The sequence below is a fragment of the Phascolarctos cinereus genome, unplaced genomic scaffold (assembly GCF_003287225.1).
Source record: "Phascolarctos cinereus isolate Bilbo 61053 unplaced genomic scaffold, phaCin_HiC Scaffold_4;HRSCAF=312, whole genome shotgun sequence".
NCBI classification, from domain to species: Eukaryota; Metazoa; Chordata; class Mammalia; order Diprotodontia; family Phascolarctidae; genus Phascolarctos; species Phascolarctos cinereus.
In genome coordinates, this window is record NW_027555847.1 from 554,770,720 (window position 1) to 554,914,898 (window position 144,179).

General features: G+C 38.8%; 1 protein-coding gene and 1 pseudogene across 1 annotated transcript; one reads left to right on the plus strand and one right to left on the minus strand.

Moving 5' to 3' along the window:
• Nucleotides 1-12,286: 12,286 nt before the first annotated feature.
• Nucleotides 12,287-105,044, minus strand: RNF144B (ring finger protein 144B). Its single transcript, XM_020986827.2, has 8 exons — nucleotides 104,697-105,044; nucleotides 90,287-90,487; nucleotides 62,635-62,739; nucleotides 48,041-48,101; nucleotides 22,296-22,503; nucleotides 20,295-20,439; nucleotides 16,210-16,299; nucleotides 12,287-14,719 (listed from the first exon to the last, which is right to left on the minus strand). The coding sequence occupies exons 2-8, from the start codon at nucleotides 90,449-90,451 to the stop codon at nucleotides 14,579-14,581; spliced, it is 915 nt and encodes a 304-aa protein (XP_020842486.1). The 5' UTR covers nucleotides 90,452-90,487; nucleotides 104,697-105,044; the 3' UTR covers nucleotides 12,287-14,578.
• LOC110208767 (large ribosomal subunit protein eL18 pseudogene) lies at nucleotides 103,907-115,283 on the plus strand (annotated as a pseudogene).
• The last annotated feature ends 28,896 nt before the right edge of the window (nucleotides 115,284-144,179 follow it).

The following is a 144,179-nucleotide window of genomic DNA, read 5'->3' on the forward strand; positions in this document are numbered from 1 at the left end:
CAAGACCCTTCATAATCTGCCCCTAGCCTATTCCTCCAACTTCATCTCCTATTATCTTCCTATCAAAACACTGTTCTCCAGTCAAATTGTTCTACTCATCATCCCTTGACTTCACCAAGCACAACTCTGTCTCTTTCCTTTCATTCCTCCTCCCTGTAGTGCCTTCCAGTGGTCTGAAATACTGTCATCCTTCAAGGTCCCACTCATGTCCCACTTCTATAAAGCCTTTGGAGACTATACCATTAATCTCCCTCTACCTGTGAGGTCCTCATCAAATGTTTTCAAATTTGGTACCCATGCTTGTTTTAAGTTGACAACATAACACTCATTTATACTAGTATTTAAATATTTGTTCAGCTGATCAAGTCATCAGGCTAATAAATCTTTATAAAGAGAAAAAAAGTGCTGCAGAATATCTTTTGAGTGGCTGCAAAAAGCCCAATACTGATGGATTCTCTGACCTATACCACTCATCTGACATTTAGTTGATGCTACTTTGTGTTCTGTCTATCCCCCTACTACCTATTTATAGGACTTGGAGAGCTTAGAGCTAGCTAGTTAGATAGGTGTCATCTGTGTGACAGCCTACATTAACATCTCTCAGTCTTGGGCTCAAGTTTGAGAGGATCATTTGCTGATAAGTATATCCTACATCCCCAAAGTGCAGCTGGGGACCTCTAAAGTCAAATGGAGTCTAAATACTCAGTTATTACTGGGCTAAGCTTAGATTTAGTAACTGCTTTTATCTGGAAAATAAAAGGAAACAAAATAAACGTTTTAGGAACTTAGGAACCAAAATGAGTGTATTTTCACTCTCCACTTTTCCTCAAAATCCAGAGAAAAGCTTTCAAACTGAAAACTGGAGAAGATCCAAGTTTCATTCCTGCCTGTTACTGGGGATAATCTTCCATAGTGCAATGTCTCATGAGCTCTGCTTGCTCATCCCCCTAAGACTTCAGGGCAAAGCTGCTTGTCTTACTCAGCCTTCAGCTTCAGTTCTGGCCAGTTGAATGAATTGGAGCTCTCAGAATGCTTTGTTTTCCCTCTTTTTTCTTTTTCTTCCTCATCATAATGATATCCCCTTATATCTGGCAGAGCAACTTTCAGAAATTCAAAGTCCTGGCCTTCCATTATCAGGCATGACTCTTGAGTCCTGATACTCAAAGGAAATTACCTTACTGGAAAGTCTAGGCACACACACACACACACACACACACACACACACACACACACACACACACAGATACGTGCACACATATACACATGTATTTATACATATGTATTGCATATATACATATATGTATTTATACATGTGTGTTACATATGCATATACATATTATACACCCCTGCAATAGCTATACTTTCCTCCTTTCCATATTTTGACCCTTCAGTGAACGAGTTCAACTCTACTCTCCTCTTTTCTTGAGGCCCTGACTCCCTTATCATGTTGCCAGTTATACCCTGCCAAGCCTCACCTTTGGATGATTTTGACCATCTTTCACCTTCACTTCTGCATATATGCTGAGCAATATAAGTGGAAAAGAAAATCACACAACTATTCTGACTAGGTCTACTATAAAATTTATATTATACAAGTTCAGTTGGGCCTTCACTGATGCTAGACAATCCTACACCTGTCTTATGAACTCATTCTCCCACTCACCATGGTGGCTCTTCCAAAGCTTGTCATCTCTCCTCAAACCTCCTTTGGCTCTCCCTCTCTCCACCCTCTCAACTGAGAACTTCATCCTATAATTTACAGAAAGAATTGGGACGATTTGCCGAGAGCTCTTTCTTCTCCCCTCCTCTTCATCTCACATCACCAAGATGCCTTCTGCCACTATCTCCTCCATCTTGGTCTCACATGATGACATGGCCCTTTTCCTTGCTAAGGCAAACTCCATTATATCCACAAGTGATCCCATTCCATCCCATCTTCTCCAACAGATTGTCCTTTCTCTATCATTCCCACTCTTACTTATTTTCAATCTGTTGCAGTCCACTGACAGCTGCCTACTTGCCTACAAACATGTCATGAATCCCTCCACCCTCAAAAAACCCTCACTTGATCCATTCATACTTGCTAACTAGCATAGGGCTCCTCCCTTTTGTGGCTAAACAACTTGAAAAAGCGTTCTATAATAAATGCCTCCATGACCTTTCCTCTCATTCTCTTCTTAACTCTCTACAGTATGGCTTCTGATCTCATCATTCAACCATAGCTGTTCTCTCCAAAGTTAGCAATGATCTCTTAATTGACAAATTGGATGGCCTTTTCACAATCTTCAGCTTCTTGACCTTTCCACAGCTTTTGACACTGTCGTTCGCCCTCTTCTCCTTGATACTCTCCTCTTTCTGGGTTTTTGGGATTCTATCCTGATTCTGCTCCTATCTTTTGGACTTTTCCTTCTCAATATCATTTACTGCATCTTCAGCCAGGTCAGGCCTGCTAATTGTAGGTGTCTCATACGACTACATCCTATCTAGACCTTCTTCTATTCTCCCTTTATACTATTTCACTTCATCAAATGAAACCTCATCAACTCCAACAGATTCAGTGATCATTTCTTATACTGGTGATTCTCAAATCAACTTATCCAGCCCTAATATCTCTGTTGACCTCCAGTCTCACATCTCCAACTGCCTATTAGATATCTCAAACTAGATGTCCAGTAGGCATATTAAACTCAACATGTCTGAAACTTTACTCTTCTTTCCCCCAAATTCTCCTTCTTTGAAATTTCCCTATTACTGTTGTAGGTACCATTATCCTCCCAGTCAACCATGCTTGCAACCTAGATGACAGCCTTGACTCCTCATTCTTTTACCCAGCCCCCCAACTCCTCCCATATTTAATCTGTTGCCAAGGTTTGTTGGTTCTGTCTTCATAACATCTCTCACATATTCCCTCTTATCTCCTCTGACATTGCCATCACCCTAATGCAGACCTTCATCACCTCATGATTGGACTATTTCAGTAGCCTACTGGTTTTCCTCCCTGCCTCAAGTCTCTCACCTTTGCAATTCATCTTCCACTCAGCTACTCTTCCTAACTCACAGGTCTATCCATGTTCCCCCTAAATAAACTCCAGCAACTCCCTGTTCACCTCCAAGATCAAATATAAAATTCTCTGATTGGGATTAAAAGCCCTTCATAACCTACCCTCCCACACCTTTCCAGGGTTCTCATACCTTATGCCCTGCTATCTGTTCCTGAAACAAAGACTGTTCCCTGACACCCCATCTCCTGACTTAGTACATTTTCACTGGCCATCGCCATGTGTGGAACCCTCTCCCTCCTTATCTTCATCTCCTGGCTTTCCTGGTTTCCTTCAAGTCCCCAATAAAATCCCACCTTCAAAAGAAAGCCTTTCCCAATCTCCCTTATTTCTAATGTCTTCCTTATGTTAATTATTTACAATTTATCCTGTCTATAACTTGTTTGTACAGAGTTATTTACATGTTATCTCCCTCATTAAGACTGTGAGCTCTTTGATATTAGGGACTGTCTTTTGCCTTTCTTTGTATAGCTGGTGCTTAGTAGAGGGGATGTGCAGGGCACACAGGAGCTTAATAAATATTTATTGACTGACTAAATACATGTATGTGTACATGTATATGTGTGTGTATGTGTGCATATATAGATATAGACATGTGTGTATGTATCTCCTGTCTCTGGATTATAAGGCTCAAGGGCATTCCTTCTACCTCACATATCCTATCGCAATTCTTTAGACATTCTCTTTGTCCAGACCTATGATTTCATTGGTCTAGGGAGTTCACATTGTGGAAAGTCTCTCTCTACCAATGTGGATCAGCAACCATTCTGCAATTTCTGATAGTTGCTAGGGGCACTGTCAAGAGCCCAACTAGTATGTCAGAGGCAGCATTTGAACCCAGGTCTTCATTATTCTGAAATCAGCTCTTTATACATTCCACCCTGCTCCCTCTTGCTTTGTATGTAATAGGATCTTGATGGTAAACAACACTTTTTTGTTGTTAAATCCAGTTGCAGGCTATGAATGCATATTGAACAAACAGCACAAAATGCTACAGGGTTTTAAAGGTATGTTAGTATGAAATTAGGCCAAGATAAATTAGGCTAGAAAAAATCATTGTGTTCTTTGCTTTAACCAAAGTATAACCTAAAAATTTAGCTTAAGCTTTTGTTACTTTGTTTTGTTTATCAAATATCTATGTCACTGTGAGAAGCAAGGTACAGTCATGGTGACTCATATATTACCATTCAGATGTGAAAAGCCATTTTCTTCACAAATTGGGCTGGTCAGGTATAGAAAAGCTTGATTTAAGTCATATTAGGAAGTCAGTACTTAGTCAAAAGGTACTTTAAAAAAATCCATGAGGTTTTAATTCATTATTTTTTTATACACGCACACACACACATTTGTATTTCAAGCTCTAGTCAAGTTTTTTGCTTTCACTTCAGAAATGTGACCTATTACTTTCATTTAGTAATTTTCATGTAGAAAGTTATATTCAATGTGTGACACCAATCACCACTACCTGATTTTATAATTTGAGGTGGTACTATACCATTTATTTGTAAGCTATTTGGAAGGAGTGGGGTGTAGAGGGAGGCAAGGTGGAGTAATGGAAATCAGAAATCCTCAAACTTGCTTGTTGAAAATTAGGTAACAAAAAACAAATTACGTGTGTGTGTGTGTGTGTGTGTGTGTGTGTGTATGTATATTATACATAATACACACACATTGTGTGTATATGTACACACATGCATACATGTGTATGTGTGTATATATGTATGTATTTGTGTGTGTGTGTGTGTCTATCAATTACAGGAAGCATTTAATAAGCACCTCCTATGTGCCAGGCACTGTGCTAGGTGGTAGGTATACAAAGACAAAAATGAAACTATCTCTGCCTTCAAGGAACGCAAAATTCTAAAAGGAAGAGTGGCATTGTCAGTTGTTCTGATCTACATCTTGCCACTGGACTCCAGTGACTCTGAAGCCCCGTCAGGGGGGCTGCTGACTTTGCACAGTCCTCTTTCACTTAAATCAACAATCTGTGAGCAGCTGCCCCACTGACCAATCCCAGTTGGGCAAAGCTGCTATTTCCTTCCTTCCTTCCTCTCTTACTCCTCCTTCTCCCCTCCCTCTATCCAAATGGGGAGTCATACCCCTTACATGTGGGTGCTCTCTCCAAAGGAGTATAAATTTTGATGGCTTATACTTCACAAGATATCTTGGGGCTTGGGGGCTAGATTTTTTTTTCCTTTCCTACTTATTTATTCTATCATTGTTTTTATTTTCAAAAGAAAACTGGGATAATTAACTCTTTTGTCTCATATAGTATGATTTCTTGAAATAGAGCTTAGAAAAAAAAATTTTTAAACCCATTGGGATTCAAATGGAGCTACTTGACTATACCTTTAAACCCAAATCACTCTGGTTCTCATTGATTGGCCAATAATAGGTCCCCAGCCCAAACCTCACTGCTCATTGCTGGGTTTTGATGGCAGAGTGAGTGTAAATACAATTGTTTCTGTTATGGCCAGAAACCCTGAGGGTCTTACCCTCCCAGATTGATTCTTTTGAGAAGGCAAATTAGGCCATCTTTTGCCTCAGTTCTTACCTAGCCTCAAATCACTAAATGGGTGTTGCCTCAGAAAAACCTTTCCCAGAGACTTGGGAAAGACTTTAGCTTCCAAGATTTCTCACTGCATTTAGTGACATCACAAGTCATCCTGACCTATGTCTTGCCATTGGACTCAGATGACTGGAGGAGGGAGAGAGGATTTTGACTTTGCATAGCCCTGCCTAACTTAAATCCAATTCATTTGCAAGCCAAAATACCCTCCAGATGCCATTGGTCCTCTTCCAGAAAGAACAATATGTACATATATGATATGTACATGTAAGAGTACATACAATGTTGGGTAAGTCTCAGGCCAGCTCTGGATTTTCTTCAAGTCTAAGCTTTGCTAGTAGCAGGTTAAGTTACTAGGGGATGGGGTCAGTGAGGGGGATTCTGCTGTTTTCAAAGACAATAAGACAGTGCATGAGAGACACTTCTAAGAGAAAAGAGATCACTTCACACCTGCCAGCCTTCCACAGACTATCACTATTCCTGAGCTCTTGGACAAAAGTCCAAGCCATGCTGGAATTTAGGAAAGAACCACGCAGGGATGTGTGTGGTCTTCAGAAGTTATCTGACTTTGGTCTAACAAGCTGGCTGGGCTTCAAGAACTACATTAAGGCTGACCCACAATCCCTCTTCATATTTCCCCAACACCCAGTTAATACCACAAGAGGACTTTTTGGATGTTATTTTATTTTAAAATGGAAATAATCAAATGTCATTAATCAATGTAACAATTACAACAGAAACAATCCATCCAGTTCATTAAGGAATAAAACAAAGTGAGACAACTAAGAGTAAACTTCTAATTTCTTTAGCCTATTGCAGGGCCTTTCCCCTCAAAGGCCTGAAACCTAGATACTTGAACCAGAAGAAGGGAAAACTGGGAAACTCAGGGCATGAAAATAAATATATCTCTCAGCACAAAAGGCAGAAAACTGCACTGATAAAACCCAAAATGCAACAAAAGAATTAATTCACTGTAGCACTGGACTTCTTTATACACATCTTTAGAAACACACACACACACACACACACACACACACTTCATTGAATCTTACAAAGATCAAAGCCTTCTCTTCTTCACCACCTTGAAGTAGATGAAGGGTCAATTCTTCATCTAAAATATAAGAAAATTGGCATAAAACAACCATCTATTTTTGATACTTTGAGGAGGAAAATTACTCCCCCACATCACATGCCAATAGTTCATCCTTCAATGCTCCATTTCTTGCTTTTTTTTTTTTAATAATGAGGTTTCCATAACAATCAGGCCACAGGTCTAAAATACAAATTGGCTAAGAACTTGACAGCAGCACTAGTAGGAGGGTATTTGGCATCTGTGTTAACTGCTTTCTCACTATACTATGAACAGGAAAAAGACCTCACAAAAATTAAGTTTAATTGTAAGGACAGAACATCTAACAAACCACTTTGTATTTCTTTGGAGCAGGCAATTATCGGGGAAGACAAATAGGCCTAGAGTGGCAGGGATTCCAGCATGAAATAACCAAATACACAAGAACCTTTGATATTTTTCTCAAATGAATTATCCTCAACTTTACTCTTCCCCTCCATTTCCTAGAAGATCCCTTGGGGGTGGGGGTGGGTTGAGAATGGGACTACACATCTGATTGGCTTTGAACATAGTCATACACAGGCAAAAATGAAAAATGACTGTTTTAGTGTATTAGCCATCCCTTCAGGTGACCTAATATTTATTAACACAGAAAATAGAATTTTTTATATTCTTTTGTGAATTACAATGTAACAGAAGAAAGGTAGCATGGACTTTGTAAGTTTGTACTCAGAAGTGAAGGCACATTCAACAGAACAGTCAATTGTAAGAAGCTTTATGTTGACACAACAGCTGGGGACCAGGTTTAATTTTGACTTAGTCTTGAATAATAATAAACCAGGGACCTGTGAGAACTCTCCCCATCTTTATCTGAGATTAAATTATTTGCCTATGGTCACTCAGAGGCAGGATTTGAATCCAGGTCTTTCTGACTTCAAGTTGAACACTTTATCCCTGATGCTACAGCACCTCTCTAGCAATAACTGACATTTATATAGCACTTACAAAGGAGTACTCATTATTATTTCACATGAGTCTCACAAAAAACCTATGACTTAATAAAAGTATTATTATCTATATTTTACAGATGGGGATACTGAGGCTGAAAGAGATGAAATGACTCGCTTAAGGTCTCACAGCTACTAAGAAGCAGAGCCAGAACTTACAAACAGGGCTTGTGACCCTAAATTCACTGTTCTCTCCACTATATATCACATGTCCCATTAACTAAATGAAGAACCTTCTGAAAGATCCAACCTCCCTTTGACTCAATTTATTCACCTTTAAAATGCACATGCTGCATGTTCTAACTCTCTCACATTGCTGGTATAAAGATAAAATGAGATATTTTATGCAAAATAATTTTTTAAAGTTACAAGTGCTATGTATATGCAAGTTATTTTTTAGCCAATCTAATAACAATCCAGGGTAAGGAAATAAAATGTATTCTGGTAGTATGGTGCAGGTCACTGTGTTGAAGGTTTTAGAAAATGTTTGTTTTCCAGCATATCCGAAAACTTGGAACATGGTATAATCCTGATTATCAAATCTTCTTGTGAAATACTTTAGTTGTACAGCATTTACATGAAACTAAGGGCTGCATACAGCATCAGTTAATCACCAACAGAGTATGAAGCCAGCTTTTTAAGAATCCTTTATTTAAATTTGCTGAACACTTAAGTTCAATTTTTTAAAATTACACTATATTGCTGTGCTACAAAGGATCTCATTAAGGACATTTGGCTAAATGAATAGAAATGTCCTCAAAGTGATCTTATGGAGTTTGCCAAAACTAAGAAAACTTAGAATTATGTTATCTGTTAATTAGAAGACATTGTGCTCAGATAAATAACACAGGGAGGAGAGGCATAGGGATTGGGCCAGTGATTTTATTGGTATGGAGAACTCCCAGATGAAAAGAACCACTCCCTCTTTAACTGTAAGTTGGCACTTTTTCTGCTGTCTGCAATGTATAGTCTTAGAGAGACCTGCTCAGAGCCACAGTTTCAGTCAAAGGAGGAAACTGAACCCAGGTCTTTGGGGCTGTTCAAGGATGGCTCTCTATACACTATGCCACAATGCCTCTAACAAGAGCAGATTATATCCAATATATTGAAATCATCCATTACCACCTGTTTATAGAAGAATCCTTAAGGGCTTTCTTAACCGCAACGGTAACAATTAACCTATTTCTAGAATTCATTTTTAACTTTGGATAAACAACTCTCCTCCTGTAGGCCAACTGAATAAATGGAATTTTGATTTCCAACATTACCAAATGCATGTAAAAAACAATTTAACCAATAAAAGGAAACACCTGTTACAGTAAACAATGCTATCTAACACCTTGCAACATATGTACAATCAGAAATGACCAAAAATTCCAACAATGGTGTCCTATGTAGTAGTTATGCCTACGATTTAGAGCTAGAAGGGACAGTAGATGTCATCCAAATTTGCCCAGAGGACAGCAGTGGGGATTTGAACCCAGGTCCTCTGACTATATATAGACAATGCAGTGCTCTTTCCAGAGAACCCTCTGTAATGTAAGATAACAGGTTCATCGATGAGAGCAGTCATTCAGCCTGAAATTCTGGATGAGTCAACACAGCATGAACCAGCAATCATGCCCTGTTCTTACCTCTTTCCTTTTCTTCAGTGCTTGCATATACCTAGTAGGCACTTAAATGTTTCTTGAACCTGAAGTCATCTGGTTGCAGAAGACATGAGAACCAGATTTACCAAGAAGATACCAATACAAAAAAGGGCAATTTCATTAAGTACTGAAGGGGTTTTATTTATTCATTCTAAAGTTCCAATTTAATACTCCCTTGGTATTTTCTTAAAGATTTAATTGAAAAGGAAGCATAAAAGATAAAAGAGAATAAAATAAGAAGCTATTAAACAAATGGAAAATGGCAAGAAGATAGAATCCAATATCATTACTGAGACAAAATATTGGCCCTTAAGACCATAGTGACCTTCCAGCAATAGTGTAAAACCCTAAAAAATATTAATGATGTTCATGTGAAAATTTGTTCTGCTTAATTATACTCCTATTGCCCTTAAAGTTAAATATTTATTAAGTACATGAATCTATATACATGGGAGCAATCATTTATTTATAATTTACAAATAGAGAGATAGAAGTGAGGGGAAACAAACAGCAATAAATAATCAGATTTTCAATGTTTTAGAAAAGAGAATGAAAATCAGAGGCTCAGAAAAATATGATTTATCTACAAATGATAATAAGGCAGAGCTTTTGAAGCTGTGGGCAATAAGGACTGCATGATACCAGCTGCAACAGAAATCTCTTATTTGCTTTCTCAGGATGCATTTGAAGACCAGAGCAAATAATCACAGCCAGAACAAGAATTTTTAGGATTGTAAAAGCCACTTAATTAGGCAGTTATGGTCCTGGTTTGCCTCTCCCAGAAATCAAAATAAAATCAATTATTTTAAACAGAAACAAAAGATCAAGGAAGTGCTAAAACAGCTCTTCTGGATGAAACTGATTCATTCAGCAAATATTTATTAAGGGTCTACTAAATGCAAGGCTGGGTGATAATTTTTTTTATAAGGCAGCTCCTGCCATCAAGAAACTTACGTTTTACTGGACATGAGAGCAATACAACATGTTCTCAGCTAACTATAATACAAGCTAAAGTGTTATGGAAGTGAAGGAGAGATCCCAACCTAGTGCTCTAGGAAAAGCTGAGAGTAGAAAGATCACTTTCATCTGGGGGTGAGAAAGCTGGAAGTTAGAGAAAGTAATTCACGGGGCAGCTATGTGGTGCAGTGGATAGAGCACTGTCCCTGGAGTCAGGAGGACCTGAAATCAAATTTGGCCTCAGACACTTACTAGTTCTGTGATCCTGGGCAAGTCACTTAACTCCAATTGCCTCCAAAAAATAAAAAGGAATTAATTAAAATAATTCAAGAAATTCATAAAGTTTTAGCACCTGAGCTGACAAAGATAAGTGGTACATTGTAGGCACAGATGATGACCTCCACAAATGTATGGTGGTAGGAGATGCCATGTTCAGGAAACAACTAGCTGTCTATTTTGGCAGAAATATTAGAGTATGTAAAAAGGAATCATGTGAAATAAGTTTGGAAAGGTACGCTGGGTCAAGTGTGGAGGGCCAGGTAACGTGCTTTCTATCTTCTTGTTCTATGGGCAACAACAGGAAGTCACTGAAGGTTTCTGTATGAGGATTTCAACTGGTCAGATCTGGGCTTTATAAGATGTTCACCCCTAATAGAAGTTAGTCTGCACTCCCAAATTCTCTACTTTATTGTAACACTTTGAAAATAAAAATCACGTGTTGGCACCACAACATCCTCAAACATTAAAGGTCATGGCTACAACACCCCAGTTCTAAGCCATGCTATGATTTTCAACCCCACTATTAAGATGCTGACGTTACCAGGACAGGGCAGGCTCAAAAGGTCTGTTAGGGAGACAAAGTCCAATTTCATCTTTTCATCTGGCTAGCTAATATTGTTACATAGCAGGCTTGACAGGAATATTTACAAATCCTTCCTGTTTATAATTAATCCACATTGCCAGTGCCTTCAGCTATATTTAGAATCTCCTGGCTCCCTTCACCGCCCAGATTGAGGGACACCGTCTACACAGTTAACATTCAACGTTCAAGTAACTGCCTCAGTCCGTCACCTGCCAGATAATTTGGCTGTTTGTGAGATCTTACCTTTCCTCCATCAGGCATCCTTCAAAAAATAACTGGGTTAATTTCTTAAAACCTTTGCTCTAACTGGAATTCTCTTGAGCCTACATATTAGCCCTTTGAAAGCTTCCTAGGCTAATAAATAAAGTCACAGACACAACTTGAGAAGGCAGGTTCCTGAGACCTGGCCTGATAATGGATGCTCCCTCCCCCATTCCTTTATACAGTCATGAAGGCTCTCTTTTGCTGCAAATAGGTGATACATTGGACAGAGTGCCAGGCCTGGGGTCACGAAGATCTGAGTTCAAATCCAGCCTCATACAGGTCCTAGTTGTGTGACCCTGGACAAGTCACTTAATCTCAAGTTTACCCATCTGTAAAATGGGGACAATATACCTACCTCTCAGAATTGTTGTGAAATAATTGTAAAGTGCTATATAAATGTTAGCTATTATTTTTATACTTACTAAAATCAGCCCCAGGTGTAAGCTGCTTTGCAGCAATGAGTATACCAAAGTATGAAATATGGCAAGAGAAATTCATGTCTTTTCTGTCAGAGAAATAAAGTTTCTTTGATTGCTTATGATTGCTTTCACCATATAAAGAAACACCCTTGCCAACACTGAGACAGCAGGTTCCAGGGAGGAAACAACCAGTAACCATTCCATGAGAGCTGGCACACAGCAAGCACCACTGGCAACAGGTGAGTGCTTGCCATCTTTAGTTAAAAACCAAAGGAAGGTAGGCAGGGGGAGAGTGAAAAGCAATGACACTTACATAACTATTCGAAGAGCTTTAAAGTATTTTTGTTTGGAGGCCATGCCATAAGTTTCCCCAGAATTCTTACCTATAATCTTTACAAATCATAAAAATGTGCATGTTTAATACAACACCATCAATCAAGAAGCCTTTATTAAGTGCTTACTGTGTGACAAGCACTATGCTAAGTGCTGGGGATACCAAAAAAAAAAAAAAGACAAATCAATATATAACATGTATGACTTAAAGTGCTTTAAAAATGTATATCCCCACTACCTTCTTGCTTGAGCAAACCTTTGTCCTCTAATAATGCATATGTGACTGACTGGGCCCTGTACTATGGCCATCTTCTATGTCAACTAGCCAAGTACATCAGTAAATACTGTATATCCAGATAGTTTCTGAATAGAGGAAGATGACCACAACCCCCTAGGATCAGAATTTATTTAATTTTTTATGCACTAAGCATAGACTACCAACCAAATATACTAGAGATGTCCTTAAAAAAGTTAAAGTTACGGAGCTATAGGAAAAGCAGACCCCCCAAGCATCCATAAAGTGACATGAGTCTCAGAAAAATGGAGCTTGCGCATTTTCATCTCAACCAACCTGTTATAAATTGGTTTTTTAAATTAGCACCCTATTTGGTGCTTTTTCACTAATGTCCTCTACCTAGAGGCCTCACTGGGGTGTGGAGGGTTCTAAAAAGCTGACCAGCTTGGTGGCTCTAATGGAGCCCATCAAGCTTTAAAAGCTATGATCATGAGCTGAGGGAAAGGCCCCATTGACCTCTGAGGATCAGCCTAGGTACAGAGAGGCTCATGATCAGAAACAGGCCTCTAGGTCACTGGCTTTCTATTTGGCTACTGAAACTCAAGAAACTGCCAACTAAGGAGGTGGAGATGGGACTGTAGTCTGCATGAATTGTACAATTCTGTCTATGTGCACTGGAAATCCACATCTTGTGCTCAGCCAATGGGAGAACCTGCTCTAAAAGAAAAACACTAAGGGAACGAAAAATTCTGCTTTCCATCCTGGCATGGCACTAGACTCCTATTCTCTATTGCTATGACAAGACACAGGACATATTCAGTTAGTAACAGATCTGGTGGCCAGTTCAAAACAGAGTATATTCAGTGTGAAAGGGATGATCTGATTTTCATTCCTTTTCTTAGGAACTGTTTATCTTCATTACATTTGGGCATTTCTAAACTGGCTTCACATGGATGCACAATGGGGATTTCTTTCAAGGTAGAGACCAGATGGATATACAGTAGACAGGGGATTTGTGACCTATATTTATTGACAGGATCTGCTTTTAGGCCCCGTTCTACATCTTAAAGCTCTAAGACTCTAGGGCCAAACTATGGTGCCTACAGTTTTCTACAACGAAGACTTCAGAGGGTTTCGACCACACTGATCTCTTTTCTCTCACATAAAACACATGTCTAAAATAGGTCCTTTAACTAGAGGACAAGGGTCTCCTAGGAAAATTGGTGGTAAGTGGAGATGTTGGAACAGGCGTATTACCACTACTCTCATTCCATGAATCCTCTTATTCAAAACAGACCCCTTCTGAAGGCTTCTCTTCCCCTGGTGAGGTTACAAAGAAACAACCCAGAACTTTCTGCAGATATTATGAACATGACACTCTTACCTAACACCAAACACCTATTTTTACCTTCACAGAAGCAGATACCATTTCTATAGATTCATTCCCCAAACATATATGGTTGGCTGTATGTCTTAGATCTTTTCTTTGTTAGGTGAATCTTTCCCCACCTCAACACTCCCCCCACCCACATACACACACATTGAAGATTTTGTGCCTGCGCATTCTACTCTATCATGGTAGAAAAATAAGCATATCTTGCCAAGATGGCATTTCTATCTCTCCCCCCCACCACTCCTATCATACAGATAATAATCATGACAATACAGTTTGTTGTAACAGGAGATGAGTTTCCTCAGGCTCCTTCTTCTGTCCAGTGCAGGAATCATGGAGCTTCAGGTAAGTCTCCCCTACCACTCCTGTCATACATGTAATAATCATGGAAACACAGTTTGTTGTGACAGGAGATGTTTCCTCAGGCTCCTTCTCCTTGGCCGCAAGATGAACAGTCCAGAAATCATGGCGCTTCAGATGACAAAATGATGCTGGTCCTTCCCATTCAACCCCAAAGTTTCCAGACATATTCCACATTCATAGTCTGGACTTTACAACCAGGTGTTTTTCAAATAGCAACACAAAGCTTAGCTTTTCCCCAAACCGAAGACTTGTAAGCAAGTTCAAGGCCTGTAGACAATAGGCACTTCCAAAGGTTGGCAAGGATAAGGAGACGAGTCTGCTAAGGAGGGCACCGTAACCAGGTCCTCACTCAAGATACCTCACGTATCCTGTACATGCATGCCCACAAGGTGCAGGCTTTTAGGTAGTTGGTGGGTCATGCTTTTTCTTCTTGCCCCGACAGGATTTGCAAACACAGCAGATGATGCAGGGGGAGGCCAGTAGCAGCAGAGGCGAGGTCACCAAGGCTATGATGCCCAATCCCACAAGAATCCCTACAACCTGAAAAATTAAAGACAAGAGTACAGTGTAAGCCAATAATCAAGTGTTCTTATAGTATAGTACACACAAGTCCACTTCAATACATACACAGGAAACAATAATGATGAGCTTTAACTGTGGTCCAGCCACAGCCTGAACCAGAGCTGCAGAAGCAGGAAAGTCCAGCATCATAAACACAGTAAGGAGCCAGGAGTCCAGCTCCGAATCTAGCTCTGTTGATAACCCTGGCACGACCAAAAGATGAGGGCTCTCTTTGCAGTAAGTAAGTAATACCAATTTATAGGAGGTTAGGTGATGCAACATTATATAGCAGCTACAGCACGGGCTTGGGAATCACAGGTTACGAAAATCCAAGTTCAAATCCTGTCTCTGAGAATTAGTAACTTTTTGACCATGGGCAAGCACTTAATCTCACATGATCCCAGTTTTTTTCATCTATAAAGCAGGAATATTAACTATTTATGGTATGGAGCTGTAATGAAGCCCAAATGAGATAATACGTAAGGAACTTAAGTTGTTTAATTGTTTTTCAGTTGGGTCTTACTCTTCATGACATCATTTGGGGTTTACTTGGCAAAGATACTGCAGTGCTTTGCCATTTCCTTCTCCAACTCATTTTACAGATGAGGAAACTGAGGCAAACAGAGTTAATGACTTACCCAAGGTCACACAGTTAGTAAGTGTCTGAAGCCAGTTTTGAAATCAGGAAGAGGAGTCTTCTTGACTCCAGGACTAGTGCTCTATCTACTATACCACCTAGCTTCCCAAAGAAACTTAAAGCACTATATAAATGCCAGTTATTGTTAATGATGGCTCTGGCTGAAAAGCAAGGGACCCTTAATGAACCCAAAACAATTCTGGGTGGGAGAAATAACTACGCCACTTAAGGGACTTATGTTAGGCCCCTATTTTGTAATTTATATATACACTGAGCTGTATAATCAGAGTAGCTAAGTGACAGCAATAACCTCAACAATTTCCTGCGTCTGCTTTAATTTCTCTTAGACCTATGCTCATGGCAAAAAACCAGAATAATTCCTCCTTATGTCAGCAGAATAGAGAATATGTGCTTCCAATTCTACACAGAACCATAGGATCATAGATTTAAAGCTGGGAAGAGACCTCGGAGGCCATGAAATCCAATCTTTTTGTTTTACGCATGAGGATAAAAGTTAAGTGACTTGCCTAGAGTCACACAGCTAGGACGAGTCAATGGTAGGATTTGAATGAGGTCCTCTTGATTCGAAGCCTAGAACACTATCCACTAAACACTACCTGTTGCTATAGGCAATATTGAGACCACTCTTCTGGTTCTCTGAGGGACTGTTGCTCTTACTCAGCCTCACATACAGCCTTTTGCACTAGGCTGTCATGCTCCTCCATCACTTATAACTAGCTATACTATATGCCACAGGAAGCTTCCCAGACAGAAATCCTCCTAGACATAGCACACCTGACTTATCCCAATACTCCCTTTCAAATCACAGTACCTGTGTTCGGTTCCACATCACAGAGGCTCGGGAGTGACCCAGTTTATTCCGACAGGGCCCTTTATCATAATGTCTGAGGAAAATGTCATTCTGAAAGAAAGGAGGGAGTCCCAGTCAGCAGCCAATTTAAACTGAGAGAAGAATACATGCCTAACAAATCCTTCTTTCCAAGTGTCAGAATGGTAACTAGGGCTAGACAGCTGGGGCTTTGCCCATGGGCACCAAATTTAGAGGATGCTGACAGCCCTTGAAGTCCTTTTAGCATAATGAGGTTAGCTCACCCCTCCCTGATGTTGCACCCGCACCCACAGCAGCCTGCCAAGCAGAGGTCATGCACTGGTGTCCCAGGGCCTCTGTCTCTCTACTATGGGGCAATGTTCATCCCCCTCAAATTAGGGTGCCTTTCATGTTACTCGCCTCGGGCATGGTTTGTGGAGCTTGACCTCAGTACAAGAAACAAAAAAATCCTAATTGACAACTCTGCTAAGAGGAGCTCCAGGAATCAAAGGTAAATGTGATTATCAAATACACCTCCCAGCAAGCCCGTGATCTTCAGACATGTGGTTGGGTGGCTTTAGAAGTTATCACATATAAAGGGATAAGAAATCAGAGACAGTTCCTAGATATTTCCAAAAGGGAGTTTAATAATCTTTGCTCATACCAGTCCTCTCTTAAATATATGGTACCTTGTATGGGCAGATCAACCATGCATAAAATAAAAACCAGCAGATGAGTACTTGATGAATACCTAACATGTGGCTGCCACTGAGCTAGGTGTCACGGAGGAATAAAAGACAGTCCACAGATGCTTACTGGGAAAATAAGATTCACTCAATGTCAACATCAAAGATTTCTCCCAAGTGAAAAGAATAGCACTAAGTGGAACAGTACGATTATCTCTATGTGCTAAACCATGTGGTACAATTAGAAAACAAAGCAGTATTTTACAAGGTCTTAATTATGTGGTATAGGTAGTAAGTGCAAAAGGAATTGGGGAAACCAATGTGGTCTTGCTTCCACACTTTGCACAGATGGTCGTTTATGCCTGAATTCTCTCTCTACCCACCTCTGTGCCACCTCCCTTAATGCAGTTCTCCTGGTTGTTAGATCCTTTCCCCTCCAACAAATCCCTATGTGTTTATTTTGTATTTATTCTATGCTTACTTATCTTCAAACAAGCTGTATATCCTCCCCTTGTAAAATTAGGAAAGGGACTGGGCACGTGATGGCAAGGAACGCTCTAGGAATGATACCCTTATGGAAGGGCATGAACAAGTGTGTCACAGGACCTCCAAGCATGGGAGATCCCTTACTAGGGAGATTACCTACATCACTAAGATCAGAGATCCCATGGAGTAGTTGGATCAATCTAGGATTCAAAGCATTTTCATAAAAATTTATTTACAAATGGATCAAAATCAGCAAGAGAAATAAATCTGAAGTCATTCTTCACTTGAATGCCCCCAGATTGGGATTTGGACAATGACCCCTCAAGCTCCATCCTTAGACATTCCTAGAAGCCAGACACCCACCATCTGAAATCTGCACCGAGCAACACAGCTCAATATGCATCCAAAGCTGAAACCATTGGTTTAAACAGAGCAAAAATGATGAATAGGAAAATGATGAATAGAACAAGATGCTTCCTTCCACATCTGATGTCAGTGTTATGAGCCATTTAACATCTGCTTCATCTCATCTCAAGTGCCAGAACTGTGTGTTCTTTGCAGCACCCATTCACCAAAACACAAATCAATCTGCCAAAGAAGACTGAGATCTGGTGTGCACATTTATCTCTTTGTTTTCTACAGAAGGCGTAACTATGTCATGAGCCCAGAATCTGAATATGGCCCCTTCCAATACACTAATGGAATGAAGAGAAAATTGTCAATTCTATCATTCATTTAGCCTCAAATGAATTCATTTCAGTTATTCACAAAGCATGATATGCCATATGCCAGCAAGGGATTATACAATCCTGTTTTAATTCCTCTTCCAGAATGTCCTATATTATAATTGTGGCAGGCTTCCTATGATGGTCTTTCTCAAAAGGGTTAAAATCAAACTACATAAAAAACAATAGCCTGAGAAGGAGTTCTGTTGCTACCTTAATTTCTGTCTAGATCAAGAGCCTGCCCATTAACAATTTTTAAAAAACCCATATTTGTGGAAGAGATGGATGATGGGCAAAAGCAACCATTTGACCAAACAGGTTCATGCCTTCTCTAGCTAGAAGCCATCTTGGATAATGGATTTCATTTTGATGGATCGGACCTTAGGCAGAGGGTGAACAAATAGCACATGTTTACTGAACAATCAGTTGGTATCTACTACACTATGCACAAGCTGCTCATTTCAATTCAACAAACATTTATTAAGAGCCTATTAAGTGCAAGGCACTGTGCTAGGCAGTAAGGATACAAAAGGAAAAAGCAAAGAATATCTGCACCCCTTGAGGAATTTACGATCTTTTGTCCATCAATTCTAGTCAACCAGTTTGGAGGGAATGAACCGACATACCAGATACAAGGAGCAAAATAAGGTACGTGGCAAATGATTAAGAACAATCATAGCAGGGGTTCTTAACTAGGGTCCACATGTTTGTTTTGTTAATATTTTGAAAACAATATTTTAATAGAATTGGTTTCCTTTGTAATCCTATGTCTTTTATATATTTAAGAACACTATTCTGGGAAGGGGTTTATAGCCTTCACCAGATGCCCAAAGGGATCCATGACACAAGGAAGGTTAAGAACCTCTGGTCTAATTAATGACCCCAACCATGTAAAAGGAAGGGCTGAGAAACACTGTGCTCAGTAAACCACCAGATTTGAAGAATGTAGCCCTGGAAGTCTGATTAACCCGTCCATGAATATCAGTAGTAACCCTGGAATGACTGTGTTGTATCATGAATGAACTGAAAGAGATGAATTTTTGCAGGTCAAATTTACAGTCACTTCTAATCAAGCTCAAATCACCTGGCACTCTAGGGCACTGAACCCCACATAGGCCTTCTCACCACTCCATCTATATCCCTTCCTTTATTGGCCCGGAGATTAACACTTGACTATGGACTTGTAACAGGCAAACTTGATTATAAAGAAAGGAAAGGTTCAGTCATATATTGAGGTGGAGAGAAGAGAGGAGATGAAGAATGATAATTGGACCAGAGACTTTTTGCCTGGGAAAGGTGCCTAAATATAGAGCGGCAGCACTAGCTTGTGTGCACAGGGATGGAGAACTACCTTCAGAGCAGTTTATAAACTCATCTAATTCAAAAAGAATTTACCAAGGCCCTACTATGTTCAAAGTATTGTCCTACATGTTAGAATATAAATACAACCTCCTCCCCAAAATGTTCCATTCTCTCAAGACGCTTACATTCTATGGGAGGTGGGGTGAGGATAAACGTATTACATCTATGGGATATAGTGACATTTATTCCAGGTTCAGAGATGGAAAAACAACTTAGTGGCTTGGGAACATGCTGAGGTGTCACCCAGAGAGTAAGAAATACTCCCAAAGCAAACTTTATTTTTCAAGCCTATGCCCTGGGTGCTCCTCCCTCCCTCTGGGAGGAGGTTGGACATTGAGAGCTCCTCCCAGATCTTCCATTTAAGGAGGACACCCAGGGCAGCCATACTTTCAGTTCCCAACCAGCTGTACTCCTTTGAATTTATCACGCCTTTGAGTAAGGTACTCTTCCCTTCCCCCTACCAACATCTTTTTATGTGTTATCTTCTCCCGTTAAATTGTAAGCTCCTTGGGGGCAGGGACTGTCTGTTTTTTTGCCTTTCTTTGTATCTCTAATGCTTAGCACAGTACCTGGCACATAGCAGGCACTTAATAAATATTGATGAACAGTTAAGGCAATGCTCCAAATTCCACCTGTTGAGAAAGCCTTTAGATAAGGATCTACAGAAAGACCAGTTAAAGTTGGGGAAGTCCTTTTTCTTAGGAAAAATAAGTTTTCTGTTTCGAGACCACTAGACATATTAAAAAATGAAAGCAGGCAGAATGCTGGCTCTCATTCAGGTGGGTTGAGACAAACACCCAATGGGAAGGGGCCCAGCATCAGAACTTACATCCAGGTTCTGGAGACAGTACCAGCAGAACGTGTGTTTACAATTCTTACACATCATCTGAGCACAGCCTTCATTCCGTTCAATGTAGACCCGGCAAACAGGGCACTGCTTAATGGGAGCTTCTGCATCCATCCCAATGAGGGCCCTAGAAAGAGAAAAACAAGGAGTAAGAAAATAAATGTGGACTATTCAATCAGCAAGAACTACAGCTGTATCAACTAAGTAAGAAGGTAGGTGAGGAAAGTGGTCTAAGTAAAACATAGCATCCTTCTTGGAAAGGATCTGTATTGAATTTCCAGGTCCAATGACAACAATTAAAGTCAATTTTCTGTTATCCATGCTGGTATGTGTGTGTTTGTGGTTGCACATGCATGCACAGGAGCCACAAATGTATATCCATGTGATCTTTAGGGGAGGTTGGAAAATTGAGGACAGAAGGTCAACAGACCCCAAATATGTCACAGGGAACTCAAAAGTACAGGTAACCAAAACTCCACTTACATTTGGTTTTGGAATATATTATTATCATTTTTCTTGGCATGTATTTATCTCCCTAACTGTAATTTGCTAAGCTAGTATGAAAAATGAATTGGTATTCCCTGTGTACACTGACTGTAAGAGAAACTCCTAGGGGTAAGCCAGAAAGTTAGGAGAATTGAGCCCAGGACTAAAAAAATGGTCATCTACATGTGAAGAATTAGAAAGTAAAATCAAGACCTGAATAATGACCAACACACGAGACAGAAATGACAACTACTTATGCTGCTTATAATACACAGGGAAGAGCTGCGATAAATAAATTAACTGTGACAACCCCTCCCCCCCCCAGACTGAGATGAGGTAGTAGATAATAATGTTGAAATCACTAGTGGGGGAAAAGTAGAAAGAAGGAAAAGTGAATCATTCCCAGCATCCCTAGTCAGCTAATAAGGGCCATCAAAGATATCACAACCACAGTGTGAGAAAGACAGGAATGGCTAGTCAACATCTGGCTGGTCAGATTATTAAACCTGCCTGTGATCTATGCTAGACCTCTAATCCTGTAAATTCTTCACAGAATATCCAAGGACATTAAGATATGTCAGTAGTAACACTGAGAATCCTAAAAAGCCACACTACCAGCTTGGAAGCAGTGCTGGGGTCTTTCCACTGAATGGACTGTAACAGTGGGAGCTATGTTCCTGTTAATACAGAACACTCATAGCCCCAAGCAAACCAGGGATCAAACAGGAAGGTCATACTCAGGGAACTCCTGTGTTAATAAAAAACCTCCCAGGACCAGATGGTACAAGTTTTACTGATTCATATCTCACCACCTCCTAAGCAGGGGTGCCACCTTCAAAGAACCCGATTTCTTACATAACATACAAACTATGTGACAATAAGTATTCATTGCACCATTGCATTTTAAGATTTCTTTCCCTGTGAATGTTTCCAATGCAATATAATATTTTTTACAAAGTAACCAGATCTCAAAACATCCTGGGAGGAAGGTAGGAGAATAAAAATAAAAATAAGAATAAACAAACCAATAAACACAAGCAGGAAAACTAAGGCACACAGACATTAAATAAGGAAGTAGATACATGGCTGAGCCAGGATTTCCCATTGAATTCCTACTGACCACAGTGACTCTCCCACCACTGGATGAGGCAACGGAAACCAAATAAAAACTCTATACCTTCGATAATACCTGGAAAACCCTTTGGCCCTAAATAATCTCTTAAGAAATACTCTCTTAATTCCAGGAGCATTTTGATGACATTTATGTATGCTCCTAAGGAAAGTGTTGCATTAGAATTTAGAAAAAATGGCTACTTCATGACACACTGAAGGCACTTAAAACACTGGAAGAGCATTTAGAGTTCTAGAAAAGTTGGCAGATCACAGAACTTGAGAGTCAGAATGGACTTTGGCAGCAACCCTTCATACTAAAGGAATCCCTACCATAATCCCCCTTGTTGAGATAACAGATCTCTAACCAATTTAGTTCAGTCTTACCCATGTTCTGTTGGCAAGACAACAACAGGCTGGCTGTCCTGACAAGAGCGATCAGCATGCCAGGTATCTTTGCAACATGAGCAGAATGTCAGGTGACAAGAAGGACATTCAACCTTTGTGGGCTGTCCTGAGCTATTCTGTTCAATATGGCACACAGTCTGGCAGTCGGCAACAGGACACCACGTCCGGCAAGGGTCCAAATGGACTTCTAGAATGAAAAGAAAGCAAATGATGGCTGCATTCCATTACTAGGGTCTTGACTTAAGTCTTCCTGCTCATAAGTCCTGATTTTGAGAGCTGTACAAGAGCTATTATCTGGAAATTGGGGTATTTGTCACCTAACACTTACATCACAGAGTGCTGCCAAGGACAACTATTTCTACTAACTTTCCCTTCATTGAATCCATACTTCATTTACTTGGTCCCTGACCATTCCTCTCCCCACCTCCCCACTGTGAACTGTTGTACTTGCCACTGATCTCATGTCCTGATGGCAAAGTTCAATGAAAAATGAATTAACAATTAACAAAATAAACCCCCTTTCAGAAATGTTTGTTTGTTTCAAGAATTCAAAATACACACACACACACACACACACACACAATCAACAATCACAATTCCCTGAAATGGCCAGTCTTGCCTCCATTTTGCAGAAATCTTGGATGTGATAAGTCTGCCAGGCATGCAACTTTTTTTTCAGACACAGATTTGCACCTTCCGTTTGGCACTTTACCCTCACAACAGCTTTAGGAAATAGGTTACAGTGATTTCCTCTAATTAATAGAGGGAAATGAAGCAAATGGGGAAGCTGGGGAGAGGCAAACATATGTCTTGGAGCCACAGAACTAGAGCTAAAACACAGAACTATGTTTTAGAGGCCATCTAGTCTACCCTTTCCATGCTATAGATGAGAAAAACTAAGGCCCAGGGAAATGAAGGGACTTGCCCAAGGTGACAAAGGTAAGTGAGCATCCCAGGTGGGATTCACACCCAGGTCCCTTTGACTCTAGGGTCCAAGGCTCTTTCTACTGCTACAATTACAGTTTAAAGTCATAGAATTAAAATGAGCTTTTTCATACTTCCACAAGAGTGAAACACTAGAAATGAACCAAAAGGGGAAAATTTGTTCAAAAAAGAAAAAAAAAGGAGAAAGGTCTAGATACATTATAAACATGAGGTAAGGATTTCATGGAGTAGGAAAGATTCAATCAAGACATCACATATGTGTGATATCTGTCTCTTCAGAGGACAACAAAAGCGTTCCTCTTCAAGTGTGCACACACACCCTGCTTAGCTTCCTTATTCCTTTTCAGTAAAAGATCCACAGTTCTTTCCATTAAAGGTGACCTTTAGAGGAACAAAATCATGTGGAAAATGCTGGTACTCTTGAGGGGCGGAGTGGCCCTTTTCTCTCTGAACCGAAGGATTTGGAAACCTTTGTGCTGATGAGATTCTAATTTTAAAACCTCCTGCCCTTGGGTAATTGAGACAGGAGAAAACAAATTTGAAGGACAGAGAAAATGGAATAAAAGACTGAGAGCTGGTCTAATTTCCCAAACCAATACCTTCACAATTCATATACTTTTAAAAAAACCACCCAAGTCTAAAAAGTGTTTATGAATGCTGTATTTATAACTTACCTGAGAACTACAATAATTGGATATATTCTTATTAGAGATTTTTAGTACTAAAGCATTCTTCTTAAGCACATGATGCTTCTACCCAGCTTCAGGATTTGTGATGGGGGAGGAGATTAAGAAAGGGATATGGAAAGATAGCAGAAAGGATAGAGGGAAGATGGAGTATGGCCTTGAAAAAATATCATCGAAAGGAGAAGGCTGATTTCTACCCCTTTAGATATTCTTTGGCCCTAAGCAACAGGAGTTCTAATCAAGTCTTAAAAAAGGTGGCTCTCTATCTTACATGGACCACTAAGAAAATTGTCCCTTAACTGACATCAGCTTCAAAAATAATCTATTTACATGTAAAAATCCATAAATGCCAAACAAGGGTGGCAACATTTTTCTCTGAGTAGTAGGTCTTAAATGACGTAATTTACTATTAGTTTACTGAGGTATATGTCTTTGTACGTGTAAATTCTATGTATTATTAGAAAATCTGACCCAAAAGTATGCAAATAAGATAACTATATTTTGATTTATATGTTGGGAAAGAATGATTATTATTTAATTGATCATAGTTGTTAGTATAATTTCAATATCAAATGTAGAAAGGTCAAGCAGACTAAAAGAAACTATACAAATGAGTAATTTCCAAACACCAATGTTATTGCAATAACAAACCTCAAAAAGATGTACAAATGTAAACTTTCCATTCAAAATGTTTCTAAGTAAAAAAAAAAAAAGAATATCAAACCTTGGACTTGGAAGACCTGTATTCAAATCCCAGCTGAGCTATTTACTGGCTAGATGATATCGGGCAAATCATTTAACATCTTTCAGCTTCAACTTCCTCATCAACAAAGTGAGGGGTTAAACTGTATGATTTCTAAGGTCACCTCCAGCTCTACAAATATAAGCCTATGCTATATCATATGCAATGTACATAAATGTGTACACATATATACTTACACATAGGGCAGTGAGGTGGCACAGTGGAGAGAGCACCAGGCCTACAGTCAAGAAGACTTATCTTCCTAAGCTCAAATCTGGCCTCAGACATTTATTAGCTATGTGACCTTGGGCAAGTCACTTAATCCTGTTTGCCTCAATTTCCTCATCTGTAAAATGAGCTGGAGAAGGAAATGGTAAACCACTCCAATATCTTTGCCAAGAAAACTCCAAATGGGATCATGAAGTCAGACATAACTAAACAATATATACACTCTCTTTCTGGCTAGCCATATATAACATATTGAAAGAGTTGTTTCACTTGTATGACAATTTTCTAAATACCATATTATTTTTAAATAAAGCAATAGAGACTGGACCTCACTCCTGACTGAGTGAGGAAATTCCCTCTACCAATGCAGGTTGACACCTTCTCTGTAAGATATGACAAAGTCTTAAGACAGTTAGTTGCCAAGAGCTCTGAGGGTCACAGAGCCAGTATGTATCAGCAGCACGACTTGAACCCAGGTCTTCTAGCTTTGAGTCTGGTTTCTATTCATTATGTTACATTGCCTCTCTCTATCCACTAAACTTCATTGTATAAAACGATTTTTTAAAACACTAAAAATCATATTTTTGTGGAATAAAACTTTTAGACCAACTTATTACCTGTGTAAATTTGGGAAAACAAAATGCTATTTCTGGGTTTGTTTCTTCCAAGTTGGAATTGACAACAACTAAAGTCTTTTCCCGCCTGAAGTCTATGATGCTATGTGACTTCAGCTATTTAAGGCCATCAAGAATGTGCTGAATGTAAAAAATGTTATCAACAATACTTACTGTTGCCATAACAAGGTAATAATGCAAAGGTACAAAAATACAATGAAAGGACATATGGAGGCAAATGAGACTTTTTTAAAAATTACATAACACATGGTCTGCTTTCCTTTCTCTCTAAAAAAAAATCCTCAGCCTCATGTAATTCATAAATATACACTGTTTTATACACCATCCATTATGCCTTTGCTTCCCTGATTTTCTTCCATTCTCTTTCATTATTAATCTCCTTTTCATCCCATTCTAGCGCTCATTGGGTATTATTTTTCCTTTCCCATATACCAATGAGGAGAAGGAAATGATTAGCTAATCTAAAGTCTCAGAGTTTAGAGGTTAGAGATAGGTTCCCAATTATGTCCTGGAAAAATTGACCACTACATGACCATTATATCACTGTGCCATCCTCAGCTGAAAAAGAAAGAAATTTAAATTAAAGAAATTTAAAAATTCTTTGAAAATTTGCCCACTATGAGACTGAAAAATTATCTCTTCAATTTCTACTTCATTTTAGATGTCCAAATATTAGACAGAGAACTCAATGATACTTTGATGGATCTGTTATCCATTAGGGGTTCCTTCTCCTCCAATGATGCAGACTGTAACTGCTCTATGTTTTTCATCCTAATTCTTGTCTAAGTCTTCCCATAAACCCTCTGTACTGAGGTCACCTACTAAACCTCTTGATATCAAAGTGGTCACCAATAGAGCTATGCATTCCTTCTTCTTATGGCTGAACCAGCCTTTTTCCTAGTCATTTCTAATGACATCCTTTATAGTGCTTTTCCATCTTTCCTTATTTCTTTAAATTTTTTCTAGGAATAATCTGTACATACATTTTGCCTGTTTGCTGTTTATCATACCGGTGTTTAGTAGTTTCCCTTGATAGAAGAGAAGCTCCTTGAAGCCAGGGAGTTTCACTTTTATCCTTGTATCCCCAGTGCCTGGCCCACTGCCTAACCTAAAGTAGGCTCTTAATACAGGCTTGCCATATCAATGAACAGAGAGCATCCCTGATAAGTTTTGAGAAGGGAATAGGCAGGTTTTCACAAACAATATCTACTGGGCAGAACTCTGGTATAGATGACATACACTACTGGGATTTGTGTCATACACAGACAATAACAAAAGAAGGGTACTTTGCTCACAAATAGTGTCAGCCTGGCACATAACAGTCACTGAAAATGTTTGATGTATTGAATTAAGTTGAAACCATCAACAATCTTCCATGTAACAGTGCTCCACAGCAGAAAATGAAAGAGCAGGGTCTGAAAAGAAGGAGTAAGCTACAGACATCTAACAGGAACCCGGACTTAATGACTTTACGATGCACCCTCTATGATAGTAATTAAGAATTACTTTCCATTATTTCAAAATGTGGCTAATAACAGATAGTTGCCTGTGGGTTTTATCCTTCTAGAGTTGTTGCTCATCCTTCATTTTTTTGAAGAGGACCAATGACATCACACAGTGACATCGTAACTTGCACGCGAATAGTATTTAAGTGAGGGAGGGCTGCACAAAGTCATCAGCTTCACTCTTTCCTCCAGTCATCGAAGTCCAATGGTAGGACAAAAGCCAGACAACCAATAGTGGCTCAGGATTACAGCGAATGACACCAGCATCTTTGATGTCTGACCAGGCTCTAAGCAGTCCACAGCATCTGCTTCAGCCACCTTCATGGCCACTGCAACAAAAGTCTTCATGTGCTTGGTGTAGACATCCCCTTAACTCACCAACAGGTTTAAGGGCTGTTGTTTACCTTCAGCCTGGTTTAGCCCATCTGCCGAGAGTATGGCCGCTGCACACGCCACAGTTTCTTGGAGACATGGTGAGAGCTGGGTGATAGATGGACAGACTCGGTGCTCTACCCACTGTACCACCTAGCTGCCCATCCTTAAGTTACTTTATTTATATTACTTTATTTTATGCACATGCCACAGAATCTTCAGGACAAACTGGCCTACTGGCTATTTCACTTCCAACCTCCATTACCTTTGAATGAAACTTTGTCACCCTGACAACCTCTCCAACCCCTACTGCCCATGATCTCATCATTTCAAGGAAATGGAAAAGTAACTCTTCCCCATACCCTACACCCTACCCTACCCCCACCCACAACATTGGAAATGCAACCATCAAACAATCTCTAAAGTTTTTCTATCTTCAAAACTTCTTTGACTCGTTTAGAGGTGAAAGACGTGTCTACACTCGGTAGGCACACATTCATTTGAACCTGGAACCAAATCAAGGAAATTGAACTGTGGTGGGGATAGAGGGAGGTAAGGAACTAAACTGTGAGTTGGGCTTTGTGAGCACCATGTTCCAATCACCTAAGCAAAGCAACCTCTGCCCTGCATTTAATTCAGTCAATATTTACTGAGTGCCTAGAGCATATGAAGCCCTGTACTAGGTACTTCAGTGTCATAAAGATGTATATGGTCCCTATGTTCAAACTTTTAGTTAATGGAAATAGGTTTTGCATGACTGCATATGTATAATTTGTATCAAAATGCCTGCTTTCTCAAGAAAGGGGAAGGGGAAGAAGAGAGGGAAGGAATTTGGAATTCAAAAAAAATTTTTTTTATCTTTTTTTTTTTTGGCTAGGCATTGGGATTAAGTGACTTGCCCAGGGTCACACAGCTAGTAAGTGTCAAGTGTCTGAGGCCAGATTTGAACTCAGGTCCTCCTGACTCCAGGGCTGGTTCCACTGTGCCACCTAGCTGCCCCTGGAACTCAAAATTTTTAAAGACGAATGTTAAAAATGGTTTCCAATATAATTGAGAAAAAATAATAATTTAAAAGACCAAACCTCTATTTAGTAAAGTCAATTCAACAAGTAAGTGGTTATCAGCTAGGTACTGTGGTAGGCACTAGAGATTCAAGGACGAAAAAACCCCACCGAAACCAAAATACCTATTAGTTCCTGTCCTCAAGAAGGATATGGGGGAAAAGGAGGGTGAGAGAGGAAAAACATTTGCATATATATAAAATAAAGATAATTTAGGGGAAATGACAGTAGTAGCTAGGAAACTAGGGGAGGGTGAAGTCAGGTAAAGTCTTATGTAAAAAGTGGCAATTAAGCTGTGCTATGGATTCTAAAGCAGCCAGGAGGTACAGTGGAGAGAATACTGTCCCCCAGAGTCAGGAGGACCTGAGTTCACTTCCAGCTTCGGATACTTACTAGCTGTGTGACCCTGGGAAAATCACTTAATCATGTTTGCCTTAGTTTCCTCATCTGTAAAAATGAGCTAAAGAAGAAAATGGCAAACCACTCCAGTATCTTTACCAAGAAAACCCCAAATGGTGTCACGAAGAGTCAGACACAACTGAACACACACACACCACAGGGTTTAGAAGTTTTGATCAAAAAAAATTTTTTTAAAGTTTTGATCTAGAACTTATAATTCCTCCTCCTCTGGCACTGAAGAAGAAGGAAGAGTTAAGTAACAGCACTCAAAGCATTATGTCCTGGTGACTAATATTTGTTCAGAAACACAAGTGTAGAGGGGGCAGAATGAGAAGAAAGGCCAGGTGGAGCTCATCTCTGGCACCAAATGCAGCTGCCATATGTAGCACGCTACATGGGGCGGAGGAAGCTTGAACCCCTTTGTCTACACCTACAGTTTATGGAAAGACCACATCAATCGTCTCATTTTACGAGGGTGATGTTGTTCTAGGCCCCAACTCCACTTAAAGGCTTTCCAAACTTTGTACTTCCTGACATACAGAGTGAATGACATTTTGGAGTAGTAGCCTAAGCTCACAGGTCTTGAGCTAGAAGCGACCTTGAGGGTCACTTAGTCTACTTCCCCTCCCCCCATTATACAGTTGAGAGAACTGAAGTTGAAGCAGTTGTGACTTGCCCAAGGACACACAAGTAGTAAGGGGCAGAGAGATTTGAACCCAACACGTTTGACTCCACGGTCTGTGTTCTTTGTGCTGTGTGACCTCCTCCCTGGAAGGATGCCTGGATGAGGTCACTGTATTTGTTTCTCCTGTTTTACTTCGTTATAAGAGATCTCTCATAAAGTGGGAGTAATCTGTAAATGTATGCAGTGTAAAATCAAAACATATCAATAAAACTCAAAGTGAAAAAATTGTAATTATTTTTTTTTAATATAGAAAGAATAGCAGGCTGAGTCAGAAATCCTGCCTTCGGTGCCAGTTCCGCTACTAACTTAGCTGTGTACGCTTAGACAAATCTCTTCATCTCTGTGCCTCAGGTCCCACGAATGCAAAATAAGAAGGCTAAACCAACTCTAAGTAGACAAAATTTTTACAGGGCCTCTTAAACTTTTTCCTCTTGAGACTCCTTCAGCACTTCTTAAACTGTGGGTCATGACCTGGACCCACAGTTTAAGAAGTGCTGGAAGGTAGAAGCTGGTATTATTCTATTTTATATATGAGGCAGCTGAGGGATGACTTGGACCTGAGTCAGAAAGTTAACCGAGGCTAGAATTCACGTCTCTTGCTTCAGCTTCTACTCTGAAGCAGCTCTTCCTTTAAAGTAGCAGAGGAGGTGAAAACATGAGGGAAGGAATATGATTACATTTGGATGCAATGCAGAAAAAGTTTAACTGTGCAAATAAACCAGACCCAGAAGAACAGAACTTGAAAGATGCTGCTGGCAAATGGTAATTGGTTAAAAAAGAAACAAACCTGAGGTGAGAGAGGAATGTACCAGGAGAAAGGGAAAGGGAGAGGCAGAATGGCATTATCTTACATAAATTATCTTACATAAAAGAGGCAAGAAAAAACTTTTTACAGTAGAGGGCAAGATGAAGCAGGGGGGCGGAAAGTGAGTGAACCTTACTCTCATCAGAATTAGTTCAAAGAGGGAATAACATACACACTCAATTGGATATAGAAATCGGGAAAGTAGGAGGGGAAGGGGACAAGAGAAGAGGGGGCAGTGACAGAAGGGAGGGCAGATTGGTGGAGGGGTAGTCATAAGCAAAACATTTTTTAAGGAGAGACAGGTGTGAAAGGAGAGAGAGAAAACAATAAATGGGGGGAAAGGATGAAGGTAAATACATTTAGCAATAGTAACTATGAAAAAAATTTTGAAACAAATTTCTCTGATAAAGGCCTCTTAGAGAACTGAGTCAAGTTTGTAAAAATAAAAGACATTTCCCAACTGATAAATAATCAAAAGATATGAGCAGTTTTCAGATGAAGTAATCAAAGCTATCTATGGCCATACAAAAAAAAATACTCTAACTCAATACTGATTGAAGAAATGCAAATTAAAACAATTCTGACATACTGTCTCATACCTATTAGATTGGCTAATAGTGGAGGGGATGGGGAGAAGAGGGACATTAATACACTGCTGGTAGAGTTGTGAACTGATTCAAATATTCTGTAAAGCAATTTGGAACTCTGTCCAAAGGGCTATAAAATCAGGCATACCCTTTGACCTAGCAATGCTACTACTAGGTCTGTATCCCAAATGAGATTTTAAAAAAAGGAAAAGGGGCTATATGTACAAAAATATTTATAGCAGCTCTTTCCTGGTGGCAAAGAATTGGAACTTGAGGGCATGCCTATCCATTGGGGAATGGCTAAACCATTTGTGGTATGTTTTTATGATGGAATATTATTGCGCTATAAGAAATGATGAGGAATATGCTCTCAGAAAAACCTGGAAAGATTTACATGAGCTGATGCATAGTGAAATGTACTGTGTGCAGAGTAACAGAAATATTGTAAGATGCTCAGCTATTAATAAGTTAGCTATTCTCAGCAATGCAATGATCCAGGACAACTCTGCAGCACTTATAATGAAAAATGCTATCCATCCCCAGAGAAAGAACTGATGGTGCCTGAATACAGATTAAAGTATGCATTTTTACTTTCTTTATTTTTCTTGAGGGGTCTATGTTTCTTTCACAACATGACTGTTATGGAAATGTTTTGCATGACTACACATGTATAACCTATATCGAATTGCTTGCCTTCTCAATGGGAGGTGGGGTGGGGTGTGGAGGGAGGAAGGGAGAGAATTTGGAATTCCAAGTTTTAAAAATGAATGCTAAAAATTGTTTTTACATGTAACTGGGAAAAAATAAAATACTAAATAAAAGAAAAATACATATATCCTAAAAGAAACTGAAAAAAAGGCACACCTGAAAATAAGCAAACAGTTCTTATGACAATCAGAAGCATCAAGTAGATGACATTAAGAAGTAGCAGAAAGGTTAATGAAAAGTCATCAGCATCCCCAGGCTGTCAGCAATGTTGAGATAGAAACCTATCTAGAGATCTATAGGAATACACTGGGGGAAATAAAAATAGGAAATTCTGAAACAAAAATCTTTGCTTACACAAATTCCAGAACAGGTATTCTTATATATTCTTATTCTTTCCAGCTAGATGCTAGTCACAGCCAATAGAACAGCCTTCTATTACCAATGGCCAAACATTCTGCATTCCCTCTGACCCAACACTACTAACCTCTTATTTCTTATAACTTTTTCTTCCTTCCATCAGTTTACCAGGGGTGACCAGGCTCTGGTAAAATTTTATCATTTTAACTTAACTCTTGAGAGGCAGCCAAAGCTGTCACATTGAGCACTGACTTTGGAATCAGGAAAACCAGGGGTTGAGGCTTCCATCTGACTGTGTGACCCTGCATCAGTGAGGGCCACTTACTTACTAGGAATTCCCTTCATGGATAAAATCATAGATCTGGCTTAAAAACAACTTATAAAATCTCACAAAAGGATAATTTATAAGCCAGAATATCACACGCTGGCTTTGTGACCTTGGGGGAGTCACTTCAATTTGCAGTGGCCCGAAATGATTCTTGAAGACGATAAATTGCAAAGAAGGTGTTGACAGGTGTTTCCTGAGTGGAAGGTCCATAATCTAATGAAAGCACAGGTCTGGCCCATCCAATGAGAACTGTCAAGCAGGCTATAATATTCCCATCAACTAGTCATAACATTTGCTTCCCAGGAGAAAGTCTACTTGGGAAACAATATCACTGCCAGAAAGTTGTTTGTAAGTAGATACAGAGCAAAGGGAGATGGATGACATTCAGGATATAATCTTTCCATAGTAGCTATTTCACCACCCAACCCATTTCCACAGCAGACAGGGAGGGATACATCTACCAAACCTATCTGAAAATCAGTTTGGAAAATCAGGTATCCACCCTCTCTTCTGGACAGTGCTACACTGCTATGCTGATGTGTTTATTTGCCAACTCTCCTTTTCCTAGACTCCATGTATGCGTCATCCCCACTTCTGTTTTCATTTATCATTAACATGTTAGGCTTTCCAAGATTACAATGTGTATTACATTAGTAACAGTTATGTTATTCTCTCTGATGCTACTTATTCATCAACTCACTTAGTGAGACTCCTGGGAAGTACCTGGTATCATGACTGTCACATAGATTGTCTTTTATTGGTCTTCAAAAGAACTGCTTAAACCTCAAATATAAAATGGATCATTCACTTATGTTCCAGAGAATGCCATTTTCTGACTTTACTCCCCAAATTCTACGGGTACTTTAAAGTACCCTTTTTTTTTTTTGGAGAATTCAGTACCCTAAGTACTGGAATAGGAAAGCATTTATGAAACACTGACTACATACCAAGTATTGGGCTAAAAGCTGGGAACAGAAATAGAAAAATAAGCCAGTCCCTGCTTTCAAAGGGCCCACATTTGAACTGGGGGGAGGGCAACATATAAAGGAGGGTTCAGCTGCAAGGAGAGCCCCTCACATATTCCCAAACATACCTCTCCTGAACCCTGAACTCTCTACCCAATCAATAAACCTTACATATGAAATTTGACACCTCCAAAACAGAATTTATGGTGTTAAATATGACCCTCAACCTAGATTTCCTACCCAAATCCCCTATTTCTATGACTAGAAGTATCATCAGGCTTATAACTTCATATCCATCTTTGATTCCCTCATTCTCCTGAATATTTAGATTGGGAGATTGATCTACCATGATGGATCTACTAATGGAGATAAGCCACGTGGAAATAAGTACAGTATATTTGAAATGCCTAAAGCAGGGGTGGGGAACCTAGGTCCTCAAGTACAGCCCTTGGACTGAATCCAAAATTCTCAGAACAAATCCCCTTAATAAAAGGATTTGTTCTGTAAAACTTGTACTAAGTCAAAAGGCCACACCTAAGGACCTAGAAGGCCACATATGGCTTCCAGGCCACAGGTTCCCCACCCCTGGCCTAAAGGGTGCTTTGGAAATATATCCAAAGGATGGATCACATCTGGCTGATGGTAATAGAAAACTTCCTGTAAGGAGAGGTATTTGCGCTGATGGTTAAGATTGTAATAGGCAGGGACTGATGTGGGGAGAATGGGGTGAATGGTATTACGATGACAGACAATAACACAACAAAAGGCACAATGGAGATGGAGGAATTAAGCATGGTCCATAAACAATGAGTAGTTTGGTTTGGCTTTGGCGTGTGTAGATTGAAAGGATGGTGTGGAAAGTGCATTCACTTTGGAGTCAGATAGGAGGGGTGTGATTCCTGCCTCTGACACTACTACCTGTGTGACAAACTCCTTAATCTTTCCGGGGGTCAGTTTCCTCATTTATATAATGAGAGTGTGGGAATAGAGAACTGCTGAGGCCCCTTAGCAACAGCTACATGGTGAAACGGATAGAGCGCTAGATTTGTAGTGAGCAAGTCCTGAGTTAAAATTCTGGCTCAAAAAATTACGACCTGTGAGATCGTAGGCAGATCAATTAACTTCTCCTCCTCTATAAGATGGGAAGAATAATAGCACCTACCTCATAAGGTTGTTGTGGGGATCAAAGGAAATAACATATGGAGAGTACTTTGCAAACCTTAATGTGCTATATAAAATGCTGTTTTATCATTTTTCAGTTGTGTCCTACTCTTCATGACCCCATTTGGGGTTTTCTTGGCAAAGATACTGGACTGGTTTGCCATTTCCTTGCCCAGTTCATTTTACAGATGAGGAAACTGAGGCAAACAGGGTTAAGTGACTTGCCCAGGGTCACAAAGCTAGTAAGTGTCTGAGGCCATATTGGAACTCATCTTTCTAACTCTAGGCCTGGTACTCTATCTACTGTGCCACCTAGCTGCCTCTGCTATCATTAGGAAGTTTTTCCTGACATCAAGCCTAAATTAGCCTCTCTGCAACTTCTACCTGGTTCTACCTTCACAGGGCAAACAAAACAAGCCTGATCTTTCCTGCACATGATAGCCATCCAAAGTTGAACACAGATATCAAATAGCCCCTCTGAGAGTTCAGCTTTTTCCAGGCTCCACATGCCCAGTTCTTCACCAAGTCTTCATGTGACATGATCTCAATGCCATTCATCATTCCAACTGCTCTCCTCTGGTTACTGTCCAGCTTTTCGATGTACTTCTTAGACTGTGGTGCCCAGAACTGAATACAATACAACTCTCCAAATGAGATCTGACCAAGGCATAACACAGAAGAGACAATCACATCTCTCTTAATGGAGCCCCAGATTGAATTAGCTTTTTCAGCTGCCACACCACATTGCTGTTTCATACTAAGCTTGCAGTCCACCAAAATCCCCAGATCATTTTCAGAACAATTTATATATAACTATTCCTCCCCTATATTGTATTTGTGAGGCTGGTTTTTTTATACCAAAGTGTAAGATTTTATATTTGTCCTTTTTGAATTTTATCTCATTAGATCTCTTTGGATCCTAACTATTATTTACTTTGTTATCTATCCTTCCCATCTTTGTTTTATCTGTAAATTGAATGAAATTATCTGAATTCTTAAAAAGGGCACTAGGTGGCACAGTGGATATAGCACTGGGCCTGGAGTCAGAAGACCTGATTTCAAATCTGGTCTCAGACACTTACTAGCTGTGTGACCCTGGGCAAGTCACTTAATACTATTTGCCTCAGTTTCCTCATCTGTAAATGAGCTGGAGAAGGAAATGGCAAACCACTCCAGTATCTTTGCCAAGAAAACCCTAAATGAGGTCATGGACATGACTGAAAAATGACTCAACAATAAATTTAAAAAGAGTACATACCTGGGGTGCTGACATATTAGCAATGAAACATTTAACAACTATTCTGAGTTTGTCTACTCAACCAATTCTTTAGTTTGGTACTAGATCATTGAGGGAGGGCCTTAGAGTTCATTCAGAGCACAGGGTCACATGGGTTTTGGGGGAGGAAAGTAATACTAAAAGAGGTACGGTAGAAAGATTAATCTGGTAGCAATATATCAGATGGACTGGAAGTATGAAGAGATGGGAGCTGAAAAGGACAGCCAAGAAGGTATCACAATAAATCCAAGCTAAATGTAATTAGGGCCTGAACCAAAAGCAGTAAAAATTAAAATGATACTAATAAAAATTAATAATATTAATATTAATGACAACAATAATAGCATTTACATAATGCTTGATGGTTTGCAAAGGACTTTATAAATATAACATGTATCCTCACAATAACCCTAGGAGGTAGGTGTGAAGCATTCCTTGAAGACAGAATCTATAGGACTTGGTGTACAACTGAATATGGGTGGTGGGGAAGAGGCAAGGTCAAGGGAGAAGTTAAACACAATGCTAAGGATTCCAAATCTGGGTGTCTGGGAAATTAATGATGCTCTTAAAAAAAGTAAGGGAGCAGGGAAAATTTTGAAAGTTTCAGTGTTAGGATGAAGTTATAAAAAGTTCAATTATAGAAAGAGGAACTTGGGCTACCCCAGTGGGACCTCCAGATGGACTGATCTTACAGGAAGTTAAAATATATAGATTTCAGGGCAGTTAGGTGGCATAGTGGATAAAGCATCGGCCCCGAAGTCAGGAGGACCTGAATTCAAATCTGGCCTCATACCAGTCACTTGACACTTGCTAGCTGTGTGACCTTGGGCAAGTCACTTAACCCCAATTAAGGGGGAAAAAAAAGATATATAGATTGGGACCTTAGGCAAAAACTAGAGACAAATATTTGGGAATCCCTCACATTAAGTAGACAGCAATCTCTTTCTTTACCTCTCTTTGTTAAAGAGACTACTTCTTATCCTTATTAAGAATCTACCACATACAAGGAAAGCCTTGTGCTGGTCCTGGGAATAAAAAAACAAAGAAGAAATGATCCCTGCCCTCAAGGATTTTACAATCTAATTGATTATGTATCTTCCATGACAGTTATCCCTTCTACATTGCGACTTTCCCAGTCCTCAGTTTCCCCATATTGCGAGTCAGTATAAGAAATTAAATGGAAATTTTTTAGGAGTTTTGCAGAAGCCACAGACAACATGTGCAGGCCAGCAGAAAACAAAGAAAGTATAGAAATTCAGAAATGCATAAAATTCATGCATAGGGTTGTATAATATCAACATATTTTATCTTTTCAAAGGGAAGGCGAACAAATTTACACAGATTTTCCAGATCATGGGGGCACTGTGCCCCTAACCCTCACAATGTGAAAGGGGTAACTGTATTTTCTTTTTTTTTTTTTAAGGCAACTGGGGTTAAATGACTTGACCAAGGTCACACAGCTAGTAAGTGTCAAATGTTTGGTCTGAGGCTGGATAACTGTATTTTCTAATATTTTCCTGCAAACATACCTGATTTTGTCCACTCCACTCCCCAGTGTCTTAACACAGTACTGTGTATGTAGTAAGAACTCATAAATACCTGCTGGGTTATCGATTTTTATGTTTGTCGTTTTGGGGAGAGGGGTAGATGAAGAGACACAGGGAGGCCTCACCAACTTCAGCCTAACTTCTTTGAGGTTGATTATTGTTCTCCTCCAATGACAACTTGCCCTAATGCCTTATTGTGGCTTGGAGGCGACACCAAATTATTGAAGGCTATGCCAGTGGTACACAAGCTTGCTAACAGGTCCCACCAAAAGAGAAAGGCCCAGCCCTCGAGCTGGATTTCTGTTCCCTGAGCACCAGCCTCACTCATTTCAGAGAAAAGTTGGTCAACAAGTTGGCTCCAGGGTGACATGTTTCAGCCACAGTCTGCTCTCAAAGACTGTTTACCTAGTAGTCAACATCCACAAAATCAAACGCCTTTGAAGCTTCCAATGAAGAAGCTAAGAACACCACCGCAAGTTAGTTCAACTTGGTCTCCCATATAACCACAGAAAAACACAGGAGCTTTCCAAGGAGCTCAGATTTTAAAAGGACATGCTCATGAGATGGAAGAATGAAAAAGTGCCTCTTCCTCTAAAGAACATGATTACGGAAGGCCAAAGCCTAGACTGAGTCAAGGCTTACAAAGTGACCCAAGGACAATAACAAGGATTGTTTTATGGATGTTCAGAGCAAGAAGGACAAAGAAAGAATAGACTAGCTGCTTGGCACAGATAGTTTAATAATAACAGAGGACAGAAAGAATGCAAAACTATTATTATTGTTATTTAGACCGTAAGCTCTCAAGGGCAGGGACTGTCTCTTGCCTCTTTTTGTATCCCCAGAACTTAGAACAGTGCAAGGTACATAGCAGGCATTTAATAAATGTTTATTGATTTATTGATTGATTTCTGCCCACCATAGAAGATGATCTTTAATCTGAAAAGAACAGAACAAACACAACTAATAAGAAATGTAAGATAATATATAATAACTAGAATTCACATAGCAGTTTAAGGATTGTGAAACACTTTACAAATATGATCTCATTTGATCTTCATGACAATGAAGAAGGTGATGCTTATTAACTCCATTTTACAGATAAAGAAACTGAGGCACAGCAGTTAAATGACTTGCCCAGAATCACATACCTAGTACCTGTCTAAGGCTGAATTTTAACTTAAGTCTTCTTGAATCAAGATATGATGGTATAGAATCACCTAGCTTCTTTACTTAAATTCAGGTTTCCAGGCTCAGACAAATTACATCACAAGGATTTTGAAAGAGCTTGATGGTGTGAACTCAGAAATACATAACTGACAAATTTTGTAAAACTGTGTAGAATGAGAAAGGTGTCATTAAATTAGATTACTAAACTAGATGGCCAAAAGTATTAAAAACTAACAAGATTATATTTATCCCTGTCACATGGTCCAAGTCTTATCTAAAACTTTAATCAAATCAACTGCATAAGCACAGGTGGAGAGAGACTTGGCGCAGTAGTGGGTCACAAGAAAGAGATGGAAAGGCCTTTGTTCATCAAATTCAATAAAAGCTGGAGTGACTGGTGTGGTTGCCAAGAGAGGTAATGAGTGTGTTGTCTAGAACAAGGGAGATGAATATACCACAGTTTTAATCAGCATGACTAGACAAAATGGAGGGTAGTGAGGTAACACAGAGGATAGAGTGCTGGGTCTGGAGTTGGGAAGACTCCTCTTCATGAGTTCAAATCTGGCTGCAGACACTTAGTAACAGTGGGGCTCTGAGCAAGCCACTTAACCCTGTTTGCCTCGGTTTCCTCATTTGTAAAATGAGCTGGAGAAGGAAATGGCCAACCACCCCAGTACCTTTGCCAAGAAAACCCCAAATGGGTTATGAAGGTCAAAAGACTGAAAAACAAATAACAAAAGGATATAAAACACATGATGACTACAACAGAGTGAAACAAAAAAAAAAGATCACTAGAAGGAAGTTGAATTCTGAGTAATGGAAAAAAACAAACAAACAATGAAGTCTCCAGAGAAAAAGATAATGAAGCATACTTCCTCCTTCCTCATGGCAAAGAAAGTAAAGGACTACTAGCACAGAATACTGTAAACATCATTAGACAGTCTCAGTATTAGATGTTTTTGTTTAATTCTTAATGCTTAAATTTTCTTAATAATTAAGCTTAATTTGCTTAACTTTTTTTCTTTGTCAAAAGAAGGATTCAATTTAGGAAGTGGGAAAGGACTATGTTGTAAAGACAACAGGCATTAATAAAGTGTATTTTAAAAGATTTCCCATTATAGCCAAAAGCAGCTTTCATAGTCAGACATGGACCACTTTTACAATTCTTACGACTTTTCTCTGCAAATGAAAAGAGATGTTGTTTCCCCTGAGGCTGCCTAGTCCACACTCTTGGAGGCAAAGATCAAGGCCAAATACTCCTCACCTCACAACAATTTGAATGATTATCAGCTATCTTGTCCAAACTATGCTAAAGAATGAGATAAAAAGGCAGAAGAACACTACACTGGTAACATGATGAGCTCCTACAAAAAGGCCTTTCCCTTGTTGCATCCCACGAAATTGCATTAGGTAAGTATTGTCTTTCACAGCACTTAGTACAACATACTACCTTATGAGTATACACAGAAAGAACTTAATAAATGTTTTAATATCTTTTTCCACATAGTTCTAAATTGCTTTCCAGAACAGTAGGACCAATTGGTAGTTCTACCAACAATGTATTAGTGTGCCTGTGTTTCCACATTCTCAGCAACAATTATTTTCCATTTTCAATTATCTTTTTTTTTTTAATTTGGAGGGTATGAGAAACTGGAATTGTCTTAGTTTACATTTCCCATATTACTACTGATTTGGCTATTTTTTTCATATCATTGATGATCACTTACATTTTTTCTTTTGAAAACATTTGCTCCTATCTTTTGATCACTTATGCATTGGGGAATAGATTAGGGGCTTATTCATATGCACCAGTCTTATTTTTGTTGCATAGATTGTGTTCATTAAAAAGCTTTTGAATTGTACATCATCATAACTATATTTTGTACTTTATGATCTTCTCTGTATCTCATTTGGTTATGAGATTTTGATCATTTAAATTTTTGTGATGTAACATTTTCCATTTAATTTACTTTTCACTTTCGAACTCATTGTAGTATTAATGGTGTAAGTTTAAGCCTATTTACTGCCAAGGTACTTTGCAGTTTTCCTCCCAGTTCTTGTAGAACACGGAGTCCTTCTGCCAGTAGCTTGTGATCTTGGGATTATCAAACACTGGGCTACTATGTTTAACTGCTTCTGGTTTATACTTATCTAGTCTGTTCCATACTGACCTACTTTCTATTTTTTAACCCAAGAAGAATGGTGTTGAAACGTCCTCTTCCTTTCTACACCAAGGTGTACTAGAAGGTTAAATAAACATGAAGATTTGGTCACCATTTTAAGAAGACCTTTACAATGATATTGGATATTGGATTACTTATGTTTGTTTGTTTTTTAATCAAGATCTGTGATTTCACTGGTATAAAGAACTTCTCATAAGAAAGCTCCCACTATAAATGCAGAGTAGGCTTCAGTTTAGTCATCTGTAAAATAAGGCAAGTGGATCAGGTAGCCTGTCAAGTTCCTTGGAAGCCTAGAGCTATAAGCCTAGATGCTTTTAGTCTTAGAGAGTTGCCTTTGGCACTGAGAAGTTAGGTGACCTACCCAAAGTCATACAGCCATTACATATGATAGGTGAGACATATTGGGTTCATTACTCTGACATCACATAAAGCAAGAGATTAACAAAAGTATGCAAGATAGTATCACTAGTTCAATTGTGTAAGTAAGAGTGCAGGTTAGCATGGATAACCAAAATCTACAACTAACAGAACAATCTGACAGTAGCTTGGGCTTCTCCTCTCACCAAATCTTATGATAAAACTAAAGAACAAGAAGGTTAAGGAAGTCTATGCTTAATCTTTAATTTCCTCTTCCTGCTCCCTGGGAGGAATGCCAAGAGGTCATTGTTGTTATTGTTCAGTTATTGCAGTCATGTCTGACTCTTTGTGAAGCCATTTGGGGTTTTCTTGGCAAAGATACTGGAGTGGTTTGCCACCTCCTTCTCCAGTTCATTTAGCAGATGAGGAACTGAGGCAAACAAGGTTAAGTGACGTGCCCAAGGTCACAGAGTTAGTAAGTGTCTGAGACTGTATTAGGAAGATGAGTCTTCCTGACTCCAGGCCTAGTGCTGTACCCACTCCACCATCTAGCTGTTTGCCAAGAGATTGCCAGAAGTCAATAAGAAGAGGCAGGAGAAAAACCAAGCGCTCAGGTAATCAGACTGTGTATCTTCAAGTTAACACTACAACTAAATCCTTAATGTGAACCCAGTAGGGAAGTGATCAACTATGATATTTGCTTACAAGAGAGACAGAAGAATAAAAGCAGACTTTAACTGGAATTTACTTAGGGAAAGGACAACTGATTACCAATATAATCAATGTAATGTAATCACCACATAAGAAAACCAACTGGTGCTGATAACCCTTCCTACACAGCCATGAGATTAAGTTATACGAAGTAGGAAATACTGAGTAGAATTGTGTGGGCTTTTTTTTTTCATTCTACTTCCATTTTCTGCCAATTCCTGGAAAACAGATACATTTTGAGAACCAAAATGACCATTTCCTGGACCCCAATATTGTTTTTTTTCTTTTCAGTTTTCAGAAAGTGAAATTGCAGCACTGTTTCCCCACTTAAGTACATCGGCAGGAGATGTAAGCTACTTGTTTGTTACCATGCTTTATACGTGCTCAGTAAACATTAAAGTCATCTTATTGCTTTCCTCCCTCATCATGGGGCTATGCCAGGAAAGGCACTAAATGAAATTTTACTATTATCGTGAGAAACCCTATATACACATGCTGCTCCAATTGCCAGAGGAAATAAAACACGCCGTTTTAACTTTTATGAGCTGCTGAATTTTTAGTCATTCCAAGGATTTGGTTGTTCCTAGTATCTCAAAGGAAAATAAGGTCTCTGAAATTCAATTCATTGCATTTATAGGTAAGGTACTCTGCCAAGTGTTAGTGATGCAAAGATGAAGCTGAACAGCTCATGGCCCCAAGGAGCTTACTGGCACCTAGAGGAGATAAGACAGAGACACAAATGACTAGAAGACAAGTTGGAATGTGATACAGGGCTTAGAGATAGTAAACATAAAGCTAGATGGCAAGTATAGTAGAAAGACTAAGAAATCTGGATAACAGTTTCAGTTTGGCCACTAAACTACCAATATGATCTTGGGGAAGTCTTGACCTCTCTAAATTCCAGTTTCCATATCTGTAAAATGAGGAGGTTAGACATGAACTTTACAGCCCCTTCAAAGCCCAATGATCTTAAGATTGGCATAAGCAATCTACACAGAAAAAATTCAGAATAAGAGAGATTCCACAGGAAGCCAATGCGGAGGCTTATCTCCACTGAGGAGAACTAAGTTTTTAAAACTGTAATGTAATTCTTAGAGATAAGCTAGTGTTTGGGCAGTCTGGTAAAACCTATGGATCACTTCTCAAACCATGTTTTTAAATCATAACATAAAATATGTAAGATTATCAAGGAAACGAATTACACTAAAATATAGTTACTGAAACATTTTGAAAGTTTACAGATTCAAGGTTAAGAATCCCTGCTTTTGTAAAACCCTCTGCTTTTTTTTTCTAGACTCAGAAAAGTTAAATGACTTGTTGGAGAAAAAAAAACAATACTGAGCTTCTTCATGGTAGAGTAAGGGCTGAAGTCTTGCTAATTTTTTTTCTTTCTAATGTTTTTTTTGATACTTAAAAAAAACAAAGATGGTTTCTTCAATATCTTCCTGTAGAAATACCCCTTTCTCTCATTTCAGTGGTCTTTCTATCATAAATAAGCTGATCCATATTCTCCCATCTCCATGGGAACCAATCTTTCTAAACATCTGTTTCAATACCCTGATCTCAAAAAGTCACACTCTGTTCCCCCAGGGCCAAAGTGTTTGCTCCTGCAAAGAGGTAGTTAAGGGGTTAGCACAAAATCTTCCATGGATCTGCCTATGTCTAAGGGGATTTTCTCCCAAGAGGCGCCAGAAAGACCTAGTGACTACAGATTTCACCCACAGATGTAGTCTTGCTTTTTACATGGCATGGATCCCAAGATCACCTGTCCACAAGATGGTCTTGGATCAGATACTTCATATGAAGAATACATCTAGTTATCGATGAGCTCTATCTGGTAAATTGTTTATAGAGGTCCAGTTAACACAACACTCAAGAACTGGTCTTCTATGACACAGGGGCAACTGCCAAAGCTTTGGGTTGTGTTTTAGAGGTAACTAGATGGCACTGTGGATAGAATACTAGGCCTAGAGTGAGGAAGACCTGAGTTCAAGTTTAGCCTTAGATACTGACTAGCTGTGTGATCCTGGGCAAGTCACTGAATCTCTGCTTCAGTTTGCTCACCTGTAAAACATGGATAATAATAGCACCTATCTCCCAGAGCTGTTATGAGGATCAAATGAGATAGTAAGAGTAAATTGTATTAGCATAGTGTCTGGCACATCGTAGGTGCTTAATAAATGCATGTTCCCTTCCTTAGTATAAAAAGAATTAGATATGGAGTCAAAGACCTGGGCTCATTTCCTGGTTCTATTTCTTACTCTCTATGAAAACTCAGACAAATCATTTCCCTCACTGGTCTTCATAATAAAAAGTTTGAACTAAATCTCCAAGGCCCCTTTCTACGTTTAAGTCCTAATTATGATCCTGAGGCACTGCAAGATGAGTCATTAAATGTAAAAAAAAAAATTAAAATTATACAATGTCCCCAAGCCTCAATTTCCTGACACAAGAAAATCAATCAATAAATCACTAAGCATATATTAAATGTCTGCTACATGCCAGACTAGATGTTAAGTATACAAAGACATAATGTTGGAGTTGTCCTAGATTATTTCTAAGGTTTCTACCAATCCTACCACCTTATAAGTATGTATCCAGTATCATTTTAGCGTGATTTATTTTTATTAGATCTTTACAATTTTCAATTAACAAGTATTTTTAAAAATTTAATCTGTTCTTCCCACTAGCCCATCATATTGAGTACATTTAAAAAAACAAAAATAAAAACAAAATAAATCTCTCAATACATAGCTGCCTTCTTCTATATCCATAAATTTGGTTTTTTCTTTTTCTTTTTTTAAAATCACAGTTTATTTTTCCCTCTAATTACATGTAAAAACAATGTTTGAATTTGAGGCTTTTTGTTTTTAAGTTTTGAGTTCCAAATTCTAACCTTCCCTCTCCCCTCCCTGAGACAGTAAGCAATCTGATATAGGTTATACATGTGCACTCTTGTAAAACATTTCCATATTAATCATTTTGTGGAAAAAAAACTCCAACAAAAAAAAATGAAACAAGGAAAGAAAGTAAAAAAAATTATGCTTCTGCATTCAGACTCCACCAGTTCTTTCTCTGGAGGCAGAAAGCATATTTCATCATGAGTCCTTTGGAATTGTCTTGGATCACTGTATTGCTGAGAATAGCTAAGTCATTCATGGTCTGTCCACGAATTTATGCTGGCTATTCCTCATTCTGCAAGGTATATAGTCTCCATTACCTCCTTAAATCCTTCAACACTTAAATCAAAGCCATCCCTTAAAAACTCCCACATTGCCCATATCTGAAAATGTACGTCTCTTTCTTCATTTTAAGTTCATCACTTCTGTCTGGAGGCAAGTGCCATCTTTTACCCTTCTTTACTCCTTGCTTATCAATGCGTTGAACACTATTTATTTTAATCAAATTAAACACCCAAATTAACTACAAAGGACATAGGAAGAAAGATGTCACCTACATCCGGAGAAAGAACTGATAGAGGAAAGTATGTATAGAATGATTTTACATATACATATATACACACACACACACACACACACACACACACACACACATATATATATATATATACATGTATGTATGTATATACATATTTGAGCCTAATGGTAGAGTGGGGAGGGGGAAGGAAAGAAAAAAAATTTACATGATAATTTTATTCTATATTTAAAAGAAAGAACAAGTTGCACATAATAGATTTGCAGTTTCATGTGCGATAATTTTTTAAAATTATATGTTATGGAAATGTTTGTTTTATTCTATAAATTAAAAATAAAATAATTTTTTAAATAAAAAGTAAAAGAAATGTTAAAAAAAAAATTAAAATCTTTGAATGTTGGAGCTAGAAGGGCTCTGAGATCCTCATCTTCAAGGTCCTTATATATTAGAGGAAACTGAAGATTGGGGTGGTCATGTGATTTACCCAAACTCCTCCAGCTACAATATAGGACTAGAACTCAGGCGTCCCAAAGCAACATCCTCTCCTCTACTAGGGATGATGTGGTATTCTATTTATGGTATAGACGTTAAGACATTTATTTAATGCATAATAAGTATATGGCACTGTATGGCAGAAAGCTCATAGGGATTAAACCTGGCAAGACCTCAGAATAGGCCAAGTGTTCATTTACAGATGAGGAAATTGGGAACTAAACTGTTTGAGCGATGTGCTCAGGGTTAAAAAAAAAGCAAGAAAATGGGTGAGGGAGAGAGAGAATTCGACAGTCAGCATTTTTAAAAATAAACACCATATATAATCTAAATAAAATTGCTTCCTATCTCAGGGAAGGACTAAGTGAGGGAGTGAGAGAGAAAACTTAGAACTCAAAATTAAAAAAAGAAAAAGAATATTAAAAATTACTCTTCCATGTAACTGGGGGGGGGGAATAAAATATTATCTTAAAATTAGATTAAATTTAAAATATATATTAAAAATTTTTACATGTCATTGGGAAATATTTGATGAAATAAATAAATTTTTTCAAAATGTATCAAGATATAGGATACCTACGCACTTAGCACAGTATCTGGTCCCTAAAAGGCAGCAAGGTTGATACAGATGACAAAGTGCTAGGGAAGACCAGAGTGCAAATCCAAACTTGGGTACTTACTAGCTGTGTGACTCAGCAAAGTTACTTAGCCTATTTGTCTCAACTGTAAAATAGGGATAATAATATCTGTAATAATAAAATAAAAAATAAAAAAATATATCTGGGGATAATAATGCTGTAAAGTTCATATTAGATATCTGTGAAGCATGTACACTGTGCTAAGTAGGCACTTAACAAATGTTTGTTCCCCTCCCTTCCCTAGGAAGTGCTTAATAAATGCTGGTTGACTTATCATGAGCTGGAAAGGAACTTTTAAAACACCTAGTACAAAGCCTTCATGACAGATGGGAGTGCTGAGGCCCATCTTTGTTCAAGGTTAGATTAGTAATAAGTATCAGAGCCAGTATTTAGATCCAGGTTCTGGCTCTGACTCCAAAATAAGTGTTTGTTCCACTAACCATGAAGCCTGGGATGATTTTAAGCCAATCCCCGTTAGGGTACCATATTCCCTAACTATGCCAATCAATGAAGAGTTCACTGGATTGCCTCAGTAGGACTACATACAAAAAAAGCCTATTAGACAACAGAACAATAATTCTTCTTAGAGTTTAGATCATGTCAGTCACAGACATCAGTCCACAGTCATATTTTGTTACAGTAGTTGCATATGAGCAATTAGATGCAAGAATTCATCCCCATATTGGTGGATGGGCACTATAATTAGAATAGCTAAGCAAATTATCACTGGCCCAGAGTCTGAAAGAAATCAAGTCAAACAAAAGCTTGTTTTAAAAAAAGAAAAGGGAAAAGCTCCAATAAAGATTAAATATGTAGCTCTGAGGCTATACTCTACCAAATGCTCATTGCTGTGAGACATAGCCAGAAATCCAGCATTATTCCTGACCTTGTCATGCCTTCTTTCAGGTCCATGAATTGGTGGAGGGTATGCAGGCTCCATACCTCCTCAAATCCTTCAAGACCTAAATCAAAGCCATCCCTCAATGAAATCTTCCCTGAACTATCCTCTCCTTCCTCCCCATCACACACAGCTGAAAACCATCCATCTACCTCATCAAATTTTAACCACATTTTATCTAGATCTCTGTTTTTCTTATCACATTTTACCTTCTATCTTATCCTCTTTGTTAAATGATAAATTTCTTTAAAAAAAGATAATTTTCACTTCGGTATCTCAAGAAGCTAACACTATACCTTCAACGTAATAAGTTCTTAAATGTTCTTAGAAATGACAACAATAAACATGAATAAAAACGATGACCTTTTTATAAATGAATATTTTGAACCCATGTGAAAAAACTAGGATACCAGGTGGTAAAATCAGCTCAGAAAAGAAATGTCACCTTCCTTTATGTTAGTGTTCTTGTAAACCACTCCAGAAATCCTTCTATGGACCATGTAATGAATCAATAAACACTTAGTAAATGCTCACTGTGTGCCAGGCACTGTGCTACAGAAAGGCAAAAGACAGTCCCTGCTCTTAAGGAGCTCACAATCTAATAAGGATTCCAAGGAAAAGAATTAAAACCCCTGCCAAAGAAAAGATTCATTTGCTCTAGGTCTGGCCATTCTTTTTTGACTGGAGAAGAGAGTTTATGACATTTATATTGGAGCAAGAGCTTTTGCCTTTCAGGGTACCCTTACTATTTTGCTGAAAGTACACAGCTAACCCAGGCCTCTACACGAGTTAATGTGGTTTGGAAAGTACGTTAGTTTTAAAGATGGTGACTGGGCCAGACAGGATCCTACCTCTTTCGAACTTCAATTGTTGGTAGAGCTGAAATTGATCCACTGATACCAAGCAGGCAATCTGAAACCAAAAACAGAAAGGTGAGATTTCCAGTACCGCATGGAATTGTGTTTGTTACTACCCTCTAAAGTTCTCTCCTTGTTGAGTTTTCTGTACCACCTAAACACAAATCTTAACACCTTTCATTGCTTTTATAGTCCTCCTATACAAGTCATCCCTGCAGCTCGGTGGCATACTAGATAGAGCTCTGGGCCTGGAGTCAGGAAGACTTGAATTCAAGTCTGACCTCACACACTTACTAGCTGTGTGACCATGGGAAAGTCACTTAAATTCTGTTTGCGTCACTTTCTTTATCTGTAAAATGAGCTGGAGAAGGAAATGGCAAACCACACTAGTATCTTTGCCAAGAAAACGCCAAATGGAGTCATGAAGAATTGGACATGACTGAACAAACAAGTCATCCTCTGCTAGAGGGCACTACAGAATCACCAAGCCAGAAAGGACCAAGAAATCGCCTACTCCAATCTTCTCATTTCCAAGTACGAAAATCAGACCCAGAGAAAGGTTTATTACATGTCGAAGTTCACATGGGGAATTAATGACTGAGCCGGTGCTTGACCCCAGTTCTCATGAACTCCTCCATCCCATGTTCTGTTTACCACACTGCCAAGTGTATACTCTTCTGGAGCAACAAATTTTGTTCTTTCCACATTTTCTAGATAAAGTGGTTTTTGGTTTTTAAAAAGATTGTGCATCTCACTTTCTAGATTACAAAGCAACTAACATCAATCAGATTAGAGATATTAGAGAAAATCTCCTACTGAAGAATTCTGATCAATTTTATGACCAACCATGGTGTGTGCTATTTTTATCTCTTGACAAAGCAATCATAGACTCCATGTACAGAATGAGGCATACATTTTTGGACACAATGTGCTGAAATAGACTTTTTTGTTAACAAAGGAAGTTTTTTGGTTTTGTTTTATTTTGAATGAGGGGAAGAACAAGTGATGGTCATTCAATTCTTTCAGTCATGTTGGACTCTTTGTGACCCCATTTAGGGTTTTCTTGGCAAAGACACTGGAGTGGCTTGCCATTTCCTTCTCTAGTTCATTTTACAGATGAGAAAAATGAGACAGACGGGGTTCAGTGACTTGCCCAGGGTCACACAGCTAATAGGTGTCTGAGACTGGATATGAACCCAAGTCTTCCTGATTCCAGGCCTGGCTCTCTGTCCACTGCACCACCTAGCCAAAGAGCTAATAATACTGATACAATTAAAAAAAAAAGAGGATTGTTGAAGCATTTTTAAAAAATATTCAGAAGAGAACAGGAAAAAGTTCAGAAAGACATAGACAAGCAAGAGAGCTTGAAACTACACTGTTGAACTTACCTTATTTCTTTTTAAAGGCAAACTTTTGTAATACAGATGAAGAGTTTCACCTACATTCTATTTTGTATAGAGAACAAATTTGTATATGGAAATGTTCAGGCTTGTTGATGTTTATCAAGTTAAGAATGATATCATATTTTAAAAAATAAGAAAGAAATGTCCTGCTCTGATTAAAAGAAAAAAAAACCCTAGGTCTCCTGATCCCTTCCTTCACACAGAATATGAAGTCTTGGCCATCACATAAAGTCATACACTATATTAGTAAAAAATCAAATACCAACTTGCAGCCTTCTTGTGGTAAAGTTGCCTTTTCTTTCTCAGATGAGGATGTGAGCTAGAGTTTTTGTTTGTAACAATTATTTCTATACAGCCAAATATCTTTTGAGATTGCTGCTGCTTAAAAGATTTATAATTTGAAAAAGAAGGATTTCATAACAAAACTCCAAAATATGAGCAAGCCCATACAAGTTACATTCTTAGCTTAGTCAATAGAAATCTTCAAGCTTCCATTTTTTAATCTTATTTTTATATCTATAGATTGCTGCACTTTACTACAACTAATGATGAGACCAAAAAAAGTACAGTAAAGAAGGTGTGGGAGAGGAAAAGAGGCAGCTAGGTGTATTCTGAGTCAATGCAATAAAGAGTGACACATGAAAGAATCTAGTCCTAAAGGAGGACCTAAATCAAATTGGCCATCTGGATAAAAAACTAAACTGTCAACTACAGTGTATGAAGAACCAAAAAGTCCAAGCAATTTGGGATATTTCCCATTCCCAACAGAAAGAAATTAAACCAGGAACAGAGTTTAGGAATAAAAGCTTTTTCTTCTAAGCAATTTTATTTGGTTGAGAAATGCTCTGTGGGTATGTATGTGTATATGTGCACATGTATATGTGTGTATTTGTGTGTACATAGGTATGTTTATACACACACATGCATATGCACATTTGTGTATGCTATAGTTGTTGAATTCTACAAATAGCAAAGAAGGTTTTTCAAAAGACTCATTGTAACAGATATTCCAAAGACTTAGATTGAGGTTTATATTTTTCATATGCTATATCTCCCCAAACTAAAATGTAGTGTTTAATGGCAGAACTTAAAAAAAAAGAAAAAGAAAACTTTTTAAAATTCCTTATAACTCTTAGTGTATTGTCCCCACGAGGGCAGGTCCTTCAAGTGTTTGATAATTATATAAAAGAGAAAGAACTGATAAAAATAAGTATGTCTAGAATAATTTTACACATGCACACACTTGTGTCTAATGGTAGCCATCTATAGGGCAGGGCGGAGAAAGGAAAAAAAATTTACATGACAACTTTATCCTATATTTAAAAGTAATAGCAAGTTGTACATAATATTGGTTAAACTGTTAAGGAAATGTTTGTTTTATTCCATAAATCAAAAATAAAATAGATTTTTTAAAAAGATAATGATGTAAAAGAAGAAAGGTGGAGGACAAGAGAATAAGGCAGATTAAGGCAGTATAGGTGGTATAATGCATAGGGTATGGGACTTGGATTCAGAAAGACCTGATTTCAAACACTTACTCACAATGTGACCCTGTGCAAGTCACTTAATAATCTCTTTGGGCCTCCATATCTTTGTGTATAAAACAATGGCCTCTAAGATCATGCTCATCTCTTAGTCTATAATCCTATGAGCCCATGGCCTGGTGACAAGTGAATCTCTTTAGGGAGCAGCTAATAATCACCCTAAGTGATTATTAGAATTGTGCAGGAACAGAGCCCAGAGACTACACACTGAAGTGGTATCTGTGCATGACATATAAGAGGTGCCTAATGAATGCTTTATGGGACATTTAAGTGGTGCAATGGATAGAGTACTGGGCTTGGAATCAGGAAGACTCATCTTTCTGAGTACAAATCTGGCCTCACACACTTACTAGCTGTGTGACATTGGGCAAGACACTTAACCCTGTTTGTCTCAGGTTCCTCATCTATAAAATTAATGGGAGAATAAAGTGGCAAACCACTCCAATATCTCTGCCAAGAAAACTCCAAATGAGATCACAAAGAGTCAGACATAACAGAAAAATGACCGAATGAACAATGAATGCTTGCTGAATTCAAAATAATATTTCCCAAGGCCTGCTTTCTTTCATTTCCTTCACTACCTATTCGCCTTTGCCAGGAAGCCAAGTTGCCTAATGGATACAATGAGGACTTAAGGAAAAAGAAGGCCAGAGGAGAGAAGGTTGAACCTTGATTCACTGTGAAGTCCAAGGCAAAGTCATTTGAGACTTGAACCTTCTTATTGTATAGAATGGGAATAATATTACCAGGGTTTCACTGACCCCAAGGAATAAATGATCTAAAACCTGAAAAGTATTCTGTTAAATAACATCTGGGGAGCTTTGTCCTAATGATTTCTATACATTTCAAATAATATAAGAAGACTTCTAGGATAATTTCAATGTCACTTATTATTTTTATGTCACAAGAAAGGCACACGATATGCATGGAAGACAAGGGGAATAAAGTTACCAGGAAGAACAGAAAGAGGGAAATGCTAATGAGAGAATGATACTACCAAACTACAGAGCAATCCATGTGTCCTCAAGTCACAACAGTAGAAACAAATAATTATTACCAGAAATAGAAAGAAAATGGATAAACTCATTATGAAAGCCCATAGTACTGGTGACCAAAGGCTGTGATCTCATGTAGCAACTATTTCTACAGTTTGTTTGGGTTCCCTCTTATCATCTTCAAGTTAGGAGGGGTAGAGTCAGGTGGGATATTCTTTTATAATGACATTGGGATAAAGGTCTGAGAGCCAAGATATATAGAGAAAGAACATGAAGATGTAAAACCAAGAGTCACTTAAAGGTAGATAAGAATATTACCAAACAGTTCTCAAAGGAATAACTGCAAACTATTAACAACTGTATGAAAAATGGTTCCTGCATTACTAATCATAAAGGAGATGCAAATGAAAACAACTCTATCTCATACCTAAAAAACTGGCAAAGATGACAACAGGTGTTTTTAATAATCTTTGCTAGAGAGGCAGCAAGAAGACTAGTATTTAGATGAGCTGCAGATATATCAAACCATTCTGTAAAGAAGTCTGGAACTATGTTTAACAAACATGATAAACTGACAAACCCTTCAACCTAGCACTGCTACCCACACATCCTAATGAGGCTGAGGGCAGCTAAATGGGAGAGTGCATGGAGCACCAGGCCTAGAGTCAGGGAAACTTATCTTCCTGAGTTCAAATCTGGCCTCAGACACTTCCTAGCTGTGTGACCCTGGGCAAGTCACTTAACCCTGAAGTAAATGGCAAATCACTCCAGTATCCTTGCCAAGAAAACCCCAAATGGGGTTATGAAAAGTCAGACACAACTGAAATGACTAAACCACAACAAGGAAATCAAAGACAGAGAGTAAGGTCTCATCTATAATATAAGATTTATAGCAACCCTTCTTGCAGTATCAAAGAACTAGAAATAAAATACTGTAGGTACTCATTGACTGGGAAATAGCTAAGGAAATCATAGCACGTAAGATATGCAATGGAATATTAACACATTGCTAGAACCAATAAATGTGAATTCTGAGAAACACACAAACAAGTGAACTGATGCAAAGTGAAGCAATGGGTTTTGAGGGAAATAGACACAATGAACAAAAAGACCACAAAAAAACTGAACAGCATGTAATTGTAATGACTAAATTTGGCCCCAAAGTTGAAAAAATATACTATCCTCACCTCATTGCAGCAGTGGGGAACTATGAGTTTGGAATATTGCTATGTACTGTTCGGTGTGCTTGATATGTGGGTTGGTTTTACTAAATTGTCTTTTTTTTTAATCTTCATTACATTGGGGAAGAATAGATTTTATAAATGAATAGGATGTGAAAACAAAAAGGTATCAATAAAACTAGAAGGTATAGTGTACAAACTATACCTTAATAATGTAGTTTATTGAGTTGTATTCTAGTAAAACAGCTTCTTACCTCCATCCAAATGAAGGAAGGCATTGAGGTATTCCTGACCAAAGACCAATTCTACCTATCACCTTCACCTTCACCTTCCCTTCTCATGAAACTGTTGTTTGTCCTTTTCCTTTGTTTTCAAAGAGGACAAATGACATCATGGGGTAATGTCTTGACTTGCTGGTTAATTGGATTTAAGTGAGGCAGAGTTGCACAAAGTCATCAGCCTCACTCTCTCTCCCAGAGTCAAAAGTCAAAATGACTGGTGATGAAGAGCTTGATAGCTAAAGATGATAGCTAGCATTTATATATGTAAAGCACTTTATAAATACTGTCATTTTATCTCTAGCTTCAAAGAACATTGAGATCTTTGAAGGCAGGTATCATTTCATTTTTGTCTGTCTCCCAGGCCCTAGCACATTGCTTGGCCCATAGTAGGCACTCAATAAATATTTGTTGATTAACTAAGTTATAAGGGATTCAAAAGAGGTTATAAAAAAAAAAATCCTGCCCTTGAGATGTTTCCAGTTTAGCTCCTGCCTAGGAGCCAAACAGATAGAACGTGGGGAAAACTTAAACCTAGTCCTGGCCTTCAGTTGAACTTGTATGAGTTGCGTAGCTAATTTCTGAAAAAAAAATGTTTTCTTTCATTTATGTGATTTTTAACAATTGCTGTCATAAAACTACATAATAGAAAGGTGGGCATGACTTAATTGACAGCATTGCTGGACTAGGAGAAAGGAAATCCTAAATTCTACTCTTGATTGCAGTTTTATATGGGGTTCTCTGTCAGTGAGAAAGTTGGAAGAGCCATTCCAACAATATTGAGAGGATTAACTGGGAATAAAAAGGGGCTTGCTCCAAGGTGCCGATTATTTTCTCTCTCTCTCTCTCTTTTTTTTTTTTTGGCTAGGCAATGGGGTTAAGTGACTTGCCCAGGGTCACACAGCTAGTAAGTGTTATGTGTCTGAGGCCAGATTTGAACTCAGGTCCTCCTGAATCCAGGGCTGGTACTCTATCCACTGTGCCATCTAGCTGCCCAGTGCCAATTATTTCCAAGAGACATGCATTAGAAGTCCAAGTCCTACTAACAAAGTCCAGAAAGAAGGGGAAGCAATGGTAAACATGGGAATACATGACCTGAATGCAATAAGAGACAGTTCTCTCTGTTGCTAAGGAAATTACAAATAGTTGTAATCTTATCACGCCACACTCTATTAAAGATGGAAAAATATTCACAGTGGGAAGCTTCTGCTATCCTCTCCAAATTCCTCTCCATTTACTCCAGTGGACCTTAACTGAATGTTCACTCACCTGACCAAAATCTTTGTTACTTTCCATTCAGCCTCTGTTGCTGATGGTAACCTTCCTATTTTGGAGGATTTTCACCCTCCTGCTAGCTCAAGGCTACCCGGACACCTTCTCTAACTATTTCCTTACAAACACTAAGACATATAAAAAGGTTCCTTGAGAGACAGGTGGTTTCAGACACCTAATAGGAGAATGTCAGGGTTGAAATCTTTTGGCATGTTCTAAATGAAGATTGCCCCCAATCCATATCCATTAACTTCCACTACGAAATTCCTATAAAGAGTATTTGCATTCACTTGCCTATCACTCCTAAAGCCCTTGCATTCTGGCTTCCGTTCCTACCACTATAATGATGGAGGTCACTAATGACCTCCTTACTATTAAATTTTAAAGGCCTTTTGTCCCATCCTTAACCTTTTTGCAGCATCTGACATGAAGGACCAGTCCTTCCTACTTTGACCAATCCTCTTTTGTGGGTTTTTCATCTTTCTTCTGTCCCTTAAAGGAGGGTCTCCCTCAAGGATCTTCTTCAGGCCCTCTTTGATCTATACCTTATCTTTTGGTGATCAGATTCACTCCTGCGGTTTCAATAACTACCTCTACATAGATGTCTCCCGAATCTCCATCCCCATCTCTAGCCTCTCTCCAGACCTCAGCCTCACATTTCTAGCTGCCTGCTGGATATCTCCCAGATAATCTGCATAAAGCTCTAATTCAGCATGGCCCCTATCCCAAACTTGCCCCTCCCTCTAGTTTCTTTCCTTATTTTTCTGCTACCCATCATATGGGTCCAGAATCTTTGACCCCTCACTCTTCTTTATTGAGCACACCCAATTAATTGACCATTCCTGTTATTTTTACTTCTGCAATATCTACATTTCCTTCCTTTCCATAACCACTGCAGTCAGCTTAGTTCAACCTTTCAACATTTCTCTTCCCACCTAAACTGTTACATAGCCTCCTAATTGGCCTTGCTGGCTTCAGTCTATCATTTCCCCAATTCAAGGTACCATTCTGAACACAAACATCACTCCTCTACTCAAAAACCTGAGGCTCTTTCTCATTACCTACCAAATAAGTATCAACTACTGAGCCTGGAATTCAAGACATTCCTAAACTTGGCCCCAACTTTCTTATCCAACCTTCTCTCACCCTACTCCCCTTCAAATATTCTATGTCACAGTCAGTCTGGAATACTGTTTTCCTCCTACCTTTCCAGTCTCATTCCATGCTACTTTTCTTTATACACTCTAGCCAAACTTATCTGCTAGCTGCTCCCCCATGTATTATATTCCATTTCCTGTTTCCTCGTCTTCAAACAAGAGGCCCCAAATGTCTGCATATACTTACTGCCTCTTGACTTCTGACTCTTGGAATCTCTAGCTTCATTTAACCACCTCCAGGTGCCACTTCTTACATAACACCTTTCTAATCCCCTCTCATTATTAGAATTTACTCTTTTTGAAATTATTTTGTATTATTTATGTATGTGAATGTTGTACTACTTCAACAGAATGCATGTCAAGTCAACAAGCATTTATTAAGCACCTACTATGTGCCACTGAGAATACGAAACACTGAGAATAAAAAGAACAAAAAATAGTGCTTTCCTTCAAGGGAGCTCATAGTCTAATGGGAGAGACAACATACAAACAATTATAAATAAACAGGGTCAACTGAAGATGATCTCAGAGGGAAGACACTAAGATTAAAAGAACTGGGAAAGGCTTCTTACAAACTTTATCTGGGACTTGAAGGAAGCCAAGAGGAGGAAAAGAGGAGGCAGCGAATTCTAGGCATGAGGAACAGCCAAGGAAAATTCCTAGAGCCAGAAGATGGAGTGTTGTGTATATGGAAAGAGGCCAGTGACATTGAATTAGATTTCACAGATGAGAGTAAAGTGTAAGAACTAGAAAGGCAGGAAGGAGCTAGGTTTTAAGGGGTTTTAAAAGCCAAACAGATGATCTTAACAGATGATAATAGAGGTAAGGAGGAGCCATTGGAGTTTATTGAATAGAGGGGAGCACATGGTCAGGCTTGCAATTAAGGAAGATCAAGTTGATAGATGAGTGAAAGGCTGACTTGAGTGGGAAGAGACTTGTAGCAGGTAGACCCACTAGCAGGCTATTGCAACAGTCCAGGCACAAGATGATTGAGGGCTTGCCTTGGGGGGTGGGAGTGCCAGAAGGATAAAGGGGTCACATACAAGATGTTACAAAGGTAGAAATGACAGGACTTAGCAACTGATTGAATATGGAGAATGAGAGACTGTGGGGAATTGAGGATAACATCTAGTTTTTGAGCCTGAGTGACTAAGAGGATGGTAGTCAAAAGAAATAGTGAAATTGGGAAAAAGGGAGAGTTTTGGAAATGTTGAGTTTAGTATGTCTACAGCATTCAGTTAGAAATGTCCAATAGGCATTAGAGATGCAAGTTTGGAAGTCAGGAGGTAGGTTAGGGCCAGACAAATAGATCTGAGACTTATCTTCATAGAGGTGTAAATGCATGGGAGCTGATGAGACTATCAAACTAAAGTAAGAGAGAAGGAGAAGAGGGCCCCAGACAGGGCCTTGGGGACACCCATGGTTAGGAGGTTAGAAGGGCAAAGACTATTTCCTAGAATTTAAAAAATGTCCTGCATAATTTAGATACTTCAGTGTGGAAATAGCAGCTTTGACCCACTCCCTGAGCAAGGAATAATGACTAACCATAGATGTGTTAGTGATTTGAGTAGGTCTTCCTCTCATCCTTTTTCTCTCACACACTATGGCCCTGGCAGGGCACAGTAAGAATGCAGTCGGTCCCTTCTAGATGGGGAGAAGTGGTGGTAAGCAGCTGGTTCCTCCTTTTCCTCTACCTTACCTTGATCTCAAGCTGGCAGTAAGAGAGGTTAAATTGCTCAGGGTGTACCATGGCAGGGAACACAAGGCCTTCCTGCTCAGCACCCAAATTTTCCACTGTCCAACCAAAAAGTTTAGCCTTACCCTAGAAAGTAAATGGTACTCAGCTTCCTCAATTATTATAGCTACATAGCTTAAAATTAATCATAACCTTTTCTCCCCTAAGGTATAACTTCAAGTCACAACAAGATCAAAAAGAGAAAACTGAGCCATATCTTCCATTATGAAAAAAAGAAAACACAAAAAACCAACAACAAACACCAGGCTTGTGTGTTGGGCAGACTGAACATAAATTATGCTCAGACTCACATGCTAGAAAAGGACTAAAGATAGACATGAAAGGCCAAAGCTAGAGATGACAGTGATAGGAACAGTCCAGAAGTTCCTTCCTTACTCTGTCCTGCTCCTAAACAGGTTCTATCAGAATAAATTCCAATCAATCAATCAACATTTATTAAGCGCCTACAATGTTCTAAGCACTGTGATAAGTGCCAGGCATACAAAAGAGGCAAAAGACAGTTCTTGACCTCAAGGAGTTTACAATCTAATAGGGAAGACAATATGCAATATATATATAATGTATATATAAATATATTATAAATTATATATCATGTATTGTAAATTATATTATATAAATTGTACATATATATAAATATATAAAAATATACACACAGAGCAAACTAAATACAAGATAGGAAATAACAGAGGAGAGGTACTGGAATTAAGAGAGGTTGGGTAAGGCTTTCTGTAGATGCCCTTCTCCCATGATCTGCCTTAAAATGAATAATGCTTTTTTCTATTGTTTCCCATTTAAATGGGGCAGCTAGATGGCACAGTAGGTACAGTGCTGGGCCTGGAGTCAGGAAACCCTGAGTTCAAGTTCAGCCTCAGATACTTACTAGCTGTGTGACCCTGGGCAAATCACTTAACCCTGTTTGCCTCAGTTTTCTCATCTGTAAAAATGAGCTGGAGAAGGAAATGGCAAACCATTTACTCTGTATCTTTGCCAGGAAAATACCAAATGGGGTCACAAAGAGTTGGACAGAACTGAAACAACTGAACGACAACAACTACCATGTGAAGTAGACATTGAACTCTTCTCCAAGTAGCTGCTTCAATAACTGAAAGACAAGTCTCAAAATCGCAGCTGGACCATCTCAGAGGCAGCAAGAGGGCATACACACACCAGTCTGAGGCAGGAGGGAAGTAGGAGTATGGAGACAAGCCAATGTGTAGGCTAGAGTTTCTTGGTAAAACCATTAAGAGGAAAGAGGATTAGTTCCCTGTTTTCTTGTATCCCATGGCAACTATTATAGAGAGAGACCTACTATATTTAAACATATAAAAAAAGCCATTGCGTTTTCAAAGAGAACATACAGAAGAGCTATAATACGTCATAACAGAAATACCAGCAGGACATTTTGGAACTTCCATTTATGATATGCTAATGTCCTTCATCAGTTAGGCTCATAACAAAACCAATGAGTATGGTAATGGTCCATTAATGCACCCCCTGGAGCGTCTTCCTGCTCACCTAATGGGAAATAGGTCTTGTTGAATTTCTCCAGCTTAGAGAAAGATTATAGTTTTTCCTCATATCTTATTTTTGTAAATTCTTCTTTAAGGCCCATTAAGTATATCTTATGCAATCTTAAAGTAAACTTGCTTTATATAGGGACTGGATCAAACAGATTTTTCTCCGGAACCTACAGTCTTATAACACTGATACCAGGAAAGATCCAAAAATTCAGAAATATATTTTAACCTTCCTAGTCTGATTATGTGAATTTATGTAGCATGCAAAGGAGAGAGAATATGAGAATGAAAGAGAAAACTTTACAGAACAAAGGCTCTGTTCAACAAAGGCAGTTTTACATGGCTTATGTGTACATATTAATACAAATATCTGGCTACTCAACATATGGTTATAGGTCCCCTTCAATTAGATGGATGGAGAGATTCTTGGGATGTGAGGATTGTATAAGCTTGGTTTAAAATTTATGATTAAATGAAGTTGATATCACAAATGGGTTTTCACATCAGGATTTTTCGCATCAGGATTAAATCCCATCCTGAAATTATCTGAGAAAAATATAAAATTGAAGAATACTATATCAGAATTGTGAATTACAACTAGATCTCAGATTAGTGTGACTAATGAATCCCCTAAAGTGGTCACATTAATCAAATTTTTACTGCATTTTTCCATTAGGTTGGAACCAATCACCATACTTTACATAATTATATATTCAAATTGTACAAATACGATGTGACCACTTCAGGAGATTGAATTCATTCTTCCTACTAATTGGGACACAGCTTTTACATGCTAAAGCAGTGCCTTCTCAGAACAAATGCATGCAAAGGTTATATGGCTTCCTTCCTTAATCAAACTTTAAACTTCATTATGGTATCTCACAGATCAGGATGTTTTCTCATAGTTTGCCTAAATGTTTTCTCACTCAGTTCCAGGCTCTACTTCTAATAACTCAGTATCAGACAGCCAGAGCTGCAAAGGACCCTCATTAGAAGCCATCTAATCCAACTCTCTCATTTTAGAGATGAGGGAACTGAGGCCAAGAGAGGTCAAGTGATTTGCCCAAGGTTAATAAGTCTCAGAGGTAAGATTTGATCCTTATATCCCCTCTAATACAAGAGCGAATGAACTCCTTCTATGATGACATACTGCAACCAAAGTCAGTCTGTTGCATAAAACTAAATAATTATTTTTTTGATATTTTATTTCTATATATACACACATACATGAATGTATATGTGTATATATAATTTTCAATTTCTCAAAAAAACAAATTTAAGAAAATTTCATTTATTCTCTAAAAACAGTTACGTCCAAACCTCTATTTACTCCTTTTATTCTCCCCTAAACTTCTTCCATGTGGTCTGTACAGTTACAGTAATGAAACTTCCCATGGTGGGTAAAGCATACTCAAGTACAAGCTCACAAGAATTATTTCCTCTACTCCATGACCTCCCTGCTCATTTCTTTGATGTATGTTTACATGAGGCAGCTGGTATATACACATTTAGAGTTTAAATATAATCTTGATCTTCCTGCTGGCCAATCATTCATTCATCATCACTTTGAACAGAGCCCAAAAAGGGACCTTTAGCCACTGACAATCTGCGTCATTGTGTCTCCTATAGAATGATTCTTTGTGTACTCTGATAGCTTTCAGATTCATCCTAGTTTAAGATTCATTATCCTGCAATTCACAGTGTATTCAAGATTAAGATGCAATCTTCATTATAGACTACTGCAGTATTTTTTAAAACTGTGGGTCATGACCCCATATGGGTCACAAAAAATTTGGCAACAGTAAAAGGTTTCTGAATAAGCAAGGAGTAAAAATTAATTAAAAATCAAACACTTAATGAATCCGAAGTGTTTCTAGCAGCGCTTGCCCATGTTACACTGCACAACTTCACTGCAGCCTTGGCTCTAAACACAAAGTATACTCGCACTTTGCACTGCGAATGCCATCATGCCATGCAATGCCAACGAACGCTGCTGAAAATCAAAAAGGGGGAAAATGGGGATCCTGAGTGAAAAAAGTTTAAGAAGCCCTGGACTAGACCAACTAATAACTAGCGAAAAGCAAGTCACTGATAGAGGAGATGGGATTGAAGAAAGGCAGAGCCCAAGAAAGAGCTATTAAAAACTGTTATCAAAGAAGTGAGATTTCAAAAACCTGCACACCATTCCTCTATTCCAAACTGGTAGTGATCACATCCTCATCTGGAGTTACTGAAAATTATTTGTACTTTTTTGGGGGGCCGGATTAGGCTCCCCAAAGTAATTTCATCAGTGTAAGGAAATAACAGTATAGAAACTCCTTCTACCAATGCTATAACCCATGTCTTAGGCTTAGAGGACTGGGAGGTTAAAGAACTTGCCCAAAATAGTACGTGTGAGAAGCCATTATACGCGGGTAGCTAAGGTGGCACCAGGAATCCTGTCTCATATATTTTCATGTGACCCTGGGCAAGTTACTTTACTTCTGTCTGCCTCAGTTTCCTAACCTGTAAAATGAGGATAATATTTTATACCTCCCAGGTTTGTGAGGATCAAGTGAGAGATATTTGTAAAGTGCTTTTACAAATCTTAAAAGCTATATAAATGTTAGCTATTATTATCATTATTATTAAGCAGGACTTTAACCCAGGTCCCTGACTCTAGGGCCAGTCCTCTATCCACCAAGTCATGTGCCCTTAATTTATATTATCAAAGTTTGAATTTGGATTTTAGATATTTATATGCACATCTTATATCTCCTCATAGACTGTAAGCTCCTTGAGGTTAGAAGCCATGTCTCATCTTCATACATTCCCTGGCACGTAGTATTGAGGATGGCACCGAATGCTGAATGATTCTCACTCCTCTCCTATCCCCTCTGTAATCAATTGTTTCCATTTGGATGACTACTTTTACTTCCTTATTGTCTCAAGTTGTACTTAAGATGTGTTTTCTTTCTCTTTAAAAATACTAAAGAAGTTATCCCCAAACCAATTATTATTTAGCCTTCTAGAATTTAAACACACTTTTAAAAAGACCCCTTACCCTATGTTCACTTAGTAAATTTGACTAGCACTGACAGTAGTCTAGGTCAAATGTCAACCACTCCTGAGTGCCCCAACCAGATTAAAATGTAACTGGGAAATGTTTAAGAAAATAAATACAAATACAACAGAGAGAATGTATTTTGTGATTTTCTACACCAGTATGGGGCAACAGGGATCCGTTCCTATTTGAGTTTGCCACCATTGGTTTAGGGCATCTTTAGCAATGAAAATACCTTCACCAAGAAGGGTGTATGGAAGAAATGCCAATGATTAGATGGTAAGAGTCTGAATGAGTCAGTGTTTTAATAAATATTTTTAAATAAATGTTTCTTTCTAGATTGCCTGGAAGGCAGGCTCACTGCTATGCAATTAGAAGTCAGAAAGCCCAAATAAAGAATAACAGCATAGAAAGAGGGAATATTGCCCTTGTCTATCCATACCTCTGATTCCTGTAGGGTACCACGATTTAAGCACACCATGTCAGGGCAAGTGATGGGAGATCCACATCCTTCTCGAATTGCCAGCTGTGTATATTGTGTCAGGCACTAGAAATGGACAGAAAAAAAATCAAGCCACTGAAATAACACATTCTAAGAGCACAGAAGCTGCTGAAGAGAACCATCATTACAATCATCTGTTTCCTTACTTGGCAGTTCTGGGGATCAAATCCTCAGAAAACAAGTGTGAATACTAGGAATGACAACTTTGGATAGAATGCATAGAAGAGCAATTAATTATACATAACTTCATCCTTAAGGTATTAAGTTTGTCCAAGGCCACTAGTAAAAACTTTACATGCTAACACAGGCTGCGTAAAGGAAGACCTCTCCTTCACTCTAATGGGAAAAAAGAGCAACAAAATTCTCTTCTGAACTTTAGTTAGGTGGCACAGTGAATAGAAAGCGTGGGGTTAGGAAGATATGAGTTCAAATACAGCCTCAGACACTTCCTAGCTGTGTGATCCTGGGCAAGTCTCATAACCTTGGTTTGCCTCAGTTTCCTCAATTATAAAAAATGGGGATAATAACAGCACCTACCTCCCAAGGTTGTTCTGAGGACCAACCGAATTAATAATTATAAAGTGCTTAGCACAGTGCTTGGCACATAGTGACTGTTATTATGAATGCTTATTCCACTTAAACATATTCCTAATTCAGCTGTTTATCCAACAGCCCTCTCCATACCTGGGTTGCCTAGAACCAGAACAAAGAACATTGCACTGCTCAGTGAAGGTTAGCCTTAAACAAAGGCAAAATTGGCAGTCACATAAGTATTGTGATTTGAGAAGCACTGAAAAGGGCACTTGAGGGGCAGATAGGTGGTGCAGTGGATAGAGCACTGGCCCTGAAGTCAAGAGTACCTGAGTTCAAATCCAGCCTCAGACCAAACACTTGACACTTACTAGCTGTGTGACCCGGGACAAGTCACTTAACCCCAACTGCCTAAAAAAAGTAAAACAAAAAACTTTAGGGAAAAAAAGGCACTTGGTCAAAAATCTCTCTTCCCATCCACTTGACATAGGTAGCTGAAATTTACTCTTGGAGGTTCAGTCCTTGAAACTGGAACACTGCCATCTCTTAAGTGTCCTTAATTTTATTCAAAGAACACTTATTAAGTGCCTATTACATGCAAATATCCCAGAGAAGATAACCCATGAATCTATAATCAATCATTAACACCTCAGATTAAATCAGTTTATAGAACTGCTTTCTTTCTTGACAGTTAACTGAAGATGTGAAAAAATTTTGATAGGAAAACTGTATGTATTGAGATAAAGGTAAGAGCAGCATGAGGAAGAGGTAGGGTAATTTTGAGGCATGGGACACTAGCTAAGACATGCCCAGGTAAGTTACCACACCGGGCAGCATGAGGCTACAGGTTGTCTGGGTGGAAGGGTACTATAACAGGGAAGGGAAAAGGAGTGTGGGAGGATGCCAGTCATGTTGCAATTTTACATAGGCTTAGCTTGGACCTCAGTAGTGTTGTTTAAATTGTAGAAGGGGAAACCTGATATTACAAAGACTACTAACTCCCCCCACCTTCCAACAAGTATCAAACAAGAAATTCAAGGAAGCAATTTAAGTAAAAAAAAAAAAGTCAGCATTCCAAAAGCAGTTGCCTACTTTTGACCAACAAGTGTCTAAAACAAATCCACCATTTGATTATTTTCCCAAACAAGTAATGAAGAACCTAAGTCTTCACTATTTCAGTGGATCTACAGATTCGATGAAGAAGCTAGGCGGCACAGTAGATAGGGTGCTAGGCCTGGAGTTAGGAAGACTAATCTTCCTGAGTTCAAATCTTGCCTCAGACACTTACTAGCTATCTGACCCTGGGCAAGTCACTTAACTCTGTTTGCCTCAGTTTCCTCATCTATAAAACGAGCTGGAGAAGCAAACCACTCCAGTATCTTTGCCAAGAAACCCCAAATGGGGTCACGAAGAGGCAAACGTGACTGAAAAAGACTGAAGAACCACAGATTTGATAAGCATGGCTATCTTCTCTGCCAGTACAGATCACAACGTAATCATGCCATCTCAGCCTCTATAATTCTTGTCCATCTTCTCCCATAAAGGATTTACCCAATATGAATACCAGCGCAGCCCCAGGATGGTCTACCTATTTTCTCTTTTCTTTCTCCAGAGCAATCCACCTCTTTATCTATTTAGCCAGAGGGCAGAACAAGGATGAATAGGTAGAAATTATAGGAAGGCAGATTTCATCTCAACATAATAATTTTTTTCTTTAACAAGACACTGGAAAGGTAGCAGGGTTCAGTGCTTCAGTATCAGGAACATTTAGGTTCATGAAATTGCTCCTCCGTTTCACATTGGCTTTGCAATGCAGGACAAATCACTAAATCTCTCAGAGCCCTAGGGAGATGGAATTCCCTCATAAACCACTCCCTGTACTCATGAAATGATTGATTGAGTACAGCAATAACAAAATATGTTCCAAAGTAAAATGGCTTTCCTGGTAGGCACTGAGATCCCAACCCCGAGAAGTCTTTAAGCTGGGGCCAAATAACTTTCTTGTTGGGGACAGTAGACTGTATGTGTGATATGGGAAAATCTGAGGTGACTTGCAACTGAAATTTTATTCTATTGCTCCATGGTAACAATCTAAAAATTAACATCTGCTTTTAAGCTCCTAAGAAAAGTCTAGGGGCAGCTAGGTGGCAAAGTGGATAGAGCACTGGCCCTGGAGTCAGGAGGACCAGAGTTCAAATCCAGCCTCAGACACATAACGCTTACTAGCTGTGTGACCCTGAGCAAGTCACTTAACCCCATTGCCTAGCAAAGAAAAAAGAAAAGAAAAGTATGAGTGGTAGTTGAGCTCCTTGATGGCAGAGACTGTTTTGTTTTCATATTTGGGTCCCCAGTACCTAGCACAGTATTTGGAATACAGTGAATATTTCATAAATGTTTGCTACCTTGCTAAATAAATGATACCCATTTCCCCCCCCCAATTCTAGTGTAAATCTTAGGTAATAATCCATAAACAGGACATCCTAGCTCTACTACATTCTGAGAAAAAGAAATGTATTTTCCTTGGGATTAGCCTAAAAATACCTCCAACCCCAGGAAAGCTTACTGTGGGAAGCTTTTTGTGAATAAACAGGCTATTTATGAGGGAAATTATATCCTGCTCTCACCATAGTATTAAGGCTATCTATATTATAAGCCATGCCATATATAGAAAGCTATCCCTTTGCATTTGCCAGATCAATCAAAATAAAGTGTCAGGTGGGTCCTACTCGCTTTCAGAGAAACATTAATGCCACCAGCTCTGATTTTGTTTAAGCAAGATAATCAAACCCTTGTCCAATTATGAACTAGTTATGCTGCCTTTCAACTGACTAAAATCAAATTCTCAAAACCTGTAGGCCCATTACTTTCTTTATTTTGATCAGTGAAGTCAGGCATTTGAGGACAGAACCAGAGACCCTGTCCTGGATGTTTTAACTCTGTTATCTCCCAGACTTTGGGTCAGGGGTGCTACTGTCATGATTGGTGGATGCTTTACCTGGCCACTTCAGGCTTCACTTTACTCCCTATGCCCCTTCCCTCACCCCAATCTTCAAATCAGGCCATTCTACTCCCCAGGGGCCCAACTCCCAGTAATTTTACTAGTTTTCCAAAAAAGGGGGAAGGCGGATCTTCAGGGATATACTCTGCTACGTGTGTTATCTGACCTTATTAGTAAGGCTTTCTGAGAAGGGTGAGAGCACTTATGGAACAACTTTTAAAAATTAAATAAAAGATTACAATGATGAAAAAAGTGGGCAGTATCTGGAGACCTCTATGGCTATAGAGTGAAATTCAGATTAAAAACAAGGTGAGGAAATTAAGCAAAACTAAGTAACTGAGAAGAAATCATCAAAAATAATAGAAGAGAGCTGGCCATAAGAACACGCAGCAAGCGTGACAAAGAATCTCTCTTTCAGCTAGTATAAAGCCCACGAGGGAGTTTTTCACTGATCTTCACAGAATGAAGGCAGCTAGGTGGCACAGTGTACAGACTGACAGGCCTGGAGTCAGGAAAACCTAAGTTCAAATCCAGCCTCAGACACTTCCTAGCTGTGTGACCGTGGACAAGTCACATAACCCTGTTTGCCTCCATTTCCTCATCTGTAAAATGAGTTGGAGAAGGAAATGGCAAACCATTCCAGTATCTCTGCCAAGAAAACCTCCAAAGGTGTCACAGAGTCAGACATCACTGAAAATGATTAAACAACGACAACAAAATACTATGGAAGATGAATTAGATTTATTCTGTCCAGTAAAAACTAGGTCCAAAAGGCAGAAGTTACAAGGAGGCAGATCTTGGCTTGTAAGAAATACTTCCTAACCTAAAGCCTCCAAAAGGGGACTCAGCTATCTTGGGAGGTAGAAGTGCTCATCACTAGAGGTATTAATGACCCCTTGCACACAGTGACTCTAATAAATGCTCACTGAATTGAACCACATCCTTCATCAGGGATATTGCAGATAGGACATATGTTTCAGATGGGATTAAACTAGATAAACTCAGAGGTTCATCCAACTCTACAAATTGATATTTTTGGGAACGGAATATTTAATACAAACATTTTAAGAGCACCAAGTGGGCTGACCCTCTGGGGACATCACTTGGGAGTCCCAGAAGAAGGCACTGACTGGTTCTGAGATTCTGCTATTAGCTCTACTATTCAGAAGGGGAGCAAATGTGAGACAACAGGAAGAAGGCAGCAGTGGCCCAGGAAGTAAGGAACAAAGGTCAAGTACAAAATAAGCAGAAGTAGCAAAGAGAAATAAGAGGAACAGAAGAAGTTTAAAAAAAAAAAAACCACCACCCACTGGTGCAGGATTCCACTGGCTACAACCCCAAAGTAGGACAACACCCTAGCACCGTCCTGATCCCTGTCATGACCCCAATCTTTCCTCCTGCCACTGATATGGCAGTATCTGGTTTCTATGCAGGCTGTGACTGAGATGACCTTGAATTTGGGGAGTTCTCCAGTCCTGGGTCTGACTGAAGAGAGGGTGTGTAGGAGAAAAGAAGAGAAAACACTCAAGAAATACTTCAAGGGAATATTTTAGTGTTTTAGGGAGCTTCTTAATTCTAATTTTTACCTTTCAATCTTGGGCTACAGGCTACATGAGGAGGTGGTTTAGTTCCCTCAACATCTCAGATTATATCATCATCTAATTCAACCTGTTCACATGAGGAAACTGAGGCCCAGAGAGGTTGGCTGACTTGCCCATGGTCAGACAAGACAAGATCTGAAGCCAATTGGTTCTCTGACCCCAAATTCCAGTACCTTCTGAATACATACCAAATACATACTGAATATAGATTATAGCTAAATGCTTTTGATAAAACTCACGATTAGCTTTAAAAAAAACATTTTATTTTTTCATGGTTTTTTTCTTTTGGTCTGTTTGTTCTTTCATAACATGACTAATAGAGAAATGTATGACATGACTACACATATATAACCTATGTCAAATTGTTTACCAACTTAGGGAGGAGGGAGGTGAGGGAGGGAGGTGAGGGAGGGAGGTGAGGGAACTCAATTTTTTTTAAATTAATGTCAAAGGAGCAGCTAGGTAGTGCAGTGGATAGAGCACTGACCTTGGAGTCAGGAGGACTTGAGTTCTAATCCAGCCTCAGACACCTAATACCTACTAGATATGTAATCGTGGGCAAGTCACTTAATCTCAATTGCCTCACCAAAAAAAAATATAATAATTATAATGTCAAACTCATGATGGAAAGTGCTATCCACATCTAGAAAAAGAAACTTGGAGTCTGAATGCAGATGGCAGCATATTATTTGCTCTCCTTTTCTTTTGTTATTTTATTTCTTCTTTCTCGTGGTACCACCCATTAGTTCTAATTTTTCTATACAACATGACTAATGTGAAAATATGCTGAATATGAATGTATAAGTAGAGCTTATATCAGATTACATGCCATCTTGGGGAGGGGGGAGAAAATTTAAAACTCAAAATCTTATGGAAGTGAATGCTGAAAACTGAAAATAAATATATCATTTTTGAAAATTAATGTCAAAAATTGTCTTTATATGTAATTAAAAAATAAAATAACATTTAAAAAGAAAAAATAAAGATTATGCAATTAGGTGGCTTAGTGGGTAAAGTACTGGACTTGGGAGTGAGAAAGATTCAAGTTCAAATCCAGCCTTAGACATTTCCTAGCTAGGGGAGGCTGGGTAAAGTCCCTTAACCTCCATTTGCCTAGGTTTTCCCACCTGTAAAATGGAGATCTTCAATCTTGCTCAATGTACCTCAGAACATCATGTTCTACTAATATAGTTCTATCATGTTTTCCCCTCTGGTTCTATGATTTCTTCATAAGGGAATATTCTAAAAGTACAATGTTATCCTACCTCCTTTCCCTTATATCTATTGCATTCATTTTCTTTTCTGAATAAAGTATAATATAAGTCTCCCTGAGAAATATTTTAATCATAGATTCTGTCTTATAATGTCTCTCAATGATACATGTGAGAGATCAAATTTGCCTCCCTGTGCTACCATCTTTAGTTCATCTTGCTTATTAACCATATTTGATGCATTTGTATATATAGCACCTGCCCTTGAGGGTTGTGGTGAGGCTCAAATAAGATCATATTTATAGAGTGCTTAGCACAGTGTCTGGCACACAGTATGTACCATATAAGTGTTAGATAATAATATTGATAATAATATTAATACGATCAATCTTGCCTCTTGTTCCCTACAGTCACTACTTGGTTAGATTCAGAATGAGAATTATATGTATACAACTGATCTGTTGAAGGGGGAAAAAAAAGATTAAAAAAATCTCTTTATCCAAACCTCTATTTGCCAATATGTGGAATACATAAAGAAAGTATGTATATAACACAAATTATGGTGATGAAATTTGAAGCTGAAGAATAGTGACAGAGGGGCATAGTTGATAGAGAACTGGCCTTGAAGTCAGAAAGACTGGGTTTGAGTCTCAAAACATATTAGTATCGCAACTATAAGTAGTCACTTATAGTTTTAACCTTGGCACTGAGGGGGATTCAATTACAGAAAAGGTGCTAATCTATATCATTAGTGATTGCACATCAATGAAGTTATATGTCTTTATTGACATCCCAGCCAGGGAATTTTTAAGGCTGAATTCCAAAGAGCTAAGATTGGGGCTGGGGCTGGGGCTGAACCTATGACTTTATTGCTATACTGAACTCCCTTTTCAGATGAATTAACTCTCTCTTACCAATGCAGGCCTGCCCCTTCTTTACAACTTTTACTTCTGGAGATTATCCAACTCAAAAATAGGGGCTTCTGCATATCGACTCAGAAAACTATATATTAACATGATCTATGTTCGACTGTAATTTTGCTTATCTTGTCAAATATTTCCCAATTCCGTTTTAATCTGGTTATTGCCCCACTCCACTCAGTGTGTTGTGGACAAATCTGTTTGACACTTCTGGTAGAGTATCCCAACTTGCCTATAGTCACATAGTGTGTGTTAAACGCATCACTTGAACGCAGGACTTAGCTTTGAGTCTAGTTCTCTATCTGCCATGCTGCATCACTACCTCTCTTAAAGTGTAAACCACGCAGGATTTGTTGATGGGCCATCATCAAGTCAGTGCTCTGAGGTACGCTGCAGAGTTCAGAAAATAAACCAGATTGAGGGAGAGAGAAAGCTCAAAGAGAGATGCCCTAAAATTAAATGCCATTTAGCACAGGTATCTAAATCTCTTTTGAGCTACAAAGCACCAACATCTATTAAGGAACAAAAAAGGGGAGACAGGGAGTCTTTATTGTTGCATTAAAAAAAAACCTTTAGGAGCATATCATACATTCCATCCATTTTTCAGTTTGCTGTATATCAACCCTTCTGCTCCATTTTGTAGCCTTCAGTAACATTTCACTAAAACATGAGTGGTACTAAAGAAAAGGAAAAAGGACAAATGTAGCCTAGCAAGAACAGTAATTATAGTATGTAACAGTAGTCATCCAACTTCCCACAAAGAGGACCTAATTCTGGAAGAAATCAGCTTCTACGATGTAAAAAAAAATTTAATTCTTTCCTTAAAATAGTTATTGTATCTGTGTGCTAGGCACCAGTAGAAACAGTAATCAATTTGTGGGCAGAGGACCCAGGTTTCAGTTTTGCTTGTCATTTACTATTCATATGACCTTACACAAGTCACTTAACCTCAGTTTCCTCAACTGTAAAATGAGTTTCATAAACCCCAGTTTCCTCAACTGTAAAATTAACTTTCATAAAATAAAACCCAATGCCATTAAAAATTGATACATACAAAAAGCAGCAGTTGCTCCTGAAATACATATTTTTAAAATCTCAAGATGATCATCTACTTTAAATTGATAAGTTCTGTTTCTACAGCAGCATATAAAACCCCACCTAATTCACAATTACCCCCTTCCCCACAGTGGATAATCCCCCCAAAATGTAAGCACAACAGTATAAAAGAATATTGATGGACAGTGCCTTCCCTAGGGTCTTAGTTTCCTAACTGTAAAAAGGAAGGGTGGGTGCTTAAAGATTAGCAAGTCAGTATCACCATTGTGCATTTGTTTTTGATCGGTTTTGTTCCTGTTCAAAGATGTCTTCATTTATACAGCTGTAGTCATTGTGTACATGGTTGTTTTTGATTCTGCTTTCTTTACTTGGAAGAGATTGATCTAAACATGCCATTTTCCAAACAATGACTGCAAACAGTCAGAGGGAAATAGGTGAACTACTCTATGTGTATTTGATTGAATGGGCAGAACATACAAATGGCTGCTTCTTCAGGACAAAAGATACAAAAGGTCATTAACACAACAATAACAACAACAACAAGATCATTTGCAATTACTGAGCTTCCTCTTCGGGAAGATTCTTGCCCTTACAATTTTCAGAGATGCTTGCAGAGACACCTACACTGTAGACTGGCTGAAGAACAGCTTGAATTTTGATGGGAATCATAACATAAGATACCCTGGACAAAATTTACTGACAACTTTTTTTTTTATCTCAACTGACAAAACAGAGAAACAAAACACATATCGTACTAAGATTTTCTAAAGGAAAGCAAATCTTACAACTATGTTTCAAAATTCCTGAATGATTTCTTTTAAGATTCAGGTTGACAATCTTCAAATGTTCACAGGAAGGACTTCAGTTATAAACTGATAGGAAAGGGGAGGGGAGGCAGGAAGAGAGTCCGGGCCTAGTTTGAAGGCATCAAAAAGAAAAGGAAACATTTGATTCCAGATTTATGCCTTTTTCTAGTATAGACATCAACTTCTTAAAACACAAACAAGGGTTAGATTGGTTTTTGGTGGGTTTTTTTGTTTTGTTTTGTTTTTAAAGGAAGCACTCACATTTTATTGAATGTGAAAACTACTTCTTGAATGTGTAGACTTATTTCATGTTCTTTATATAACATTGGGATTATTTTACCCAGACTCATCCTTTTTCTTCTTCTTCTTACAGCATCCAATTTCCCCTCTTGTATTCACAGCACCACCCCACACACACTTCCAAAGCTGTCAGGGTTAGCCTTAATAAATGCTTGATTGAGTGAATGAATGACCTTTCAGGTTGATGTTACTCGCAAACTTTTTTTCCATTTTAAACTTAGATCTCTCACTTGGAATTTCTTGTTTCTGAGGATATAAAAAGCAATTTCATCTTGTTTAATGGGGTGGTACCTACACCTGATCCCAAGAGGTTTCTAGAGATTCTCCTTTATTCCATCACGAATGTCCTTCAAATAGCATCAAGCACCTATAATAAGCTACACGGCTCTGCACTGCAGCATTTATACACCTTTTAACCTCCACCAACAAACTAATGAAAATCACCATCATCTCATTTAAGGGGATTTAGCGTCCACAGTATCAAAAGATCTTAATTGTAAGGTCAGTTCACCTTACAATGGTCACACAATATGGTTCTAAGCTGTGTCATGCATCTTAAGCAATGCTCTGTTACAACTTACAGCTCTCCCTCCTACCCCTGGTGCCTGAAGATAGAGTCAGAGGCATATAGGATTAGAACATACACCCGGGATAAGAAGGAGAGCTGTTTCTAATATTTATTAATATCAGAGGACAACTGCCCTATTTATAAATATCAACCCAGTAAGAATTCTCATCCCTACTCTGACACCCCAACCCCTCCCAAACCAACCAATGTACAATAGCATCCTGTTCACTGTAAGATTAATGACAAATCACGGCTGACATTTACATAGTACTTTAAGTTTTCAAAGTACTTTCTTCACAAGAACCCTGTAAGGTAGCAAGTCAGTTGGTCAGTCAACAAGTGTTTGTTAAGTGTGAACCATGCGTCTGGCATTGCGCTATATATAAGGGATACAAAGTGAAAAAAATCTCTATATTCAAGGAGCTTCCATTCCAATGAGGCAGACAACACATAAATTACTAGGTATATCCAATTTATATAGTGGATAGAGCACCAGTTACAGAGTCAGGAGGACCTGCATTCAAATCCAACCTCATTTACTAGCTGTGTGATCCTGGGCAAGTCATTTAACCCTGTTTGCCTCAGTTTCCTCATCTGTAAAATGAGTCGGAGAAGGAAATGGCAAACCACTTCAGTACTCTTGCCAAGAAAACCCCAAATGGGGTCACAGAGAGTCAATATCAATTGAAATGACACAACAACAAACAGAGGGTAATACCTAGGGAGTTGGGGGTAGGGGGAAAGGGGACTATGTAAAGTCTCTTGCCAAAGCCTACTGTAATATGTGGGGTTTGAGCCGATTCTTGAAGGAAGGCAGGGAAATTAGAAAGCAGAAGTGAGTGGGCAGGGCATTTTCAGGCACGGGGTGCTTCCAGTACAAAGGCATAGGGACTGCTGGGAGATGGAGAGTGTTGGGAGAAGGGAGTTTGTCTGTGAGGAGGGGTAAGTAGGCCAGGGATAGGATCATAGAATCCATGGAGGGGGAGTAAGATGTAAGAAAACTAGAAAGGTAAGAAGGGACCAGGATATGAAGTACTTTAGATGCCAGCAGACTTTACAAATGGGGAATCGAGGCAGGGAAAAGTTAAATGATTTGGCATGAGTAGTACAGTTATTGTTAAAGACTCTAGTATCCTGACTCATGCTGTTGCTATCTGCCCACCTGCTTAAACCAGAATTATCACACTTCCTCATTGCTTCCAAAACAGCTGCAGATGCCAGAGAATGAAGACCACTTTTGGGTACATGTAGAACAAACCATGGAAAGCATCAAACCATAAAGCTGGATTTAAAAAAAAAACCCTCAAATTGAAATGTGCAAAGAGAGAGAGAGGTAGGCCCCAAAACCTAATCTGCCAACTTTGAAAGTGGAAGCTCAGAGCAGATTAACATGTATCCCTTGTAGCCAAAAATAACTATCTACTGTTTGATACAATAATTCTCCAAGAGAGAACTTTTGATCCAGATCACAAAGTAACTCAAGCTTCCACCAAGTAAATGCAATCAGTTTCTTGTCTCAATCTCTGTTGACCAAGAAGCATCTAAAATTAGGAATCCCAGTGACATTGAAAAGAAATATGCTGAACACCTGATAGACTTGACTGCTCTGTGCAAAGCAGACAGTTAAAGATGACTATATTGAGGGACAGCTAAGTGGCACAGTGAATAAAGCTCCAGACTTGGAGTCAGGAGGACCTGAGTTCAAATACAACTCATACACTTGGGCAAGTCACTTAACCCCGATTGCCTCGTGCAAAAAAACAGATGGCCATATTGAAAGACTGGGGCAAAGAATTGGGAATTGAGGGGATGCCCATCAATTGGGGAATGGCTGAACAAGTTGTGGTATATGAATGTACATAGAGTTGGACTGACTGAAAAACTACTGAACTGAACATATTGAAATACGGATAGAATCACAACAGAGCCAACCTGACCATTTAAATCTGTAGGTTACTGAGTGCTTCAATATTAGTAATTCAATAACTCTCTGGTGGCATTTAAGGAATAATCCCTTCCCCCTTACTGCCTCTCTCAAGAACTCTAAACCTGTCCCAGGATAGGGCCCCAGACTCCACACTATTCCCAAAGCAATCCAGCTGTGCCAGGTATTCTCTCTAAACAGCTTACCCAGAAAAGAAAGTGACAATTCCTAGAGAAAGAAACCAAAAGTTGAGCCAATTTTACATCCTTCTATTTCCTCCAAAGAGACTTCAGACTCCAGAAACCACCAGTTCTCAGGCTTGCACAGAGGCCCCAACAACTAACCTCAGAAAGCAAGTTGCCTAAACAGAGATACTTAATAGGAAAAGGAATTCAGTCCTGAAATAACTGTCAGAGTAGAAGATTAAATCTACTGAATGTTACTTTCTCCTCTTTTGCTTAAAAAAAGTCACAGAGATGGACACTGTCCTTTGACTTATCTGACAAGTGGTCATCTGGCTTCTGTTTGAAGATTTGCAAGGAGGGGGAACTCTTGGGGCAGCCCATCTCACACTAGGAAAACTCTAATTATTAGAAAGTTTTTCCTGACATCTAGCCTAAATAGGCCCCTTGAACTTTTACCTATTACTTTGTTCTACCCCTCTGAGACAGGACGGTCAAAGAGCTAAATTAATGCAAGGCCTTCTACAAACTGCAAGAGGAAGGTGAGAAATCTTGCTGATTCTCTCAAGCTTTCTCCAGTGGCCTGTGCCATTCGTCCTGGCCCCAGGGCAGGCTGTTTTTTGTGCATGTGTATCCAGGGAGGAAAGAATTCTTCATATTAAGTCTATTTAGGGGTGGGAAACCTTCGGCCTCATCCAAACAAAAAAGGATTTGTTCTGTGAAGTTTGGATTCAGTCAAACGGACTTGAAGACCTAGAGGGCCACATGTGGCCTCTAGGCCACAGCTTCCCCACCCCTGGTCTATGTTCTTCTGAGGTCAAGGTGCCCCTTTGTTTTTCAAGACTCTCACACCTTTCCCAATCTGACTTTGAACTCCAGGTCACTATCTTTTTTTTTTAGGCATTTGGGGTTAAGTGACTTACCCAGGGTCACACAGCTAGTAAGTGTCAAGTGTTTAGTCTGAGGCCGGATTTGAACTCAGGTCCTCCTGACTTCAAGGCCGGTGCTTTATCCATTGTGCCACCTAGCTGCCCCTCCAGGTCACTATTTTTGCCATAACTAAAATTCAACTGGTCACTTTCATTTCTGGGGTACTTCTAGGATTCCTCAACCAGATGTTCCCTATACACTCAAGTCAACTAGCATTTATTAAGCATTTAGAATGTGCCAGGCAACTAAGTACTGGAGATATAAAGAAGGGTAAAAATAGTGCTGGCTGTCAAAAAGCTTGCAATTTAATGAGGGAATCAACATGAAAACAACTATGTGCAAACAAGATACATACAGGATAGTTTTCTTTCACAACATGACTGATATGGAAGTATGTTTTGGATGACTACACACATATAAGCTACATCAAATTGCCTTCTCAATGGGGAAAGAAGGGAGGGAGAGAAGGAGAGAATTTGGAACTCCATTAAAAAACAAAAGGGCAGCTAAATGGTACAGTGGCTACAACATTGGCCCTGGATTCAGGAACCTGAGTTCAAATCTGGCCTCAGACACTTGACACTAGCTGTGTGACCTTGGGCAAGTCAATTCACCCCATTGCCTTGGAAAAAAAAAGTTTAAAAATTGTTTTTACATGTAATTGGAAAAAATAAAATAATATAGATATAAATGTAAAGGAAGTGAAGATAATCAAAAGAGGGAAGGCATCAGCATTATTAAGGGAGAACATGAAAGACTTGTTGAAGGTAGGTTTTTAGCTAAGACTTGAAAGAAGTTGGGGGAAGTCAGGAGATGGAGACGAGGGAGACAATTCCAAGAATGGGAGAATGGCTGGTGAAAATGCATTCATGGCATAAACCGCTGCTTTTGGTATCCAGAACGAATGCTGACCCAACAATCAAGTTTGTATTTCCAAACATGTTTTGGAAAGTAACAAGCAGCAAAATCAAAATTCAGAAGTCCAGCCTTCTCTGTATCACCCTCAAGCATTCTCTTGCTCAGAGAGTCAAGCCATATATTCAACTCCTTTTTTGTGGAGTGGGAAATGTACCACCATGCAATTAGAAACCCAAGGGTCATCCTGGTATCTCTTGTAAAATAGAAAGAATATTGGCTCTAGAGTCAAAGGTTGTTCAGTTATTTTTCAGTTACATCCAACTCTTTGTGACACCCTATTTTTGTAAAGATACTACAGTGGTTTGCCATTTCCTTCTCCATTTCATTTTACAGATGAGGAAACTGAGGCAAACAGGTTAGGTGATTTGCCCAGGGCCACACAGCTAGTAAGCCTCTGAGCCCAGATGTGAACTCAGGTCTTCCCAACTTCAGGCCTGGCACTCCATCCCTTCACACCATCTAGTTGCCCCAAGACTCAAAGAACCTGGGTTCTACCTGTGTGATCTTGGACATATCATTTAACATCTCTTAGCCTCAGTTTCTTTATCTGCAAAATGAAGGACTTTGACCTCTCAAAGTCAGAGATTAACCTCTGATCTTTTACACCTTCTTCTTAAAAAGAACAGTAAAAAACTTGAATGATTAAATGGTGCAGTCTAAAACCAGAATTGTGTAGGCAATCCTTGCTCTAAAGAAATGTGTAAATAATAAGTAACAAAAAGAATAAACACAGGGTGCTGTTTGCTAATGCATGTTCCCAGAAGGGGAATGAAACCCATGAACCTCAAACAGCGAGAAAGATTTTTAGTCTCTCAAAGGATTAACTTCCTTCCATGAATTTATCTAATGAATGAAATTTCAGAGTCAACTATAATCTGTACAATTCCAGCCAGTCCCTATCCCTTTTCCTCTTTTCTTTCATGGAAGAAGTTTGGGTTTCAATGGTCTAAATGCTGATCTTCATACCCTGCTTTATTCTGCCTGTGGGGACACAGGCAAAGCCTTGACTACACCAAAAACAGGAGTTGGAAATCTCCTTCTGTCAGAATGTTCTAAATGTATCTTTTACGTTTAAAGAGTTGAACACTCTCTTTTCTCTCCCTCCCTCTCCCCCTGCTTCAATCTCTGTCTGTGTGTGTGTGTGTGTGTGTGTGTGTGTGTGTGTGTGTGTGTGTGTGTTTGTCTTTTATTCTTCAGGATGGGGAACCATGTGGAAGAAGTAAAGGAACTATTTCATTTTTAGGAGAAGGACGATCATTGGACAAAGATGTCTCACAGCTTTATCAATGTGAAATAAGAAGAAATTTAAGAAAGATTTAGTTTTCATTAAGGTATTTCAAGATCTTGGTTGTTTGATTACAAGATAAAAAGAAGAGCAAAAAACTATCAGAAAAACAGGCAAACCTCCTGACAGAGAGGTGACACAACGAAGCTGCTAAATGAGACATACATTGCTGGATGTGGCCAATGTGGAAATGTGTTCTACTTAACCAAGGATTTATTCCCCTGCTTTTTTCCAATCAGGAATGGGGGACAGATAAATAAATGCTATTAATTGAAAATATGAAAGAAAAATTTGAAACTATAAAAAACAGGCAAGAAATGAAGAATTGGAGTATACCTGATCTATTGTGGTGTCACATTCTGGGCACCATGTTTGAAGAGGTACAAACTGAAGTAAATCTAGAGGACAGCAACTAGAAATATTAATAGGTCTGAAAATCGTGTCATTGGAGGAATCACAGAATTTCAGAATTGAAAGGGACCTCTGAAACCATTTACTACAACCCATACATGAAAGGAATCCTCATTACAATATACCACCTGAAAAGCAGTCATGCAGCCAACTCTTGATGCAGCTAATTCTTCTTTAGGCAGCTCTTACTGTTGTAAAGTTTATTTGTTTTGGGGTGGTTTTTTTTTTTACTGACCTCTAGCCTAAACTTACCTCTTAACTTCTACCCAGAGTCCTTACATTTGTCCTCTAGGGAAAAAGCGATCTACAATCCCTCCTCTCCTTCAAATAATTGAAGACAGTTCTCACATCCCTCTCCATGTTCAGCCTCCAGGCTAAACATGACCTACTCCTTCAATCAAACAGGGAGCAGTTAAGGAAGTAGTAAAAATTAGCCTAAAAATAAAACCAAAGGAATACATGTTGCAAAATTAAAATAATTTAAATGTTATTAGGTAGAAGAAAGAAAAGACTTATTCTAAATGGTTCCTGAGGATAAAACAAGGGCTTCTGGGTAAAAGCCAGAGGAAGGGAGGTATCAACTCAATATAAAGAAGAACCTTCCTACAAATTAGAGTTTTCCAACAATGGCAGTTGATTCATTTATAAAGTAAGTTACTTTCCAATATTAATGTTCAAGCAGAGATAAGATAATTTTCTATAACTGGCAAAAGAATTCCTGCACTGGGTAGGAGGTTAAAAAACATAGGTGAATCCTAACGTCCCATCTCATTCTAGGCTACATTTAAGGCCAATAACAAATCATCATGGCTTACCATGAGTTATGTTATGTTTTACTTGCCCTAGACAAGAAAGGAAATTAAAACAGGGGAGTAAGGAACCCTGGACATTGATAAGATCTGCAAGTCCAGGAAGATACTTGAGTCATCTCTAATCACCACCCCTACCATACTACTACCTACCATTTTCCCACACTGCTCAGGTGCTCTCTGACCCCTGCACTAATTTCCTTGACTCTGTTTTCAGGGTTTAAAAGACAATCATGCTGGTATATTTTAAAATGGGATTTTAAAAAATGATTCAAAGGATTTATAGATCACAATACTCTATTTTTTTTTAAATTTTCTTTTCTTTTTATTCTAGACTTTAAAAACATGAAATAAAACAAGCATTTCTGAATACAGCATGGTCCAGGAGAGGATGATACACAAAACTACAAATTTTGCTTATGCAGAACTTGCTTTTCTTAGGTATATAATAAAATCAACATGTAATTTTCAAAGCTGTGTCACAATACTTTAAAACAGGGGTTCTTAACCTGGGGCCCAAGCACTTTAAATGGGGTTGGTGGACAGATCAAGAGCCATGAACCTGGATGGGGAAAAAAATTACATCTCTATTTTCACTAACCTTTAAATTAAATTGAGCATTTCCTTTAATTATGAATTTTTAAAAAAAAAGCAACTATTCTGACAAGGGGTCTACAGACAACTTCTAGACTACCAAAGGGGTCCATGACAAAAAGTTTTTGCACAAAACCAATGCAACCAAGATTAGGAGGGAAGTAGAAAACTGAGAAAGAAGTTTTACAACTAGTGTCTCTGATAAAGGCCTCATTTCTCAAATATATAGAGAACTGAGTCAAATCTATAAGAATACAAGTCATTCCCCAATTGAGAAATGAGAACCACCAAACGAGAACAAGCAGTTTTCAGATGAAGAAATTAAAGCTATCTACAGTCATATTAAAAAAAATGCTCTAAATCGCTATTGATTAGAGAAATGTAAATTAAAACAACTCTGAGGTACTAACTCACACCTATCCAACCGTCTACTATGACAAAAAAGGAAAATGATAAATATTGGAGAAGATGTGGGGAAATTGGAACACTAATGCATTATTGGTAGAGTTGTGAATTGATCCAACCATTATGCAGAGCAATTTGAAACTATGCCCAAAGGGCTATAAAAATGTGTATACCCTTTGATCTAGCAATATCACTACTAGCTCTGTATCCCAAAGAAATCATAAAAATGGGGAAAGGACCCACATACACAAAAATATTTAGAGCAGTTCTTTTTGTGGTGGCAAAGAACTGGAAATTGAAGTGATGCTCATCAGTTGGTGAATGGCTGAACAAGCTGTGGCATATAAATGTAATGGAATATTATTGTTCCATAAGAAATGATGAGCAGGTGGACTTCAGAAAAACCTGGAAAGACTTACATGAACTGAGGTTGAGTGTAGTGAACAGAACCAGGAGAACACTGTACACAGTAAAAGCACTATATGATGATCAACTATGATTGACTTAACTCTTCTCAGCAATACAATGATCCAAGACAATTCTAAAAGACTCATGACAGAAAGTGCTATACACATCCAGAGAAAGAACTATCGACTCCGAATGCAGACTGAAGCATACTATTTTCACCTTTTTGGGTCTTTCCCCTTTTGTTCTGTTTCTTCTTTCACAACATGACTAATGTGAAAATATGTTTACATGATTACACATATATAACCTATATTACATTGCTTGTCATCTTGGGGAGGAAAGATGGAAGGGAGGGAGAAAAAAATTTAGAACTCAAAATCTTATAAAAAATAAATGCTGAAAACTATCTTTACATATAATTGGAAAAAATAAAATATTTACAAAAAAGAGAAAGAAATGTAAAATATCAAAAACCATATGAAAGATTGCTCCAAAACACTAATAGGAGAAATTCAAGTCAAAACAACTCTGAAGTTTTATCTCACATTTAGTAAATTGACCCCAAAAAATGACCAAAAATGGGAATGTCAATGTTGAAGGGGTTGTGGAAAAACACTATTGGTGGAACTGCGAATGGGCCCAACCATAGCAGGAAACAATCTGGAATTCTGCTAAGAAAGTGACTGAAACATCCATACTCTTCTACCCCTGATAGATATATACTCCAAGGGAGTAAAAGATAGAAAAGACAGGCCCCCATAATACCAAAATATTTCTAACAGCACTTTTTGTAGTAACAAAGAACTAGAAACAAAGTAGATGTTCCAACTAGAGAATGGTTAAACAAACTACAGTATATGAATCCAAGAGAATAGTACCAAATCATAAAAAACAATATTTAGAATAGACTGAATCAGGAGAAGTCTATATGAACCGATGGAAAGTCGGCAGAACCAGGAAAATATACAGTAACTCTAATAATTACAAAAAACTTTTTCTTTCTACCTTTCCAACATCTATTGTACGTATATATGTCCAGTTTTCTCTACTCACATCACCCTAGTTAAAGCCTTTATCACTTCTCACCCTGGCTACTGAAATAGCCTTCTTTCTCATTAGTTTCCCTGCTCCAAATCTCTCCTCAATCCAATCCATGCTTCCCACAGCCACCCAAGTGATTTCAAACTAAAATGTAGGTCTGACCTACTTCATCCCCTAACTTAATAAACTCCAGTGACTCCCTATTATCTCCAGAATCAAACATAACGTCCTTTCTTTGGCATTTAACACTTTACAACCTAGATCCTTTTACCACTCTAATCCCCATATACTTTACTCCTCTACTATCTGGCTATGCCAGTCAACTTGTTCCTGACACACAATATTCCATCTCCCATCCTGTGTCTGCACACTGACTGTCCCCAATATTGGGAACCCTCTCCCTCCTCACTTCAATCTCGTAGCTTCTCTGGCTTCCTTCAATGCTTGGTTTAAATTTCACAATTGACTAGAGGCTTTTTTCTTGGGTCCCCACAGCTGCTAGAGGCTTTCCGTCTAAGATTACCTTTCATCAATTCTGTATGTATCTTGCATGGATACATCTATTTCATGTTGACTCCCCCATGAGAATGTTAGCTCACTGAAGTCTGGGACTATTTTTTTTTTGCATGTCTGTATTCCCCGTGTCTGGCACACTGTAAGCACTTAATGAATATATGTTGTTGTAATAATAGAAATTGAGAGAACAACAATGAGACAAAATAAAAATTAAATGCTGTATAATTACAAAAACAAAGCATGACCCTAATGAAGATATATGAGGATGTGGTTCTCTCCATTCTTTGCAGAGGTGGAGAACTACAAATACAGTATACAGCACATAGTGATGTGTTGATGGATGTGTTATAGGCTCTCTGGGTGGGCAGGGATTCATTAGGGATACATGCTAACATAAAAACAGAAATATATTAATTAACATTTTTATTTTTTATTTTAATTTATGGAATAAAATAAGCATTTCCATAACACAGTACAACAAAAAAACATGACTGCACTTGAAACCACAAACCCACTATGTACAACTTGCTGTTCCTTTTAATAAATACATAACAAGGTTATCACATGAATTTTCCCCCCCATTTTTCTTTCCTCCCCCCCAACCTAGAGATGGCTACCATTAAACACAAAAAAGTGTATGTGTATATATATGCAAAATTATTTTATATACATTTCTATTCATCAGTTCTTTCTCTAGATGAAGATAGTATCTTTCTTCATATGTCCTTTATCAATTAACATTTTAAAATTTTTTTAAAGAAATTCTTTCTGGGGAACCTAGCTACCAGGCTAGTATCATAAGGCAACAAGACAGATGCATGCAATGCTTGTTTCACATCTTCATAAGCACAACTGGCAACATGGAGCAGGTCCAGGGGAAGGAAATCAGGATAGTCAGTCAGATGGCAAATGAGCATTGAAGTGCCTATAATATGCCAGGCACTGGGGATACAGAGGAAAGCAAAAGACAGTCCCTGCCCTCGAGGAGCTCACAATCTAATGGAAGAGACAATATGAAGGACAGTTAGGGGAGCTGGAAGTTTTGATAGTCCATTGAGGAACTGGAGAACATTAAGTTCACAGAAGAGAAGATGTGATTGTGGGGATGTAGTTGCTATCTTAAAATACTTGAGGGATTATCATATAGAAAAGGCATTCTAGTCATCTTGGCCCTTGAGGACAGAAATAGAACTAATAGGCCAAATTACAGGAAGGCAAATTTCCACTTAATATAAAAGATGAAGATTCTATGAGTGTCCAAAGATGGCATGGACTACTGTATCCTCTAAAACTAAAGGTCTTCAGATGGGGGCTGACCCTAACTGAATGACCTTCCCCCCTTTGTTGGAGATGTAGCACAGAATATTTATGTTATCAGACATGGGTTGGACTAGGTGTCCTTTGAGGTCCCTTCCAAATCTATTTTATGATTTAGTGATAAGAAAGGGATAGGATGGAATTGGACTTGAGGAATGGGTAGGTGGGGGAGGGGAGGAGTATAGAGAAGAAGAATTTGTTAGGAAATCATATTGACAAGTATTTAAAGACATTTGTCTATAAGGAGGAGAAAGTAGCTCAAAAACCATTTTTGCAAGTATAAAATGTTGAAACTACCACAAAAATTCATTTTAAATTCCCAACAGGAAGCCTGAAGATCATTATAATCCTTTCTTATGCCTAAGCAGCAGATTATATTCTATATGCATATGTTTATATGTTTATTACAAAAAAAAGGTAGTTTATTACACTTATCCATCTGTACTTTATTTCCTCATTAGAAACACGTGACATATCATTTACCTTCAAAGTATTATGGGCTTTGTTTTTTCAGTGTCATTAGACACTTCCATTAGACTTCAGATTTGGTAGTTTAGCTGGCATGATGCCTATACCCATACTTTGGACTGAATAGTCTCATTCACTGAAATGGACAATCTCTATTTAGTTTACCAGCATGAAAACATCAGCAAAGAAATTCCTATCTCTTCTTAATTGCTAGACTTAGAAATCCCCAGAACAGTGGGTAGGCTAGGTAAGTGACCTTGACTGTACAGTGTTAGAACATATGATGATGAAGTAGTTAGAAATCTTTTAAATAATCACTTTTTTCCTAAATGTATTCTCAGAATGTAGAATAGCTCTATATGAATATACAACCCTGGTAAATTTAAGACATGTTGAAAGGCTTGGTGCAAGTGATAAATGCTTTACCCAATTAAAATGGAAAAGAAAATGGATAAACAGTGCTATTTTCCTGACACATAAGTCATTTAAAAGCCTGGAAAGACCAGTTACAAGTTCCTATGACCATGGTTTTACTTCAACTGAAAGTTACAAAATAACAATAATAATAATACAAAAATAAACAAACAAACAAAACCAGGCCAAGATTCAAATCTGACAACCTCTTAAAGGCTGAATGTCGACTTTTCTTAAAGGTTTCCCAACAGGTTTCAAGGGGAGGAAGGTTCAGTCTGAAATGTTTTATATTTCCTCTCACTCTTAAAACATTGGAAAACCCATTTGGCTTGGAGGCCTGAATAGAAGGGGAGTTTAACTACTTACCACCAAAAAGATGTAATGGAAAAAAGCCGAGGAGATGGCTGGACCCTATTTTCTTTTTGCTCAGCACATCCTGTCTTTAATGTGATGGGTAAATAGGCCAAACCCAAACATACCAACTCTTTTCAGGTGAAATTATCTAGGTTATGAAAACAAGCTTTTTCTCCTTAACTCACGGCTCATAGAAATCACTTCCAAAACAAACCAGCAAAGCAAATCATTGCTCACAAGAGAGCCGACAAACAAGTTCTCCCTGCTTTGATAACTAACTCCCAAGAGGAAGTTTGGGTCTCTTCTTTCACTTGTGCTCCGAATTTCAGACCCGACTTCAGATAATCCTATGCCACACATGGCAAAGAAAGGCTGGGCTCTACACATCCTATCTGCTGCTTAGTGGAAACTAATCTTCTGAAACTTGTCTCCAGATTAATCTTGAGCAGGAAAGATTTTTTTATATGGATTGTGTCATTTCAGGATATGGACATCTTTGATGAAAAATAAATGGTCCTAGGATGTTTTCCTTACTGATCAAAAGATAATGTACTTCACAGGCCCTACAGCAAGTCTAAAGAGTTACTCTTAAATATAAAAATATCCAGGACTTCAATTGAACAGGCAAAGCCACATGTTTTTGACATGACTAATACCCTACCTTTCCCCAATATTGAATATATGTTGGTGGTAAGCTGTCAAGGCAATAATAATAACAAGTTTCACTACTAAATATATTTATGAATTGCATAATTTCCCAACTCTTTTAATGAGAAACTAGATCCCTACACAATTATAAAATATTTTCCTTACAGACATTCTTTAGAGGTTTTTAAAAATTAGCACAGAATATCATCTATAGGACATGATTTAATATAGTCCTACTTTATAAACTTTATGAGTACAAATATTATTAGCCATTAAATATTGATTTTTGAGAAATATTAAGCACCCACTATGTGCAAAGCAGTGTGCTAGAAGCTGGAGAGATACACAAGAAGAAGGGAGGAAGGAAAGGAGAAAGAGAGGCAGGAAGGGTGGAAGGAAAACAGGAAGAGAAAGAGTTTGGGAAGAAGGGAGGGAAGGAGGAATTTATTAAGAACCTACTATGTTCCAGGAACTATGCTAAGTGGTTTATAACTATTATCTTACTTTATCCTCACAACAACCCTGGGAGATAGGTGATATTATTATCCCCATTTTATAGCTGAGGAAACAGGCAAACAGAAATTAAGTGATTTGCCCAGGGTCATACAGCCAACAAGTGTCTGAGGTTAGATTTGAATATAGGTCTTCCTGACTCCTGGCCCAGTACTTTTATCTCTGCTGCCCTACCTCGCTGCCTAAAAAGACAAGGAAGAAAAGGTTCCCATCTTCAAGGTAGTACATTAACATGAATTAGTCTTACAGGGGTGTGAGACATACAGAAATTGCTATCATTACAGTCCAAACATGTGTGCAAGGGAGAAATCAGAAGTAGGCAGTGTGGAAGACTCAGATATTCTCTTGGCTTTTGTGACTCATGAAGAAGTTAATGTGACTGTGCTCACACAGCAACCTGGTAGGCTTATTGGAGTTGAGAGGAGGAAGTAGTGATGGATTTTACTGAAGCCGTGTGTATTTATTGACACCTAGGTGGCATAGTGGATAGTGAGGAAGACCTCAGTCCGAATCCTGCCTCATATTTCCTAGCTGTGTATCCTTGAGAAAGTTGTTTAAACTCTCTCAGCCTTGGTTTCCTTTTATGCATAATGGGGATAAAAATAGCATCTACTCCACAGGTGTGTCCTCCAAGCCTAGAATGTTTTCCCTCCTCACTTTCACCTTTTGGATTCCTAAAAGACTTCAGTTCAAATCTCATCTTCTTCAAGAGGCCTTCTCTGGTCCCCATCCCCCCACTCAACCCACTTTGCCCAGCTAATGCCTTCCCTTGAGGGGGGACTTAAAGGGGACTTAAACTGTATATATCATTTAGATACTATTTTTTATATGATGCATCCTCCATTAGAATATGGGCTCCTTGAGGGCAGAGACCTTGTTTTTGCCTTTCTTTGTATCCTCAGCACTTAGCACAGTGCCTGACACATAGTAAGCTCTTAATGCTTGTTAAATGATTAAGCACCTTTTCTTCCAAGTAAAATTCAAACAATACTTCTCCAGGCTAATAAACATTTCCAATGAGCTTATCATCCTTCCAGTTAAATAGTATACCTCCCTTAATATCTTCAAAATCTCAATCTGGGGAATTTTCCATCTCTCCTGAATTGACCTCCCTTATAAAAGTTGAAGCCATGGGACCCTACCTATCCTTTCTATGAACTCTTTCAAATCTGCTCTCCAAAAACCTGGCTATGTCGGGTTTTCTTCTTTTCCAATGAGGAAGTGGTCACTTCTCTACTCCACCGTACAATAGTAAACAGTTCCTCCTTACTGAGGAGAATTAGATCCAAAATAAATAGTTCTACTTTTTTGTTCTTCTGCCTGTTGAAGGTAGAAACTATAATCAAAGCAAGCCAATAAATGACTAGTTGTTTGGTTTTGGGCAAAGAAAGTTTAAACAAATTTCAAGATAAAGTCCCTTATCACTAATGTCGTATGCCTCCACAGAAGACTTGTGATCTCTTTCCTGTTTCCCAAATTCCTCCTTTACTTAATTATTCAGATCGATTTTCCATAGAAATTATCTCTAAACATTTTTAATCACATAGCACTATCAATAAAAAAAAATTTGAGCATGGAGCCCCAATGTGTAGATTTACTTATTCATAAATCATATCTATGTACATTACAAAATTCAGATTAAAATAGAAATGTTAAAAGGATAAGATAAAAAATAAATAATATTTGCTCCTAGAGTCAATAAGGGGCCACTGAAATTCATTGAGGAGGGGAGTGACTTAGACTTGTGCTCTAGGAAAGGTGCAGAAGGATGGATTAGAGTAGGGGAAAGCTGTAGGAAAAGAGATCAATTAGGAGGTTATTACAATAGTTCTAGTGAGAGGTAATGAGGGCTTAAGATAGGGTGGTGACTATGTAACTGGACAGAAGGGGATAAACAAGAGAGATGTAGAAAAACAGCAAGCTCTGGCAACTATTTGGATATGAGGAAGAAAAGTCAAATATAACTGGGAAGTTGCTAAACCCAAGGTGACTGGAAGGAAGAATGGTGGTGAGCTTAACAGTAATAAGGAAATTTGAAAGAGGGGTGAGTTGGGAGTAGGGATAGGGTGGGAAGATAATGTAATGATACATGTGATCCATATCAGAACCCACCCAACTCACCCAACCTGGCCATTCTATGGGTATCTTCTATCCCACTAAAAATGAAAAGTTGGAGAGGTAAGGCCAGGATCTTCCTAAATAATTATTTCCGCTAAAAGTAAAACCTGCCTTCTGAGGCACACCTGCCACCGCTATCAGGGGAATATCATCTGAGCTGATGTCCAACTTAAAATGAAAGAAGATGAAAACTTGCACAGGAGAGAGAGGGCAGAGTGGGGGAGTGTTGGAGAATAAGGGTAGATAATGACTGTTGGAGGTAGGCCCCACCCTTGCCACTTGTCTTCCCAACCTCTGACTGGAGGATCAATTGGTGGATCAACCCTTGGAGTTCAGCCATGGACCCTCTAAAAGTCACACCTTCTCTCTACCACCTCCCCCATTTTGGAGACCACTGCTCCACAGGATATTCCAATGACAATATCCCTTTATTCCTGCCTCTGCTGATATTAAGTCAAATGCTCTCCCAACTTCAGTGTTTAGATTTCCTAATACAGATCTTTGTCATATATATATATATATATATATATAGTTCCTCTGCCTTACTCACACATTTTGCCTACCGTGTTCCTTTAGACAAATACATATCCTTCAAAAGCCATGTTCCAGTTAAAAGTCTTATCCACAAAGTCTCAGAAATCCCTATGGGGTTAAGATCTCTATGTCACCTTGCTTATTACTCAGACTTTCTATTTAGACAGCTGAGATAACAGGTTTAATTGCTGGTTCCTTTCTTGGATTCTGCATCTTGTAAAATTTTGGGTATCTCTACTGGTATTCTTCCTTCAATGAAGCTACTCTCTGGTAAATAGCTTGGTGAATATATATAGATAGCTTTCCTATTCTTTTTTACTTTGAAGTCTTTTAGATAAAATTTCTAAGATTCCAAACAATATCTTCTTACCATTCCTTTTTAGTACACTCTATCCCTGACCAGGGGCCTGTGATTAATATATTTTAAGCCATAGTCCAGAAATCCAAATCTCATTTTCATACTTCATATTCTTAAATAGCTGTTCACTTCTCAATTCTGGCCCCTCCCTTTTTTAAGCCTTTGACCTTAATCCTACTCATTGCAGTGATGAATATTACTACTTGTGCCTTTATGGCCTTCAATTTTTTACCTACAATGTCATAATCTTTAACAATGATTTCTAAATTCCTTCTATTACTATTGATTTTGCCCAAAGTTATCACCAGAAGTAGTCATCCTGTTGACAAGTCTTGGGAGATTCTCCTACATGTCCATGAAACATGTTCCAGTAAAACATTAGGCCTCTCTGTTATTGTTATCAGGTAAATAAATAGCTGTTTCAGTAACTCTCAGATGGGAGTCACCAACCCTCCACTGTTTGCTTCTTCTTCATCTCACCCTTATGGGATTATCTCTCACCTGACGACACCTGTGGATCCACAACATCACTCCTTGGAGGTGAAGAAGCTGCTTCCTTCTCAAGAGGTACAGCTCCCTCATACTGAGGATACAGAACATTAAAACTTTCACATACTTTTCAGACAAGATGATTACTAACCATGCTTTTTCCATCTTATAATTCAATATCTATGTAGTATACTTACCCCCTAGGATAAGGCCTTAAGAACTCAGATATTTTGCTTTTTCATCCAACCTAGAGGTGACATTTTTCCAAAGACAGGGTTTTTTAATATGTCTAGATCAATTCAAAGAGACAGAGAAAGAGAAAAATAGAGATAAAGAGAGAAGACAGGGACTGGACCTCTGAGTTCACTGCAGGAAACTCTAGCATGAGGACACTCCCTTTATCAATGTCACTCAGTACTCTCTGCAATTCCGTTTTAGAGACATGCTTAGAGAACTGAGAGGTTGTGACTTTCCCAGGGTCACATAGCCAATATGTGCCAGATTCAAGAATTGAAAACCCAGGTCTTCTTGGCTCCAAGGTCAACATTTAATGCACTAAGCCACACTTTTCTCACATATATGTACACATTTTCTGGTTCGCCATTCAAACTAATATTTGGAGGGGAAAATTTTTCTATATAGGGTTGTTTTAGTAAGCAAGACTAATGCTTTTTAGTATTCTAGCAAAAAGGAACCTGGAAGAAAAGATTTAGACACTAACATGGTAGGTGTGATCCCACTGCTACGAACACATCCTCCTAAAAATTTGTTATTCCTAATTGTCAAACCTGTCCAAAGGTGGAATGGGCTACCTTGTAAGGCAAGGAATTCCCCATCACTGGAGGAATTCAGATGGAGACTGGATCCCAGGGGATCTCAGTTCAGGTAGCAATAAGATGGCCTCTGAAGTTCCTGTTCAAAATTACATTAAAAGTTGCTTTGATCAAATGGTCAAGGGAACTTACCGATGTACAAAAGATGCACTGACATTCCTGCAGAGTGGTCATCTTGTCCAGAGAATATTCACAAAGACAGAGCTTGCAAGTGACCAAAGGAGCCAAGGCGAGTTCTCCAGTTGCTGGTTTTTCCATCGTCATGGTAGAATAGCAGAGCTCACCAAAAGAGCCCATCAGTATGTCTGGACACTTCTCGGATCTTCTTAATCCCTGCAATCAGATTTCAGAACTTAAATACTTTGATCTACAAGTTAGGGCATGTCTGGGAACATTACATACCTTACAAAGTTTTGAACCAGAGGAGTGGTAAGGGGCGAGGGAAGTTAAAAATTAAGCTCATAACATTCGTAGCAATTAAGAAAGAAATATGGTTCAGTGGAAAGAGTACTGAACTCCCAGCTGTCACTTTCACCCTGTGTTACCTTAAGCAAGTCATTTCTAACTTTCTGTATGCCCAATACTGAACATAGTACCTGACACATAGTAGGTACTAATTAAATGTTGATTGACTAATTCACTGATCTGACCTCCCCTGGCCTCAAGTTCTAAAGCTATGACCCTATGAATTCGAGGACCAAGCCAAGAACATAAGAACAACCCCATTTTACCTATTCCATTCCAACTAATTGCTTTCAAGGTAAGATAAAGACACCTTTTGTAGGCCAACAACTCTCACTAAAGTCACAGGAGTCTGATAGCCCAATTCTACTTTGGGAGCCTCTTGCGTGTATGGTATGACTGAAATAAAGTATGCTTGAGCTTGAGGGAGGAGGTGGGAGGCCGTGCACAATAGGGAGATCTAAAAGCCTCCAGTTTAGCTGTGGGTTTTTTTTTAAAGAATTATATTTAAGAAGATTTAAGAAAATATATCAAGGAAGTCTTAAAATAATTTTTCTCTTAATGTTGTTTCTAAAATCTTTACATTTTATAATATCAGTAAGCTATACAAGGCATTAAAAGAAAAAAAAATCCCCAAAGTTCTTTAAAAGTATCATCATCCAACTAAACCTCAAATCTTTTTTTTTCTTTTTTGAGGTTAACTAAAACTTTCATTTTAGGATGACTCAGATACTGAACACATTTCTTGAGAATTGGGTTTTTTTCATTCTATTTTAAGAACCACTTTTGGCAGAAATACACAATATCTGATGCACTGTCCCAGTAGCACAGCTGTCAGAAATGTCCAATATCTGTTAATGAAAATAAGTCATAGAATAATGGATAATAGTATAATATATTTGGAGCTGGAAGTGCCCTTAGTGACTGCCAAGTTCAACTCCCTCATTTTATAGATGAGGAAACTAAGGGAAAGTGAAGTGACTTCCCAGGATAACATAGTGAGTGTCTATGGCAGTATTTGAACCTATGTCTTTTGACTTCAAGCCCAGTGTCCCATCTACTCTTCCAGAGGCATCAAACAGAAGACCCATAATACTCCTGAGTGCAGCCAGAACCAGATTAAAATATAACCGTGAAATGTTTAACAAAACAAATAAAAATACAATAAACATAGCTCATGTTAACATGGTTTTGTGGTCTCTATTTCTATTTAATACCACTGCCCTCCACCACACTAACTCCCAAGGCATTAACAAATGTTACAAATGAAAGACTGGAAATCTGAAAAAGTTACATGTCTTGCCCAATATCAAACACCTGTTAAGGACTCTCTGAAACTATTATGATTCAGCTTGGGTAAAATAGTGAAAAGAAGTGGTAAAGGGCTTGGGAAAAGGAGGCTTTTACCATTCATTCCCTAAATCTGTGATTACCACAATGTACATGTAGTCCTCAAGTACCTCATGGTAACCACTCAGTTCCATTTCCTGTCAGGGAAATGAAGCCTAGCAACTTGAGGTGTACACGCAAATAACATCAAGGCAGCCTGAGCCAAGCTAAAGGGTACTCCCCCAAATACAACAACCACAGACAACTACAAGATGTTCACAAGAGAATGCTTAATTCAGACCCCTGGTTATCACGCATGCAGGTCATCAGCTCCTTCTGGAAATATAAAGTCACACGTATTTTCCTGGTCTTATGTAGGAAGGGAACATTATCATGTACATGGTAAAGTTAGTTTAATCAGTGGGGGTCAAAAAGTACCTTGATCATTTCTGTTATAGGTAAATTTCCCATATTAGTAGTCGCCTGAAAAGTGACATCGTATTTCACTAAGCTCCTGCTTACCATTCCAGTTAAATATTTAATGTCCATATCAAATCCAGCACCTGGAGGTTTGCAATTTTCTTTAGGTTCTCTTGAGTCAGTTGGGTGTGGGGAGAATGAATACATATAATTACATTCATCCCTGACTGAGCCAAGTCAGGAAACTACCACCTGTTTTACTTATTCCAAGAAAGCCTCAATTTCAGGAAGACACCCTAGTTCCTGGGAAATTTTCACTCCATGTCACTGATCTTTAGTCTCATTCATAAGCTGCTTCTTCACCACTTTCAAAAAAGGTGCCTACCTAGCACATCAGAATAAGCAATGCTGGTATGCACACTTAATAATGGGAAAAGATTTCTTCACTAAGTATTTCTTCAACAGGGAATGGGGTGGAGTGGTGGAGTGGAAGCAGTTAAACTTTTTGAAGTGGCAAAGAATTGGAAACAAAGTAGGCATCCAACAACTGGGGAATAGCTCAACAAATTGTGATAAGTGAATGTATCATGATACATGAGTATTTCTCCATAGGAAATGATGACTATTTAGAATTCACAGAAGCATGGGAAGATTTATGTGACTTATGTAGGGTAAAGGAAGCAGAACCAGGAAAATAATGTACATAATGACTACATTAATATACAGTTATCCCTCTCACATCATGACTTTCCCTGCTGCAGTTTTGATATATCATGGATTGGCATAAGAAATTAAAAGGGAATTTTTGGGGAGTTTTGTGGAAGCCAAAGACAATACACAAACGACACAGAAAAAGCTTTGAAATTCATAAATGTATAAAATATATGTATAGTGTTGTATAATATCAACATATTTTATCTTTTAATACCATAATAACTCAAACTTCTTCTGTGGTATGAAAGGAGAGCCAAAAAAATTTAGGTAGATTTTTTCACATCATGGTGTCCCTAACCCCTGTAATGTGAAATGTACATGGAAAAAAAAAAACAACTTGAACTCTCATTAGTTGTAATAGCCAAGCTTGGCACCTGAGAATTAATACAAAAATATACCTTGTTCCCTTCCTTTCAGAGGTGGCAAACTATGGGTGTGGACCACTGCATACAGTCAGATTTGGTCAATGTGAGTTAATTTTTATGAACTGCTTTCTCCCCATTTTTAAAGTTTTTTTATTACATGGGATGACTTGCTGGATAGAGGGAAGGGGAGGAAAATATTCAGAAATGAAAATGAGCTTTTATTTATACATCAATAATTGTTTTAAAGAGGGAAAATTATCGGAAACTTCTATATTCAAAGTGTTTGTGACATGTAAAAGTGTCACTAAGGCAGCACAGTTTAAAAAACACAGTCCTGCTGCTCCTATCTGGCAATGTGCTTGTGAACTTTCCAAAGAAATTAAGACATTAGTCATAGCTCCCACCTTTCACAAGGAAGGCTGGGCTAAAAGAAACAAAAAATGACAGACTTAACAATGCTTCAAACATGCACATGTTAATACAAAGGAAAAATATATTTGTAACATAAATGGTCAATTGATTACTGCTTAAGGTGCCATTAAAGAATGGTCAGCATAGAACCCCTTCAATCATCCCTGTAAACAACTAAATGGAAACCACTACACTATGCCATGCTCTTCCACAGGTTAAGATATGGCCATTAAATCCCATTTCTTTGTCAGGTGCTAATGAAAAAGGGGATCTAAGCAGCAAAGAATAAGATTTGGAAGAAAAAAAAGAAACACAAAAGTTTTCTCTCAAATTACAAAAGTGTCATGAGCTTAAGTGCCTCTGACTCTAGAAATGAGTGTGAAGGATTCATGATGAAAAATGCTATCCACATGCAGAGAATGAACCAACAGAATCTGAACACAGATCAAGGCATACTATTTTTCACTTTATTTTTTCGAGGTTTTTAAAGTCTGTTTCTTCTTTCACAACATGACTAATGTGGAAATGTTTTATATAATTGTACATATATAACATCAAAAACTGCTTACCATCTTAGGAAAGAGGGAGGTGAGGAAGGGAGGAAGAAAATTTGGAACTCAAACTTTTTAAAAAATGAATTCTAAAAATTGTCTTTACATGCAATTGGGAAAAAATATTCAAATTTTTAAAAATTAGTATGGTGGGTTTGGGGTATTTTTTTGGGTGGATGGAAAAGAATAGGTCAAGAAGGGAAGGAAGAAGAGAAGCCAGCTTTTTCCTAGTTTGTACTATGTTTTAAAAAGGAGCCCCAGCAGTTCTACCTGTGTCTATAAATGTCTTCTGTACTATAAAGTACTCATTATATGAGAGGAGCCAAGCACTGATAGGAGAGAACAGGAAAACCATTTTCTCTCCTGTGTTTGCATTAAGACTGCTGAAGAAAGGAACACTTCAGAAGCAGGGCAGGAAGCACAGGGTGTATAAGGAATTTTCATATTCTGCTGGCAACCCAAAAAAGAAATATGCTCCCAAAAATATGCAGTGGGTGGGAGAGCTCTGACACTGGAAGTATTTTTAACCAATGTAGCTGCAGCCTGTTAGACTAGCCAAAATCAGAGGTAGCTAATTTCTTGTAAAAACTACAATAATAAAGGGGGGAAGGAGGAAGAATAATCCTCTAACAGGATAATTATATAGAACATTTTACAAACTTTTCCTTAAGTAGTGCTTTAGCAATAGGGCACTTAAGGAGAGTAAGAGAATCATTTATCTTTTCACAACTAGTTACCCAAATATCCAATCCCTAGTACCATGCAGCAAATGGGCTTACTTAAACCTCTGTGGGATTCACTGTAAATAGGCTACAAAGACAAGTGTAATATGAATTATGTGTGAAGCTGTCTCATCTCTGGATAGATCTGGGAAATTATGGGAAAGCTGACTCAGGAATAAAGGACAAAGAAAGGGAAATCCATGACTGTTTGTCTTTAATGAGACAAAGCATTCAGTGCCAGGGCTGTGATGTAAGTGCAATCACAGACTTGATGAGATAACACATCACTGGGAAAGTGCAATAGAAGAAGTTTTCCAAGAAAAGAAAGTGTGAGCAAAGGGATAAACCACAATAGAAACAGCATCGCCATGATATAGTCAAGCTATAACACAAATCCTGGAACCTACCCATAACAGTTTTTACGTATTGCTATCTCCTCCCACCCTATAGCAAATAAAAGCTGAGAAGGTCCAATCCTTGCTTAGTTATGAATACACCCCATGCCTCCTGGGACATATTGACATGCCCTGCTAAAGTTTACCAACAACCTGAAAATGAGCAGATAGTGCTGATGGTGCCTATTCTGTTCCCAACCTAATGATTTATTTAGCTGGTGGTTAGTATCCTCAGTGTAAGCTATTAGCCAACAAAATACATTGAATCTAGCAATACACAGAGCACTACAGGATATTATCGGTAAGCATCGGCACCCAGGCAAACATATATAATAAAGGAAGCCAGACAAGTTAGACAATGGCAACATGAACACAGATTTCATTTCAAAGGAAAAGTATGAATCCCTTAAATTAGGCTGTATTAAGGCAGGTTACCTTCAATTAAACCATTTATCAATTAGAGGTATTATAAAACTGTATAAGAGGGAAAAATTGAAGATACATTCTCATAGATCACAGATCTCACTACGTTGAATAGAGAAACTAATATACTTTGATCAGGAGAAAATGTACATTCAGAGATAACTCTGAGAGACTAGATAATGTCCCCTCAAAGCAAAACAAAACACAATAGGATAAAGTTCAAATTAACACACTGTAACCATAAAAAAATGATGTAGTTGGGGAATCACTTTGCAGACCTAGACTAGGCAGGAAAAGACCTGGAAGTCTTAGCAGACCAAAGTTGGATGAGTCAGCAACAAAATGCTGCTCCAAAATCAAACAGGATAATAATATGTTACAGGTCATTTGAAATAGGTTACACTAACACTGATTGTTAATACACGATCCACCAAGTAATTCTTCATGAATACTCTACTTCTGTCAGAGCACTGCAGCTTGTTTAGACAACTATCATCTCTATGTTTCAAAGAGGATATGTAGAAATCACAATGAATCAAAAGAAAAGTAAGAATTAATGATTCATGGAATGAATCCATTCTAATAAGGAAGTATGGCACAAAGCAAGGGACATTGGTTCTAAAATCAAAGCACTTAGGTTCAAATCCCAACTCCGGTATTTACTTACTATGTGACTTCTGACAAGTCATTTAACCTCCAGGGTCTCAGCTTCCTGATCTATAAGAGGAGGAGGTTGGAATCGACAGCCTCAGCCATGGAGGTCCTTTCCTCAAAGACTCCATTCAATAACAGGAAGCCTTTAAATGTGGCTAAACGTTATCTCCATTTCCAGAAATTACTTAGCTCAGAGAATGGGGCTAATGATGCCAAGATTCCATATTTAATGTGCTTAGACTGGCCACTTGATTTTGTTTGGTTCAATGGCCACAGACTCCACCTCAAACCCTGACACCAACAGTCTGGGACAAGGCCAGAGAGAGTGGCTAAAACCCTACATGTCCATTTCTGCCATTCCTGAATCTGGAAAAACTGAGAGTTGGTACATTTCAAAATAATTCAAGAAGAGGCTTTCTAATCTTACAGATATTCCAGAGTAATATTTGCTTGTATAGCACTGACAAAAGAAAATGCCTACTTTGCTTTGAATTTGTGGTTCCTAAGTAATATGACAAAAAAAGAAATACTTTCTTAACAAATCTTTGAGGCTGAGTCAGAAAGACCTGAGTTCAAATCAGGTATTAGATATTGACTAGTTGTGTGATTCCCAGGCATGTTATTCAACCTTTATTTGCCTCAGTTTCCTCATCTGTAAAATGGAAGTAATAACAGCAACAGGATTGTTGTGAGGATCAAATGAGATATTTGTAAAGTACTTAGCACAGTGCAGGCACATAGTCATTACTTAATAAATGTTGTTCTCTTCATCCGTCCTCTTCCCCCTGTCTCATGAATGGGTGGGCCAGTAATCTCTGTCTTGCAGATTTAAATTTTTTTTACCTTTCTTGAAAGGCAAAAAAGTCTCACTTTTATAGCCCCTTGGTTATTCAAGGAAAAAACATGGTAGAGTAAACAAACAATGGATCTGGACTCAAAAGACTTGAGTTCAAATTTATCCTCTACTACTTACACCCTGGGTAGTAACCTTAAGTAAGTTAACATCTCTGGGTCTCAACTTTCTCATCTATGAAATAAGGATGAAAGGGACAGCAAGGCCCCCACCTTTTAAGTTAATGAGTTGTGCAGATCAAATATGCTATAAGATATGTAAGAGCCTTTTACAGATGTTAAGATAACATTTATTAAGGGGGAAAAAAAGGTCATTTTAGGGTTGTTTTCTTGTGGGAGGGCAAACCTGTGATTTCATCCATTTAGGGAGTTCCCAGTGTGGGGGCAGAAATGGGGAAGGGGTGACAAGCATCAGTATAAATCAACAACTTCTGAAATTCAGAATCCTAGAGAATGGGAGGAAAGGGTTTTTAATGTCATTAATCTCAACACTTTCTATCTTTACTTTGAAGATACCAACAAAGGTATGTGAAATTGTAATAGATGATTATATTATAAAGTTCATCTTTTTCTTGAAATGGAACTAATAATTTAAATGTAATTTTATTTCTTCTAAACTCTGCTCCACAGAGAAAAGGCATTTTGGTACTGAGAGTTATCTTTTAGGACAAAATGTTTTATAAAGGACTCACTGCTATTGGAATAAAGCAGGCTTTTTAGACAACACTAATATCAAAATCCCTCATAATTAGCCCTAACCCCTAAATAATACATTCACTGTGGAACCACATAAAAATGCAATTTTGTATTAAGGTAAAATAAGAAAAAAATCATATTCTGGGACATCAAAGTTTAATAGTTGCTCAGAAACCATTATTTTCTGCAAATGACTCAGCTTGACTGTCTCCAGCATAGTCTTATTACTACCACAGAAGAAACAAATCCTGATCAGGTAGATATAAATCCATTCCCAGCCTTCCTAACAGAATTAGGTAATCAACGTAGGTAGGAATGACTATGTAGTTGACATTTTAATGATTTCTTTAGAAAGCTAATTTATATTGCTCCTCTCCACTGGCCTCCTCCTTCCCCACCTCCTCTAACACACCCTCGCTTTTCTAATCAGTAATATTCCTTTCTCCTAGAGCTATTTGCACAGCCCTACAGAAAAGCTATCTTCTCTTTCCTGGTACAACACTCCCTTCAAAGCAAGAAATGATGCCACTTAGATATTCAGTAAGTCAATAAGCATTTTATTACTAAGCAGCTACTATGTGTCAGTCACTGTGCTAAGTGCTAGGGCTACAAAGAAAGGCAAAGTCACCTCAAGGAAGTGACAGCCTAACCGGGAGACAAAATACAAACAACTATTTACAAACAGGATACAGACACATGCACATATACTTATGTAATAAACTGGAGATAATCAATAGAAGGAAGGCACTAATGTTAAGGGACAGGAGGAAAGGTTTCTTCTTTAAGATGGGATTTTAGCTGAAACTTGAAGGAAGTCAGGCAAGAATGATACCATTAATAAATTTCTAAAGTTCAAGGAGGTGACAAAGTAGATAGAAAATACCTGATCTGGAGTCAGGAAGACTCCTCTTCCTAAGTCCAAATCTTGCCTCAGACACTTATTAGCTGTGCGACCCTGGGAAAGTCACTTACCCCTGTTTGCCTCAGTTTCCTCATCTATAAAATCAGCTGGAGAAGGAAATGGCAAACCACTGTAGCATCTCTGCTAAGAAGACCCTAAGAGGAGTCACAAAAAGCAGGACACAACTAGAATGAATAACAACAAAGTTTGAGGAAAAGATCTTTAGAAAGCACCATGCAATAAATTCCCTGCCTCAGTCCCCTCTCCCCCCCAATTCTATAGCAAAGTAAAGGAGCTGGACCAAATGATCCTTAAGCTCCCTTCCAATTTAGTCTCTGATCCTATCTATCAAGTTAGATTTTTTCAAATCATAAATTTTAATTGCCAAAGTATGAATAGCTGTAAATCGCTTAGAGGTACACAGAAGTGTAGATCTGGAAACTGAATTCCTTCATTTCACAGGTGAGTAAACTGAGGCATATCTTGTAGTTAGTGTCTGAGCCGAAACTAGAACCTAGGTTTTCTGACTCCCAATCCAATTTTCTTACCATGCTTGGTCCCTATAAACCAGCTAAGTTTGTGGAATGAATAAAAATATATATAACTGTGAACTTCTGAGGATGTCAAAGAAATGCAAAGGGGACTAGAAACATCAGTTCCTGTTTGCTTAGTGCTTTTCCAAACATTCAGCTGGTAAAGGGGTCTTTACTACCCCAACAGTAAGATGTGCCACTTTGCCAAAGCACAAATTTTTGTAAGAAGGAACCTATGATACAAGAAAGCAAGGAGGTTGTTTTGTGGCTGCAGAAAGAATTAATAATATGATATTAGAAGCGATAAGGAAATTGCTTTCCATACCTCATCACCATGCTAAAGGGAAGCAGCCAGATTTTGCAGCATCAATCTACTAGCTAAATAGAACATCAGTGAGAGTAAGTGGAGGTTTTATAGGATTTTGGGTTACCCTGATTTTCAATCAAACATAATGAACTTTGAAACCACTGTCCTTCTAGGAAGGAGGAAGAACTAGATAACCATGAGTTGGGATTCAAACCTACCATTCCTGAGAACCTGTTAACAATTAACCAGAAATAACTTTCACTACAATTCTTTAACATTACAACAGTAGTGAGTGAGGGAGATACCAACATTTCCCAGGATGCCTGGGTTCGATGTGATACTCATTGAAAACACCAGAACTCTCAACTCCTGTGCACCTGCAGTAAAAAGTTGATTGTTATCAGGAGGATTGTGACAACAGAAGCCATGATGAAAGAAGTGGAGGTTGCTACAGGATCCATGAGTATAAAGAACAGAAGCTTCTAAAAATAAGAGAAAATAATGGGGGGGGTTGGTTATTGTTGGATTAGACATGGATCAAAGAAATGAGATATTCTGGCTGTAGGAAAGTTATCAAACTGCAACTTTGCCCAGAAGTGATAAGTAGGACCTGATCTAGCCAGTTGTAGGAGTACAAGTAACACAGATATAGGTGACTGGTCTGCCATCCGGCTATAGCAAGAACAGTTTTCAAGCCATGATGCTAGATTGATATTGTGTGTGTGTGTGTGTGTGTGTGTGTGTGTGTGTAGGGGTGGAGGTAGGGAGATTGCACTTAAGCTTTCAAAGTATAATAGACACCCCATCCTTTTTTAGCCAGGTAGGATAGCATTACATATCAGGTATGGTATACAGATCTGTGCCTGGAGTCAGGAAGACTTGAGTTCAAATTTGACCTCAGGCAGCCTACTAGCTGTGTGAGCCTGAGCCAGTAATTTAGCCTGTCTGCATCAGTTTCCCCATCTGTAAAACAGAAATAATATCAGCATCTCCTTTGCAGGGTTGTAGTAAGGATCAAATAAGACAATGTTTCTAAAGCATCTGGCACATAATAGGCACTATAAATATTTATTCTCTCTTTCCCTCCCTTGTGGACCTGTGAATTTTAGAGGAGTTCGTTTTCTAAACTACTCTGGGAGGAAAAGCAGAAGAAATTGTACTCATTTGGGAATATGTATTAATGCTATTTTCTCTTTTACATTGCTATTACTCTAGTTCTTCAATTAAATATTTTACTGTTGCAGTGCAATTCTTACTCTGGATCTGTGAGTACAATGAGCCACCACAAATCTAGACCCAAGTTAACTTTCATTTAATTCAATTCAATAAACATTTATTAAGCACCTATGATGTGCCTAGCACTGTGCTAAGCACAGTAGAACTTCTGGTGTTGTTATTGTTGTGAAGTTGTTTTGGGGGGGTTTTTTTGTTTGTTTTTTCCAAACTGGATAGAGACAAACAAGCCAGAAAGACAAGATATCATTTAAAAGCCCCAACCTTTTTGAATTCAAGTCTGAGAGATTCCAGCGATGTCACAGGCTACCATGGGTACCCCAATCCAAATGAACATCTCGCACTATATTTAAGGAAGTATGTTTTGTATTCAAATGAAGAATATGACCAGAGTTTCCCTGTCCATATTGAAGAGGCAGACAAGAATTACTTGCTTGTTCAGGAAAAAAATAATAAGCCAATAAGCTTTTTTCTTTTTCAGTACAACAGCTTTCACAAATTTTTAAAACAAAAGAATCTGAAGTTTATTATATAATAGCAACATAAAAGAAGTAGATCTAGAAAAAAAATAGAACAAGCTCCCTGAACACCAATTAGTATACTGACTTCAAATTGGTGATTCTTATTGCCATCAAGAGTTTCATTACTAAGATAGAAAGCATGGAAAGGCTCAAATTTAAAGTCAGCAAACAATATTTAGACCTATTTCAACATGTTCTGTTAAATAATGAACTTCGAGTTGCAACATACTCTCTATTACCTGAATATTATTTAATATTAATTTAAATTAAATTAAATTAATTTTAATATTAATTTTAATAAATAATTTAATTAATTTAATTACTAATTTTAATTAATAATTAATAATTAATTTTAATAATTGTGTTAATTTAATATTAATTTAACATTAGGACTAGTCATGGAAGTCCCAAAAAACTGCTGCTCTTCATCTTCTCCTTTCCTCCCGACCCCTCTTCAATCACTGGAAATAGATACAAATTAACACCAGCAAACTTAGAACAATGTCTCCAGTCCTAAGTACAGTGCCTGGCATATAGTAAGCACTTAATAAATGCTTGTTAATTGATGACCAGAGGCAGCCTTAAGAGGAAACCTAGCACTTCAATCATGGTGCCCACATACAGCTAAAACTTCCATTCCATGGACAGACCCTCTGGCAGGGTCCAGGGACAGAGCATTTGGAAGCATGTTTCCTGTGGCCACTTGGCCCCTCTCCAATACCCAAAATATTGGTTATGCAAAATAGGTGCAATCTCCAGTTATCTGGACTTTGCTCACCCACCAACCAACATCTGGGTTCAGCATGATTCCTGACCTCCACCTCAATCTACAGATCTCAGACCCTAAAGGACCTAGCTGAACAGGAAAGCGAAGCCACAAGTCATGGTCAGGAAAACAGAAATGTGTGCAGAATAATTAAAGAGGAATATGTTTTTAAATGTCCACATATGTATTTTAACATCTAAAACACTGGGACCAAGTCTCTGGAGGGATGAAGTAAACTCACAAAACCCTGGCTATCTAATTGCATGTAACTAGCTTTTATGTTTGATGCTTAAATTTCCCAGGAAGCTAAAATGGTCATATGTAGAAATGGCAGTTCTGTTCCAAGAGATGATACATTTTTCTTCACTGTAGGAACAAACCCCTTCTTTGGTTCATGGCTAGTGACCAGAAAGTTTTTTTTAACATCTATTTCTTATGCTGACCTATTTTGGAAGCCTAAATTCCCAATAATTAAATTGCCAATAAGCTGAAGCCATTCTTTAGAATGGGGCTATTGAATTCCAAGGAAATGTTCCTGGGGGATCAGCCCCAAGATATTTGGCACAGATTACTGTAAATATTTGTAAAGTACTGGGTAAACGGACAGTGTTTGACTGCCCTCAAACCTATACTCCCAACAGTGTGGCAGAGGCTGGGCTAGGGTTAGAGCATAGCTGGGTTGCATTTTTTTTAATTAAAAAAAACCTGTGACCTGATTATGCCTGCTTCAGTGACTGCTCAAAATTTCTCCTGTGTTCACTAAGCATGTTTACCTTAAGTGAGTTTCTGCACTGATTAAATCTGTTTCGGTTAACCAGACTCTCCTTTTGCAGGAGAGGCTTTTTCTATCACCATTCTGCTCCCAAGGGGGTATCTGTCACGGAGAATAAAATACTAATGGGGGCCAAAGGTATGAGGGAGGGAGCAGAGATTGGTTTCATAAAGCTACAGTCTAATTGGCTTTGTGGGTGTAATTACGTGTTTGTTTACAGATCACTGGCGGGGGAGAGACTTCAGAAAAACTACAGTGGTATATGCCCCCTGAAAACTTAAAAGGTAGGAAGAAAAGAACAAGAAGAGAGGGATAAAATCAACAAAGGGAAAAGAAGTGGGGCAGCTAGAGCCTGGTAAATGAATGTTGCTCACAAAGAAAGCTAGATCTTCTGATTGGTCGGCTCCGGTGTGAAGACTGGCCGGTTTCCTTTAGCCTCTCTCACCCACACCCTAAAAAACTGAGTCATTTTAAAGTTAGTTTACTTTGCTGGTAGACCTACAGACGGCCAATCTGCTCTTTCAGGAATTTTTAGGTCATGTTACTTGCTAAAGGGATGTTGTTTGAGGGTGGATATTTTAATTTCTGACTTTTGATGCTGCAAGACTGGTTTCTTCCAGAAATGCTCAACTGGAAGTCCAGGAATATTCCTGCTGGGAACCACTTTTAACATTCTAGCAAAATGCGTGGGGCAGAGAAAAGAATAGCCAGACTGGACTCCAGGCATGAAGTCCGAGTTCCACACGCAGAAACCAAAACATAAGAAGTTCACCCTACAGAGGTAGTATTGAAGCTGAATGCCTAAGACGGATAGAGAAAGTGAAAGACACAAAGCCTTTGTGTATTGAGGGGTAAGCATAAGTTTCCCACCACCACCCATATTTTTAAAAACACACATTAGGAATCACTTTAATTTTAATTAATAATTAGTAAACATTTATTAAACGCCTACTATGTGCCAGGAATAATAAGCTGAAATAAGTAGCACAGGGAATATACAATTTTAAAGTTCTACTTCCTTTTAAATATAAGCAACCAAACAATAATCGTGCGTTAAGGCACAATGGTTGACATAGGAGTTTATTTTATTGATGTCAGTGTTTTGGGGAACGAGGCAGTTATTACCAAGCAACAGCAGGTAAACATCTGAGAATACGCGACTACTTAAATCACAAGCCAAGGTTTGGGCTAATGCTTTTTGCAGTTTTTAAATGCACGTCTGAAAAATACTTATTGCCTAGTGTAACAACGATATATTTTTTTTTGCCTTTAAGAAAATCTTTTCAAAATACAAACACAATAACACGTTTTCAAGACCTTTATAGCCAAGCATCCCTGAATTAATTTAATCACCTATCCTTGCAAGCGCTGTCTGCAAAAACTGACCGAAATATCATACAAGTTATGGTTCTTGGTGAGAGTCCCCTGTTCTGATCTCAAACACTTATATTCCTCTTTATGGCACTGCCACGTTAAGTAAAAGTAAGAATAGAAAGCAAGCTCTCAGAAACATACCTTGCACCAAGAGGTTAGTAGCCACCAGCAGCTGTCTGACTTTCCGACAGCCCCACACTCACTCCTCAGGGCAGCCGAGGAGGTTCATAATATCACCAACCACTCTCGGCTGCTCACCGACTGGAGAAGAAATTGTTTCATTGCTCTCAGCGGGAACTTTCCCCCTGTGCAGCTGCTGACAGCTATACACTTTTCAAGATTGCAACAGGACTCGTATTTCCCAAACCTTTATAAGCGGACAATCTCCTCCCTGCTCTCAAGAGCATACTGCTATCAAAGCTTACACAGGCAAAGCAGGGTAGCGCAGCGGCTAGCGAGCAGCAGTTTTAGGGGAGGGGGGGGAGAGCTGCATTTATTTATACAGGAAGCTCCAGCGCAGCACTTCCTACTTCCCATCTGAGTCTCACTTCGGCTGCAGGTGACTGTTTTAACCCTGTCAGAACCTTGTATCCGCGGTGCACTCCGGAGCTCCTTCTTGCAGGATTTCTAGCATGCTTTCAATAGGTTCTCCTGGGGTAGAAATTGCAAGAAAGACTGAAAGGGGCACCTGTTAAGCCATAGCCCTCTAGCGCCTACTTGTCTCGCCCAAGCTTGGAAACCTCTCTTTATTCTCAGGGCTCTCTGCTCTCTCTTCAACACCTTGAACTCAGCTTCCTCTCCCAGGGTTCTTCCTCTTCGTTTCCTCCTTGACCCCCAACCCCCTTTGTCTTTTTTTCCCTTCTCCCACAAGCCTCTACTGTTTCCTTCTCCTATACTTTATTTCACCAGAGCGATGAGGTCCTGTTTAGTATATGCAACGACGCAGAACAAGGGCTTGCAATTCCGGTAATGCTATTTAAATATCAGTTATTATCATCATAGTGTTGAGGTAGCACTCGCCCCAACCAAAACTGCCTTCTGGCCGTAACTGAAAGCTGTTTTTAATAAAGGCTTTTTCTCTAAGGACTGTCTCATTAAGGTGCCTACATGCGCAGGGATGACCCTTTTACATGTCATTTTGTCTTTTTTCAAACTGCCATGTGTTATCAATGAAGAAAGTATTCATTTGCTTTTGGGCAGCTGGTTGGCGTAGTGGCTAGAGCACTGGGCCTAGAGTTAGGATGACCTGAGTTCAAATTTAGCCTTACATACTTACTAGCTGTGTGACTCTGAGCAAGTCACTTAACCCTGTTTGCCTCAGTTTCCTCACCTGCAAAAGGAACTGGAGAAGGAAATGTCAAAACACCAGTATTCTTTTGCCTAGAAAACCCTAAATTGGGTCACAAAGAGTCAAACTCGGCCAAACGACTGACTAAACACCCACCCCTCTGTGTAATAATAGCTAACATTTATATAGCATTTAACATATGCCAGGCTCTTTACAAACTATCTCATTCGATCTTCATAACAGACCTGGGAGGCTGGTGCTATTATTATCTTCATTTTATGAAGTAAGAAACTGAGGCAGAGAGGTTAAAGTGATTTGCCCAATCAGCTCTAAGTGTCTGAAGGTAGATTTGAATTCAGGTTTTCGTGTCTCCAGGACCAGCGCTCTATCCACTGCGCCACCTAGCAGCCGCAAGTACCTACCCCAAATATACCTTAACTTCCTTTAGGTGAGCTCGCAGCTGGGCAACTATCTACCTTAGTGTGACTTTCATACACCCCCAGATCTTGAAGAGCTAAATTTTTGTATACTTTCTGAATTGTATACAGCTGACCTGTTTAGGTCTATGAACTACTAAAATGAACCTATTAGGTCGAATAGCTGCAGTGTAAGATAGCTCTGAAATGTCACAACTCCAACACAAGGTTCTCCCTGATCACTGCAGTTAAATGCAACAGAAACAATGAATATATTTGCTAAGGGAGAAGAGACTCATATGGTCCTTTGTGGAAGAGATCTATCTGTTCTTGCCAATGAAATAGCAACAGTAGGCACCACTCCAAGGGACACAGAGCAAACTGCTCTCAGCGCCTGACTGGAGGAAAAGTTCCAGGTGACAAATAAGGAAGGACAGCATTTCTATCTGTGCGCAGCTGAGGGTGGGAGAAGGAGAGGTAAGAAAGGCTGGCCTGAGAGAGAGATGGACACCACAGCAGAGGGTGGACATGTGCAAAGGTAAAGCTCGAAGAGACAGCCAATGGACAGTCCAACCTTATTTTCAAGGTGCAGACGGAGCTTATTAGTAAGTGAGCCAAGGCTAGAACCCAGCTCTCTAGATTCAGTTTTGTGACCTTTGCTCCACAACTGGATGAGAAAAGAACTCATCCCTTAAGTGGGCACTGTGAGAAACTGTCAATGAACCTCAACTAGAGCTAAAACTAAGAGTTAGGACAGCCCAGGGACACAGAACCAGAAAATGCTAAACTAAACAACCCAGAAGATGTACATTATACAAATGCATTAATAGAACTCAATTCTTTTTAAAAAAAACCCTCTTTAAAATAAATTCCACACATTTAAATTGTAATTTCCTATCTAAAAGATAAGGCAAAGAGCTAAATACAACAGAAATATCTACATTCTTTAAATAAAAATCTCACTACTCCAAATCCCTAGAAACAACACACTAATTTAAAAGGTAATCTTAGATAATTGAATAATTTGTTTTGCTTTCTCTGGGTGGGGCAGAGGCAGCCAAGAGGTGTAGTCAAAAGAGTACAGAGTTTAGAAGCCCAACCACATGAGTTCAAATCTTGCCCTCAAACACTTTACTAGCCCTATAACTTGAACAAGTCAGTATAAATTGAACAAGTTAATTAAATTCTTGTAGCTTCAGTTGTTCATCAAGTAAATTGAGGGGCAGGCCAGGAAAGCCCCTTCCAGCTCTAAATCTATGGTCTCATGTGCCATGAGTGGAAAAAATTAGTGTTTTCAATTCAGGAGACTGAGTCCAAATCTTAGCTCTACCACTTGGCTGTATGGCTCAGACCTAGTTATATCACATCATTGTGCCTTACTTTCATCATCATAACATGGATATAATCATCTTTGCACATGATTATTGTGAGAGGACTAAATGCTATAAAAATGAGAAATTTATATTCTGGTGGAATATAAGCTTCTAGAGTATAAGGGCAGCTAGATGGCATATTGGATAGAGCAGAGGGCCTGGAGTCAGGAAGACCTGAGTTCAAATCTTGCCCCAGACACTACCTGTGTGATCCTGGGCAAGTCACTTAACCCTGTTTTCCTTAGTTTCCTCATCTGTAAAATGGCAAAGGAAATGACAAAGCACTCCAATATCTTTGCCAAGAAAGCCCCAAATGGGGGCACAGAGACATGACTGAAAATGACTGAACAAAAACAGAAAACAAGGGCAGTGTCAGGTTTTTTTTTCTTTGTATCCCCAGTAATCTTAAACATATTACTGTAGATTCTTCATAAATATTTACTAAATGAATTAATGCATGCCCACATTAATAGTAAACATACGTGTATTTGAAAATCCTCGTATAGGCAAATATGCATGTCAAACTGGTATTGTGCAAACTAATATTGTGCAAAAGTTATTACAAACCTAATTAAGTAAGTCCAGAGCAACCTCTCTTCACACTGTCAAAAAAAAGAGGTCACTTTTGTTTCTTCACCCTGACAAGTGATATACAGCCAAAACCTTATTCAAAATGAAATTCTTGTAAACAGTTATAAACATTATGTAACAGGAGGTCCCCAACTGTGATGGCTTTCCTTGCAATGTAATAACAAAAGATACTTCCTAGTATGAAATACACAAAGCCATACAGAGAAAATCATTTTTGACACTAACAGGAAACAATAATAAGATTAGTAATTTACTCCCTTTACTCTTGTCTTTACTGGTAAAAAGGGAGAAGGGAACCCCAGGTCACAATCAGAATGTTCATGCCACAAATTTAGCCAGAAAACAACAATTGAGGCAATGTGACTTACTCACTTCTACACATATAGAAGTTATGGTTCGCTTAAATTTTTCCATTTAAAAGTTTATTTTCCTGTATTAGATGGAGTTCGGCATAGTGGAGAGAGGGCTGGCCTAGGAGACCACAGATTGAAGCCCCACCTTTTACACTAAGGGATGTGACCCCTGGACAAGTCACTTAACTTGTCAATGCTCTAGACAGCTCTCTTAACATTAAAGTTGCTGAGAAGGTACTGAGCTACACTGGTAGATAAAATTTTTTCACTACATCAATAAGACCACGGGTTGGGCCCCATTTCTTGTCCCTTTCTCCTGGATTACTTATGAGAAAAACAAAATCTGTTGCTGTGCTAAAGAATCAACTTAGCTCTTCTCTAGTTTTGACTAGGTAAATAAATGACTTACATTTCAGGCTTGCTATCCAAACTATTCCTTTAGCCAAAGCATTATAAAATGGCTATAGTCAAGTATAATGAATCAAATGGAAGAATGCAAAATGTGTTGAGTACCAGGTTCTGCAATAATGTACAATTCAGGGGCAGCTAGGTGGTGCAGTGGATAGAACTCTACCCTTGGAGTCAGCCAGACCTGGGTTCAAATCTGACCTCAGACACTTGACAGTAACTGTGTGAACCTGGGCAATTCACTTAACCCCAAATGTCTAAGCAAATAAATAAATAATAATAAAAATGTACAATTCCCAATACACAAACAGAAAAACTGTAAAGGTAAAGAGCCTGGCAGGCTGCCATTGGCAGCTAAAACATGGTGGCATCTTAATTGGCACTTTTCTGATACATTTGATATGACTCATCTCATCTCTATGTAAATTAAATGTGATCACAATGATAAGGGTTACCCCCAAACCAAAAGAAAATCCAAAGTCTAATAGGACAGTCTCAGACTACTCAGACCAAATATATTCCCCATGTTAGGAATCCTCTCCCTCTTTATCTCTACCACCTAGCTGCTCCATTTTTCTTCAAGTTTGTTGTTGTTGTTGATCAGTCATTCAGTGGTGTCTGACTCTTCATTTGTCCATGGGGTTTTCTTGGCAAAGATATTGGAGTGGTTTACCATTTCCTTCTCCAGTAGATTAAGGCAAACAGAAGTGACTTGCCCAGGGTCACACAGCTGGTAAATACCTGAGACTGGATTTGAACTCAGGTCTTCCTGACTCCAGGCCCAGCACTCTATCTACTGACTTACCTATCCACTGACTTATCTTTTGCCTTCTTCAAGAGGCTGTCTTACTTTAATATTCAGCTTAAATCCCACTTTCTGCAAAAGGCCTTTCTAGGTCCTAACACCCAACCCTACCTCACATACTGCTAATGTCTTCCCTCTGAGATATCTCCAATTTACCCTGTATATATCTTGCATGTATACATAGTCGTTTGCATGTTGCCTCCTTCATCAGAATGTGTCACTTAACATCCCTGGGTCTCAGTTTTCTCATCTGTAAATTGAGGGGGTTGGACTCCATGGCCTCTGAGATCCTTTCCACCTCTAAATTTATGATCTTGTCATCCTATCTTCACCAACAAATTATCCAAATTCTCCTGATGCCAGTGAATAGTGGTATTCAAGGGAAGGATTTTGGAGGATTAGATTGCTTAGGATTGATGACATCCTATACAATAGCACAGAGATGACAGAATTAGGGATAAGGAAGAGATGTTATTCAAAGGTGACCAATGTTACTCACCAAACATTCTCGTCCTAAAAAAAAAAAATCAGGTCACCAGGTATGAAGGACTCTGCAACAGCTCAACTTATGTCCTCCACTAATAACCCTGATTCTCGAGTATAGTTAAGTTAAATGAATTAAGTATAGTTCAGAAGTGGTAAGGCAGTATTGGAAAACATGTTATAATTTGGTCAGAAGACATGGCTTCAAGTTTTTCCTCCCAGCTTCCGATCCTCCTGAAAAATATGCGGAAGGTACATTGTGTTAGGCACTGGCGGTACTGTGTTAATACCTCTTAACTTCTATGAATCACAGGCAACTGATAGATCTAAGTGGTAGAGAAAGTTCCCACACTGAGAAAATCATGGGTCATTGATGTACTCATCTAAGTGTTGTTGCTCAAGCTCATAAAGTTTGTGATGAGGTATGCTTCTATAAATATGCTCATCTCCTTGACAGCTTTCAGATAAGAAAATCAGTGCACAGCCCCACATCCAGATTAAACAACACTACTACCAGCAGTCATCCTCTTCTCATTGTTCTATAATCAGTTTTTAGGATATCACTGACACTCAAATGACACTTTCAAGAGTTTGCATTCAAACAAAAACTAGTTTCAAACTGCCACACAATAAAGTAAGGACAGGGCTAGAAAGGAATCCATTTGGATAAGTTGAAATAACTCAGGAGAAGAGAGGGGGCTTTAAGTCATCAGGACAAAGGAAAATGTTTCTGAACCTCAACCTCCTGCAGAAAGGAGGGAAGATTTCAATTTTTTAGGCAGCATGATTTCAGAATCTAGCATTAGAGAGATGGAAGGATTTGAAGGGTTGCCTTAAGGTAACCTTAAAATCAAGAATTCAGAGACCTGTCCTTGAGAGAATAGATTTTCTGAACAGTAACTTTGGAGAAAGATCACTCCTCCATGACCATCACCATCATCACCACCATCACCACCACCACCATCACCATCATCATCACCATCACCACTGCTACCACTACCACTACCATCATCACTACCACCACTACCACCATCACCACCACAACCATCAGGGGTTATAAAGGGGCCACATAACTTTGAGAAACAAAGAATCTGAAACTTGCTATTCCTTGCTATTATTTGAACAGTGAGGACTTTATGGGAAGGGGATTGCTTATCCAGTAGTCCTGAAGTTGTAAGGATATATAAAATGGGAAAGAGTAAGTGAAAGTGTTTTTAATTGTAAAGCACTATATAAATGTAGCATTGTTATTATTACCTACCCACATTACTACCAAGGAAAGAATCACATTAAAATCAAATCCATAGGGAGATAAAATCAAGATGTCAGAGTAGCAGAAAGCAGAGAGCTTCCCCCATGCAACATTCCTCCAAATAGACCTAGAAAATGCACCAGACCAAATTCTGTTGGAGAAATTCAAGAAAAAGTCATATTGTGCCATTTTTCTAGCCTATGTCACCATAGAGAGACCGAAAAAAGGTCTGTGGACACTATAGACAAGGTCTGGCCAGGGAAACTCAGAGAGAGATTGTGTACTAGGGTGAGAGGAAGAAGTCCTACCTCCTCATACCAGGCTACCTCTTAACCTATACAGTAAGGGGACAAGTGACAACCAGTAGCTATGATTTTGGTTGTACTGTTCCTAGGAGTACTCATTTTGGTGTTTCAGGAAATGATTAATAGATTCTTTCTATGTCCATTTTGCCCTCTGATTCTAAGAGATATGGGCATTTTCCTTTTAAGATTTCTTAAAACAGGATAGCTAGGCCCTAATTTTGGTCACGGTGTTCAGTTAGTAAACGAAATGAAAGTTCTAGAGGAAAAAAATAGAAAAAGAAATGAGAGTTATAGAAGAACAAATAGGAAAGGGAATTAATAGCTTGACACAGGAGGTACAATATCTTATGCAAGTAACAATCTTCCTGAAAATCTGAATGGATCAAATGAATGACCAAATGGACAATGATTTCATGAGGCAACAAGAAATATTAAAATAAAGTCCAAAGGATGGAAAAAAAGGAAGAAGATATAAAGTTCTCTCTCATACAACAAAAACAACTGGCCTAGAAAAAAAATCAAGGGAAAAACATTTAAGAATCATTGGATTAATTGACCACCATGCACAAAATCTGGGCCTATACATCTAATTTCAGGAAATCTTAATACTATTCAAACCCCTTAGAACCAGAGGACAAAGTAGAAATTGAAAGAATCTACCAGTCACTTCCTAGAAATAAACTCCAAAATAAAAACTCCTAGAAACATGATAGTTAAAACCTGGAGCAGACCTGCACAACTTGGCAATAGGTGGGGGCCAAAATAAAACCAGGCCAAACTTCTTCAGGACACAGATAGGTTTTTAGTGGCTCACTTTCCAAGTAAAGGTATAATTAATGAGTAAACTATTTTGCAAATAAACCATTTTTTAAAAAGGTAAATTTCAGTTAATATCAGTTGATTACAATTATTACTTCAGATTTTTATTTATCATGAAATCACTTTAATGTTTAAAAAAATTACTCTAAGTGGGACATAATCCAGAAACTGCAATCAGCAAACACTTCTTTACAAGTCACTTTCAGTAAAAGACTTCCCAGAAGCAGCAATTTCTTTAGAAATACAAAAACTAACCTTAGGAGCCGCCTCATTTTTTGAGTTTACCTTCTTGGAAAACCATTGTTCCCCATTGAGATTTTTCAACAATTTGGATGCTTTAATTTGTTTTTCATTGGTGTCCAATTTGCTTAAGCCAGGATGTTTTGATTCAAAATGATGACAAAGATTGTATTCTTAGGAATGGATATCAGCAAACAAGGCACTTTGTTTTGGGTAAGTAAATAAGTACCTAATGTCCACTTCAGATTAAATACTCTATATTTTGATTCGATCTTCTGTTTCTTTTTAATGTTAGAACCAAAAAAACTCCACAGCAACTGCTCACATACAAAGAAATACTGAACTGAGTGTGTGACCTTGGAGAGAGTGCCAGAAACTCATCTAAGTTGGAGGGTGGCCGGGCAGCGAGGGAGGGGAAGAAGCCCTCATGCTGTTGCTGCCCATTGCATAGCAAGCATCAGCTGCATTGGTGCATGGCTGCAATCACTTTGTCCCTGTTCAACACCAGTAACAACTGAAAACATAGCAAAAAGATATGACTTTCACTCCTCTCAGACTAGAGACAGACTGACAATGGTTGGCTCTCATTAGAACAAGTCAAAAGGAAGAATACATATATCCATACCTACACATACATACACAGTCAAGTACAGAAATACATTTTATTCACTAGGGAAATAGAAGGGAATGGAAGGGGAAGCAGGAATTTGAGGGAGAATACATTAAGAGAAGAATTGTTGTTCAGTCATTTTGTCATGCCCTACTCTTTGTGACACCATGGATTTCCTTGGCAAAGTCACTAGAGTAGTCTGTCATTTCCTCCTCTAGTGGATTAAGACAAACAGAGGTTAAGTGACTTGACCAAGGTCATGCAGCTGGTAAGTGTCTGAGGCTGGATTTAAACTCAGGTCTCCCTTATTCCAGGCCCAGCCCCATATCCACTGAGCTACATAGCTGCCTCAAGAGAATATACAAAAATAGTTAGAGCTTTTTTTGAGGTGGCAAAGAATGGTAATCTATGGGGGTATCCATAAGGAGGGAATGGCTGCACAAGTTAGTATGTAAATGTGACGTAATACTATTAAGAGGTGATATAAGAGGCGTAAAGGGGATGGTTTCAAAGAAACCTGGGAAGACTTGTATGAGCTGAGTGAAGTGAATAGAACCAAGGTATTTATACAATATCAACAATATGGTAAAGAAAAGGAACTTTGGAAGAATTAGGAACTCTGACCAATGTAATAACCACCCATGACTCCAGAGGACTAACAAGTAGACATACTATTCACCTCCTGATATAGGAATAAAGGATTCAAAATACAAAATGAGATCATTTTTTGGACATGGCCAATGCAGAAATGTGTTTTGTTCTTTCTATGTATATTTGTAAAAGGGCTTTTATTTCTTTCATTCTCAATTGGGGGAAGGAGTGTTAGGGTAGAAGAGAGAGAAAGCAGATTTTTGCTGATACTTTTTTAAAAAGAAAAAAGAAATCAAAACTATCAATATCATCCTGTTTAAGAACAGGATAATTATTATAATGAACCCACAAAAGTATCTTTCTCCAAAGACTTAAAATTATCTTCATTATATCTCTGTGACATGATTCAAGTTTGCTGCATTTTACTCATGAAGAAACTACTTGGTGCCATATAAGTGTCTCTTGTTCAAAACACAAGAGTAAAGCACACTGCCCAGTACCCTCTATACTTGAGCACATGTGATGCAATCCTTCCCCATCTCTGCCCCCTTGGAATTCCTAATTACATTCAAGGTTCAGCTAAAAACCTACTTCCTGGGTCTTTCTTGGTTGGGCTAGTGTCCCATAGGACGCCAGCCTGGAAGTTGACATCCACCATAACAACTGTGGAGTTTTTTTGGTTCTACCTGCAGTTGCTGGTGAAGCTCTACCAGTTCCTGGCCCACAGAACCAACTTGACCTTCAACAAGGTTGTCCTGAAAAGGCTGTTCATGAGCCGGACCAACCCCCCCCACCCCCATCCCTACCCTGAATGATCAGGAAAATGAAGCTGCCTGGCAGGGAGAACAAAACAGCTGTGGTTGTTGGGACAGATGATGTGAGAATCCAGGACGTGCCCAAGCTGAAGGTGTGGGCCCTTCGTGTTACTAGCAATGCCTGGAATCGCATCCTCAAGGCTGGTGGGAAAATCCTGACCTTTGACCAGCTGGCCATGAGCTTCCCCAACGGCCGGGTCAGTGCCCTGCTCTCTGGTCCCTGGAAGGGCCGTGAGGTGTACAGGCATTTTGGGAAGGCACTCCCCATAGCCACACCAAACCATATGTCCGTTCCAAGGGCCAGAAGTTCCAGCATGCCAGGGGCCCCCATGCCAGCCGAGGCTACAAAAACGAACTCCCTCCCTTCTTGTTATATTAAAGGTTTTTGGGCAACAACAACAACAACAAAAAGCTACTTCCTATACCCAATTTTTCTTTATCTCTCCCCATTCCCAATTTTAGAGCTTCTATCTCCTCCAAATAAATTTACTTTATATATACATATATATATATATATATATATATATATATATATAGTATTTGCTTATTTGTACAGCTATTGTTTTTCTGAATAGAATGAAAACTTCTTGAGGGGCAGGGACTATTTAATTTTTCTCTTTGAATACTCAGTACCAACACAGTATTTGGCATAGAAATGCTATTTTAAAATGAATTAAATGTCTGTCCCTGAATTTCAAAAATACCCAGAAGTTGGAATATATCAGAAAAGGAAAACGACAAATGGTGGAAGAGATGTGAAAAAAAAATAGATACACTAACGCACTACTGGCGAAGTTGTGAACTGCTCCAACCATTCTGGAGAACAATTCTGAATTAGGTCCAAAGGGATAGCTCTGCATATACCCAAACCTACCAATAACCACTACTAAGTCAATCTCTCTAAGAGATCAAAGAAAAAGGGAAAGCACCTATAAGTACAAAAATAGCCGTTCTTTTTGCAGTGGCAAAGAACTGAAAACTGAAGGGATGCCTATAAATTTGGAAATGGCTGAATAAGTTGTGGTATATGACTGTGATGAAATACTATTGGGCTATAAGAAATGAGGAAGGGAATGGTTTCAGAAAAACCTGGGAAGACTTATATGAACTGATACAAAGTGAAGTAAGCAGGACCAGGAGAATATTATACACAGTAAGAGCAATATGTGATGATAATCAACTGTGAAAGACATAGCTACTCTGATCAATACAATGATCCACAACAATTCCAAAGGACTCATAATGAAAAATGCTATCCACCTCCAGAGAGAGAACTGATGAGCTCAAAGTACACACTGAAGCACTTTTTTTCCACTTTATTTTTCTTGCTTTTTTTAATATGGTTATATGGAAATATGTTTTGTGTGACTCGGTATGTACAATGAGTATCATATTGCTTGCCTTCTCAGTGGGCCAGGGAGAGGCCGGAGAGGAGGACAGAATTTGGAATTCAAAATTTTTAAATGAATGTTTAAAGAAAATTTTGAAAATGCTTGTTGATTGATTGAAAAAAATACACAGAAGTCCTGATTGTTTTAGGTGTTCATCTACCTACCTGTATACAGTAGACTGGACCTAATGACTTTTTTAGATTCCTTCTAATCTTATTACTACATTACTCACAGAGATTGTTGTTTGGAAATATTTCCAAAATAAGTGTCACCAAGATCTGATACAGCAGAAAGCATACTGGTTCTGGAATCGGTGAATCTGGTTCAAATTCCTTCTCTAAAGTTTATTTCTTGGGTGCTCTTGGAAAAGTCACAACCTCCATTAAATTTTGTTTCCTCATCTGTAAAATAAGGAGTTGAACCAGACAGCCTCTAACATCCCTTCTAATCCACATCTATGATGCTGTAACTGCCAGTGATACAACAAGAAAGCTAGACTTCTCATCTAAAGGTAAAGTTTGAAGTATAGTGGCTCTTAACAATATTTCAATTTTTCAGTTTCAAAATGCACCTAAACTTGTAAATCTAGAATTGTGGTACCTCTAGGTGGGTTACCAAGGTAATTAACTGAGTTAACAGTCAACTGATTATGCTACTTTGGAATGAACTTAAAAAAAAAAAATAAGACATATGTAAGTATGTCCTGAATTGAGCCCACAAAGACAATTTTGAGCTTTCATTACCCAACCTAGGTGCTCTCCACCACGTACTAGCAACTCTGTAGCCTACTGGACATTCCCTGGCAAGGCAGACCCACCATACAAATCAAGAAGAAAAACATTTGTTTTATAAGTCAAGAAGGCTCTGCAGGATTCCCTGAAACCTTGAGGTTTTAAATACACACAGCAGTGTGAACCCACTGTTTGAACAGAAGCCCTGAAGCCCAGAACTAGCTCTGGTCATGGCAATCATTTCAGGAAGGAAAGCCTTGATCAAAACCACCAAGGAAAACCCTTACTGACACTAATAAAAACGCAAAGGCTATTTTAGAAAGTCCGCACTCAGGACCTGAGATGCCCCAAAAGAGGTAAAGCTCCCTATGATGCCCTGGAGCCTCCCTGGAGAATTCCCAGCAGCAGCAAGGTGGGGGTGGGGCAGAAAGAGTCAAGTCCTAGCTGGTTCCACCACCTCTAGCCCTGTACCCTTAAGCAAGTCACAATTTTTCTGAGCTACCTTTTCCTCATCAATAAAAATAGAGATAATAAATAAAGCTTACACTTCTTGCCTCACAGGATCGTGGTGAGGAAAGTGCTTTGGAAACTTTAATGTGCCATATAGAAATGTGAGCTGTCATTACAAAATCAGAATTGAGTATAAGGTGTGTTCCCTGGTATCCATGTCCAAGGAGGTTCAATTGCTGAAGTTTCAATAAGAAGCTCTTTGAAAAGTGTTTTGCAGGTAAGATAGTCCCAGATCCCTAACACAGCGTTACAGTGAAGTTCCTTCATGTTTACCTTTAAGACAAGAAAAACCACCATGACGCAAGTGTCAATCTGTCCCTGACCCTTGAATGTAGAGAACTGATTGGGCCTGGGGAACCATGGTGAGGTTCCAGTATTTACTTTTAAGACAAGAAAAACCACTGTGAACCAAGTGTTGATCTATCCTTAGCCCTTGAGAGGAGATATCTGATTCAGCCTAGGGGACCTTTCACAATGAACTCTGTGGTTCACTTTGCCTCCCAACCTAGGTCTCCCCACATAACTATAGAATTTGTTTTATACTCTCTATGAGACCTTAGCATACCTTGCATGAACTCAAGCTAATAAGACATCAGATATAAGCCAGGTTTTATTTAACTGAATTTAAAAAAATGCACAGTGAACTTGTACCCAAATCCCTTGGCAGTAAGGGAAATCATCTTTTTCCTGGAGGACATCAAGCAACACTGCCCTCTGGGAGAAGGGAGGTGGGGTCCCACCTATCCTCTGAATCAATACAATCCACATGAGTCACCAGCTAAGGGATAGGTCCAAGTTACTCCTAAGTGCACCAGGTTCCCTGTTTACTGATCCTTCCACAACCCAACTGCTTTGAGGTCACTCAGACAACTTGTGGGTTTATAGGCCTTGCAAGTAAAGCTCAGTGTCTCCAGCTTCTGTCTTCCTTTCCTAGTTGAAGTTACCAAACCCTTTGCTGTCTTTCTGATTGGATTTCCATCACTGTCTTTTATCTCCATTTAGTTTCTTTGTAAAGGCCACACAAGGAGACACACACGGTTTTCCACAAGTCTGTGTATAGCCCAAGAAATTCTACCTGTGTCCTTCTCTGAATCTGGATATCTGCATGTGTGATTGGTGGTTCCCCAACCCTTTTAAAGCCCCAAAGGGTAACCAAGTATGTGCACTTACATATTCTTAAAGTATCAATTTAACTATCCTCATTGCTTCTTCAACTTTGTAGCTATGACCTTGAGCCAGTACCTGAACAAAGGTCAATAGAGGCAATAAAGATCAGAAACATGGAGAATGTATGCTCCATGGAATTCAATTTGTAGAAGAGACAGTAGACAGACATTTATATTATCCTCTCCGTGTATACCTGAGTATGCCTAATTCAAACCATCTAGGATTTAATATGATGATTTAAAGAAACTGATTTCAAACACAGACTGACTGGTATATCCATCCAATGTTTGATGATATCATCAAGCTATTCTGCAGAATTCAAGAAGCAAAATATCCATTCTCTCCTAATAAAATGACCTTATGCAGCTTAATCCCAGCTGGATTCTACTGGGTACACAGTTGGTAGCCACCTTCCAATTAGGCTGGAAAACTATTTTTAATGAACAGGCAATTTTGACAAATTACCAGGAAGAAAGGGGGAAAAAAAAGTCAAGACATCTAAAATCAAAATCAACAGTCATCCTGATTTCCCTCCATTATAAGAGGGGCGAAATATCCCTTTTTTGAAATTTGTGGAGGGGTGTTCTTGGTAGATTTAGGTAGGGTAAACTCAAAGTCACACTTTCCTATCTCCTCAAACCCAAACGTTCAGGTTGCATTTCCCCCAAAAGCATGGCTGGTAAGGGTAAGAGAGCAGCCAAGATAGCACAGAACTGGCTACTTTTCCAATGCTCCAGTGCCAGAATTTTTTTTATGACAAAATGCTGTATTGCCATCAGAATTTCTGGAAATGAAGCAGGAAAATGTCTTGATAATTGTCCTTATACATGTGCTCACCCTCACCATCTGGCCCCGAAGATTCAAAGAGAGAAATGTATTCCATACATATTAGTAAAGAGCTTACAGCTTCACATTTTTCCCTTTTAAGTGTCTTCTTTTATTATCACGGTTCAAGATAGTCATGAAAGGGGAATAACTCCCCTTTACCTAGTGTTTCTCCCCTTAGCTCATCTTCAAACAAAAGCTAAAGAGGAATCTGTGATCAGGTTTCTCTGATTAATTGAATTTATAACCACTGCCAACATTTCTGAAAAGCTACCTCTTGAATTTAATTCAGGGTTGGGAAATTCAACATGGGAAAAGAACTGAAATTACTTGTTTCCTGTCAGACATAAGAAATGGAAGCAGGTCATCTCAAATGAGACTACTATAATAGTACCACACTAAAGAAAGACAAGAATGTCCACAAGAAGCTAATAGATCAGGCTGGGAAGGTTGGAGAGGGGAGAAAAATAATATATCGATATATCTATCTATCCATCCATCCATCCATCCATCCATCCATCCGTCTATCTATCTATCTTTGTGTACATTTGAAGGTATATATTATACATCTATATGTCATATATACATAATGGAGAGATAGATGGAGAAAAAGGGAGCAGGAAGAGAAAAAGAGAGAGAGAAGGAAGAGAGAGAGAGAAAGAGATAGAGAGGAGGAAGAGAGAGAAAGAGAGCAATAGGAAGGAGAGAGAGAGAAGGTGGGGGAGAAGAGGGACCAAAAGAATGAGATTTATTATTTAGGCAAATTTCACAGTGTGAATGTAAAATGGGTGAGTCCAAGTTTAAAATATTTAAGTTAGAAAGTATTATGAAATACTATATAATAGTGAGAAACAAGTTAAAAGCAGAAAGAGAAAGCCCAAAACAGCGACAAAGAACTCCAACAGACTGCAATTTATATGATTTCAGAGACATTATAGTCTAAAAATTTGTCTGGTTATGGTAAATATGTTGTTCATAACTACTAGTAGAAGAAGAATACAAGAGATGGGAAGATAAAGCTGAGAAACATTTTGCATAAAGAATATAACTTCACCCTAAGTCCACTAACCATCTTTTGGCATGTTATTGGGTAAGGGTCTCACAAATCAACTGCATTGTTTTGGTCTAACTCAAGGCCCAACTAGATCAATCTCTAAGCAGTAACTGTGGCCATGCCTTCCTATCCTATTAACAACTTGCCTTGTCAGGGATGCTAACAACTGATGGAGCAAACTGGAGAGTGGAAACAGTAGGAGATCAGAAATCTGGTTCTGCCAAAATCTATTGTATGATCTTGGGCAAATCATTTAACCTCTTGGGGCCTTAGTTTCCTTTGTATGTAAAATGTAGGGATTGAAAACAATTTCTAAAGCCTATTCTAAGGTGGAGGGAACTTCTCAATTAGATCAGACACTTGATAAATATTAGAATATAAAATATTTTTAAATTTCATAGAAATCATAGTGTGAAGAAGTGTCTATTAGAGGAATCTCTGGTCAAATTGAAGAATTCTCCACACCCACACCCCTCTCCCCCATGTTATAGTATGATTCCTATGAAATTGAAATGTATTCATTCACACATTTAACTAACATTTATTGAGTTCCTTAGTCTATGCCTAGAACTGTGCTAGGTGCTTTGGTATCTTATGGCCAAAGAGTCCAAGCTATCTACCTTCTTGTTCATGATAGAACACAATATAAGACTAAATCAGATCGACCTCTAGAAACCTAGAGATCTCTCAACAAATAGATTATGGAACAGCCATAGTCATCACCTTTCTTGGAAAAAGAGATGGTTAGCCAGTTGTCACCATGTTATTCTCCTTCCCAGTATACATAGTCTTCCCCATTAGCACAGTCTCTCCCCACCCCCAACATCACACCACACCCTGTAAAACCAAGACTTCAGTGAAATAAAAATTAATTTCCACATAAAAATGCAGTCTTCAATCTTAGTAAAGATTTTAAAAATCACCAACCCAGAAATTTGCTTAAAACTGTTTATTATCTTTGGAAGAAGTAATATATAATATGTTCCATTTATTTTAAAAGTATTGTCTTGACACAATATACACCTCCCAGCAAACACTCTTAACAAACCACAGACCCGGGCTCAAATCCTGACTGCCACGTAGTAGTTTGATCTTGTGCAGTAGTTTGATCTTGGACAAATGACTTCGCTTTTCTGGGCCTCAGTTTCTTTCCCTGCAGTACTAGGGAATTCAACCAGATTATCTCCAAGATTCCTTCAAGCTCTAAATCTGTGATTGCCAAATATACAAAATACATTCCCCTGAAAATCAGTTAAGTAGAACTACCTAATAATATCAACCCAATTAATTACTTAAATTCTGAAAATAATAACAACAAAAAAGTTTGCATTTCTCTGACACCTCTGACAAGATCTTGAAATACTTGAACACAGATATACAGAGTTATGTGTAAAGTGTACATCTGTGCTAAAATTGGAGAGATGGAAAGGGGAAGAGATCAGCCCCTCAACCTCAAAAAAAATTGAGCAGCTGAAGTGGCTTCTAATTCAGGCCTTGCTTTATGGAGTTAATGCTGATTGCTTCAACTTAGCAATTCACAAATTGCTCAAGATGTTTCTTTGATGGAATATCAACATATATCTCTTGCAAGGCAGCATTATGGAAATGAATACTCCAAATGCACAGGACAGAGAAGAACATTCAAAGCATTCACTGAATATTAACATTTACTGTGTTTTATGCTGAATTGGGTGACTATGTGAGCATAACAAAAGAATGAGTCAGTAATATTAATGGTTATCATTCAATTTGGCACAATTCAATAAATTCTCAGTACCTACCTATGCTGTGTTCTGTGTTTAGCTAGTATAGGGTTTTCAAAGAAGACACAGTGCTGCAGGTAAGAATTATTCAGCACAGGGAATATGACAATGATACAAATAACTATAGCGTAAGGCAGCATGGGATTAAATCCAACCAAAATGCTCTTGGAGTTCAGGGGAGGCAGAGATCACACTTAGGGGAATCTGGGAAAGCTTTACTGATGAGGCATCATTTGAACTGGGCCTGGAAGAGGGAGCAGGATTTCAGACCAAAGGAGATACAGGACCAAGATTCAAAGTAGAAGGTGTGGAGATTAGAAAGTTTGGGAAGTTTTGAGGGAACAGTGAATAATCCAGTTTTGTTAGAGAATAGGGGGACAAATAGGAGATATGGTTGGAAAGATAGGTCTGAGTCATATAAATGCCAGCTTTGGTATTTAGAATTTATTTGGTAGATAACAGGGAGTCATTTAAGAATTCTGAGGAGAGAAACTACGTAATTATAGCTATGGTTTCAGAATTGTTCTGGACTGGACCTGTCTCAGACCTGTCCTTCGGTAGTTTATGTTTAATATTAGAATAAAAGGAGACACTCACAAGTCTTTATACTATATACAGGATAGATTAGAGATAATCTATAAATGGAAGGTAACAGCATTATGGAGGAATCAGAAAAGGCTCCCTGTAGAAGATAAGATTTTAACTAGGCCTTGAAGGAAAACAGGGAAGCCAGGAGGAAGCGAATTCCAGGCACAGGGAACAGTCAGTGAAACATGCCAGAGTCTGGAGAAGGGTCTTTTGCAAAGAACAATGAATAGGCCAACATCATTGGATTGTATGTTATAGGGATGAGGGAGTAAAAAGAATGGAAAGGTAGGAGGGAAGCAGGTCATGAGGGGCTTTGAATGCCAGAGGATTTTACATTTGTTCCTGGGGATCAAATAGGGACTGATGGGGGAATAACTGGGGGACTGGGGGGAATATAGTCAGATCTGAGCTTTAGGAAGATCCGTTTGATAGCTGAGTGGAGAAGGATAGAAATGGGGAAAGGCTGGTGGCAGGCAGACTAACCAACATGTTATTGCAACAGTTCAGGCATGAAGTGATGGGCGGTAGCAATATCAGAGAAGAGAGGAGACAAATATGAGAAATGTTACAAAGGTAAAAATCAACAGGACTTTGAAACACATTGGACATGAAGTGGGGTAAGAGACAGTGAGGAGTCAAGACTAACACCTAGGTTGCCAGCCTGGGTGCCTGGAAGGATGCTGGTGCCCTGGACAGTAATAGGGAAGTTCAAAAGGGAAAAGGGTTTGAGAGGAAAGAACAGAAGGATATACGATGAGGACAGTCACTGAGGACCCCTCAAGTTGATTCAGCTGAACAAAGCTCCCACTGCAGCCAAGTCCACCAGCCAAGTACCTCCTCCATCTCCCTGCCACTGCACTGTACACAAGGCAGTGAGGAAGGAATGTCAACAGTCCTTTGACCCAATCTTTTTTTTTTTTGGCTAGGCAATGGGGTTAAATGACTTGCCCAGGGTCATACAGCTGGTAAGTGTTATGTGTCTGAGGCCAGATTTGAACTCAGGTCCCCCTGAATCCAGGGCCGGTGCTCTATCTACTGTGCCACCTAGCTCCCCATCCCCCTTGACCTAATCTTGAAGAAGGTCTCAATACCCTCTAAGAAGAAACTAGCCCAACTTCTGTGGGGAAAGGGGTTGGATACTGCTCCTACCACAAGAAGCTTAACTAAATCAAGGATAGGATAAGCATTAGGGAAAAGGGATTGAAAGTAATGAGGAGGCAATAGCAATAGTTCACGTGAGAGACAATGAGGGCTTGATGGTGGCAATGAAAATAGAGATGTGGGAGGCAGAAGGTGCGTATAAAATTGACAAGACTTAACAATTGTATGTAGGAGCAGCTAGGTGGTACAGTGGATAGAGTGCTGGGTCTGGAGTCAGGAGGACCTCAGTTAAATACAGCCTCAGATACTTACCAGCTGTGTGACCCTGGGCAAGTCACTTAACCCTGTCTACCTCAGTTTCCTTATCTATAAAACAAGCTGGAGAAGGAAATGGCAAACTGCTCCAGCATCTTTGCTAAGAAAACCTCAAATGGGGTCACTGATGAAATAACTCAACAACAGTTCCATGTATGGAACAAAGGAGGCAAGAAATCAAAGGTGATTCCAAAAGAATCTGGATGCCTGAGAATACCAAAGCCAGGGAAGTCACAGAAGGAGAAAGACTAAACTGGGCAACTGCCTATGAGAAAGGCAGTTTCCTCTTTCAACAGAAAGAAGCCAAACCTAACCAAGCAGGATGTATCACAAGTCTTTAATGTGGATTGGCAAAGGTTAATGCCAAAATAAGGGAGTAGCTGAGTTCACAAGCTGTTGTTACTACCAGGAGACCAAGCCATATGCACCTCAAAAGGAGAAGAAGATATCAGACCTAAAGGATACAAGGTTGGCTACAAGCAGCGATACAAAGATAAGACCATGAAGACAAAAGGGATAGCCATGGAGAAAACTGAAATAGAAAATTGTCAACATCACAGAGAAGCCAAAGGGAATAGAATTTCAAGGGCTGGCCACCAACAGAGATTAGTTGTCTGGAAGTAAGGCAGAGAGTTTAATGGGTTCCTTTGACAAGGCATAACCATAGCTCCAAGAAGGCACCCATCAGGATCTCTTAAAGCAACCACGACTTGATAGCATGGGGTTCCTAATAGGGAAGAGCGAGGCACCATTCACAGGAATAAAGAAGTTGAAGACATGAGAAAAGAGGAAAATGCTGAAGAAAATAATATTAAGTGAGAAAGAAGAGGCCAGAGACAAAGACTTGGGAAAGACCTACCTCTCAGAATAGTAAGAGAAAATAAAGGAGAAAGAAATGATAGCATCAAAAAAGCAGATGGAAGAAGGACGGCATAGTAGAGAAAAAGCTGTCCAGAAAGACCTACATTTGAGTCCCGGCTACCATACAATCTGGCATACTCACCTTGGGCAAGTCACTTAACCTCTCAGTTCTCTATGCAACTCTCTTAATACCTTAAGTTGCAGAGGCATTGACTTGCATTGGTAGAGGGAATTTCCTTACCTGGGAGTTCCTCATACCAACAAAATTCTATGTCCTGTCCCTATCTAGAGAGGCAGAAAGAATTTGAAGGGGAAAGGTAAGAATTTTAAGAAGGAGGGATTTATAGGATTTATAGCTGGAAAGGACAATCCAGCCTCAGACACTTCCTAGCTGTGTGACCATTGAACGTGTTTGCTTCAGTTTCCTCACCTGTAAAAGGGGGAAAGTAATAGCACCTACCTTTTAGGGTTGTTGAGGATCAAACGAGAAAATAATTGTAAAGCACTTAGCACATAGCTTAGCCTGGCACATAGTAAGCTCTACATAAATGGTAGCTATTATTAGTATTAATTAATTAACCTTCTTATTTCACAAATGAGGAAATTGAAGACCAAAAAGGTTAAGCAATTACCCAGCAGCCATAGAATTAGACATTAGTGCTGGGGTTAGAATCCAAGCCCTCTAATTACAAATACTATGGTTTGGTTTGGTTTGGTTTGGTTTTTCCCCTTCTATACTGTCCAAGGAAAGGTCAGCAGCACCAAATTCAGAAGGAAGATTAAGGAACATAGACAGGGACCAAAAAAGGGTCCACTGACTTTGGTGATTAGGAGGTCACTTAGGAGAGAACAGTTTCAAGTAAGTAGTAGACTGGGAAATCAGACTGCAAAAATCGGATGAGCGAATTTATGGGAAAGGAATGGAAGTAGCATGTATAAAGTACTCTTTAAAAAGGTGCTGGGGGGCAGCTACATGGCGTAGTGGCTAGAACACTGACCCTGGATTCAGGAGGACCTGAGTTCAAATCTGGCCTCAGACACATAACACTTACTAGCTGTGTGACCCTGGGCAAGTCACTTAACCCCCATTGCCTAGCCAAAAAAAAGTGTCAGGATTTTTGTTTGTTTGTTTTAGTGTTTTTGGAAAGGGGAGACCTGAGCACATCTACAGATCAGTAGAGGGAAGGCCTAAAGACACAATGCAGAGAAGAGTTGAATGAAAAGACAAATTCTATCATTGGACTGAGTCCAAGAAAACAAAATTGAATATGGTAAATATAAAATCCTACATTGAGCTACAAACTGAAAGGACTGAACAACAATAACAACATGAGTTAAAAGAGCCAAATGGAATTTATCTGAATCAGATCTTACACATTAGGTATTAGAAAATGTTTATTGACTGATAAGTTCAGTGATATCTGACTTTTCATGACCCCATTTGGGACTTTCATGGTAAAAATACTACAGTGGTTTGCCATTTCCTTTTCCAGCTCATTTTTGCAGATGAGAAAACTGAGGCAAACGGGGTTAAGTGACTTGCCCAGGGTCACATAGCTAGTAAGTATGTGAGGCTGGATTTGAACTCAGATCTTCCTAACTCCAGAGCCTGCTCTCTATCTACTGTACCACCTCTGCATATTAAGGTGAATATTATTATCCACATTTGAGAAATAAGAAAGCTAAAGCAGAGTGAGGTTAAATAATCTGCCTTAAGGTCAGCAGGAGAGACAAGTTTAGAACCCTGTCTCTTTCTCCAGGACTGTTTCTACCAGACAACAGTGGCTTACCAAAATATATCAGCAGGCAAAATCTAGCTCCTCATATTTAGATTATGATTTGTCCAGTGGAAAACATTTAGTCTCCTCTTGGGGCCTATCTTTTGGAGGAGATGGAAGAAAAGAAAAAAGGGGAAGGACAACATTCTATTTTTAAACCTCTGCTGAGCACTCAGTGTTGGGTGCTATACAGAAACAAATTGGACAATGCCCCAGTATGAGTGGGATCCCAACCTGACCAAGGCATAAGTATCAGGAAAGGCTTACATGAAGACGAGCACGTCCAGAAACCCTGAATACCTTGTATTCTCAGCATAAATATTCTGGAAGAAGTGATGTAGTAAGTTTCCTGTAAAAGTTAGTGAACCATTCAGAATACACACAAGGAGCAAAGGGTGTGAGTCAAGGACTGTTTCAGCGCAAGATCCTATTTCGACCTAGTTGTGCATCTGTTTGCTCTGAACTTAGAGGTATCCAGACCCAAGTCAGAACAGGAGATGAAATCATCTCCTAAAGTAACCTATGCAGGAGGTCCCCTATAGTCACCCTGTAGTCATCCTCAATGAAGATGCGGAATTAAAAAAAAAAAAGAGTAATAACAACTGCTTCCCTTTCTATGTGTTTCATAATCTCTAAAGTGCTTTCATGTCGATCATTTCATTCTCTCCTGACAATAAACCACAGACTCATAGACTCTTGATGGTAGAAGGCAGCTCAGAGGCCACCCACCCCCAGAATGGAAGGCCAGCTCAAATTTTAATCATTTTCTTGGAAAATCACATATCCACTTCCTGGCTGGATTTCTGAGCTGTCATGCTGCCTCATCACAGGAAACTGAGTTCAGGGCCTTAGCTACCCCAGCTGGGAGTGCTGTAGAAAATATTCTTAACAAGCAAAGACAAAAGTTTCATGGAGACAAATGAGGTGGAGAGGAGAAAAACAATCAAAAGAAATATAGACAAGAATGACAAGTAGTGAGCTTTAAAATTGCAGGCATTTCCTGATTTCTGAATGGCCTTATTAAAGGCTGCCTGTGCTACCAACTCTAAATACATTCAATTGAGATCTTATAATATCTCTCATGTTATTTTCATGCATTTCTTTTTTTAATAATATTTTATTTTTCCCAATTACATGTAAAAACAATTTCTAACATTCATTTTTTAAAATTTTGAGTTCCAAATTCTCTCCCTCTCTTCCTCCCCTCACTGAGACAGTAAACAATTTGTTATGTTATGTATGTTAAATAATTTGTTATAGATTATACACACGCAATCATTTTTGCATGTGTTTCAGTTAATCAAGAAAGGTGGACATTTCTCTCCTGCCCCTACCCCTAGTCTCTTCCTACTGGTTGGATTAAGATGGATTGAGTAGAACAGGAATCCCACAGGGTTTCAGGAAAAGCTGGGAAATAGCACATAGGAAGGAGAAGCTGGGAAGTTTTCTTTTTCTCTAGAAAGGAAAACAAACAAGCCCCAAATACTAAAAGGAAGCCTGGTTAGGGAACACACATGGCAGTTTAGCCCACTTCAGAGGAAACTAACTCTGTCCAGGATTGCCCTACTTGTCTGAAAGAAGTTTAATCGTGGACAATTTTAAGGAATCAGGTTGAAGGGTGTTCTTCCTCTGGCACAATTTCCTATGGGTCTTCTCCATGACACCTTCCTTCCTCAGTCATTCCTGACACACCTAACCCCCCCAACTAAAAATACACACACGATGATGACTCCATACATCAGAAGCTCTGAACAATATTAATGAGTTTCATTTCTGTCTTTGTTTCCATGGTGCCTTGCATGTAGTAGGTACTTAATAAATGTTGGACTAATTTGACTGATGACTATGTGCTGAGCTACAGTATATTTGATATTCTACATGTCTATTTGGAAATGGGGAAGATGAAAAAGAATTAGGCACAGTTCTGGCCCTCAAGAATAACACAAAAAATGTTAAGAATTCCTAATTTAAACCCTTTATGAAGGTGTTTATTTATATAATTTGAAGCCTGTACCACCACTTTCCTTCAGTTTTCTACCCACTGTGAAAAGTGGCATTTCCTTCTATTCCTTACATCAACCCTATGATAGGTGGTTCAAAAGTTACATGCATTCAAAAGAAACAATGCATTTGATCTATTCTTAATCACATTCTTTAGAAATCTGGAATGCCATGAGTTAACAAATCTGTCATATTCATTTCTGCCCACTTAGAACACTGACATCCCTACCCTTGAGTCAAATCAAGAAACATTTGAATCAAGAATGCAAGAAAAAAACTCTTCTAAACAATGTGTAGTCATGTGGCTTTGTGTGTTGGATAGATTCTGGAAGAATAATTTACAGGAGATGCAAAAATGTTCTAATCTGAGCATTCATCATCTTTGTTACGCAGTGTGTCCTAGGTTTATGGGCAAGGTTCCAGCTGTTAATGAACTCAATGATGAAAGGGGGAGGAAAAGAGTAGAAGAAATAGAAGAGATGGAGGGGAGTTGGCTGAGAAAGCATTAAGCCAGGCAACAAAAAGTGTTTCTGAAAAAAAAAATTGACTGTTTTAGGTGGTTAGCAAAGGCAAAAGTCAATCACTTCCAAAGTTTTAAGTCTTATTGGGTGTGGATAAGGTGGGGACATCATAGCAAAGCTATAAAGTTAGTTAAGCTCTTTTTAGAAGTTATTTTTTAAATACTTTTAGAAAGAGTTGATATTTTCTGTGTGTTCATAGAAAGAGGGCACACCTAGAGTTTGAAAGGAGATGGTCTTTAAAAAGAATCACATTGATATGCAGTGACTGGGACGGATTCAAACCTGAGCATATTGAGCTCTCTGACAGCACAAGCCTAGGACTTGAAGCTAGTTCTGCCCATTTCTCCCTGTGTGACCTTGCACATCTCACTGCCTCTGGCTGCCTATCACTTAATCGCAAAATGGACTTGATGATGCATAATTGCTTCTCAAGTGCTAAGAGCCTTAGATGGGAAGTGCTAAGAGTGATGAACATTATCATGCAGTTAACTCTTCATCATTCAGGCCTGGATTATCTACATTGAAGATCATTCTGTTTATTTCCTCTTAGCTCATTCAGTATAAATTGGGGCAATCCGAAAGAGCTAAATTTGAGAGCAGATTCCTGGGACGTTATTTCAGAGCCTCAAGCTGTCTCCCTACCCCTTTAATCTAGCTAAGTTACAAAGAAAAACATTTTATTAGAAAAAAATACTTAAATATATAAATGGAAAAAAGCTTGGAAGTCATCTAGTTCAACTCCCTCATTTTACAGATGAGAAAACTGAGGCCCAGATGGTTGAAGTGATTTGCCCAGGTAATAATAATGCATGGCAGGGCACATCTGCAAATCCAGATCCTCTGACCCCAGAGCCAATGTTCTATTGTTGGGTCATGTTGTTGATTCCACCTCTATCAGAACCACCCCCTTCTCAAGGGCATCATACTAATATTGTAATAATATCCCAACTGGCCTCCTTGACTCCAATCTCTCCCTCCTTCAATATGTCATCCATACAGCTATCAAATTTATATTCCTAAAATCAAAGATACGCTAGATCCATCTCTTAATGGCTTCAAGGGAACTTATTGTTAAATCTTCAGGGTGAGGATTTACACCTCAAAAATCAGCAAATGCTACAAATCAGAACTTGATTTATTGTTTTCTTGGTTGCCTAAACTTAAAGAACGATGCGAGAAAAGGTTAATAATGCAGGCTAAACTTAAAAGTGTGTGGCTTATAAAAAAATTTTCCCTGAGAGCTGATTGTTAAATACTTACCAGCATATCCCTGCCAAAAGCCATACTACTCAAGAAGCATCTGCGGCTCCATATTGTCTCTAGGATAAAATATGAATTATTCTGCTCAGTGCTTAAAACTCTTCACGATATAGCTCCAACTTACCTCTCTAAACCGATTTCATGTTTTTTTCCCCTCTTGCCCTTTATGTTCCAGTTAAACAGGCCTATTTACCATAGCTGACATTCTGTCTCCCACGGACATTCTTTTGGAAAAGCAGGGATCCTCTTCCTCCTTACTTCAATTTCTTGGAATCCCTGGCTCCCTTCAAAGCTCAGCTCAAATGTCAACTCCTGCACAAGTTCTATCCTGATCCTCCCCTCTTCCCCAGCTGCTAATGCTCTCCTCACCCCAAGATGACTTTGTATGTGTTTTATGCTTTTCCATTTTTGTACTGCTTATTTCCCTCCAGTAAAATATAAGCTTTTAAAGGCAGGGGTTGATTATCTTTATATCTTTAGATTCTCAGCTCCTAATATAGCACTGAACACAAAGGAAATACTTAATTTTTTAAAAATTTTTAATGTATTATATTTTTAATTAATGGAATAAAACAAGCATTTCCATAGCATAGTGTAATAAAAAAGGATGATCGCACATGAAACTGCAAATCTATTATATACAACTTGCTATTCCTTTTAAATATATAAAGTTACCATGAAAATTTCTTTCTTTCCTCCCCCCCTCCCCACCCTAGAGATGGCTAACCACTAGACACAAATAGGTGTGTGTGTATATATATGTGTGTGTGTGTGTGTGTATATATATGTGTGTGTGTGTGTATATGTGTGTGTGTGTATGTATATGTAAAATTATTCCATAAATACTTTTATCAGTTCTTTCTCTAGTTGCAGATAGAGTCTTTCTTCATATGTCCTTTATAGTTAATTTAAATATTTATTAACTCAGCTAGGTGGCACAGTAGAAAGAGTTCAGGGTCAAGAATCAGGAAGACCCAAGTTCAAATCCAGCCCCAGACACTTATTAGCTGTGTGACCTTGAGCAAGTCATTTAATCTCTGTCTGCTTCAGTTTCCTCAAAGGTAAAAAAGGGGATCATAATAACATCTACCATCCCAGAGCTATTGTGAGAATCAAATAAGATAATATTTGTAAAGCACTTAGCACAGTGCCTGGCACATAGTTGGCACTTAATAAATGCAAGTTCCCTTCCTGTACTGAATTGAAAAGTCCTGACAAGGCTGTCAATATCTTTTCCTTTTAAGTTGTCCCCAGCCACCCTTCCCTAGGGATGGAAACCACGAGTGAATTCAGATGGTAAAATTTAGATAAGGAGTTTTTAAAAGGCTTTTCTATCCCATCATGCACACCATTTGCTCGCTACCCAGGCATGTGCTCTGTGTTTATGGACTTTAGTAACATGAGGCACACCCCAGTCTGATATCAGCACCATGGAGTCCATTCATTGCACATAAATACATATATAGATATCTATATCTATCTATCTATATAGATGTATATATCTATATATAGATATATATATATATAGATATATATATAGATATACACTGTAGTACTCACTCAAGGGAAGGAAACTCAAAGCAATGACACTGTGATGGTGCTTCTCCCAGGTCCCTCCATTCTCAATATCCTATCACTGCTCCATTCTTCCTGACTGAAAGCCAATCCACCCCCATTTTCCATACACCAGTAATGTTACTACTTCCCATTGTCCCTATACACCCCAAAAGAACTGTAATCCATCCCTCCCATTATCAGCCACTTCACAAAAGTCAGATTGTACCTTGGTGATACTATTCCTGCCAACTCCATATCATCCCAATCTCTTAATTCCTCTCTCCAAGGACCAGAGATATAAATAACTGGAACCAATTGGTTCCAGCCCAATGGAAACAGGCAATGAAAATTCAAATAATGCAGTCACTTTGGGATTCCTTATTCACACTCATTGAGACCAGCTGCAGTCCCTATCATGCTCTTTCCTTCCATTATGCTCTCAACTACTGCTATTCTATAATATATCAACTTTGCTATAACTTAGACCTCTTTGTCTCACGTTCCTGCCATTTTCTTGCATTCATGAAAGCCTGGGTTCTCCAAGAAGATACATATCCTTTGACACCTTCTTCAATACTAGCTGCACATTCTCACATGCCTCACAATAGACTGGGCTCCTTCTTCTGCCATGACCCAGCAACCTCTCCTTTGAAGGGGATTCCATCTGTCTCTATATCAAGCTATCCAGATCCTTGCGGCTGTTAGCTACTGCCTCTCCCCGAGATGATTCTTCTCTTTTATTTCAATAAGTACCTGACTCACCACCTTTCTCTCCGCCCCAACCCTGTTCTCATTGTTGGGGATTTCAAAAGACGCTGATGTTCCCTTCAACACCCCTCTTCTCTGATCACTAGGCATGCCTCCATCCATACTTAGAGCCCAGCCCTTTGGCCACAGAAAGTCTAAAAAGCCTGGAAGCATAAACCTTTGAGGGAATGAAAAGGTGTAGGGGAGTGGGACAGGCAGAAACATCCACAGGAAGGCATTACTTAGGGTGCTGCCTCCCTTCCTGAACATTGACATGCCCCCATTCTCTAGGGCGGAATGTTACTGTGAAGTGGACCAGTTATGAGCACGGACCACTCCCAGCCCATCAATTATTAACCACAGCTATGTCCTTAACAATCCTCTAAGAGCTTCTCCATAAGTGCTCCTACATAAGAGTGCAAGGTCTTCTATATTAGAGATTATGAAATACCCACCTGGAGCCAACTCTCCTAGAAACAAAGCTTTGCACTGCTGTGCCATCCATCAAGTCTCCAAACTATTGCTTCATTATTTCTAAGTTTTGTGAATTCTCATAATGGCAGACCCAACAATATTAAAATATGAATACCAAAATTCGTTCAAAAGTAAAACACAAATGGTCTTTAAATTGCTTTTTATATTATTCACAGGACTATTTTATTTCATTAGCATGAATAATCAAGAGCCTACTCCATTTGCTAATCACATCTATTTTCAAAGCCCCCAAAGACTAATTCCAAAGTCATTTTAAAAGATTACTTTTAATAATATCAATAATAACTAGTAATTTATATAGCTTCAGTAATTCTTGGTTCATCTCTGTGGTGAGCATCACATAATAATCCGGTAAGTATATAGTTGTCTTTAATACTTATATAAAAAAAGAAATTTACATGATAACATTGTTGTATATTTAAAAGGAATAGCAAGCTATACATAGTAGATTTGCAGTTTTGTGTGCAATCATCTTTTTTATTATACTCTGTTACAGAAATGCTCATTTTATTCCATAAAGTAAAAATAAAATAAATGTTTCAAAATGTATGTGTTCTATGTTTTTAAAAGGAGATTTCAGGTGAATGATACATAACTTACAAAGGAAAACTTAAATTCTAACATTTAATGATTATCTTAAAAGCCAATCAGGGCTGAGAAAAATTACACATATTATGAAATATAGGTATAATACAATTTGAATACTCTATGATGTACATACAACGAAAAAAAGCATTTAGTCCTTTAACTTCTTATACTTATTGGGTCTTATAAGATGCGGTAGTCAAAAATATTGTTGTAATTACAAGTTCCATATGCTCTATAGTTTATATCATCCAAATGTCTCCAGGTAAATAAACACAGGACTGTTCTAATCAATTGAGTTTATGTTGTAAATTTCAGGAAGACCTCAGAGAATGGCGCCTGCCTTTAGGGTGCTTACAATCTGGCTCTCCACACAAAATTAACCCACATGCTCTGTAAGTGGTCATATATGCAGGCCCTTATGGGTGATGGAATTAGATTTTTTAAAATGAGTGAGACAGTAATAACAAAGACACACACACACACACACACACACACACACACACACACACATAATATAAATATGAGGCCCTTTTAAACATGTAGCCTCAGGAAAGGTGACCAAATGGAAAAAAAAGCAGATCCACCACCATCAAAATTACCTCATTTTAGAGCTGGAAGTAAATGAACTGAACCCCTTCATTTTACAGAGAGAAAATAAAGGCCCAAAGTCACACAGCCTCTAAGTAACCTATTTGAACAGAGGTTTTCTGACCAGGAGGAGTTCAGAGCTATCTGGACTACTACTTATGGACTACCCTTAACAAAAGGATTTGTTCTATAAAACTTGGACTCAGTCAAAAGGCCACACCCAAGGACCTAAAAGGCCACATGTGGCCTCGAGGCCACAGGTTCCCCACCCCTGTTCCCCCTGCTTCACCTCTTTCATCTATATGAGGGAAAAAAGGGTTGACTTTGCCTTAAAAATTGTCAGTTTTAAAATGCTGTATCTAGTCAGACTGACTATATAAATGCAAATTGTTGTTATTCCACCTTTAACAATCGATGATTCTACAATGACTTGGTAGATGTTTAGTCCCTTTGTTGATGTTACTCAGGTATAATTCTAAGTTATGACCCAATTGGAGTCAAGACATGATGAGATACTGAAACTTTAGAAGATGCCTCTTTTTCCTGCAGAATAAGCTAAGAGCAGAAGACCAGAAGCCACTAGCATTACCTTTGCCTGGGATACTCACAGCCTGGGAGCCCAGATTATGCTATCAGGAATCATTCAGATATCCTTGAGCCCAGCTGTCTTCGAGAGCAAGTCTGGCTCTCGGCAGAAGCATGAAGTAGGCAGAGACTTCGGTTTCCCACCACTTCTCTTTCTCTAATAAGTGACTTCCCTGAACACTCCCTGACTGGTACTCCTCATTTGTGTTTTCCCCCCAATTCTGAGCCCCAATTAGGCATGCTGCTTAGGAAACAGCAACCCTGGTGTGAGTGCAGCTAGAACCAAAACTCCAATAAAGTAAAGTACTTACACACAAGGTGACCTTACGGGTCTTATCATCGCTTGCTCTGTACTAGTAAAAACTATGAATTGGAATTCAGGGTGAGGATACTAGCAACCAAGCCACCTACCCCATGTCTAGGAGCAGGGATCTAGAGTTGTAAGATGTCTCATAAGTCATCTAGTCTAATATCCTTATTTTACAGATGAGGACAGTAGGGCCCAGGGAGGTTAAGTGAGATAGTGTCAGACTCCAGATTTGGAGGAAAAGTTTATGCCTCTTTCCTCTAGTCCACAGTGACACCAATACAGTTCAGTAGTGGAAAGAAGATTGGGTATATTTATTAACTCAGGTTCATTACTTTCCCAAGATCCCTTGGGCCTTTCTGCTTCTGTATCTTGGGTTTTTCCATCTGCCATGAACTGAGCATGGCCATGAACCCTCTTTTATGTGTTTTCTTTCTCAGTTGGATGTGTGCTCCTTGAGAGCTGGAACTCTTGGTTTTCTATTTGTATCTCCATAGCATGGAGCACAGTGTTTGGCACATAGTAAGCATTTAATAAATACTATTCCATTCCCTTCTGTCTGTGACATATTCAGGGAAGTGGCAGAAGAGATTTTTATGCTCTTGTCACTTACTTCCTACCTGTGTGACCTTGTGCAAGTCACTTTACCTTTATAGACCTATAAAAGGTAAGAAGGTTCCACTGGATGACCACTAAGAACCTTTTTACTATAATCCTAAATGAACCACATACACACAAAAAAAACCTTATTCATGTTAATAATAATTATAGCTAGCACTTATATAGCATTTTAAGGTCTGCAAAACACTTTATATTTGTTAACTCAATTTGATCTTCACAACAACCCTGGAAGGTAGGTGCTATTATTATTCCGATTTTACAGAAGAGGACACACAGGGGCAGCTAGGTGGCACAGTGAATAGAGCTCTTGGAGTCAGGAGGACCTGAGTTTAAATCTACCTTCAGATACTTACTAGCTGTGTGACCCTGGGCAAGCCACTTAACTCTATTTGCCTCAGTTTCCTCATCTGTAAAATGAGCTGCAGAAGGAAATGGCAAATCACTCCAGTATCTTTGCCAAATAAACCCCGAAAGGAGTCACAAAGAGTCAGATACAACTGCCTCACAAATGACTAAACAACAGCATTTATAAAATGTTTAAAAAAAAACCAAAAACAAGTTGACGGACCCCAGGTTTAAGAATCCCTCAGGGGCACTTAAGCATGAGATTCTAAGAGGCACAGATGGTGACCTCACCTGATCACCTGATTGCCTGAAAATGTGCAAGGCTGTATGCAAAGACAACCTGGCACTCACTCCTACCTAGAAAGGCAAAGGGGTTTTCCTGCTTCTCTTGAAAAAGGCAAAGGGAGACAACTACTCGCTGCTGCAGAGTAATCAATATGGGGAGAGCCTCAAGTAACCCTTCTCCAGCTCATTTTGTTAAGTCAAGAGTATAGTTAGGAGCATTAATAACTGTTAAAACTATTCCTTCAGGCTCTACATATACCCACTAAATCTATCCAAGGGAACAGAGAAGTGGAGACACCTCCATGGTACTGATAAAACAACTATTAAGATATGTACTGCCCTGCCCCTAACAGGGGCATAACTAGGGCAGGGGATCAGGCCTTTGCTCCAGGGTGCCAGACACCCAGGGTCCTCCACAGTTGGGTATGTGTTCTCGCTGTAGCTGTGCCATAGATTCTCGTTCCTTTGTCCAGATTCAGGCCACTTCTCTCTCGAGTTTTCTAACATGCCTTCCCTCCTAGCTCCCCTCAGTGGAAAGGATCACATTTTTTGATGGGAAGGCCACCTGTCTCCTGGATCAACAGTACCTGTGATCAAATTGTCTTCTGCACCATTTCCAGGGTTCCACACCCCTGCCAGAGGAAACAAATCTGGAGATAAGCTGGACTGCGCCTGTTACTCAGATTAACTGTACTAGACAGAACTGAAAGAGTTCAGATAAACTGTACTACACTAAAATTATATTGTTGTGACTGTCTTTATCACTGTCTTTGTACTGGTACGTGCTGGGGTTGGTAAGGTCATTTACTAGTAATCAAACCATAAGCCTGGCAAATACCTTTTATATATACTCATCACCAGCAGGGAAATGGATAAAGATAAGGAAGTGAATGAATGAATGAATGAGCATTTATTATGTGCCAAGCACTGAGATATATGTAAGGGATACAAAATGGAAAGGAAAGATTATCCCTGAAGGAGCTCACATTCTAATTGGGGGAGACAATACAAGGCAAGTATGCCAGCTTTCTGGGCCCACAGTTTCACACTGTAGTGTAGTCACAATGAAATGCATATGCCCCCCACAAACATGTGCCCAGGCACCCCTGCCTCTCCTTCCATGTTCTGACACTCACAGAATCTATGCTGCCTTTCGACCATCCCTTGACATTGTTCCTATTTCCATAGAGTTCTAAATATCGTACCCCCAATCCTCACAACCAGGAGAAGGAGGGAGGAGTCTTCCCCTGCAAGTGCCAGGATCTACATCTCAGTCCCGTCTTCCACCTTACAAAACTGGATACTGACTGCCCAGGGTTCTCCATTGTGATTATGAACAGGCATTGGATGGCAGTGTATCATACTGTTATTTTTTGACTTCCTCCCAACCCTCACTGCCTCTTCGTCAAAATATAACTGTCCTGTGTCTCATTTCCTTTCGGAAAGCCCTGGGTGGTACTGTTAATCATATCTTGGTAATGGCCAGCTAACTTACTTCCCTCCCTAGGTAATATAATAACTTTAACCCATTGGGGAAAAAAGCCAAACAAACATATTTTCCAGAAAGCCCTCAAGAAGTGAGTCTAATTGTGGATATTTTGAGATGGGGTCCTTTTTCCTCCCTGGTTGAGATCAAGGTAAGACTTGCTATGTCTTGGGTTGGGGAAGGACATCATGAGACTTAATCTCTACATCCAGGCCCACATGTGGCTATGAGTATAGACTTCTGTTCTTTGACTCTTTCCCTGCTTTTAGGTGAAGGAGTATATAGACTATGATGAGATCTTGTGAGTTTCAAAAGGCACAGGAGTTGGAACCTATTACAGGTTTTGCTGACAGCTGACAGCTGGTGAGGAGTGAAGTCTCAAGAAACCTGCTTGAACCTGCACTGAAGGGGATCAAAGGAAGCCGAGAGGTAACAACATTGACCCATCCATTAGCTATGCCACATTCACAAGTGAACATGGAGCAGAAGGAGGGGGATGGGGAAGGGGCGAGAGGAATGCTATCTAGAAACTGCTTTGAGGTTGAGCCCACTGTCTCCAGGGACTGAGGTGATACAGGGAAGAGTGTGCTCCCAGGTACTGGGGAAAATGTTTTCGGCTTCTGTTAATGCTACATCTTCTCAGTAAATAAACACTTTTAAAATGTAGGAATGGGGAAAACAATAGACCAGTGGGAGAAATACTTTGGAGTCTTAAAGTCACTGGACCTTTGGAGACCATTTCAACTTCACCATATGCATGTCACCTATTTTGTCTATAGCCAAGTCTGTCCCTATTCAAGAAAAATATTTTCTCACTTTCTACAGGTGACAAAGCATCATCTAAAGACTGAAGTGCCCTAAGGATGTTTCAACAGACTGCTCATAGGATCAGAGATTTAGAGCTGGTAGGCACCTTGGAGATCATTTATTTAGTCCTACCCCAAGAAGAGACACCCAGAGAAGTCACCCATAAATGATTTGCCTAAAGTCACACAGGGAGTAAGTTGGTATAAACAGGATTCTAACCCATTTGAAGTCTGACTCCAAATCAGGCATCTTTTCCAGATACTAGGCTGCTACTGCCTTCAACACCCCCAAAAATTATCAGAGAGAGTTGATGTCAAGCTATTTGAGGGGTGCTCTGGAGAAGCCAGAAAAGGAATCTTGTGATGCTGACACAAACCAGAAATGAGATCTTTATGGCCTTGGCAACTTGACATGGGAAGTTCACAGGAGACACAACCAGCTAATGAAAATTTAAGTAGCATCGTCTACAGTAAATAACCAAGTTTTCGTGCTGTCCTTTCTGTCTGAAGGAGGGCTAAGTGCTTGCCTGAATAAACCACAGTACCTTATAATTAACTAATGTCTCCTTTTAATTAGTTTCAACTTACTGCAGGCTCCCCTCTGCCTCTTGGTTTTAATACAATCCTAAAAGCACTGCCAGCCATCAGTTTAAGTTAAAAACAAACAATGCCTCCTTGACCCAGACAACAGATAGGCTTCCAATAGCTCACCAAATTGAAAACACCCAAATGGTTTACCAAGGTGTGGCCACTGTGAATGCTACAGCTTCTTGGAGCCACAGGTGAGAGTTGAGTGCTAGGTAGACACCAAAGGTGAATAAACAGCCCTGAAAAGGGCTTGGCAAGCCCTCACACCCGCTAGCCTCCTTGAACCCTCCACAAACCCCCTTGATGGCACTGGTCAACTTCATAAATGAAGGATAAACAATAATAAATGGCAACCTGGACAGGCAGCCAAAATGTTTCCATCAGCCATTTGTACTTGATTTTATCATCTAACCATATAAGTTAATATGGCTTTTCAAAAACCCAAACACATAGTCTACTGAGTTACTGCCACTGACTCAAAGCATTTAAATACATGACAACACATTAGGAATGTTCTGCCAATCAATTACTTAAGGATTGCTGGGTAGGGGAGACAATGAATTCAGGGAAGATATACGAATAAAAGTATTTTCAGTTTATTAGTTTGAAATGAAAGGAACCAATATTTTCTTCATATGTATTCAGCAGCTCATCACAGTTCTTCATTATGGTAATTGACAGCTTAGGAGAACTCTTCTATCCCTACACAGAGAATGTTTTACTTCTCCAGAAAACAATATGGTTTTAGGTATAATTTTACCCAGAAAATCATAATCCAGAGTAAGTAGTGAGAAATTCTGATTGTGTTATTCCTTCAAGGGTTTATGTGAGACAAAGAGTGGATTATGTCCCACCTTAATCACAACCCCTCTAGCACCACAGTTATTACTCAAACAAGAAATTAGGTTCCCAACAACATATCTTTTCCCATCCTTGATGAGTAAAAGTCATCAAGTCCAAGGTAGAAAAAGAATTGGTATCTGTGATTCCTAAATCATTGTCAATGATCTTTAAAAAGTCACAGAAAACAGAACAGTTGCCACAGGACTGGAGAAGAACAAATGTCCTGATTTAAAAGAAGAAAACAAAGGAAAAGTATGTAGTCTACAAACTATAGACCAAATGAGTTTGACTTTAAATCCTGGAAACTGGTTAGCAAACATCTAGAAGAGGAAGCAGTAACCAAAAAGTGCCAGTATAGCTTCATTAAGAACCGGTCGTGACAGACTAATCATTTCCATTTTTCCCCCCAGGATTACCGGACTAGTAGATCCAGGAAAGCTATAGTTATATTTACCTAGATTTTAGTAAAAGTGAAAAAGACTTTAGTGCTATTCCTGTGGATAAAAAAGAGAGGTGTGGATGAAACAACATTTCAATGAGATAGATTCAGTTCAGATTCAACAGCTTGCCCCTTAAGAGGAATAAATAATGGTTTGAGGTTAACTTGGAAAAAGTTCTTCAGTGGAGTGACCCAAGTGGAGTGTACCTGGTGCTGTTTAACAATGACTCGGATGGTAGGAGACACAAAGCTGAGAGGACTAGTTAACAAATTGGATGGCAAGGTCCAAGATGACCTTGTCAAGTGAGAAACATGAGCCAATTAAGACAAAATTTAATGGGGATACATGTAAAGTCTTACACATGGCTTGAAAAAATCAATTTCACAAGTACAAGAAGGGGGTCTTTAGCTAAAAGTCTATCAGTCAGTCAACAAACACTTATTAAGTGCCTACTATGTGCCAGCACTATACTTGGGATACAAATATAAAAAAGAAAGGCAATCCCTGTCCTCAAAGAACTTACAATCTAAAGGGGGAAGACAACACACAAAAGGGAGCTGAAAAGAGAAAGAAGGGAATCTCAGTTTGCCTGCAAAGTGTCTAGGGCTTTAAAGCACTTTATGAACTCAATATGATACTATTGTAGACAGCATTAAAAGTGTCAAAATAAGGAATGTGATAATCCCTCTCTACCCAGCTGTGGTTGGACAACATCTGGATTATTGTTTTCAGTTTCAAGTGTCACATTTTAGGAAGTATATTGACATCCTGGAGAGCATCCAGAAGAAAACAACATGGATGGTTAGGGAACTGGAGGCCTTGCCATATGAAAATCAGTTAAAGGAAATGGGTATGACTAACCTGGAGATAAGAAGCTCCATCAGGACATGCTAATGGTCTTCAAATATGTGAAAGGCTGTCATGTAAGGGGCATTAAATTTGTTCTGCACGGCTCCACAGGGATAGGAGTTAGGAGTGCTGGAGGGGAGTTGCATCAGCTCAATGTAAGGAAAAATCTCTTAATTATAATACTCAGAAAATGAAATAGCCCACCTCAGGAAAGCCTTTAAACAAAACCTGGGTGACCATTTTCCAGGTGTCTGTAGAGTACATTCCTGTTCGTTTATGGGTTGGAGTAGATCATCTCTGACATTCTTTCCAACTCTGTGATTCTGAAAATCACATTGGGAACTTGTCCCTACAGACCTGGACAGGCTACAGGTAGTAACCAATCACAGAACTGGTCAAATAACCATCAGTCCTTCAAGGTCCAGTTCAAGTGCTACATATTCTTTTAAGCCATCATTGATTCTTACTCCTGAACCCCACAGTCTGCTAGAAGTTATATCTTCCTTATCTGAGTCATAACACTTTGAACTCCTGTCATTAATATTTTACTTAACTAAATATCTGTTCTCTCTCTCTCTCTCTCTCTCTCTCTCTCACACACACACACACACACACACACACACACACACACACACACACACACACACAGAGTAGATTTTAAGCTCATTGGAGGCAAGGACCTTTTTATTCTCCTGAATCACTTGGAACATTGCATTGTATATTGTAGGTACTTAGAATGGATGAAAGAATGAAATGACAAATATCAGCTAAATCTATCGAATAAAGCACTGACATCAATGTATGGGGATTTGGTTTGGTGGAGCTGGTTGTGGAAAAGTCATGCTCAGGCAGGGATGATGTTGGGTGGAAACTGTCACTTTGCTTTCAGCGATTTGGGAAAGGCTGAAGCAAAGAGGTAGGGTTTCAGATCTTTGAACAGAGGAAAGGGAGGTGACTTATTGAAGTCATCAGGGATGGGCAGTCCATGCAGACATAGGGTGTGGAACATAGACTAGGCTTTGACAAGTCAGGACAAATGTCCTAAGACTATCTGTTTGGGGAAACCACATGGAGTTACCCTTAACTGAAATTTGTAGTCTTCATCTCATGAAGCAAATTGTAGACTAAGAGAGTTATGTTGCCAACTCAATTAGAGAATATTTGAGCATCTGCCCAGAAACCCATAGGAATAAGATTTTCCCTGGAAAAGTATGAGTTGATTGATTAATGAGTTTTTCTCCAACTTAAGCAGTATCACATAGGATATAATCATTCCCCAGGAACTTCATATCATGGACTCATTATCTTCCTCCCTACACCCACCCCTTTTCCAAACTTCCCGATTTTTATTGAAGGCATTATCATCCTTTCACTCATATTTGTAACCACAAGGTCATCCCTGGTTCCACTAATGGGTTTACCTGACTTGTAGATAACGAAAATATTCTTGGTATAGTTTAACCAGATTTTAACAAAGCATTTAACAAGGTCTTTTATGATATTCATGAGAACAAGACAGAGAGATGTGGTCTAAACACTACAATAATTAGTCTTATTCAGAAGTAGTTGAGTAATTGGACCTAAAGAGGAGGTATTAATGGCTAATTGTTAGCTTGAAAAGAAGTCTTTGGTGGAATGTCCAATGAATCTGGCTTGGTCTTGTACTATTTAACATTGTATTAATGCTTAAAAAGGCCAAGGTCGCCCACTGCATCTCTGACCATTGCCAGTTGTCCTCTTGACCTTGTCTTACCACTGGACTCTGATAACTCTGAAGGAGGGAGTGAGGCTGATGACTTTGCACAGCTTAGCCTCACTTAAATTCAATTCACTTACAAGTCAAGACATCACCTTCCTGATGTCATTGGTCCTCTTCGAGAAGGAAGGATGAATAACAACAATGCCTTGAACAAAGGTAAATATTACATGATTACTAAGAGTTGGAAGAAATAGTTACCATACTCACAGAGCCAGTATCCTAAGTGTCTGGCGCTCATCCATCTCTCCACAACACCCTAGTTCAGGCCATCCTTGCCTCTTATTTGAACTACTGAAATAGCCTCCTAATTGGTCCCTTGCCTCAAATCTCTCATTCTGTCCAATCAATCCATCACACTACTCCCAAATTAATATTACTAAAGCACAGGTCTGAACATGTTATCCCCTGGCTCAAGAAGCTTTAATGAAAATAAAAAAGCATTTATTGAATATCTACAATATGCAATAAGATGTGCTAAGTAACACAGGAGGATAAAAAGATACTAAGGATAAAATAGAAC

Excerpts from the sequence above, each read along its gene's own strand:
- RNF144B (XM_020986827.2), bottom strand. The coding sequence starts at position 90,451 with ATGGGCTCTTTTGGTGAGCTCTGCTATTCTACCATGACGATGGAAAAA. Across the intron at positions 62,740-90,286 it reads AGTGCATCTTTTGTACATCG|TGCCTGACACAATATACACA; the intron begins GTAAGTTCCCTT and ends GTCCATTTCTAG. Across the intron at positions 20,440-22,295 it reads GTCTTGCCAACAGAACATGG|GGCCCTCATTGGGATGGATG; the intron begins GTAAGACTGAAC and ends TTCTCTTTCTAG.